General features: G+C 34.7%; 8 protein-coding genes across 12 annotated transcripts; 7 read left to right on the top strand and 1 right to left on the bottom strand.

Annotated features, from left to right (window-relative positions):
- Nucleotides 1-16,884: 16,884 nt before the first annotated feature.
- Nucleotides 16,885-19,728, top strand: LOC144573026 (large ribosomal subunit protein uL18-like). The gene is made up of 7 exons (XM_078322698.1): nucleotides 16,885-17,018; nucleotides 17,674-17,743; nucleotides 18,029-18,247; nucleotides 18,342-18,421; nucleotides 18,709-18,825; nucleotides 18,917-19,221; nucleotides 19,321-19,728. Exons 1-7 carry the CDS (start codon nucleotides 17,016-17,018, stop codon nucleotides 19,421-19,423), a joined length of 897 nt encoding a protein of 298 aa, XP_078178824.1. The 5' UTR covers nucleotides 16,885-17,015; the 3' UTR covers nucleotides 19,424-19,728.
- Nucleotides 19,729-32,323: 12,595 nt separating this feature from the next.
- CLT1 (CRT (chloroquine-resistance transporter)-like transporter 1) lies at nucleotides 32,324-44,884 on the top strand. Of its 4 annotated transcripts, none has more exons than XM_078322694.1 (10): nucleotides 32,324-32,944; nucleotides 35,185-35,330; nucleotides 35,547-35,584; nucleotides 35,672-35,787; nucleotides 36,353-36,452; nucleotides 36,546-36,581; nucleotides 36,988-37,038; nucleotides 37,378-37,501; nucleotides 37,607-37,732; nucleotides 43,974-44,884. In XM_078322694.1, exons 1-10 carry the CDS (start codon nucleotides 32,526-32,528, stop codon nucleotides 44,120-44,122), a joined length of 1,305 nt encoding a protein of 434 aa, XP_078178820.1. In that variant the 5' UTR covers nucleotides 32,324-32,525; the 3' UTR covers nucleotides 44,123-44,884. The 4 variants fall into 4 exon arrangements, with proteins under 4 accessions (XP_078178820.1, XP_078178821.1, XP_078178823.1 ...); XM_078322695.1 differs by having other exon boundaries at nucleotides 32,350-32,944; nucleotides 44,736-44,884; XM_078322697.1 differs by lacking the exon at nucleotides 37,378-37,501 and having other exon boundaries at nucleotides 32,399-32,944; nucleotides 44,736-44,884.
- Nucleotides 44,885-65,485: 20,601 nt separating this feature from the next.
- On the top strand, nucleotides 65,486-67,108 carry LOC144573493 (sequence-specific DNA binding transcription factor). Of its 2 annotated transcripts, none has more exons than XM_078323274.1 (2): nucleotides 65,486-66,148; nucleotides 66,546-67,108. In XM_078323274.1, exons 1-2 carry the CDS (start codon nucleotides 65,606-65,608, stop codon nucleotides 66,927-66,929), a joined length of 927 nt encoding a protein of 308 aa, XP_078179400.1. In that variant the 5' UTR covers nucleotides 65,486-65,605; the 3' UTR covers nucleotides 66,930-67,108. The 2 variants fall into 2 exon arrangements, with proteins under 2 accessions (XP_078179400.1, XP_078179398.1); XM_078323272.1 differs by having other exon boundaries at nucleotides 66,534-67,108.
- A 924-nt stretch (nucleotides 67,109-68,032) lies between these two features.
- Nucleotides 68,033-70,010, top strand: LOC144573134 (uncharacterized). Its single transcript, XM_078322828.1, has 2 exons — nucleotides 68,033-68,764; nucleotides 69,527-70,010. Exons 1-2 carry the CDS (start codon nucleotides 68,174-68,176, stop codon nucleotides 69,767-69,769), a joined length of 834 nt encoding a protein of 277 aa, XP_078178954.1. The 5' UTR covers nucleotides 68,033-68,173; the 3' UTR covers nucleotides 69,770-70,010.
- A 15,198-nt stretch (nucleotides 70,011-85,208) lies between these two features.
- LOC144573537 (ARM repeat superfamily protein) lies at nucleotides 85,209-86,429 on the bottom strand. Its single transcript, XM_078323322.1, has 2 exons — nucleotides 85,286-86,429; nucleotides 85,209-85,246 (listed from the first exon to the last, which is right to left on the bottom strand). Exon 1 carries the CDS (start codon nucleotides 86,331-86,333, stop codon nucleotides 85,299-85,301), a length of 1,035 nt encoding a protein of 344 aa, XP_078179448.1. The 5' UTR covers nucleotides 86,334-86,429; the 3' UTR covers nucleotides 85,209-85,246; nucleotides 85,286-85,298.
- A 14,208-nt stretch (nucleotides 86,430-100,637) lies between these two features.
- Nucleotides 100,638-103,345, top strand: LOC144573092 (F-box/LRR-repeat protein At4g14103-like). Its single transcript, XM_078322781.1, has 4 exons — nucleotides 100,638-101,567; nucleotides 101,951-102,109; nucleotides 102,556-102,684; nucleotides 103,061-103,345. Exons 1-4 carry the CDS (start codon nucleotides 100,638-100,640, stop codon nucleotides 103,343-103,345), a joined length of 1,503 nt encoding a protein of 500 aa, XP_078178907.1.
- A 12,472-nt stretch (nucleotides 103,346-115,817) lies between these two features.
- On the top strand, nucleotides 115,818-116,768 carry LOC144573091 (putative F-box/FBD/LRR-repeat protein At5g44950). Its single transcript, XM_078322780.1, has one exon. It carries the CDS (start codon nucleotides 115,818-115,820, stop codon nucleotides 116,766-116,768), a length of 951 nt encoding a protein of 316 aa, XP_078178906.1.
- Nucleotides 116,769-131,738: 14,970 nt separating this feature from the next.
- LOC144573090 (putative F-box/FBD/LRR-repeat protein At5g44950) lies at nucleotides 131,739-132,689 on the top strand. Its single transcript, XM_078322779.1, has one exon. The coding sequence runs from the start codon at nucleotides 131,739-131,741 to the stop codon at nucleotides 132,687-132,689; it is 951 nt and encodes a 316-aa protein (XP_078178905.1).
- Nucleotides 132,690-144,179: the final 11,490 nt, after the last annotated feature.

Here is a 144,179-nt window from a genome sequence, read left to right as displayed (position 1 = left end):
CAACAAATTTATACTTGTAATATATATTGTATTGTATTTTTTTAGGTCAAACGTATATTTTTTAGTGCATTTAATAGCAAAATATGTCTGAGTATGTAATGTATTTAAATATTCATCAATTAAGATATCCATAATCATCAATTAAAATAGCCATTACCAAGGTTTCAAAATTAAAAAGAAAAAAAGGTATTCCCAATTCATTTTGGTTGTAGATGGTATGCAGATTGTATAGCATCAGGTAGTTAATAATTAGATATAAAAATTAGGAAATGTTGGGCGACATCGTATAGTTGTATTTTTTTTTTTTTTTTTTTTGAGGGACTTGACAGTGGCTGGGTTCTCCACGCTATTAGATTAGTCTAATACATGAAGCTACAGCTAATGAAACAAACTATACAATCACCAAGTATCCATACTACCCCTCCCATTGCAAAACTTCAACCAAAGCTTGCACCCCTCTCTAATCTTGCATGCAACACGCCCTCGAAATAACACTTCATCAATTCATTCCTCTGCTTCCAAAGAAACCAGACCGTTGCAGTGAACCATCTAAGTTGTTGAACCGAGTCTCCAAGTTGCATGAGCTGCATGCCTGAATGAATTGACATGTAATCCCACACATTCTATGCATAAGAGCAACTGAAAATTAGATGGTGGGTTATCGTATAGTACTTGTCTTGAAGATTTAGAATCTCTATTTTGCAATTGAGATGTGTAGAATCTCTATTTGACTATTTGTACTTGTTTTGAAGAACTTAATTAATTCTTAAATTGAAATGTGATGATTATGAGAAGAATTAGATGATATATATTTTTGGACATATCATGCGAATCGTTTTGCTTTATAAATAAACTAGATGCTTCATGTTGCGGCTACGCCGCAACCGTTATGAAGCTGTTGTGCGTCGATACCAGCTTGATTGTGCTGGTGTTGTTAATGTAGAAGCACAAATATATGGATTAGTAGTAGTCGCAAAATTTACATACAGTAATTACAGAAGGAAATTGTGCGTATTTTTGAAGTGATGGCACATGTTTGAGTCACATTTAAAAGGAATGGAATTTTTTCTGAAAAAACTATGAGATCTATGAACATTTAAAAAAAAAAAAAAAAAAAAAAGGGAGCATTATTGCTCATCCCTTCCATCTGTCCTCCTTGCCGCATTTTAACCATATTGAAATAAGTGTCAGAGATTAATAATTGGAAAAATTATGTTTATCAGACCGGACAAATTTATAATAACATTCAGATAAACTAAAGTCATTAAGAACCATAATAGCAAAACAAAATATATCACACAGATCTTTTGATTCCGTTAGGTCACAAGTTCGGCTACCTCCCTATTACATACTACATACACAACTAAAACAATTCGAAGAAAGGAAAAATTGATTGTGTATAGCTTCTCTCAGCTAGGACTGACATTAGTATTGGGAAAACATAGAAAGTATCAATCAATATTCAAAAGGAAAATGCAATTTTGGTGTTTAAGATTGCTAGTATTGACTGAGCAATATAGTTTTCTTCTTGAATTAGTTCATAATGAGATATGTTCCTTAAATTCTTCCCAAGTTGGCATTTGTAGTTTCTTTGCATAGCAACCATGGCGATCTGTCAAAAGAATTTCGCAAGAAAAATATTTGCAAAGGCAGGAAAATCACATGAAATTGGGAGTGAAGTAATTTGTTAACAAATAGTATGAACAATTGATAAAAGGAAAAGGAAAACAATGACCTGGTTGAAATTTTAAAGCTTTTGCCATCTAAATTTCTGCCTCCTTGCACTATGTTGTTGCCGTCATTTCTGTAATTAAACTATGATAAAGTTTACCAAATTAGTATGTAACGTAAAATAGTTGTTTATTTCCAGAACAAAATATATGTTGCTTTCTCGTACTTCCGTCAACCACTTGTAGATCCTAGCAGCATCATCGGTTAGTCCACCGTGTCCATGTTTATTTTTTCAAATAAGAAAATTTAGAAGCAATCTGACAGGAATGGAATTATTACCAAATAAACCATGAAAAAAATTCACGTGGCCAAGAAAAAAAAATACGAAGTTCTCCTACTTTGATCTTTTCCTCGTTATGCATCATTTTGAACTGCATACTCATGCAAGCACTAATAGAAAATACATTAGCCTCGCTTAGTGGAAACTTGATCATTAAGCAGAAAACAAATAATGGTACATGGAGGAATTTGAAATTTCTAACCACCTAAAAATATGATGGGTAACCAGCCTTGAAGAGAATACCAGATCTGAAAATAATGTTAGTTTTCCTTCTCTCTTCAGGTGGTCATTTGAAATTAGATTACAGAGACATGAATGGCTTTCTGTACAAAAATATTGGTTGTCAAAAATCACCATTTATCAAGACAACAAAAGTGTGGTTAATTCCCACCAGGTGTGCTATCACGGATATGGAATTGTTGAAACAGATAAAATGAGGAGTTCGCTTGGAAATAGTGAGGGTAAAAACTTACTGGTTTGTTTACATAATTCACATTAATTTTAGGCCTTCAATTTCTGTTGTGGTTCATTTGTAAGATGCTCAAAGAAGTATTGAAAACGACATGTGTGGAATGTTCCCAAATAAATACATTAAGAAAGACACTGAGGGGAAAAAAGAAGCGTCAAAGAAGGGTAGAACCCAATGAAGGAACTGCCATTTCCTTAACTCCACACCCTTTTGAAAGGAAGCAAGACAGAGCCAGTAAAATTTTAAATAAAAATTAGAAACTATATTAAATATTTATTAGAAAAATATCACAGCAAAATTACAGATTCAAATTATGAGGATCTATTAGTGAGTAACAATGAAGATTTTTTTCATATCAGAAAATACATATATAGCACTACCATGAGATTTATTTCAGAATTTTTCAACGCAAACGGGGAAAATACAAACTAAGGACAATTTTGGCTATGGTTAGGAGCTGAACCCGGATAATTAGTAGGGTGAGGGAAAGTGTAGCACAAATACTACTGATAAAGAGTGTGACCCATACTAAATTGCTGATTAGCTAAGGAACGCACCTGCATATACCTTTGCATAAACTGATTGCGAAGAGGGAACTAAAGACCTGCAAATGATGACCTTTTGAGCCGACATAATTATTATTGATGCATTCTGCTACAAAGCTGAATCGGAGAAGGTGTCAAAGTATCAATAATCTGATGGGAAATAGCATTCATATCAGATTCCCTTGTCATAAAGCAAGCAGACAAGGCTACAATTTCTCAGCTTCATAGTAAGAAGAATAGGAAATAATCTGAAATATAGAGGAATAATTACCTCGAAAGATGAAAAAATACTATTAACTTGTAGAAAAAGTCTATTAACTTCTACAAAGCACACTGCATGACAACGGTAGTTGTTTCAACTTTCAGTTAATGCACACCAATCGCTGTAGAATAAGACCATATTAAAGGGGAAAATTTTGGGGGTAGGTCAGCTGCTGCATACAAATTATGCAGAATTTTAACATGATGTAATTTTTTTAATTATGTAAGAAATAGTAAGAAGTTTGAAGCGAAGATAACTTGATCTTCCAATAATTTGTGATATGAATATCTTTGAATTGTTATAGCAGGAAATGAAGAATACAATAACCACTCAACTGATGGCCATCAGCTTTGCAAATTATTTGATCTAAAGCATTGGAAGGACTCATCCGGAAGAAGTTCTTGCCATCTCAATTATTTGATCTTAATTATTCCCCTAAATGCAATGTAGGTAATGGAGGCACAATTTTGTACATTAGTACCATAGTTCAGTATGAAAAAAAAAGACTGTTGAGACAGGGACAAACGATGGAACCCCCATCTTTTCTTTCCCAGTATTAGCAGGCTGGTGTAATATTTTTTTCCCAGTCAAGAATTGAGACCAGGTTTGCATGCAATTACTCCATGAATGGTAAATCAATGCAAGTAATTACAATTGAAGACAGTACTACACTTTCTAATATATTCTTCTGGTTCTCACATAGTGCACACCACTTAAGACTGTGAAATCACTTAGGGAAAAATATCAAAAAAGGAGCACAGCTTGTATATGATAGTATGCATATTATATGTTAACCCGTGATATGAATTAATACTTTTATTTCAAAATTCGAACATTCAAGCATAAGCAATAAACATGATGGCTATAAGGAAATGTGATTTGAAACCAATCACCCTTTATCAAGATCTTAAAATTCTAATATGCATATAAATTGAAATTTTGAAATGCAAAGTTGTTGCCAGAGATAAGAACAAATAAGGCAACATCTGCTCTCCATCACCTACTTGAGCTCAGTAACAAAGTGACAGAAATGCAGTGAAATGAAAGAAATTGGAAATAGTTCATTTGCTGAACCATTTTCGTACCAATCTTTCTACAAAAGAGGAATTGACCTTAATAAGGGTGGCAAAAAATGATCTTCGTCAGGATCACTCCTCTTGTTGTAGCTGCTCCCGAGTGGGCTGATTTTATACCTTAAATCGAAAGAGCTGAAATGTAGACAAAATAGCGAAAGATTAGGAAATCCCACAAATGCTGAACAAAATTAGAGGCATCGAGGATATAGGTTTCTACCGACCTGATTGATGAACGCTGAAATGAGTGGAGAGAATGCGATGGTAGACTGCAGGAAAGCTGACCGAAAGCAGAAGCATACACCGATTAGGTAGAGCGAGCTGGGTCAGCCTTCTCAGCGGCGGAGGAGAAAACTACAAAAAAGAAGGGGAAGAGTTGAATAAGGTGGAGGAGGGACACGTGTGGGATGACCTGGGCACGCGGCCGTCCCGTAAGAGAAGAGAGGGACAGCTGTCTAGGAGTTGCGAAGGAATCGGAGGAGAAAGTTGAAGCGTCAGATAGGCATCAAGATTCGATAGAGGAATCAATTTCAGACTGATGACGAGAGTTGACGTCAGGGGAAAAATTTGGGGCGCCTCATCTAGCATCATACGCTTAACAGCGGGGGTGTCACTGTTCCTCGCCACAGTGACACCCCATTCTCCTTTTATGAGTTATAATAAAATAGGACAAGTCCAATAATTTTACTTTTTGTGGCATCAGATACTCTTTGTAGAGTTAGGCTGGGGTGCTATGGATAACATAGTGACCTCTATGCTACGGCTCAATATTCGAGTTTTCAAAATTCAAACGGTCGATCCGAACCGTTCATCTTATTCTCCATATTAATATCTGCTTGGAGACCAAATTTTATAATTTTCTGAATTTTTTTACTATTTATTAAGCCACTTTGAAAATCGCTAATCCAACAGTTTTACTGTTTTGTGCAGCCACCGTTGGATCAACAATTTTGTAAAATACTTAATAAATAGTAAAAAAATTCAGAAAAATGTAAAATTTGGTCTCCAAGCAGATATTAATATGGAGAATAAGATGAACGGTTCGGATCGACCGTTTGGATTTTGAAAACTCGAATATTGAGCCATAGCATAGAGGCCACTATGCTATCCATAGCACCCCAGCCTAACTCCTCTTTGTAACACGACAAATGTGTGGTATATTTACTACATGTCATTTTATACTTGTAAATTAGAATAATTTTGATTTGTCTTTGTTTTGATTAAATATAGAATTAGAATAATTTTATACTAAATCAATAACTGTGCATGAATGTCCACATTGACTTTTTCATTTTTTAAATCAGTGAAAATTACATAAACGTGTATTCATTATATACTGTTGAAATTTTTATCTGAAAACTCAAATTTACATTTTAAGGGAGAAATTGAAATTGTAGTTTTTAATAATTATTTTAGATAAATGTTCTGGTACCCCGAGCCATCATATCCGAGCACGTCCCCCAAGTAGTTTAACACAAAAAACCTTCCAATATTGTCTAACTTTCATTTCCAGCGTTAATATCCAAACATTTAAAGCTATGTTTATAACATTTTAAAATGTTACTCGCAAGCATATAAATCTCTGTCTAAAAGCATTTCTAGATAGTTTTAACTCTCAACTACTTTTGTCTTCAAGCCAAAAAAGAAAATATTATTTTCACCCACTTTTTATTTTATTTTTTCTCTGATCATTATAATTTATTTTTCCAACGATCCATGATGAATTTTACGAATCTAAAAATACAAACGTTTTCTATTCGATTTTTTCAAATAAGATCCATGAAGAAAATACTTTTGAGTAATTTTAAAGTCATTTGTTTTTTTAAAGTAAAACTCATAACTACTTTAAATTTTCAAGTTTTAAAATCTTAGGCTACAACCATTAAAATTTTCAAGACTTTGTACATGAGGTTTATATACTTTGTACATGAACTTTGTAAAGGCATGTTATTGTTGAGGTTTAAATTCTTTGTACATGAGGTTTATATGTTTTATTCTAGAGATTTAAATTGTTATTGATGAGGTTTATATGCTTGTAAATAGATGTTTAAATTATTTTGAAACAAAATAAAAAAAAAATTGAAAGTCACAGAAATTTAAAGTAGTAAAGAAAATTATGACACAAATATAACTCGAAAGTTATTCTTTATGGATCTCATTTGAAAGAGAAAATTAGGTAAAAAAATATTATCTTTCTGTTTTTGGCTTGTTCATGGATCTCATTTGAAAGAGAAAATTGAGTAAAAACATTATCTTTCTGTTTTTGGCATGAAAACAAATGCAGTTGGTATTCGTGCTTGATGAGTTAGAAACAGTAACGAAATTGGTCTAGGAGAGGTCATTAATTATAATAATATATTAGAATTGAGAGAGTGAGGAGGGAACCGAGCAGAGTTGATCGGAGCCAAGAGCACGGTATCAGCAGAGTTTGGAGTGTAGAGTCCTCATCTTGATTGGAGTGTACCGGTGAGTAGATCCGGTTGTCGGAGTGCGACGGCGGTTGGAAGAGCGGATCTGATCGTGGAGCGAGATGAAGATTAAGGTATTAGTGAGATTATGAGTGTATATATGTAAGATTAGAACAGTAGATCTAGTTAAAAGTAGATTTAAGAATTTAGAGGATGATTAAGGACAATTAGAGTTTTTGAGTAATTTAGAAGATTTCGTGAGAATAAAGGAATAAATTTAGGAATTAGAGTCGCTTGACTCATTGTAAATACGTTTTTTATCAATCGAATTGTTAGTAGGCATTAAAGTCGCTAACTTTCAAAAAAAAGAAAACAAATGCAGTTAGGAGTTAAAATTATACAGATTTATAATTTTAATGCTTGCAGATAGAGATTTAAATGCCTGCGAGTAGCATTGTAAAATGTTATAAACAGAGCTTTAAATGTTTGGATATTAGCGCTGGAAATGAAAGTTAGATAACATTGAAATTTTTTTCTGCTAAACTACTTGAGGTACGCGCTCGGAGATTTTGTTTGAATACAATTATCATGCTACATTACTTTAACGGTGAACAGTTCACCGCATCTTTTGCCGTTTTTTTTGTACCACTTTGAAAAATCGGAATAAAATAAACACCATCCGAAAATTCCGAATTGAGATTCCGCCACGTTCGCGTAGTGGATCTGCGAACGGATCGCCGACCCGTTCACGTAACGGATCCGCGGACTGACCCGCCAGACTGACCCGTCCGCGTGGTGGATCCGCGCACCGACCCGTGCGCACGGTGGATCTACGCACTCATTAGGTTTGCTATATACAGATCAGATCGCTTCTGTTTCAATTGTTCATCAAAGACAGCCGCCAAGGTGCTTTTTTTTCCATTATATTTTTCAAAAAAATTATTTTTTGTAGTATAATTTAATTTAGTGCATTATTTTATAATATTTTTTGTAATATTAGGTTCATTTCAACCAATTATGATTGGAATTGCTTGTTATTTTGGTGGTGAAGTATTACAAGGACCAAATGGCGCTTATTATAGCCACCAAATGCCAAAAATGTTCAATATCGGCTTAGGATTGGATTTTAGAAGTATAAATAGGGAAGTGTACCAACAACTCGGTATTGACCACCGTAATTATGAACTGGTAATTAACGCAAGGATCAATATTGGTCAAGGCAACCAAACCTGGTTCCAACAGTTTCCGGTACAAGACGATAGCAGTTGGGAGTTATATCTCCAAATGACAATGAATATGGCCACTCCTTTCAAATTTCTAGAGTTATATGTGGTAGCCAACCTCAGACAAAATTCTAGACAGAACTCCAGACAGAATACCAGACAATTGTTGCACTTGACTTAGGGTTTAGGGCTCGAGCAATCTGTAACGAGTCCTCGCCGGACCCCATCTGTAGCGGGTCCTAGTAGAGTTCAATCTGACAGGGGTCGACCTCAGATTCTATCTTCGTCCTCTAGCCGAGTCCAATCTGAAAGGGACCAATCTGAAACCCCTGAACGGCTTTATTATGCTGACAATACGGACGAAGATCCTGAAGAAAGGGAGGCAGAGGCTAATTGGGATGATAATGGGGATGGTGGGGTATCAGATCACAGTGATGAGGATACTGGTATTCCTATGCTTGGTAGACGGAAGTGACCTATAGTGGGTCGTGGGGAAAGACATCTGTTTGAGCAATTTCATGACACATCAGGGTTTGAAGAGGCGGATAGCTCTTTTTTTGCGACTTCTGAGGTATGTTTGTTAATTTTTATTTAATTTTAATATAATTATTAAATTGTTGTTATTAAATTATTGTTTAAATTTTGTTGTTTCTTTTGTAAATCAAAAGGGAGAAATACATGAATTGTCTGAGGGGATGACATATGACAGCAAGGATAAGATGAAAGATACAATTAACCACTGGCACATCAAACAAAATAGGGAGATTAAAAATACACACAGCGATACCACCAGGCTGAGGTACAAGTGTGTTAGCGCCCGGTGCAGGTGGGCGTTGGTTGCGAGGGCTACAGGCTTTGGTAATACTTGGGCCATCACGGAGAATGTGGCTAAGCACACATGTCACGCATCGGCATCCAGGTTAGATCATGCACAGTTGACGTCCGCTATGGTCGCCAACTGTATAAAATTATCATTGAAAAAAAATGCTGATATTTCTATCCGGGCAGTCGCTGACTTATGCGCTGAAAGGTACGAGGGCATCGTTCCAAAGTACAATAAATTATGGCATGGTAGAGAGTTAGCAATTGCCTGGGCCTTTGGTAGTTGGGAGGGGTCTTACGGGCTGATTGTCCCTTTGTTGGAGGCAATAAAAAGGGCAAATCCGGGAACCCAATATAAAATTGTTTCAAAGCCAACCACTAAGCCAGGGTATCATTTTTTCATGAGAGCAGCATGGGCATGGGGACCATGTATTGCCGCAGTCGGTCACCTCAGACCCGTCATCAGTATCGATGCTTGTTTCTTGTCTGGCAGATACAAGGGTAAGCTGTTAATTGTAACCGGATATGATGCAGAGAACTAGTTAATCCCGTTAGCATTTGGACTGGTAGAGAATGAGGATTTTGAGAATTGGGGATGGTTCATGAAGTGGGTGCGGGAGTTTGTAATTGGGCGAAACAGATACATGTGTGTGGTATCTGACCGACACAAGGGCATTAAAAAGATGTTTATTCAAGATGATTTGGGTTGGTGTGAGAAGAAAGGGGAGTGTGCTCATCGCTACTGCTCTCAACATGTGTTTGAGAATTTTGGAAAGCACACTAAGGATAAGGTAGCTTCCACTTTTTTCAAGGTCATGGTTAAAAAAAAAAGAATAGAAGATTGCAAGAAGGACTTGATGCAATCGGGAGGCGAAATCCTGCTTGGTTGGCTTATTTGGATACATGTGGCAAATATAATGAAAATGACGAGGAAGAACTGTCTAAGCCATGGAAGGTGTATCAAGCTATGGATGATGGATCTCGTTGGGAAATAATGACTAGCAATGGTTCTGAATCGCTCAACCATGTCTTCCAAACTTCTCGCAGGTTTGTATATTGTAATCCTCCTATATTTTATTAACATTTTCTTCAATTAATTGTAATTTTTAATTATCGTAGGTTACCAGTTGCCGCAATAATTGAGGAGACATTCTACAAGTGTGTCAGCTGGTTTGAGCAAAGAAGAGAGACGGCTGTGCAATTGCAGGCAGCAGGTCAGCTTTTTTCCACTCGCGTACATAAGAAGCTGGATAAGCACATTGAGAAGACTAAGAAAATGTCAACGCTTCCATTCGGCCATAATGAGTTTATGGTGACCTCACATGGCGAAAAGATTAATTTTGACATGGAGAATGGCAGATGGGTGCACATGTCAAGCGACTGCAGGTACAAGGTAATTTTGAAGAACGACCATGGGGTGGAATGTACGTGCCAGAAGCCACAGATGGGTGGAATACCATGTGTTCATGTAATGGCGGTGTGTCGTTTAAGGTAAAATTATATTTTTTTTTAATTTGAAATTTCATATTAAGGACAGTATTACTTACTAGTGTATTGACATTACAGGAACTTGAATCCAAATGACTTCGTCAATTATTATTACAACATTCAAACACTCATCGACACATGGAGTGGTGAATTTCATGTGTATGACAATCAATGTGATTGGCCAGTGCACGAAGGAGATCTCTTAGTTCCAGAACATCGGTTAGTGAAGTTGGGTAGGAGACGGCACAACCGGATCCAAATGTGGATGGATGTACTGGAAGGACGGCGAAGGGGTCACCGAACCAGTAGAGAAACTCTCGAGAGGAATGCGAGAAGAAGAAGGGATGCGAGAGGAAATACGCAATAGGGCTGGATATGTGGTGATTTTAACCAGCAATTTAGCAGACGTGATAAGGTCATAAAATAGAAGCATAAACCAAATAAAAGTCTGAGTCAGTACGAATATCATAAAAGTCTGAGTCAGTACGAATAGCATAAAAGTCTAAACAGTACGAATACATAAAAGTCCAAACAGTACGAATACATAAAAGTCTGAGTAACACATGTAACAATCAACTACTTGGTCGGTGGTGTGTACGGCACCTTCGTGGTCCTCTTCCTCTTACCACGCCCCAACTCCTCTTCTTCCGAGCCGTCTTCCTCTTCTTCCTCAATCCTCCGAGCCGTCTTCCTCTTCTTCCTCAATGTCTGAGTCTGCTCAAAATCCTGCGATGTCTGAGTCTGCTCAAACCGGGGCTCATATCCCTGAAAATAGATAGTTAATAAAATCCGGGACTCATTTCTCAATATGTAAGTTATTAGAAGAACACGTACCACTCGATCTCCAAATTGCTCAAATGCTGCCTCAGGCGTCGGTGCGGACAAGATCTCTGAAAAATCCGGCTCTGGTGTGCTCATCTGCTCTGCAGAATCTCTGTCATCCATTTCGTGCAAATCCTCGTATTTTGGAAAATCCGCTAGCCTCAATATCTTGTCTAGTTGGTCTTTGTACCCGGCGACGACTACCGGAGGTGCAGATGTGCACAAAAAAATCTTACCTATCTTCTTCCAACCTCTTGTGATCCCATATCTTGCAGCTCTCAGCACTTGCTTGATATTCATAAGTACCTGCGAATAAACCATTTGATCAATATTTCAAAAGATGATTACCGTACATGTAGTGAAATAATATAAAATAATATAAAAAACTTACAATCTGTGCAGCCGGACCACCGCTAGGGATGAAACCGTAGTGAGGAGATGTCGAGTCGCGTGGTACATGAAGTGGCTTTTTGTTGATCTCTGACATTTGACCGAATATGTACACTATAAATGCACAATTTTCTTGATACCACTGTCGATACTGCTGGTCCCACTCCTCGAAAGCATATACCTGATACATATCAGGAACCATGTCATCCTGAGCCATATCCTCCAGTCGCTGTACATGTAAGGCGTGCTCCGTCCGCCAATTCTTCCCCACCGTTGTGCATAACGGTTGGTGAAGCTCATACCACGCGTCCTTTGTGATAGGATCCGGGACTGGAAGATACTGGGCCATACCAAATTGTCTCATTACCCGTCCAGGGTAATAATGCTCAACAACCTGGTAGTAGATAAGCGGTACCTGCAAATATTTTCATAGTCTAAGTTTCAATTTTAAACTACAGTACGATTATGAAATTGTAAACTATAAAATAGAAAAATAACTCGCACCTGAGAAAACCAGTATTCTCGCTCACGACTGCAGATCGAAGGAAGTTTTGTGAGGAAAGAGTAAGGTTCTTCATCTTCTTCGAAAACCTCAACGTGAAAATCATACGGCCTCCACTCAACATGTAGATCTGGAGTCATCTGCTCGAACTGAGTCCTAAAAAACCAAACTCCAGAAGGCTTGCCGTGAGGGGTGGCGACAAAGGTCTTTTTAGCACAGAATCTCTGAGCATACGCAGGACAGGTCTCCCCGTCCGGATGACCCCAGTTTGGAGCCCAACCATCCTCTTGTGGTTGCGGATGACCAAATGGAAATCTCGTCCACGACCAATGCTGAAGTAGACCAATCGGTCCATACAGACCAGCTTTTTCGACCTATTTTCATACAAGTTGCGGTTATTTGCAATGCAATAAGAGAAAACAATTTATTTACAAAAAGAATAGAGAGTAATTTATACTCGGCACGCAATGCATAAGGCTCGGTATAGACATGCCAAAACCGCCGCACCCCAATTCATCTGTGGAGGGTCTGCCAAGTCCCTCAGCCACTGCAGCATACAAGCAGGGACGGTGTTCCCAGAGGAATCTGGGAACAACCAGCAAGAGAACAGCTCCATGATGTAAGCCCGTGTCCACCGATCTATCTTCTCCTCATCTGCCTCTTCTTCCAATTTTCCACTACAAATACGAACTAATTTAGTATAGAGTCTGAAGCATCACAATCAAATACTTACTATTCAAAAAATGCAACTTACTTGAATGCCGCCCGCAAACGCGGGATACTGATGTCGTTTTTTGATGCAACCTTCGACCTCTTGAGAGACCTTTCTTTCATCAGGTTGGGTCCCAACAGTTCTTCAACGTCCTTTGTGAAGTCCCCGTACTCCACACCCGTCACAGCCTGTCCAGTAATAGGCAGTCCCCAGAGACAACTGACATCCTGAAGAGACACCGTAATCTCTCCAACGGGCAGGTGGAATGTGTGTGTCTCCGGCCGCCACCTCTCGACCAACGCAGATAGAAGAGCGGCATCTGCAACAATGGGGGTCAGCTGTGAAACATGCCACAGACCCAAACTCTTCAACGCAGGAGCGTATCGCTCGTCATAGAGGATACTCATCTGATTGTTCCGCGTCCCCGACAAGGTATGAGTCTGCATTTAATTTCAAAAGAAACAAATATATAACTTACTTATTTTTATCTAAATGAAAATGAAAATTATTTGCATTTCTCAAAACGTAAACTTACATATACGTTCCTCATCTTGTGCTCCTCGAATTTATACCAGCAAAGAGGGCTTATACTCTCTTTCATCATATTTGGAAATATGGTACGGGCTAGTGATAAATCCAGCTGTAAATCATCTTACGTACGGTTTTCATTACTACCGCTGGTTGACGCCATACTAACATTAAATTTATCAATTTTGTCAGTTTTGGCCTCTATCAATAATTTCAGGAACAGTACAAATCTAACAATAATACAAATATTTATGGTAATCCAATAATATATCACTATTCTTGGATGAATTGGTAAAACCATATAATAGTGCATAACGATAAATTTATGATTTAATGCATTTCTACTCAATTTTGGTCTAAATATAACAATGTGATCCATTTTTGGTCTAAATATAACAATTTTGGTCTAATAATATATTACCATTTTTGGACATTCCTAAATTGATCCATTTCTAAATTGGTACACAACTAAATTAAATTAAATAAAAAATGTAGCAACTAAAAACTACACAAATATTATTTTTGTCTAAATTGATCCATTTCTACTATTTTTGTCTACTAAAAAATATACTACTTGAATAAAATAACTATACAAATATTACACAAAAATATACCAACTAAAAACTACACAAATATTTGGTATTCTAAATTAAAACTAAACAAATATTTAGTATTCTAAACTAAAACTAAAACTACACAAATATTTGGTATTCTAAACTAAAACTAAAACTACACAAACATTTATACAATTACTACTAAATAAAAAATTAAATAACAAATTTTAATTAAAAATAAATAAAAATACCTGTGTTTTGCAGAGACAGGGACAGGGACGGACAGGGACAGGGAAAATGGCCTGCGGAGCCGGATTTATGCATTTCTACCACGTACGCAGATCCACCGTGCGCACGGATCGGTGCGCGGATCCACCACGCGGACGGGTCAGTCCGCGGATCCGTTACGCGAACGGGTCGGCGATCCGTTCGCAGATCCACTACGCGAACGTGGCGGAATCTCAATTCGGAATTTTCGGATGGTGTTTATTTTATTCCGATTTTTCAGAGTGGTACAAAAAAAAACGGCATCTTTTGATAATTTTTGTTCAGGAAGAATTAAATAAAAAGAAAACCGAGAAGGCATTTTAACCGATCGGTGCTCTACTTATTATTTACTGATATGACTCTTCATTCTCTAACTAATTGACCTCCCTTCTCCGTTTGTATTTAATAATAAAAAAAAAAAGGCATTCATTTCCTACAGAAAATATATTTCTCTTTATTTTTTCCAGTTTGTTCATTTATCTTAATTGATTAAATTTTGATTAATTGTTAGATATTAAGTAGTTATAATTATTTGCATTTATGGTTGTGTCATAAGGATCGATAATATTAAATTATTTTGATGGCGATTTCAAATCTTGTAAAATAGAAACATAATACACTTAAGAATGTTGAAGTAAAATTTCAAAAGTTCAGATAGTTAATAAATTAGTCAAAATAAAACAAAAGAAAAAAATATTAGGTATATAAAAATTATTCATTTCGTTTTTGGACAAATTAAAAAGACAAATAATATGAATGTATAATTCCGGTTAGCATCAAAAATATTCATTTTAGCCTAAATACTACAATTTTAAAACCCATCGAAGCGACTTCAATGATGACTCCAAATCTTTTAAATCAATCTACTTCATAAGTGATGTGTTTACATACAAAATTAATAATTTTTTGAATTAGTTTAGTATCAAGTCAAGCGGTTAAATGTGTGAGTTTTTTTAAGATAATTGTAATATATTCATTTTTCATCATTTATTAACCAATTGACTTCATAATAAAATAGTTTGAATAATTATAAATTTTGCATGCAAATGCATTGCTTTTAAAGTAGATTGGTTTTGAATAGATTAGATTATGTAATTCCATAAAAAGAAGACTACCAATAATGCGCAGTAGACCATTAAAGTGATTTTTCTGAAAATTATTTACCACTAAGATTTGCACAGTAGATCATATTTATCAGCTGTAAGAGAGAAGCAAAAGGAGACAAACAATAATCCAAGTCTTACTGGTGGCATCTTACTGTAAGAAAGGAATAGCAAAGGGTAATGGTCGATGCAAATGCAATTAACCATTATTATCAGACTGCTCAAAATACAGTGAACTTTATTGAGGTTAAATGAGTAATATATTATAAACTTCCAGTTTTTTGTTATTTATGTGCCATTCTAAATATATTGGCAAAAAGTTAATCAATGCATGCTTTACAGTTAAAAGAAATGAAATTATAATGACAACATTACACCTTTACCCCATGTTTGGTTGTGACCTAAAACTTGTCAGCAAGGTGGAATAAAAGTTAAACCACTATGTGAGGTGGTTTAATTTAAACCGGCCTAAAGATTGACTTATGTCATCTTAGTCCGGCTCAATTAAGACACGTTTGGTAGAATAACGAGACTTAAACTCCTTATTTCACTCTTTAGACCACAACCAAACATAATGTTATCTCTTTTTTGAAAATAATTTTTAAACCTCTTTTCTATTATACATTTTTTGAGATGAAATGTGAAACATTTTTTTTTTTTTGTATCAGTAAGATGGATGGAAGAAACATTATCCCCATTTAACTAAATCCACTTAATCTGTTTGAATCTTATATTTGTCAGTGTGAATTATAATGCTGATTAGACATCTTTGACTTAGCTTCGGCCCAATGTCCATCGAACCGATTTCGTATCCTCTGCATTAACTCAGAAAGGAATCTTTTGAGTTAATACATATGGGCCATCCGATTTGCTTTAAAATTCGTGTCAATTAGAACCGCACAAATATTAAAGACCCCTGTGTTATAGGCATAGACTGGATGGACTCTGTTTATAATCAGACTGCCAATATGCATTAACTGAAAAGATTATCTTTTGAGTTAATGCAGACGATGCGGACTCCATCGAACCACCCTCGATTCCTTATTGTAAATGTTTAATTTTTAGATATCCTTGGTTTTTGAATCTATAATTTGATATTTTACAATGAGGAGGGTTCAAATGTCTCCATTTTTTGTGCCTTCACTATGCCTCCATTTTTTAAAACTTTAATAATTCAAAATTTAAAACTTAAAAGTCAAAATAAAACCGTTGGATATGATCTACATTATTATATCTATGCACGTGTAAAAAGTTATGACATTTCAACTTTCTTTTGATTGTTATCAAAAGCTTGTAAAAAACACACTAATTTGGATGATTTCTAGGCGTTGATTTTGGAACTTATTGATTCACATAAAAAAAAATTGAAATATGATATTTTTTTATGAGCACATAGAGAAAATAACATAGATCACATCAAACGATTTTATTTTGACTTTTAAATTTTAAATTATGAATTATTAAAATTTTAAAAAATAGAAACACAGTGAAGACACAAAAAATAGAGGCATTTGAACCCTCCTCTTTTACAATTATCCAAATCAAATTCAACTGGACCCAACCAGACCGAACGAGCCCAAAATATTTTCGGCTCTCTTGTGTTGAAACTCGGCCCTGAAATTTTCCTTTCATGCATTGACTATTTTACCCCCAATTCTTAATGCTATACATTGCATAGGTTTGAGGTTATTTTTGGTAATTGTCTAAAAATGCGATCCTAGGGCTTCCAATCGTACAAAGGCAAAGACCCTCAGCGCCGTAAACCTCTTTCTGTTTTCTCTGAAGGGTTTATCTGAATCGATTAGCGGCAGGTCTTGTAGGTGGAAACCCTGAGAGATGGTAAATATTCTTCGTACGACCTTCGTTTGTTTTCCTGATTTCTAGTTCTTCTTATCTCTAATTAGATTGCGCACCAGATTTTATTCGGTATAAGATCGTTGATATGTTCCCGATTTTGATTTGATGAATTTTTTTTATATGCGGGCACCAATTAGTTAGATCTAGCATTTATCTTGTAACTAATTCTGATTTCTAATGATCTCTTTAATACTTGTTAATTGGATATTTGTTTTAATGGTGATAAGAGAGCTTCGGTTATGCTTTATGATTAAGCTATGTTGTATTTCTTAACTTAGATGTCTACTTAGTGAGAAACTGTATATAACTTATGGCTATCTAAACTGTTATTCTTTCTGGAAATTTTGTCTAGTTATTTGGTTTGGCTATATTTGTTTCATTGAATGATAATTTGGTAGTAAAGTAATGGTTATCCGGAAATAATTAGATGATTTGAAAGATGTCCTGTTAATTACTTCAAACTTAAGTAGTCCTGTGTTGAAATTTGGAACCACTAATGTTAGGAGCAACAGCATATTTGGTTCTGTTGGTTTAGTTTAATATAGTTACCTGCATAAGAAATTAGATGCATACCTCTTACTCTCTTAGGTGTGGCATTGCTTTTATGCTAATATGGATACAACATATGTAATTGCAGGTGTTCGTGAAGGCTCAAAAGTCAAGGGCTTACTTCAAGCGTTATCAAGTCAAATTCAAGAGAAGGCGCCGTATGATTTCCTGTTTTTCTTTATTTTGAAAAGAGGCAGAAGTTCCATTTGATTACTGAAATTGTTAAATACAACTCTAGCAAAACACAAAGCAAATCACCAGTGAAAGCAACAATTATGAACCTATGCCATTGCAAAAGTCAAAGATGAAAATATCTCTGTTTTGCTAAAATCCCAGGATGAAAGAAATGCTTTCCAATTTATCTCATCTATATCTTGACTTTTTTCTTATATTTTCCCTAGTAACATACTCTTTTAATGTTGCTCTTTTGTTTGTTTTAACAGAGGGAAAGACTGATTATAGAGCAAGGATTCGGTTGATAAACCAGGACAAGAACAAGTACAACACACCAAAGTATCGGTTTGTGGTACGGTTCACAAACAAGGATATTGTTGCGCAAATCATATCTGCTACTATTGCGGGCGATGTGGTGATGGCAGCTGCCTATTCGCATGAATTACCTCGTTATGGTCTTGCAGTTGGTCTCACAAATTATGCTGCTTGTATGCCTATTTCTTATATTAATTTAAAATGACATTCTTTTTCCTACTCATTTAAGATTTATCACCGCTTAAATGTGAAACTCTGTGATTGTAGCCTACTGTACTGGGCTTCTTTTGGCACGCCGTGTTCTTAAGCAGCTTGAGATGGATGCTGAATATGAAGGCCAAGTTGAGGTATTAAATTCTGACTCGACTTCTTATTTCTTTTTCATATTTAGATGTTTCTGATTAATGCAATTATAGTTTAATTACCTGTTATCTTCAAACTTGTGAACTTGCAACCTGCTCATAATATGTTTTATTGAAAAATAGTAAAGTGAAAATGTAGAGAGGCCTTGGCTCATTCACAAAATATTATCAGACGATGAAGTCACAAATTTGTAGGCCTTACAGGAGGATCATTCAAATCTTAAATTATGATATCTTGAAGATTGAATGAAATTATGTAATTATTCTTTCAGGCTACTGGAGAAGACTATCAGGTGGAGCCATCAGAGACAAGGAGGCCATTCCGTGCACTACTTGATGTTGGCCTGCTCAGAACTACTACTGGAAACCGTGTCTTTGGTGCTCTCAAGGTACAAAAAAACCACTTGCATGTCCTTTATACTATTAAAATATTACAGCTGCTGTCATTTACATTGCTTTCTTTTACTTTGTTGAGTACAGGGTGCTTTGGATGGAGGCCTTGACATCCCTCACAGTGACAAGAGGTTCGCGGGATTTTCAAAAGACAGCAAGCAGCTCGATGCAGAGGTGCACCGCAAGTACATCTTCGGGGAACACATTGCGAATTACATGCGGCAGATGCTGGAGGATGAGCCAGAGAAATACCAGGGCCACTTCAGCCAGTACATTAAGCATGGTGTTGATGCTGACAACATGGAAGCCTTGTACAAGAAGGTGCACGCAGCCATTCGTGCCGACCCCAGCCTCGTCAAATCCACCAAGGAGCCTCCGAAGGAACACAAGCGGTACATAACTAAGTTTTCTTTATTTGTACCTTGCGATTTAGTTTCTAGTGTGGATATTGTTATTGGGTTTACTTAACACCTGGGTTTTGAAAATTGTAGGTACAACTTGAAGAAACTGACATATGCTGAGAGGAAGGCAAGCTTGTTGGAGCGGTTGAATGCCATCAACTCAGGTGGCGCTGATGAGGAGGATGATGAGTGAATAATGCTTTAGGAAGTCGCTTGTTTAAGGTCCTTCTTAGTTCTAGATCAGTATTGAGTCTTACTATGAGGTGGCTTTTGGTAATGTCTTAGAATCTGTGTTTTTGTTGCTGATATACTTGTTTAGTTAAGAAAACTGCTTCAGTCTTTTGGTCGATAACCTGTGATGTTAGTACCACCTTGTTTAATCAAAGTTATGTTGGGTGTGACTTCGCTTGTGGTTTTTGTGCCTTGCTCTGTTGCAGAACACATTTTGTTTAATTCATATCGGGTTGGAATTCAAAATATTTTATTTATTTTCTCGTAGCCTTGTTCTGTTTCTCTAGGAATCATTAGAACTTATTTAAAATTAAATAGTCTGAGCCTCTGAGGTAATTGGAAGTTACAATATGTTATACACCTTTTAATGTTTGTTTAATTGTTTTACAAGTCGGGGATTCATGCCATCAGTTTGTAATTTTCACCTATTAGAGTTGACAATTCCGGGAAGTTGTTTTTATCGAAATAAAAATTCTGGGGGTATGTCAGATGCAGTTGACTAGAGATTTGCGCATTGTACATTCCGTTGCTAATAGTTGCTTGTTATAGTTTGGAAACATCTTGGTAGTGATGTCTAGAACAGGACGAACTTTTCCACTATTGGAATGTAAATAAAATGGGCCATAAGAAAGCACTGATAAGAGCGACCGAGCGAGAACGACGTATGGACTACTAATAATAATAACAGTGGGTCGGGTTCTGGCGCAAGAACTTTATTGCTGGTTGGGAGATACCCACGGACCACGGTTACTTCTGTGTACATCATCTAATTATAATTACTCGATATATTGTTTATGAAAGGACTACTAATAATAATTTTTGCAAAAAATATAAATTTTAAAGAATAAAAATGTAAAATTTCACCAAACACAACATGCGAGAATAAACCAGAATAACTTTATTCCTAAGTTATCTCTCCACCAAACACAACATACGAGAATAATGAAAGAGTTTTCTTCTTCTCATCATTTTTCAACTGCTCTACATCAATGAAATTGAATTCAATTTCATTTTGACTACCACATCAGCGATATCTTCTTTATTTTTGGGTTGATCTCTTCCTTCTCCGCAAAAGTTTTCGTTCCTGTAATAAATGGCATTTACCCCGGCCATTTTTATTAATATCCCTAAAACAAATATAAATTTTAAATAAGCCCCTGCCCCCAATTTTTTTTTAAACATGCCCTGACCGCCTGGGCTTCGGGCGGCCCAAAATACCCTGTGAGGCACCAGCCCCTGGGGCGGCCCATAAGGCTAGTGAGGCTGTCACACCCCCGATCCGGAGGTGCGACAATTCCTACCGTGTCTATTTACCATAACAATATACGTTACATAAGACATGGATATTTTTATGCATTACCAATAGCATCCATTATTTTTGCCACATCCCAATTTATTTACAATAATTTATCTGACATTTTATAGTGGATGATGCTAGATATATATTCTCTGCACTGTCAGATATAATAAACCCAAATCCCATACCTTTAGGTGACCCTGCTGTCAAATATTACCCGGAAGCGCTCTTTATCTTCATATAATAAACCTGTAACCCACAAGGGGAAACGAGTGAGAAATAATAAATTATTTCTCAGTGCTGATTGCCACTCAGATTATTGGATTCGAAGGAAATCCATATTCAGAATGAAATCACCGCACGAGAAATAAACAGTTCATTTCATAATGACGAATGCAAATGCTCAAAAATATAATCCAATTGAATAACAAAACTTACATAAATAAATCAGAACTCTAAGAATCTTATCAGAATAAATAGTTTGGGTCAAAAATCTTTTAATCTTTTAAGTTTGGTAATGTTTGGGACCTAATCTTTAGAACCAGTAAGTCTGATAACATTTGGTTTCTTAACTTTACAATTTCTAGTCTGGTAACATTGATAGATGAAAACATGTATCTGTCGTGTCAGGGCTTATACCGTTCTAACTATCCCGAAACCTGATTAATGAAAACAACACAGAATCAATATCACAATACTGTGTCATTATCGGAAAGAAAAATAATGATAAGACAGTTACCACAGTTCATTAGTCTTACAGTCATAATTCATATTTATTCAATATCCCCTATCCAACCGGTACTGGATTCAGTTGGGGCCATTCACCATATGTGCATAAGGGTCCTGGAGTAAAGTCTAGTAGCTAGACTTTACATATAATAATCATTTTTCTCTACTATATGGAGGTTCAAGGATTTCAGTATTCAATATTCATTCAATTCAATCACTGTGGTCTCAATCAATCATTTGCAATAAGAATAAACCAATCGATAAACAATATCAACATGACAGTCAACAGATTTACCTGTAATTCAGTTCCAGTTGTATTGGGCTATGCATATGATGCAACAGTTCAATCAATGCAGTCAATCAAATATTCAAAATGCACAGCGAGTTACGATTTAATTCCTAGTTATCAATCTCAGACTAATCCAATAATCTCGCACCTGATATCGTAGGGCAAATAGAGCGATCAATCATTGTATATAAGTTGTTCCGAACAGTCCTGTCAAGTCTCATTCCACAGTATATATGCCTATAGCATAATTACATATTCTCGATTAACACTCATAAATTATCATTACGAAACAATATACATATAGTAGTAATTAATTTATGGTTGATTAATGACATTATGTATTTATTATTTTGTCATAATTCTTTAATCTGTATCAATTTCCAGTCTAATCAATTAAAATCAAATAATATCATATTTCAATTGTGGTTCAGAACCCCATATGAATCAGCTAAACAAATTTCCTAATCTCTAATTTAACCTTATAATATTTTAAGGTTTAAGCTTTATATCCATAATCGAGAATTCAATTAATTATATATATAATTCAGATTCGGTAAAAGAATAAGAAGAAATGATCCATAAAGTAAATTCATCACTTTCAAGATTAAATAAATTTTCGTTTCATTTCAATCATTATAGAAATTAAAGCTACGCACTTGAGTGGTTTAACAAGTTCCAAATCTTCATATCATATTAAATTAAAAAGGAAATAGACAGAAAGATACCGATAGATTTTCTTGTTGCACCTAATCACTAGCTTAATTTCTTGCTCAATTCAAAAGCGGCATATATATATATATATATATATGCTAATCAAGCTCAAGAGTTCAATCATCAAAGAATCTTAATTCATATGAGAATAAAAGAAGTGGAACGTGAAGGGATTAGAGGAAAACCCTCTGTTTATTCTTTTTCTTCTTTTCATTCTTTTCTTTACGGGAGAGAAGGACCCCCAATTAAGGAACTAACTAGGTGGTGTTTCACTCACCACATGCCGCGTGGCAATGGTGCCACCTTGATCAATTTCTTTTTCTTTAATTTAAGTTTTCCATTTTATATATTTAACCTTCAAAATTTTCAAGCTTTTCAAATTAGTCCAAATACTAAAAAGATGTCTATAATTAGTACTAGTTGTTTAATCCTTTATTGTATCAGTTAATTTGTCTGGCATAACAACATATAATTGGACAAAGTAACTTAAATATATGATGTTATGCTTAATAAAATGATACTTGACACTAAAATGTAATTTATTCTATACAAATATCTTTAAGCATTTCTTATATTACTTTCAATCATTAATTCCATTTACATATTTTGCATAGTGTTACAGAGGCGCCAGCCCCCCGGGCGTCCCATTGGTCATGTGAGGCGCCACCCCCCCAGGCGCCCCATATGTAATATGATATAAACCCATTCGTTTTCTGTCTCTGTCACTTCCCATTTGAGAACTTCTCTCGAGGCGAGAAGCTGAGTGAATAGGTATTTTTTTAATTATAATAATTAGTCATTACTTTTTAATTATAATAATTAGTCTTAACTGTTGCAAATTTACTGTAACTAAATTTTACTGTTGCAAGTACTGTAGCGTACTATACATTTACTATTGCACGCACTGTAGCGCACCGTACATTTACTGTTGCACGCACTGTAGTGTACCGTACATTTACTGTACACCTAGTGTAGAAAAATTGTAATTTTTTTAACTTTTTTTAATTATTTTTCAATTAGTCATTTATTACTGTACCCATTATTATGTCATGTAATACTTGTAATGTTTTTTTTTAAATGTAGATTGTTAAAGAAGAGATGTTAGTTGCACTGTATGTCGGCGGCAAGCTAGAAAGGGATGAAGATGGCGTGCATTACATGAAAGAAGTCGCATTTGGCTTCGAGATTAATGAAAATACCACATTTGAGGAACTGAAGCAGCTAATATATGAAAAGACATATGTAAACCCCAACAGGTATGAAATAGAATTGGGTACACAGATTGACAACTCACGTGGGGGGGGGGGTAGACCTTACTTTGTTAAGTTTCCAATAACATATGCCAATTTGTGGAGAGTTGTGTGATGCGCGCAAAAACGTATGCACAAAGTTTCAGTACAATGAGATGTACCTTTTAACCCTAAATACACTTTTGGTTCAGATTGCAAGTATACAATCCTACCGTGTAGTATATTTTCGGGTATCGATCCACAGGGAGTATGATAAATACTTAGTTTAAACTTTACTAATTAATTTCAGAAAATAAAAGGAAAGTAAAGTGCAATAAAAGTAAATTGGGGGGGTTTGTTCTAACGATTCCTAAGGTTGGGTTCAATACCCAAAAGAAAGGAGTTTGAAACAATAATTGTAAATAAAAGCAAAAGAAATGAATTGATTTGTTTTCAAGATTTAGAGATCTAGGGGTCTTTGGTCTACATTCCCTTGCTAACTCTATCTATTCGGTATTTGTTTAAGTTCATGTTATGATTTGATGAGGTTTCTAACCTAATATGTCATTAAGGGTCACTTTCGTGAATTAATAACATGCCTAGGTAACTCGAACTTCTCGATGAAGTCCCCCACCCTAGTTACCTAGACCCATTGAGCTCTTGTTAGTCTCTCCTCTCCTCAAATATTGATACTTCACGATTAAGTCCTTCATACCAATACCCGATTCGAATTGAAATGTCCTAATTAGGGTTTGCCTTCACGGTTAGGTTCTTCACCAAATTCCTAACCTTAATTTCTGTAGTTCCAGCTTAGATTACAAATTGGTTACAATCCTAATCTAACCCTAGGATATTTGTATTCATAATTTGGTACTCTCCTCTCGTCCTAACTTCTTTGGATCCTTTGACAAAGAGATACCAAAGCGGGACTACTGCGATTTCAAGTACTAACTATGTAATTAACACAAATGATAAATCACATAAATTAACATCAAATCCCAATAAACAATCATAACAAAAACAAATAACCGAATAAGATACAATTAAACAAATTCATGCATTGACCTAAACCCCTAGAGAGAGAACTACTCCCTCATGGAGAGATCCATCACAAAAAGTTGGCAAAGTAAGAAGAAATGAAATAAAGAAATGATTACACCCTTTATTTGATCAAAGCCCTCAATCTTGGCCACTTCTTGCTCGAATCTCCTTCTTCTCCTTGCTTGAAAGCTTTCCTTTTCTCCAGAATTTATCGCTAAGTATTGTGTGTATAGAGAGAGAATGAAAGAGGAAGAGATATGGATGTGCTTTTGATCTTTGCGAAGAGATACCTTGAATGGATAATAAACCCTCTCTTTTATAACTAAAGACCATGCCCAATTTAGAGGCTAGGAAGTGGAGTTAGTGGGTGTTATATTTGGATTGTTTTCCAGAATTGCCTTGTCCACATTTGGCTGTAAAAACGTGTATTTGGTGCGCCAAAAATAGAAACCGTGTTGAAAACGTGTAATTTTGGCTGTTTGCGAGTTTAGTGCGTCCAACTGACTCCAAATTTCCTTTTTTAGTTTCTCATGTTGTAGATCTTCATCCTAGCTTTCCAAAAAGTGGTTGCAATCCTAAATCGGAATTACGAGTCAAAAGATATGACTATTTTAAGATCAGGCTCCAGTTATGCGTTCTGCTACAGTGCGGCCAGGCCACCCGCACTGCTACAGTACCATCCGCACTGGGATCCGCACTGCGGCTGCATCGAGATCCGCACTAGACTCGGACTTTTCCTGTGCGACCAGAGTGCGGCTGCATCGAGATCCGTGCGTCCGCATCGATATCCGTGCATCCGCACGGATTTTGATGTATAGCTTATTATATCTTTTTAAAATTGGCGCGCGTCCAGAAATCCATCTAAGTACTTATTTTGGCCATATCACAAACCGTGTGTCCGCAATGAGCAGTTTTCTTCGGTTTTCTTCATTTTTCTTCATTTCTTACAAATTAAAACTAAACAAACGCAGTAACTTGATCCAAGGTGTATTATATTCACTTTATATTCAAAATACAAGATATTTGGTATTATTTTGTGATAAAAATCAGATCGAATATGTATATAATTTAGGCCTATCATTGTGTATACTCAATTTGTAGCTTGTGGGGTCCCGGTAATGGACATATATTCGAAGAGGGTTCCCCGAACGAGGGCTGGACCTTCAAGTTTGGCTGGGGCTGGACCTTCAGGTTATGACAATTCGGGTTATGACAACCAGGGGTACCACCAGCACTCCCCTTGTGACAACCAGGGGTACCAGCAGCACTCCCCTTATGACAACCAAGGGTACCACCGGCACTCCCCTTATGACCACCAGGAGTACCACTAGCAATCCCCTTATGACAACCAGGGATATCACCAGCACTCCCCTTATGACAGCCAGAGGTACCACAGCCCCGGTTATGACAACCAGGGATACCAAAACTCCCCAGAAAATACTGAAGAGTTACAACCACCACCCAGACAGACACCCATAATCCCTAGATTTCCAACTATGCCAGAGTCAGGACTGGTACCCGTTAATCGAAATGATATTGATATTGATGTTGATGCTATTGATGCCATACCAGAAAGGGAAATGAAAACGGGGGATGAATACCAAGGGGTTTGGGAAGCTGATGACTTATCAGATGGTGATGCAAATGTACCAGGGTTGTCCAGAGCAGAAAAATTCCCGATTAGAGGTCAGGGGAATAAGCATCCGGTTGCCACATTCAACGACACCACAGCTTTCGAAAAGGCAAACATTAGTTTCTTTGGTCCTCGTGTTGAATACAATAAAGAACTTGCCGCAGGGCAAGTTTATACCAACATAGACGAACTTGTAAAGAAAATAAATGAGACTCATGTTCACGGGAACTGGGAATGTATAATACACAAAAGGGACCGAACAAGGTTAGTTGTGCTTTGTACAACTCACCCGCGCTGCGGGTTCAGGGGAAGCATGGATGATTAAGGAGTGTGAACCACCTCATACATGCAAGTCTGCGTCCACAAGGACAGACCATGCGCAGCTGACGGCATCACTAATTGCCGATGCAATTGAGGAGGACATTAAGTTGGATCCATTGATATCAAGGCGGTGGCTATGACCGTCAGACACAAATACAAATATGTAATCCCAAAATACAACAGGCTGTGGAGAGGTCGTGAACTTGCGGTTTGCAGGATATTCGGTAGTTGGAAGGATTCATATGGATATCTGGCACCATTGCTCCAGGCCATGGCAAGTACAAATGTCGGCACCGTATATGAGCGATGGCATGACCTTTTTTTGATAAAGACGGAGTACTAATAGAGGGAGCTAAACAATTCAAGGGCATAGCATGGGCTTTTGGTGCTTGTATCCAAGCTGTGCAATACATCAGACCTGTTATCAGCATTGATGCATGCTTCATGTCTGGCCGTTACGAGGGGAGGCTACTCATAGCATGCGCATATGATGCTGAGAACCAGCTGTTGCCTTTGGCGTTTGCAATTGTTCATAAAGAGGACGGCGAGAACTGGGGATTCTTTATGCAGTTTTTAAGAATACGGGTGATTGGGGAAGGAAAGTTTTTCTGTGTGATATCAGACCAGCACAAAGGAATAAAATATGTTTTTGATCGTAAAGATTACGATTGGTCAACCCGTATTGGCCAGTGTGTGCACAGGTTGTGTATGCAACGCGTTGCAGAGAACCTTTCCAAGGCAACCGGGGGCGACAAGTGGGTTACTGATACATTTAGATGGAATTGCAGAAAGAAAAAGCCGAGAAGGGTGGTAGAGATGACTAGCAGTTTTGCAAAGGTACATGTATTTCAATTGTTTACATATATTATTGTACTTCAAGAAAACAAAATTTTTTTTACTACAATTGTTTACTTACATTATTCTATTTCCTTATTTTTTATGTAGTACATGCCAAAGGCAAATCTCTACTTAATGAAGGTGGGCAAAAATAATCCCCGAGATGTCAACGAAGATCCAACATACGAGAAAATATATCAATCCCGTGATGGAGGTTGGCGTTGGGGAATTATGACCACCAACGGATCCGAGTCTCTGAATGCAGTATTCAAGCAGAGCCGGATGTTGCCTGTGGCTGCAGTTGTAGAGGACACATTCTACAAGTTAAATGCCTGGTTTCAGGAACGGCGTGCTAAGGCCGCAGAATTAATAAGGATGAACCAGTCATTTTCAATAAGGGTGGAGGAGAAACTAAGACGACACAGGGACAAAGGTGCAACTATGACCGTGATCCCGATGGGTAATGATGGAACAAAATTCGAAGTGCAAAATCGAAATGAGTACGTTCCTACCAGGGCTTGCAAGTACGTGGTTAAATTCGGAGATGCCAGGGCGGTAACCTGTACATGCCAAGGACCCAGCTAAGTCACATACCCTGCAGTCACGTGATGGCGGTATGCCGAGTGAGGAACTACTGTGAGCATCACTATGTTGCTGACATGTACCGTACCGATTATCTTGCTTCCACTTGGGGTGGATCTTTCCATTCTTATCCTGATCAGCATGAGTGGCCTGCATATGTCGGAGATAGAATACTCCCTTCAGAAGGATGGATAAGAAAGGGAAGGAGGAGACACAAGCGTATTGTAATGACCATGGACGAGATGGGTGGTAGGCGACCGTCGGAAAATCGGGCTCGCCGTTCTGTTTTCGACAGGCGCAGGGCAGGTAAGTAGAATTGTACAAAATTTATTTATGCTTTAATTATATTACTAACTGAATTGCATTGTTACATTCAGAAGTTGTTGCTGAAGAGAAAATGCCAGAGTTGTTGCTGAAGCAACCGGTAGAACACAACCCCCTCCTCCTGTAAGCCAATCATCTAGTAGCCAAGCCTCTACAAGTAATGCCGCACCTGCCACTGGTACCAGAAGAACTAGTCGTTTGTTAGGTTTATTCAGACGTGGTGGCAGATAAACTTGCTATTTTGCTCATGCGAATTGATTTATTTGGTATATATGTATGTGTATGTGTATGTGTATGTGTATGTGAGTTTTTTGTATGTGTATGTGTATATGTGTATGTGTATGTGTATGTGTATGTGTATGTGTATATATGTATGTGTATGTGTGTATATTATACATATAGTTCACCAAAAAAATAAAAATATAAAAAATCAAAGTTATAAAAATTTACGACATCACTCTGTAAATATATCAAATATTTTATTTTTTGGCATACGCATATTATGTACACATAATATTTTATTTTTTGACATACACATATATAGAAACCCTAAACTTTTTTTCACAAAATTATTCAAATCAAATACTAAGATTTCTCTCAAAAAAAAAAAAAAAAAAAAAACACATGAGGCGCCCGGGGGGCTGGCGCCTCACAGGGTATTTTGGGCCGCCCGAAACCCAGGCGGTCAGGGCATGTTTAAAAAAAAATTGAGGACAAAGACATATTTAAAATTTATATTTGTTTTAGGGATATTAATAAAAATGGCCGCATTTACCCAGATTTCCTTTGCCCCTTTGTCCCTTTTAATGGCATGAGCCTGCTATTCAACTCAAAATCATGTATTTATCCTACAAGAGGAGTGCCGCTATACATAAAAGTTTTCATTTTGATCTCTTTCTTTCTCCGTCAAAGTTTTCATTCCATAAAATTTGAAAAAAAAAAAAAAAAATCAAAGAAAAGAAGAAAAAAGGGTTTTCCCATTCCTAGCGGAATTCGCCCTCGACCTTGAGAGTGGAGGGAGGGCGTCGCTGCGGAGGCAATGGCGAATTTGATTGAGTGGGGGCAGAGGCGTTAGGAAACAAAAGCTCAGCAGCGACGATGGTGTTTTTGGGAAGAAAAAAATTATCAAGATCGGCCGACGATTTTAAATTTTTAATTAATTTTCTCGGTCAGCGTGGAAGAGGGAAGCGAGTGGGAAACGAAATAAAAGCCATACGCAAGCTTTCAAAATATCAAACAGTTCCGCATCCGTGAAAGTCAAAATGCAATTAACAGATAGGAGAGAGAAATTGTCAGCTCAGCATTTGCAATTGTAAATAAAAGCCGATGTAGACAGTATTGTGATTTTTTTTTTTACTTCTTCTATCAAGCATTATTAAATTAAATGTTTTTGTTTCCACAAATTACTTTTAATGAAAAAAATTGAACCAAATAAATTAGATTTTTAACGGGTTTTGATTTTTTTTTCTTTATATATTATATGGAGGACGGACCGGTTGATTACATTATTCAAATTTTTTTTTTGAACCTACTGGACATAATTTATATAAGAGGAGGGATCCACTTACATCTTTTTTTTTTGTGACACCAAATTATTTCTTATATTTTTAAAGTCAAAACAGTTGATCCAAACCGTTCAATATAATTGATATATTAAAATGTACTTGCAGATCAAATTTTACATTTTTTTTATAATTTTTTTACCATTTATTAAGATGAGTACAAAAATTCAATGATTTGAAAACAACGATTTTTTAAAATAATAAATAGTTAAATTCACAAAAAATGTAAAATTTGATATGCATGCACATTTCAAGATATCCATCATGTTGAACAGTTTGAATTGACTATTTGAACTTTAAAAACTTTAAAAATGTAATGTGTAAATCGGTGTCACCAAAAAAGAGTGTAAGTGGCTCCCTCCTCATAATGCATGTATTATGTCTGTAAAAGTAATGAGATTTTGTGTATATTTCATTGTTCCTCTTTTGATTCCGATTTTCAACGGTCTGAAATTAATTAATTTTGGTGCATAAAAAAATATTCAAATTGGATGAAATATTCTTATTAACCGATCTATATGTTCAAATGTATTTATAAACTTATTTTTTAAATTGAAACCTTTTTTAATTGATTAGAGAAATATTGTCAAAATTATTAAGATATACAATTGTCACATAACCTCCTGTTTTCGTATAAATATATTTTTGTCTCTACTCGTGTGTGTGTGTGTGTGTGAATATGACATTTAATTAGTAGAATTCATATTAGAGTTGGAATCCATTAACATTCCTGACAACCATCGTTGTAACTTTGAAATGTAATGTTTAAAATGTGATTTATACTATATTTATATTATGCACATTATAATTGGAGTAAGGCTTGAGTGCTATGGATATCATAAGGACTTCCGTACTACAGTCTCAAAAACCTATCGTATAAACTTCAAACTTTAATTTAAGTAGTTCAATAAATTGGTTATATAATAAGCTTGTAAGTTACTAATTTTTACTATTTTTTATGATTTATGAAAAATGGTATAAAAATAAAAAAAAATTATCAATATTTTAGACTATTTTTTATCATCTTTCATAAATCATAAAAATAGTAAAAAAATTCTAAAATAGTAAAAATTAGTATTCTACAAGTTTATTATATAATCAATTTATTGAGATACTTAAATCGAAATATGAAATTTATACTTTAAGTTTTTTAGGCGGTAGCACGGGATGACCTTATGCAGCACCCAAGCCTCACTCTATTTAAAAATGAGGAGGGTTCAAATGCCTCCATGTTTTTGTGCCTCCATCTCTCCATCATTTTCAAAGTTCAAACAGTCGATCCGAACCGCTCAACCTAACCTCCATACTAAAATATGTTTGGAGACCAAATTTTATATTTTTAGAAATTTTTTTACTATTTTTTTAGATAAGTACAAAAATACTGTTTTTAGATGGTTCAGATTTACTGATTTTGTACCTATCTAAAAAAATAGTAAAAAAATTCCTAAAAATATAAAATTTGGTCTCCAAACATATTTTAGTATGGAGGTTAGGTTGAGCAGTTTGAATCGACTGTTTGAACTTTGAAAATAATAGAGAGAGATGAAGGCACAAAAACATGGAGGCATTTGAACCCTCCTCTTTAAAAATACTCAAAACTACTTAATAAACAATCAATTTTATTAACTTTCTAATTTAATATAAAAATCTTATCGAAATTATGAATACCATTATTATTGAAGGATTCCATCTCTTATTTCATAAAATTGTACTGAAAGCAACTCTAGACGATTTGATCCCCTGACGACAAATGAGAGCCTCTCCTTTTCACTCAAAAGAAGGGTCGGCGTGCATGCGGGCCTCTTCCTCTGAACCTTGTTCTTCTGTGTCTATTGAACACAATCATAAATTATGTCAGATTGGATCGAAATGATATCATCTGCGGAGTTTTTCCGTGCAGAGCTTTTAATCTGGTCCGTTCGTTTCTGTTCGGATGGACCGGATTAAAAGCTCCGCAAATTTTGAGTTTTTTTAAAATTCGGGTAAGATCTGATCTGGTTCGTTCGATTTGAAACGAACAGATCAAATTAAAAGCTCTGCACAACTCCGCACGGAAAAACTCCGCAGAGGATACGCTTCCAATTGGATCACCATCACATTCCGTGTCGATTAGAGAGGTTTTCAGATAGACGCTTTGAAAACTAGATATTGTTGTAACTCATCTGCACATGTTTTTTTTTGTTCCCAATATGCCGAAACTGGATTTTTCCTTTTTCAAAAATCCACAAATAGAGAAAGTTTCTAGGGCATATGTGCAAAAAAGAATTCAACAAAAGCTCACTGATTGCATCCCGCTAAAAGAGAGACAAATAAAATTCGCTCCTGCAGTCCTGCGTTCAAATAAAAAATTATCTCTGTCACCATTCGCCACCACCAATCAATTTAAATTCACAAAAACAGAAGGTATAAAAGGGAAGAGAGAGAGAGTCACTTGGTAACCCCTGCCAAGGTTACAAAATAAAAAATAAAAATAGAGCGAGAGGAAACTCTCTGATCTGACTCATCAGCCATGGCGACGTACCATTGGCGACCTTCGAATCTTCCAATTCCTCGATCAGTTCCCAAACCGCGCTCATGTTTTCATCCCTACAGTTCAATCTCAAACCATATCCCAACAACCAATTCAATAAATGCAGGAGGCGTCCAATCCCTTCCCTCCATCGGAAGGACGATCAGGCGATCCCATGACACAGTCGCTATCAGGTGGAGTCCACAAGTGAGGCGATCGACTGAGGTGAATTGCTACAGTGCAGTAAGGACGTCACCTGATGACGTGGCAGCCGCAGAGAGAAGGGGGGCGGCAGTGCAGATAGCCATCGCAGCTTCGGCCACAGTGGTGCTGGGCACAGCGAATCGAGTTCTCCACAAGCTGGCACTGGTGCCTCTAAAGGAATATCCTTTCTTCCTTGCTCAGTTTGCCACATTCGGGTAAGCTTTACAGTTCAATTCCTGATTTGTTTATGCTGCTTTTACTTTTTTTGTCTTATTTTATATTTTTTTTGTTATTTTAGTTAGATCCCTCGGGGACAGTTAGACACGCTGTGTTTCAGATATAAATTACGGTGTTTGTTGGTTGTGGTAAATGCAGCCTTAGAAGAGAGAGAAAAAAAAGAAGATAATTACACACTAATGAAAAACAAAATAAGTTCACCACGGGCAAATCCGAGGCTATTGTTAGCTGCAACAATTTCAGTGTTTTACGGGCACAGATTATTTGAAATAAAATATCCATAAAATTGGAAATATGAAGTTGTTATGGTAGAAATTTGATCATGCAATTTTGTAGTTCGCGGTCGTGAATATACAATTACAATCCTAATAATCAATCACTAGCATTTAATATCCCACTTTTCGATATACGCGGGGAAGATAATACGCAAGCGGGGCCCTGTCCTTATCAGGTTGAATTAATATTTTAGTTGATTATCTGAGGATGCTAAATTTCCATTTTATTAATTAAATGCAGTCAATATAATTCTTTTTCATTTGTAAGAAACAAACAAGTGATAATTTCAATTTGTCACGTTTCTCTCTCCTTTATATTTCTCACCGCCAGTCTGCTATCAACCTTTTGGTTTTTTTTACATAAACAAAAATTTAAAACTGAAAAGTCAGAACGAAAAGAAAACGAGGAAAATAGATTGTGACAAAAAAAAAAAAGCGTGAGAGAATGCGATCATGTTTATCCGTCTTTGTCGAAAAATAGAAAAATGTTTCTTTGTCTGTTTTCTTGGATGGATAGAAATTGGAGGAAAGAGGGCTGTTCAATAGTTATATGATCAAATCTGATTTGATATCCGATCGTCTCCGTCCAATTCGCACTAAAGTTCGTATAAACAATTTCAAGTTGTATGCACGATTGATGTGAATTGGATAATTTCGACCAGACCTTGAACCGAGGTCAGATCACCCAGCTTCCGAGTAGGAGAAGGAAAACATGATTATGTGAAAATAAATTTTAGAAAGTATAAATTGGAGTTGAGTTTAAAATTTCATAATAACATCGGGTATAATTTTATCTTAATGGCATGCGAATCTAACATTAGTTGGCATGTGGGCCCTGGGTAGTACACCTTTTCGGACATCAATTGTTGAACTGGTGGTCTGACAGATGAGGTTTGATTCTGTGGCCCTGGAATGTGATTACTTATGTGGGATGACATCCTCACCATCCTTAAAAAATGATTTCGAAAAGATTCTAAGGCTTTTTGCAGTAGTCAAAGGACACTTGTTATTTAATACACTAATAAAAAGGTGTTTTTGAGGGGTTCAAAATTGAACCACATGGTTAGACACATAGTAAAGAGTTAGAGTAGATCTGACGTTGTAGAGACCCGCAAATGCATTTGGACGTGTGCCTTTGCGTCAGGATGTGGAGGGGGCCGAGGGGCACATGTTCTTTTTTGGCGGTTGGTGTCACACTGTCACAGTCATTTTAAAATACCAAATATTCTTGACAACCACAGATGATCCCGTCAAAATTCATGGAGCTGGACCAGCAGGTGCGCTTCCAAAACTGATCCTTGCCCCATTGTAATTCCAATTTTGGGCCATAGATCTACAGGCCATCGTTTTTAATAAGTGAAAAACCAGGACGGCCTCTAACATGAGAAATATCTTGCTCTTGAACAGTTTTTTTTTTTTTTCTGTGCACTACTGTCACAAATATATCCCTAGTCTCTGAAAGGATTCTTGTTTAAACAAGGGACAAATGTACGATTGGCACAACGTAAAGCATATCACATTCAAGTGCCTAGTCTCTGATTATTTTGTGCTCAGTTTATTAATCTGATATTGCGGCTTGAACAAGAAACTGAAAAAAACTGGTTTATTAGTATGAAACATGTTCAATTCTAGGTTGCATTGAGAATTCTGTATACATGCCCATGGCAACTGATTTAATTGATAATTGGTTTGTGAACCTCAATTTTGCATAATTGTAATAAGTTTAGAAAAATAGAGAATATCATGTATTGATCTTGTGTCTTTTATTACAACAACATAAGTTTAGAACCTCAATTTTGTATCCCTAGTCTCTTTCATTATTTTGAACTCAATCTACTGGTTTATTCATCTTTTACAAGTATTTGTCAGACTGCATTTTTCATTTTTCAAATTTATACATATGAATCATTTTAATTCTGAATTATCATACCTAAACTTGCAAGGTATGTGGTTGTGTATTTCTCCATCTTATACATACGTCAAAAAGCTGGACTTGTGACTGATGAGATGCTCTCGCTACCACAGACACCATTTTTAGCAGTGGGGCTTCTAGAAGCCCTAGCGGCTGCATCTGGCATGGCAGCTGCTGGTAAACTTTCTGGCCTTTTTTATCTCATCTTGTCTCTTTGTCAGCACATGAATATTTTTTTCATCTCAAGTATTACCATCAACACCTGTACGAGTTGATACAGTGAAATGTAGTCAGCCGAAAGCTTGTACTGTGCCTTAAAAGAAAATAACGTTTAATTTAAGCTTTAGTTCGCTCTAAATAATTCTTAGATAAGATTCTCTTTTACTGGTACAGCTGTTCTCTCTGGGGCTTCAATACCAATACTTTCTCAGGTACATGGTCTACAGGCACTTTTAAAGAACTTCATGTGCGTATAATGGAATGATTTGCTAAACTATAGCTAATGCTGGCATTTGCAGACCTTTCTTGTATGGCAACTTTTACTTTCGGCAATATTTCTAAGGAGGCGATATAGATTCAATCAAATACTTGGTTGTTTTCTTGTGACCGCTGGAGTAGTAATTACTGTTGCAAGGTAATTACTTTTACTATCTACAATTCGCACTTAAAACACTTTTTAGGTAATTGCTTTTAAAGTTGCAAGGTATACGGTACCATGACTTACTGGTTATTACTGGAACATGCCTGGTATAGCAGATTGGATTTTTTATGGCACTTTTCCTACTTGACTCTTATTCCCAGATGTTGGTGCCATCCCTACCAGAATAATTCAGTTTGTTTAAAGTACGTGTTCTGTTGAAAATTTCTTTAATAGAAGAGACAAAAGGGGTACTGATCAAAATCCAATTTGGAATGGTAATTGTTGATTAGATGTTAAATGCTGTCAATTTCTTTACTAGTCAAATGGTTTTATACTACTTTTCAATTACTGTTGTAATCATACTAATAAATAAACTGTTATTTTTGTTAGATTATTTCTAATAAATAAATTAATGGAAAAAACAGTATTGCTTCTTGATTAGATATTGAGTGCCATTTGAATATTTTTTTTCGTCTTTTACTAGTAAAAAAATTTAACCTAATTTTGGAAAATTTGTGTTGTAATTGTTCCAAATAAGAAAATGTGTTTATTTTTACAGTGGATCTGGAGCTAATGCATCACTAAAAGGTGCTGGTATTTTTTGGCCACTTCTAATGATAAGTTCCTTTCTATTTCAAGCTGCTGATACTGTATTAAAGGTACAAGCTCTATGACATTCATTAAGCCCAGTAAAATGTTCTTTGCTCTAAGCAAATTATATTATTCAAATATGTTACTTTCTACCCATGCAGGAAATAATATTCTTGGATGCTAGGAAGCGGTTGAAGGTATACAATATTTTTAATAGGAGCATCACTTAATTGTTAAATGAGTAGGGTTAAAATGCTCCATTGTTATTGTGCCCCAATCATGCCTCACTTCCTTATCTCCGTTTTCAAAGTTCAAACAGTCGATATGAACTACTCAACATTATCTCCCCATTAAAATAAGCTTGGAAATCAAATTTTACATATTTTGAAAATCTTTTACTATTTTATTAGGTAGATACAAAATCACTGTTTTTGGATGGTCCACAATCCTCTGAAAAACAGTTCCTTGCAACATGATGTTATATTGCAAGATTTCCTCAACCACAGTCTGACATTACCACGATTTTTTTTTTATTCAAAAAGGTTCATTTAAGCAATAGTAATATAAGCAATACTTGTTTTGATCTGCTTTAAATTGATGCAGGGAGGATCTGTTGATCTCTTTGTCATCAACTCATTTGGGTCTGCATATCAGGTAACTATCCAGTATAATACTGACAAGCATAAAGTTCTCAGGCCATGAAATGGATGGTAATAGCAATACCAGTGCAGCTCCTATGGAAAATCATACAAAATACATCAAACCAATTCATTTTGGATATAAATACAAATAAAAAACAATAATGAGAAAACATGAGATCATTCGTGAAAGCCTATGTACACTACGTTCAGTGAGTAGTGACTCAATATATTGGAACCTTAAATACAGTTCGTGTGTAAGATTATACTGAGTTCTATGGTGTTGCATTAACTTTGTTATTAATATATATTTCTTCTGAATTCACCACCTGATCAATACATGCATCTCATACAGGCTCTCTTCATGTGTCTTTTACTACCCTTTTTGTCAAAATTATGGGGAGTTCCTTTCCATCTCCTGCCTGCTTATATTAAAAATGGCGCTGGATGTTTTCTTAATATTGGATCACTATCAGCTGGTATGCACTTATCTGTTCTTAATGATTACGGTTTAATAACTTGACGCTATTTGAATAATATTCCATTTTTCCTGTGCTGATAAGGTATATTATGACTTGTGGTAGGTTGCGATGGTGCGCCAGTTTTACCATTGCTGTTTGTGCTTGTTAACATGGCATATAACATATCGCTGTTGCATCTACTTAAAATTTCATCTGCTGTCGTATCTTGTCTTGCATCTACATTTTCAGGTCGGTGTCTTTTTCCCTTTTCAATTTTGTTTATAAAAACTAATTAATGAAAACTCGTAAAATAAAAACACTTTTCTATCAAAAGATTAAGAAACAAATAATCAGTACATTGCTGCTTAAAGCACCTAAACTAATTTTAAGACAGTGATTTGAGGCATATATATTTCTATTATGTTCACAGAACTGTGTCACCTACAAGTGCAGTACCAACTTGTCACTGATGTGTTTCCCAATAGGTGCAACTTATAAAACTTTCCACAATGGTACCATTATTATTAGTATAAAGGTGGAGGGGGGGGGGGGGAATCTGGACCGCAGTACTCTGCATCTGGCCTGTTACATTTTCAACTTGGCAAACATAATCTCAGCATTTCAGAGTAAAACAACAATATTTGGATCAGGATATCTGGATATATGTCATATTCTGGAGCAAAGCAGTTAATCGCTCCCAAATTAGGACCACCTAAAAAAAGTACTAATTAGGAAAATTAACATTATGAAAAAATAAAAAATAGTGTTTTAGTAAAATGACTAATGCGCTTAGAAACTTCATTTAGAAGCTTGCAGTGGGAGTGTTCAGTCTCTCGGTACAATTTAATTTGTTTTATTTTTTAATAAAGATGTGATTAAGCATTCCAAGTTTCCAACTAAAATATCCACCAAGGAATTTGTGACTTCTCACGGGAGAGAACAAAGAAGGCTGATTCTTCTCCCGGTACAGGTTTACATCATAGGATATCTTTACCGAAATTTTTATTAATATTAAATTTTTTTAATAATTTTCAAATTCTACTCCTACTCAGGATTTCGAAAATTGTTCAAACTGATCAAAATCTCACCGGTTTTTAACCTATTACCAGTTATTTTCCAACCGGATCTAGAATTGAGACCGGTGAGATTCTTGCCGGTTTAAAAAAAAAAAAAACTGATTAGATTCCCACCATTTTTTTTTTGTTTTTTTACAAAACAAAAAAATTTATAATTTATTTATTTTTTGTATTGAAATATTAAAAATGTTAAATATATTTTTAGAAAATAGACGAAATACAATATAATTTGATTTATTAGAAAGACTGCGACAAATAACTCGGATCAATATTTTTCAGGCTGGATTTTTCACGACAGTAAGAAAAGTTAATATATATATTATTTTAAGTGTTACTGGAAAAAAAAATATGCTTGGATTTTGAGTTATTGATCCCGATTCAAAAGTCACTTCTAAGTAAATACAGAAAATATTTTTTGTATTACTTAGAAGTGACTTTTAAACTTCGATCAATAACTCAGAATAAAAACATATTTATTTTTTCCAATAACACATAATGAAATATATTAATTTTTCTTACAATCGCAAAAAATCCGACTTGAAAAATATTGATCCGGGTTATTTATCGTAGTCTTTCTAATAATTCAAATTATATTGTTTTTCATTTATTTTCAAAGAAATATATTAAACATTTCTAATATTTCAATACAAAAAATAAATAAATTATAAATTTTTTTGTTTAGTAAAAAAACAAAAAAAAATGGTGGGAATCTAATCAGTTTGTTTTTTCTTGAAACCAGCAAGAATCTCACCTGTCTCAATTCTAGATCCGGTTGGAAAATAACCGGTAATAGGTTAAAAACCAGTGAGATTTTGACCAGTTTGAACAATTTTTGAAATCCTGCGTAGGAGTAGAATTTGAAAATTATTAAATTTTTTTAATATTAATAAAAATTTCGATAAATATATCCTATGATGTAAACCTGTACCGGGAGAAGAATCAGTCTTCTTTGTTCGCGCTCATATCTCTAGTTTCGAAGTTCAAATTGCCGATCCAAACCGTTAGATGTTTAATTATATTAAAATGTGCTTGGAGACCAAATTTTACATTTTTTGGATTTTTTTTACTATTTATTAAGATGGTTTGAAAATCGTTATTTTTTAATGGTGCAGAATTTTAATAAAAACAACGATTTTCAAACTATCTTAATAAATAGTAAAAAAATTCTAAAAAATGTAAAATTTCGTCTCCAAGCACATTTTAATATAGATTAAATATCTAACGGTTTGGATCAGCTATTTGAACTTCGAAACTAGAGATATCAGCACGAATTAAAACAACATGTTTAATTCGCGAAGTAGTGTAGCTTTACTCTCTCTCTCTCTCTATATATATATATATATATAGAGAGAGAGAGAGAGAGAGAGATTGGCTAATATCAAATCGATTGTTCCTGAGATCTCATGCAATTAAGTTGTTTTTTAATTTTCAAAGTCTAAAAAGTCGATCCAAACAGTTAGATATGATCTTTATATTAAAATGTACTTGGAGACCAAATTTTACATTTTTATGAATTTTTTTTACTATTTATTAAGTCACTTTGAAAATCGCTGATTTAACGGTGGCTTAACAAAACAGAAGTCACCGTTAGATTAACGATTTTCAAAGTGGCTTAATAAATAGTAAAAAAAATCATAAAAATATAAAATTTGATTTCCGAGCACATTTAAATATAAAAATCAAATCTAACTGTTTTGATCGACTTTTTGGACTTATATAGCTATAAAGAAAGCTATAGCACCTAGTCAAAAGGTGAAAAGTGCATGACACATATATTAAAAACAAATAAATCACACATTCCAAGTTTTTATAGTGCAAGTCGCAGGAAAAAGAGAAAAAAAAAACAAATCGTAGGAATTTCCTGCGACTTGGGCCTTAATTTCAAGACCCTCAAGTCGCAAGAAATTTTTTATTTTTAATAAAACTTTAAAACTTTGATTATTTTTAATAAAATATATGAAATAATGGATATAAATAAAAATATCGGCAAATCTAGTGAGTTAATTATGTAGCATAATCATGATGATGTTTGCTGATATTTTGAGAGATGGTTACCAGCAAGCAGATAGCCTCTGTCCTCTGACCATCGTCTCCATTAACTCAAAAGATGGTTACCTTCGTCTGTATTAATTCAAATGAGCATCTTTTGAGTTAATGCATTTAGGTTATCTGATTTTAAACGGAGTCAATTTGATCACGGATTATAATCAGAAGTTCTTTAATATTAGCGTGAATTTAGTCTGCATGTATCTTAAAGCGGATCAAACGATCGTAATTCATTAACTCAAAAGATTCTTTTTTTGAGTTAATGGAGAGGATATGACTTCCTGGACAGGTACATATGCGGCAGACAGATCGTACTATGTGTGCAACAGTTGGGGCCCCCATCGTTTTCTTACTGTACGCAATCAAGGACGAGAGGTTGTTGCTTTGGCCTTTGGGTATTGATCTACACGCTACATAGGCCTCTTTATTGACACTTTAATAGTAGAGGACGGTTGAAATGCCTTCATTTTTTGTGTCTTCGTTGTGTCTCTATTTTTAAAAGCTTTAAAAAATTTAATAACTCAAAATTTAAATCTTAAAATTCAAAATAAAACCATTAGATATGAATTATATCATTTTATCTATGCATGTGTAAAAATTATGGCATTTCAACTTTGTTTTGGTTGTTATCTTGATCTTGTAAAAATGTATACTAATGTGGATAATTTATAGACGTTGAATTTTCAACTTATTGATTCATATAAAAGCAAAATCAAAATGTGATAATTTTTTTATAGATATATAAAAAAATAACATAAATCACATCTAACGATTTTATTTTAACGTTTATCTTTTAAATTTTGAGTTATTTAAGTTTTTAAAAATAGAGACACAGTGAAGACAAAAAATAGAGGCATTTCAACCCTCCTCTTAATAGTATGTTAGCAACATAGCATGCATGTGAGTATGTTACCTCTTTCTCTCCCTTTCCATTTTGGTATAGGAGCTTGGAATTATAACACTAGAGCGGAAATTACCTGTTACAATCTCTCTACATTTTGTGTGCCAAGTTATTGCGACTCGGGCATATTCCCTCAATTCTTGGCAATTGCACATCTGCATCGTAGCATCAGATTATTAGGTTCCAATTTCCAAAGCTTGTTTGAGTAGAAGACTTTGCAAAACAAGGGGCTGCTTTATTTCATTGATAGCCTGTTCAATAGAGACCAGTCTAGATAGGGGTTTCAAATAAAAAATAAAAAAAATAGAGACCAGTCTAACCTACCTAAGTACCTATGGACGAATTCGTGGAAAAGTATATCTGCGGAGTTTTTACCTGCGGTGCTGTGCGGCGCTTTTAATCTGGTCCGTTCATTTTGAATCGGACGGACCAAATCAGATTTTGTCCGAATTTAAAAAAAAACTCAAAATTTGGTGAACCCTTAATTCAGTCCGTCCGATTCGAAATGAACAGACCAGATTAAAAGCGCCGCACGGAAAAACTCCGCAGAGGATAGTGTTTCCGAATTCGTATCCCTCCGCATTAACTCAAAATGAAATTTTTTGAGTTAATGAATTCTGACCATCCGATATGTTTTAAAATTTGTACAGACTAGATTCACACTAATATTAAAGAACCCCTATATCATAAGCAGGGTCAGATTGGCTCCATTTAAAATCAGACGGTTAAGATTCATTAACTCCAAAGATTTCTTTTTGAGTTAATGCAGAGGATACGGATTCACCTATCTAGGGGTGTTCATTGGGTCTGGTTTATTCGGTTTTGAACCGAACCAAATTAGTTTAGTTCAAACGGTTCGGTTTAATGATTTGGTTCAGTTTGCTTTTTAAAACCGAATAATAATTTCGATTTGGTTTGTTCGGTTTAATGGTTCGGTTCAACTTGCTTTTTAAAACTAAATTATAATTTCGGTTCGATTCAGTTTGAAATTTTTTTAAATCAAAATAACCGAACCACCGAACTTTTATATAATATGAATTTGATCCGAACTGCCCCGGTTTATTTCTTAATCAATTGCTTTAAATAGTTGGTTTATTTCTTAATACTCCGGTTTATTTCTTAATATACTTCGGTTCATTATAAATCAATTGTTTTAAATAAAAATAATAATATATTTCGGTTTGAACCGAACAAATCAAAATAAAACTTCGGTTCAGTTCAGTTCGATTGCAATGCTAATTCGGTTCGATTCAGTTCTATTTTTAAAATTGAATTTATAACTTTGGTTTGCTAAGCTCGATTCGGTTTCAACCGAACTGATGAACACCCCTACACCTATCCACTTGTCTTACTGTGAATTCGTATCCTCTGCATTAACTCAAAAATGAATCTTTTGAGTCAATGAATTTGAACCGTCCGATCCGCTTTAAAATCTGTGTAAACTAGATTCACACTAATATTAAAAGACTCCTGAATTATAAATTGTGACCGAATTAATTTCGTTTAAAATCAGACGGTCTAAGATGCGTCAACTCAAAAGATGCTCTTTTGAGTTAATGCAGATGAACTTACTGTGCCCCTCTTATCTGAATTCAGATCCAGTCAGGTACCTGACCTGGCAGGATGAGATCCGAACCGGCTATTTCAATCTGGCACGAATCTCAAATACTCCCTCCCTCATGTATGTGGGATCGTCAGTCCTCTTATCTTGCGTCTTCTACTCTTCTCATCTATTTCCCACCAATTGCTTATATTAACAATCTTTGCCATTGTTTCATTAGGCTGCACCGCTGCAACGTATACAGCTTAAAAGTTTTTTGGGATCGTAGGGATAAACTAAAGATATTTTACTTGCTTTTTAAAACTGTAAACTGGATAGATTCAAGGTTAGACATGGATCGTAGGGATAAATTAAGATATTTTACTTGCTTAAAAGATTTTTTTGTAGATTCAAGGTTAGACATGGATCGTAGGGATAAATTAAGATATTTTACTTGCTTAAAAGATTTTTTTGTAGATTCAAGGTTAGACATGGATCGTAGGGATAAATTAAGATATTTTACTTGATTTTTAAAACTGTAAACTGGATACATTCGAACGTAAACAAGTACTTTTCCAGTTTTCCTTTTACCGAAACTACTGTCTTTTGTAAACGCAATTGAGCTCAAAAAATCAGGCATCCGTGGCAGTTAGTGTATCAATCAATCAAATACTCTTCAAATAAGTGATTTTTTCAACTTTTCATAACTTCACAAAAAATTATATCGAAAAGCAAACCATTTTACAAATCATCAACTTCAACAAAATTTTAAAAACTACAACATAATTAAACAGTCAAAACACCACATGCCTTGATCATCTCAACTAGTCATATTTTCCTCTGCTATATTTCCAAATAAGAGAAAAAACCTCAGTAAATTCAGATTAATTAACACCTCTTATCTTTCATTTCTGTTTTAATTTGCAGTTCCTCTATCCATCTACGCCTTCACGCTTCCGCTGCCATACATCGCCGTTGCTTCATCTCTTCCCAGAGGCTTCATCGCAGGAGCAGCTGTTCTCGTGGCCGGTTTAGTTCTCTACTGCCTGACTCCTCAGACCCCCTCCAACCAATAGAAACTTTTTATTTTATTTTCTCTACTTTTTTTCCTTTTACTTTTACCCCCCTCAAAGCTTTCTCGCTGTCTGTTCCCTTTGCCATTGCCATAGATAGGCCCCTTGGTCTCTGTATCTCAACAAATTTTGTAAACAAAAAATCCACATAATGAACCATTTTTCATGTAATTGGGATCAATGCCGCACAACGGGTCTCATTTGGGGAAGGTAGAAGATGCGTCGATGGCTTTTTGGGGCATGAAAGCGAGAGAGGCTAGTAATAAGATGAGAACAACAGGGATTAGCATAAAGAGAGGTGGAGGAGGCGGCAAGGGTGGGAGAATCAACGGTAGAACAAGCAATGCAACTGCCACCGCCACCGTCACCATTAGAATCACTTGACCGTTGCCAGAATGTCCCATGATCCTCTCTCTCTCTCTCTCTCTCTCACTCTCTCTACAAGTGATTGTAATATAAGAGGCGTTGTGACCTTGTCTTGTTAATTCCCCCCTCTCTCTCTCTCTCTTTCTCTCTCTCTCTCTCTCTCTCTGTTCCTTTTTTTTTTTCCTTTTTTCTCTTTAGCTTGTTTCCTCTCTTCCTCTCGTTTTTATTTGGCTGTTTACTTGATAACTAGATATATAGAAGGAAACCGGTACGGAGGAGAAATCGCGTGCGGTGCACGTGAGATGGCGAGAGGGCCCTTTCGGAGACCCCGAGGAAAATGATGCATTGCAAATTTGTAGTAGGTAAAAAATAATTTAAATGAGAAAGAGATGTTTTATTTGATAGGTGCGGTGATGGGTCAATTAAGTACTACAATTTGTCGAAATGATAACAGATGTTATTTTCTGCTAAAATAATTTTGCTGACATTTATTTTTTCAGTTCTCAATCTTAATTTCTTTTTGCTCTGTTTTAAGATCTATTTAATTGTCTACGTTCCATTGATTAACTTAACGGTATACATCCCACGTGGTACCAAAATGGGCACGGGTATTGCCGCGACTTCGAGGATATGATGTGTGGTCCACTGTCAGTGACAGACTGACAGTGATGGGTGAAAGCCAATAGGGGATGAATAAAGAGACTGCGCAACAATTAGGGTGGTCAATGACATCCGTTTACCTTATCCATATCCCATATCGTATTTGATAAGATGGATATGAACAAGATTTGTTTTTCGTTAATTTATTAAATATGAATACTGATAATGATTTTTTTTTCGTTAGATAAATGGATATGGGTACGGATAAAGGTTATTTCGTACCCGTTGAATAACGGATAATTATATAAAATAAACTATATTATAAAAAGAATATTATGCTAAATATTTTATTATTTAGTTAAGAAATTGAATTTGTTATAAGAGATATTTATGATTTTGATTTTTTTTTGCTTAATAAAAAACTATTACTTAGAATTAATTGCATATTTATATTTTAATTTTATATTAGTAATTATAATTGCATATATATGACATGATAAGGTTTGATGGTTTATTTGAAAAATTAATAAAATTATTATATTTGTATTATTCGTTATTCGTCAAATACCGTTTTGTTACCCGCTAATTTTAACGGATATGAATAGGTAAAACAAATTCTTAACAGGTATAGATAGGATATGAATAAGATCAATTCTTAGTAGGTATGGATGTAAAAATGATTCAACCTATTTGTATTGTACCCATGGACACTCTAGCAACAATGCTGCATGGACTGGAGGACCTGATCAAGAACTCCAACTTGCACACTTCAACTCTTTTTTTCTATTTTTTCGAAAGGACCCGCTTGACACTTGCATCTTAGGTTCAATGAATGAGAAAAAAGGAGAGATGTAACAGCCGTACATCAAGAAAAAATTAAACAATGACAAGACAGAATAACTTTCGCTTTGATTATGATATTTCCTTTTTCTTTTGTAAGAAAAGACAACTGTTTCATGGGCGTAGAGGAGACTTGTGGGGTCAGCTGACGTGTCAAAACGATCAGTAGAATTTATGCATAATGGCTATCTTTTTTCTACGACCAATTCGATATTTTTCTGTAAGCAAAAAAACAAGATTCGACATTTTTCTACGGTAAGTCAATTTGGTTCATCTAATATTAGATGGGTTAGGTGGTTTTAAAGGATAACTCCTGGAAGAAAATTCTCTGTATACTTTATTTTTTGTTTGTTATACAAACGTCTCTCTCTATTTTACCCAAGAAATTTTGTTTGTTGTTCAAACGTCTCGCTTTTTCCATGTTTTTTTTTTCTCTTTGGAAATTCCTTGGTAGGAGCTTTCACTTTTTTTTTTCATTTTTACTTCACATATAAAGCCATTAATGGAGTTAAGATTGGACGCAACTTCTCTGTTAATGGAGTTAATATATGTTGGTTGAGGACAGGTCAAATATTTATATTTTTGCGTATTTGTCATGCTTGTATTTTTAATTTTGTAATAGGAAAAAAGGAAATAAAATTAGTAGATGTAATTTATATTATTTTTCTATATGCAAATAAAATATTATTATTTTTACTTGTAATTATACAAATTAATAAGTTGAAAGATAACATTTAGAAATTATTCATATGAATGTATTTTTTGCAGGTTTTTTATTCAATTAAAAAATATCAAAATATCTATTACATATGCACAGAGAAAGTTGATATAGATTATCCAACATTTTTATTTTCATATTTAATTTTTTAAGTTTTAAGTTGTTAAAGATTTAAAAAAATAGGGACTTAATAGAGACAAAAAAAAAAGAATGAGATTCACACTCATCCGGTAACAAAAATATTTTATAATTTTGATTAACTGTCTCACTCAAGTTAGAAACGATTAAAAATCAAAAGATGATATTATAAATGTATGCAGCGAATTGATCAAATATCATGTAATTTAAGTATGATTTTCATAACCGTTAAATTCAATGGTAAACTCAGTTGTCCAAACTCTTCATAACCTACCTAATATTAATCATCATAAAACTTTGGTAGCCGTTGGATCCATCAGATTACTGAGAGGAATTTTCATTTTAAAATTTCACATATTTTTTTTTTGACAGTTGAAGCCCTTAGGCATCAAAATTTCACATATGCCTAGGAGGTATGAATATGACTGTACGAGCTCACAGAATTTCCAGAGATATTTTCAAAGTACAATGAATAATTCAATTCAAATTTAAAATCCAACGTATCTGTTCTATTTTTAATGGGATGCCAGCAACAACTAGCCGACTAGGCCCATCTTTCTTTTCAACCTCCTCTAGAGGGTTCAATGAACTTAAAAGGCTGTCATAGTGTCATGGGAAATATTTCTAATTCAAGTTGTGCATGTCAGCAGATCTTATTGGTCGTAATAATTTCGAAAACAATCATGAAAATAGCATCCATTTATTGAGTATTAATTGGTATACTATTCAGAAGCGACAGCGGTTAAGAAATCGTCAAGACGCTTACAAAAATGTATAATCAAACCAAAAATTCAGAGGCGGAGTTAAATAATAGGATAATAGGTATAAGACCAATAGGGGTAGGCAGCTGTTAGTTTTTCTTTTCTCTGAACGAAGTTCTTTAATGAATTTTGTCTACCTCTGAATTTGATTTTGTCTATCTCTGAATTCAATTCGTAGTATCGATTCTCCTCCGCCCAATTAATGCCAATTATTTTAGAAATTACAAGTAATTGTTTTAGTAATTTTGATATCAATTAGTAATTTAGAAATTACAACCGACTCGATAGGCAGAGATGCAATTTGGTAGGCGGGTGAAGGCGAGGAGACAATTGTGGAGGTGATTCAAATCTGAACCTGTTAAAAAAAAAAAAAAAAAAACGAACCCAATTTCTGCCTACCCCTGACTCAAATCCTGGCTACGCCACTGAGACCAATTGACTATTTTTCTTTTCAAAAAAAATATTTATACATGATTTTTTATATAATTTAGAATAAAATATCATAATACTTTAAAATTAATTATCATTCTATGCATAATACTATATAATTTTTTATGTAATGTTTGATTTCCATAATTAAAAGTCCAGCTCAACAATTTCTATTTTATACCTATTTTTGGAACGAACTATAAATATATACTTGAAATTTAAAATATTAAAACAATATGCTTAATTTTAAAATTTTGTCGTGGTACGGTAAAATTGATCCCCATTCTCTGTATAAAGTTTGTATATAATTGATCCCATATATGTTTGACCCCATTGTTCTAAAGCATGGCTCCGCCTCTGCAAGTAGACACCAATATAGTCCAATTTTATACATGAAAGTATTCATTACTACATCTAACAACATGTTGATTAGTTGATGCATGAATTAATAACAGAATATGCCACTGGACATAGGGACAATATATATATAGAGAGAGAGAGAGATGGACTATGGTGCATTGCAATGCATGAACCCCCTTATGCATTGCACTATAATCACGGATTTAAAGTCCAAACGACCGATCCGAACTGTTAGATGTTTAATCCATATATAAATGTGCTTGGAGACCAAATTTTACATTTTTTGGAATTTTTTTACTATTTATTAAGCATTTTTGAAAATTGCTGTTTTGCTGTGAACAGTAAAAAACAGTAAAATTTTCTGGACCATCAGATCAGCGACTTTCAAAATTGCTTAATAAATAGTGATAAAATTCCAAAAAATGTAAAATTTGGTCCCCAAGCACATATTAATATAAAGAACAAGATGAACGGTTCGGATTGGTCGTTTGGACTTTAAATCCATGATTTAGAGTGCAATGCATAAAAGGGTTCATGCATTGCAATGCACCATAGCCCATCTCTCTCTCTCTCTCTATATATATATATATATTGCTTCAAGACAATTGAAATATGACCATGTGTAACTTCATGAAGCCAATTGATGAGAGAAACAAAAGGAAATATGGTGCTGTCAATTAACAGCTCACTAAAAATATAATATTATGGCTCATTAAAGAGAAAATCTTGCTGTTTTAAAAGCATATATTTCAAGATTATGTAACAGGGATATTTTTGTTTGTCTTTTATATAAGCCCATAGGTTATGAAAGAGGAGATTAGATTAGAGTTATTTTGTTTCTGTCTTAGTGTGATGTTAAACTTAGAGTGAGCGAGGTTGCTTCGGGTCTCTTTGGGTGAGCAAGTCCTCATTGAATTTCTGTTGGGTGAGCGAGTCTCTTATGAGTTGAATAAATCATCTTTTGATTAATTAGCCCCAACAAATATCTTGTATCATTACTATTTTATCAATACAATTTTATGTTTTTGATGGATTTGAAATCCAGATGGAAAAAAATCATTTTTTGTATTACAAAAGTATTAAATAGTTTGGTGGCTTGACCTCTAAACTTAACTCAATTTTTTTTTCTTTTTTCTGTTTTTTAAGTTTTCACAATTTTTATTATGTTTGTAATATTTTTCGTTATCATAACTAGTTTTCTGTCATCCAAACATGCAACTTTCTAGTCTTATATATACGATAAACGTCCAACTGAGACCGCGAGATATTTTTAATGCTAATAAACGACCAAAAAAAGTAAAAAGATAATGGGAAGTATCATGTGACAAAACGAGAAGTCTTTTTACAAATCAGTTGTTTTTTTTTGTCAACTCCGCAACAGCCTCAAGGATATCGCCTTGGTGCGATATCTAAGGCGACTCAAAATTGTAGTTTTGAGAGTCGATCAATTTGCTCAGTCTTCCGTGGTCTGCCCTTCCCTCCTTCTTCTATTCCGGTTGCGTCGTCTATATTCTAATTCGAGTGGTGTTTTCCTTTAAAGGATATGGCCACCGCTCCTCGCTCCGCCTCGTCTATTCGAGTATGTGCTTCTGTCTCGCCTAACGGATCTGGTCACTGCTCTTCATTCCTTTCAACTCTTCGGGTTCGAATGCAGGTGCTGTGAATTCGCTTCACCTCTTCTCTAGTATGTACAATAATTATATATAAATAAGGTACGCGTTTTATGGTTAATGACGACGATGATGATGTTGGACTACTGTTGTCTCCTTTTTCTCCTCTCTTGCTTCTTCTTCTCGCTTCTTCCTATCTCCTTTCTCTGTACGAAGGCTAACCTGGATACCCCTGTCTCGACTCGATTACAACAGCACTATTTTGTGCTAATGACAAGAAATTATGCAGGCTCACAACCTACCAATCTAAGCACAAGCACAGAAAATCCTACAAGCTCAATATCTATTGATCTGAGCGCATAAACTTTTGGTTCTGCTTTCTTTTTTTGATTTTTCTTGTCTACTATTGTAAATGGGTTTCAGTTGTAAAATTTAATGTAGAGTTTGGCTATTATAACATCAGTGTCATTTCAATTTATATAACACCAACTCTAAAACCTAACAAATCGATTTCAAATAGTGAATCCAAACCATTCAAACCGATCTACTTCATTGGTTGTGCATTTACATGCAAAATTTATAACTTTTCGAATTTATTTAGTATTAAGTCAAGCGGTCAAATGTGTGAGTTTTTAAGTTAATTTTAATACATTCATTTTTCAATATTTTTACCGCTTGATTTGATACTAAAATAACTCAAAAATATAAAAAAAAATTGTATGTAAATGCATCACTCATAATGTAAATCGGTTTGAATGGTTTGGATTAGTCGTTCGAAGTCGATTTGATAGGTTTTAGAGTTAGTGTTATCTAGGCTAAAATGACACTGATGTTATATTTGCCAAACTCTTTAATGTATCGATACATATGTTATATGTACTGGTACAAAACTATATGTAATTGATTTGTCCTGATTAATGAAAATACTTATGAGTTTTTAATAAAAAAAAACAAAATTTTGTTTTTCCTCATGCAGACGAATTTATGTTTTACTCTCATTTTTTTTTGTAGTTGTTAGAGTATGAATCGGTTATTATTTTATGTTTTTGGAAAAAAAAAAATTCCGTTTTTCTCATCACGAATTTTTGTTTTTTCTCATCCAAACGTTCAATTTTTATTCAGAAGATCAACAGTTAGATGAGAAAAATAAATAAATAAACAGATTTATGCTTTTTCAAAAGAATAACAACAGATTCTACGTTACTTTTTCAAAAGAATAACAACCCTAAACCCCTCCGTTAGATCTCAAGTTTTAGTTGAGATCCGAATGTTCCAATCGGTTTTGCTCTTCTCTAAAACTTTTTCTCTCTCTGAATATTTGATTTGTAATTCAGATTAAATTTAGAGTTAAAATTAAAATAAATTTTTTGAATTATGATTGATAATTAAAATTATAGGTTAGAGAATCAGAAATTACATGTCAAAGTATTGAAAAGTATAAATTAAAACATTATTTTTTTATCAAGCACCTAGTTAACAGGTTTAAACCTAATTAGCTATTTAAACTCGATTATATTTTTTTTTTCTCCTACAAAAATCCTAAGTCCGGCCAAAGATCAATATAACTTTGTATGAGTGATGAGTCACATAAATTTTAAGCATGCCTAATATATGTCCATTATTATATATATAAATTCTTCAAGTAACATATCACTTTTAAAAAGGAAAAATTGGGATGCAGCTAGCGGAGTGCACCATATCATCATCCAACCTTTCTTTACTGTATATTGATTGCACAAAGCATCGCATGTACATATCTAAGGTCAAGCAAAGAGGGTATGCATGTACATAGTACAAATACATCTAATTAATAAGATTATTAGATGAGTATTTTTCAGTGTTAGGCATAAAATTTTAAAATTGGATATTCGGTATGATGTATTTGTGCTATCGGAATAGTCAGAGATAAAGCACGGATGTTTCGTCGTCGAGATATAATAAGCGTCACATACAGTTAGAGAAGGAAATTAGCTACGGCGTGATCAGTCACGTCACGTCACGTCACGTCATGTGTATTGATTACGTGACGTGATTCGCATGTTGCGTGACGTGACTGCATTCGAGCGAAAATTATACGTTACATCACGCAAACCAGTCATGTCACGGTATGAAACATAGAGTATCCAATTTTTTTGGTACGCATAGAATATTCATATTTCTCTTTTACTATAAGTTGAGTGATACTGTCACTCATGTATAATGGTTTTTATTTTCTGTAATTTAGTTTAATGAATAGTTATAATTTAAATTTTTTTAAGTAATATCAGATGTCCAAAGTGTTTTCTCAAAAAAAAAAATTACAATATTATTACTTATTTTAAAAAAATTAGAATTTTTCATATTCTTTACATTTTTTTTCCTGTATTTTTAACAATTTAAATTAAAATATAAATAAAAAAATTTAACGTGACTAATTTAAGTCACGTCACGTATGGTCACGGTGTGACTACACGTGACGTGATCATCCGCCACTATTTTCATCACATCACGTAAATAAATCACGACGTATTTATCACATTATGTCACGGCGTGTCATATATTTCCTCAGTCTAGCACAGTTTATTTGCAGTGGCTAGAAAGAGACTTGCCTATTTCGGATTCAGTTTTTCTTTTACAAAGTACATTTTGTTTTCTTTGAAAAAGCTACATAAATTTGTTCGTGTTTAAAATAGTTATACAATTATGTCCTAGTTACTCTGAGAATTTTGTGCCATCCTATTGTTCGCGTGAAAGCGCAACTCAAGTTTCGGTACGCTTGAGAGCGTACCTTTTAAAACCGCGGTTACACCTTCCGATTAGGGTTGCAAGTGCACAACTCTATCGAGGAGTATAATCGGGTATCGATCCACAGGGACGGATTCTTTTTCTAGAGTCTACTTATCTCGACTAAAGACTAGAAGTGAGAAAGAAGGAGTTTTGGTATTTAATCTTCCTAAAGGATCAATTCAAACAATCAAACAATGCAATAGAATAGTAACTGTGCAAGGAAAAGTATAAACTGTGTTTTGATTTAGGATAAAAAATGTTTCAAGGGTTTCAGACTTCATCTCTGATTTGCCTCTAGTGGTACGGGTCTTACCAAGTTGGTACGGCTAGGCCGCACCAACCTGGTCCGACCAAGCCGTGTGGGGCTTGGTACGGGTAGGCCGCACCACTCTTGTAAGACCCGTACTGATGTACCAGAACAGAGCTTACAAGTTCGAGTTGATGCATTTCTTGCTGGTACCTCGTATAAAACTCTTGAGAAATGTTCAATTGACCATACCTAAGGTTCCTAAACCTCAACTCTCGTTTGTTGGTTCAAGATCTAGGTTTTGGAGTCAATTCTTCACCTTCTAGGGTTTCTAAACCTCAACTCTCGTGTTTTGGTCCAGATCCTCTAGTTGATTGATTGGAGATCTAAGGTATCCTCTAATCTGTCAATTAGGGGAGAATTCAACCTTTCGGCTTCAATTCGAACAAGTCTACCTAAAGGGATTGATTTGGTTGAGAGAAGGCAATGGTCACATGACCTTGTTAGGGTTGATCTACCACTATAGGCACACCATATGCAATCACAGAAAGACAAAGTAATCAAGACAAGCAAATACACAATCAATTCAATCAAAAGAGTTCATACAAGATCCAAATCAAGAAAAGCAAAACAAATCAAGAAAATCCATCATCAAACCCTAGAAACAATGATCAACTACTCACAAGTCATAGATCTGTCCAGAAATACAAATAAAGAGATAAAGAGAGGCATGATACAACTAGATCGAAGATCGGGAGTTGAGAAGAGGTTGATCCGTCGATTCTCGCCTCTTCCTCTTCCTTCTTCTTCTCTCCTTGCTCCTTTGCTCTCTTTCTCTCTTTCTCTGAGCTCTCAATCTGGAATGGAATGGAATCCTCGAAAATAGAGAGATCCCTCGCTTTAAATAGCCTCTGCCTAGATTTGAATTCTGTCAGGCGGCATCTATGTACGGCCCGTACCAAGGTGGTACGGCCAGGCCGTACAAGATGGGAGATGAGCTGAATCGGCTAAGTCTGGTAAGGGCCGTACCAAGCCTGGTAAGGGTCGTACCAGAAAGTCCAAAAACACCATTTCTTCGTTTATTTTGCTCCAATCCTGCAGAAAACAAACAAACTCTCAGCAGTACCAAATTCTAAAGATATATCAATGAAATGCACATGATTTTGACAATTTAGAACGTGAATTTGGTACGAAATCAAGTCAAATATAGGCTAAATATGCGACGTATCACCTATCATATTATCTAGCTCCTTCTTGAGAATTACTAAGTTTAATCTCTCTTTTTCTTTATATTTTAAAATTTAATATAAAAAGATTAAGCAGTAAATTTTATTTTAAAATAAAATTCCAACTTTATCACCAATACTGCATTTTGCATAATTAATGTATTTGGTCATACATCTATTCTTCTAACCACGAAATAATAAATAAATTATGTTGAAGTATTTCTCAGTGTTGTAGAAAACGGCCGTTTAGTCTGATTAATTGATGGCAGTGATCGAATCATTATAAATAGATTTGTCGGAACAACCTGATTTGTCTGATTAAACGTTATTCACTGATGAGACTGATTAATCGTCCGATTTGTCTAATTAATTGCCTATTTTTTATTTAAACAACATGATTAATTGTCTATTTTCCATTTGTATGGCCGATTAATCGGTCATTTTTTAATATTTTTATTTATTTATTCATCATATATACTATACTGTGTCTTGTTTATTTGTATCTTTTTTAAATAACAATTTTGTGAAACTTCATCAAGTAACAAGAAAACTAAGTTAAAAGAAGTTTATTTTATAAGTTTCGTAAGTTAAATTAATTATTTTTTAATAAATTACGAGTATATGTACAAATTTTAAGAAAAATGCAAAATTATTCACTAAATTTTTATTAATAGGCGGCATACCAATTAATTATTTGATGGTATTCCGTGGGTCCGATAAGCACATAACGTGAGCTAAAGGTGTCTTGTCAAGCTATTGATTAATTTATCAAATCAAATATTACAGATGCCAAATCCCACATAACAAGGTCGCGTAATTGCGTAGTAGCTTCCAAGAGTTTACGCATTAAATAGTCTGGCATTGATTCAATAAAATATATAATTAATCTGGTCATTTTTCCAAGGAGGACACTCTCTTCCAAGTTTAAAACACAAAAAATGATTATTATATTAAATTTTGTGATGGTAAATTCAGATACATTCATACAAATCCCGAAATTTTTAAAAATACCATTTTTTTTAAAATTATTAAACCAAAACACTAATTTTGGCTGAAAATTATATTTTTCGCATGGCCGCTTCCCAGGGAAGCGGGCACTTGGAACCGGGCCGCTTCGGGGGGAAGCGGGCACTTATTTGGGCCGCTTTGGGGGCCAGCGGCCACCTTGATTTTTTTTTTTTTTAGAAAACAGAAAAACAAATTTTGTATTAAAATATTAGAAATGTTGAATATATTTCTTTGAAAATAGATGAAATACAATATAATTTGATTTATTAGAAAGACTGCAACAAATAACCCGGATCAATATTTTTCAGGCCGGATTTTCGCGGCTGTAAGAAAAATTAATATATTTCTTTATGTGTTATTGGAAAAAAATAAAAATGCTTAGATTCCGAGTTATTGATCCCGGTTCAAAAGTCACTTCTATGTAATCTAGAAAATATTATGATCTTTCTAGTACATTTAATTTATTAAAAGTTATATCTATTTTGAAAAAAAAACAAAAACTTTAATTTATTTAATGATTATTATTCAAAAATAATTCTTAAAATAGATAAAACTTTTAATAAATTAAATGTACTAGAAAGATCATAATATTTTCTAGATTACATAGAAGTGACTTTTCAACCGGGATCAATAACTCGGAATCTAAGCATTTTTATTTTTTTCCAATAACACATAAAGAAATATATTAATTTTTCTTACAGCCGCGAAAAATCCGACCTGAAAAATATTGATCCGGGTTATTTGTTGCAGTCTTTCTAATAAATCAAATTATATTGTATTTCATCTATTTTCAAAGAAATATATCCAATATTTCTAATATTTCAATACAAAAAATAAAAAATAAATACAAATTTCTGTTTTAAAAAAAAAAAAAAAAAAAAGTTGGGCCCGTGGAATTTTTCCACGGGTGGGAATTAAAATTCCAACCCGTGAAAAAATTCCACGGGTTGGGTATTTTTAAAATTTTTGATAAACCTTGGTTATTATTATTAAAATAATTTTTTAATTGGGTAAAAATAAAAATGTCGGTTGATAATGTGTTTCTAAAATAATTTTAAAAAATAGAAAAATAATTATCGACTATTGCTGGGCATTGCTTGTGTATTATTTCATGCTATTTTAGTGTCATCTTGCAAGTTTTAAGACATTTGATGAACAGTAAAACTTGCATCAAATTCTATCATTTTCATGTGCATCATATAAATATAGTATAGATCACATTTTCAAGGGTGTATTTTGATGTATTGTCAACTAATCCCCATCCTTTTTTATTATTAAAATATCGAGAAATACATTTTTAATTCAAGATGAAATTTGAACCTTAAGAATGAACTGCGCCTTTTTTTTTTTTTTTTAGAAATCAGAAATTTTGTTTTTGTATTAAAATATTAGAAATGTTGAATATATTTCTTTGAAAATAGATGAAATACAATATAATTTGATTTATTAGAAAGACTGCAGCAAATAACCCGGATCAATATTTTTCAGATCGGATTTTTCGCGGCTGTAAAAAATATTAATATATTTCTTTATGTGTTATTGGAAAAAAATAAAAATAATTAGATTCTGAGTTATTGATCCCAGTTCAAAAGTCACTTCTAGGTAATCCAGAAAATATTGTGACCTTTCTAGTATATTTAATTTATAAAAAGTTGTATCTATTTTGATAATTCTTTTTGAAAAACAATAATTAAATAAAATAAAGATTTTGATTTTTTTCAAAAATAGATACAACTTTTTATAAATTAAATGTACTAGAAAGGTTCGGCCTGAAAAATATTGATCCGGGTTATTTGTTGCAGTCTTTCTAATAAATCAAATTATATTGTATTTCATATATTTTCAAAGAAATATATTCAACATTTCTAATATTTTAATACAAATTTTTTTTTCTGTTTTCTAAATAAAAAAAAATAAATCAAGGTGGCCGCTGGCCCCCAAAGCGGCCCAGCCCGCTTCCCCCCGAAGCGGCCCGGTTCCAAGTGCCCGCTTCCCCCCGAAGCGGCCCGGTTCCAAGTGCCCGCTTCCCCGGGAAGCGGCCATGCGAAAAATATAATTTCCAGCCAAAATTGGTGTTTTGGTTTAATAATTTAAAAAAAATGGTATTTTTAAAAATTTCGGATACAAATCATCACATGGTACTAGGGGTGATTAATGAGCGAGCATGAGCGAGTTAGGGTATGCTCATGCTCGCTCATTAAGTAAATGAGCGAGTTTAAATGAGCGGATAAATGAGCGAGCTGTAAATGAGCGAGCTTTTAATGAGCGAGTTATGACTTATGACTCAAAACAAAATTATATAGTGTGTCCACGCATAACAAAATTTGTTAAAAGTCATCATAACAAAATCCAACAAATTGTCATAATTCATTTAAATGAGTTGTTATGACTATTACTTGTTTTGGGCTTTAGGCGGAGGTTTTGGTTCTGCCGATTTACAAAAAAAAATGAATATGAAACTATGAATATTAGTATATTACACAGGATTAAATGTTATATTGTGCTCACTATATTACACAGGATTAAATATGAAACTATGCTCACTATCTATCAATCTTAATGAGGCAAGGTTGATGTTACACATAATTACATAGGATTAAATGTGGCAGGGATTAGATGTGGCAAATTCTTAATGAGCGAGTTATGAGCGAGTTGGGTCATGCTCATGCTCGCTCATTAAGTAAATGAGCGAGTTTAAATGAGCGGATAAATGAGCGAGTTTAGGCGAGTTTTTAATGAGCGAGTTATGAGCAGCTCACGAGTTATGAGCGATTTACTCACCCCTACATGGTACTTTAGGGAAGATTTTGTTAGATAGTATAATTAAAAAAATATTGAAAGAACAAGCGGATATACTCCCCCGTTTTATATTAAGATCATGTTATTTCTACGAGTTGATGACAGTATCCCATTTCTAAGCATATAGATATATTTTTTAATTTTCTTTTATGAATAAAATGGAAACCATGATGCTCGCTCTGCAGTCATTTGTGTAGTGTCCAGAATATCAAATATTAGTTTAACATCACTGATGTAAAATTACAAGAAAGACCAGGCCCTTTATTTATTTTTTTTCAAAAATTTGAGATTTTGTTTACGGATTCATCCTTAATTATTTTACTTAAAAAAAAAAAAAATCCACACATCATGCCATATAAAAGCTGCGCCGGGAACTTTGTAAGAGAGGATGTAATTTAAATTTATCCATAGAATTATGATCCCAAGAAATTGGGAACTTAGAAAATTTTATCCGGGTCAAACCACACATGTTTGCACAAAACACAAGATTGTACTAGAGGATTTTTTTGAAGATTACGTTCCCTTATTATCTATTTTGTGTTTGCTTGGTAAGATTTGCAAAATATATGGTACTGAATCTACTGATACGGTCAAGTATCTCTAGATTGAGATAAAAGATACACAATTATATTGTGCAAACAAGACAGCTGTCAAATCAATCTTTGTTTACTATTTTTTTTATGTATTAAATCCTAAGAATTTTTTAATCTTTATCGAATCCTTATAGATGTCAGATGTACTCATGTACCACATGGTGTGTTGTAAAAATGCATGGATTGGGTTTATATTTTGATTAATTGCCAAACCCAACATTTAAATTAGAATATTTATATGTTGTGTCTGTGTTGAGTGACACAACCAGATCTTGTACTTAAATTTTAATAGAATAACTTGAGATATAAAATATTTTTCAAGTCTCCACTGGTTCTCTAATCCACAACAGATTTTATTACTACTAAAAATATATTACTAAATTGGTGAAAGATTTTTCTTTCTTTAATAATTTCTAACAAACAACATACAAATATTCCACACTAAGCAACTTTTTTGTCCTTGGACATCTTAACATACTACAATAAAAAAAGAAAAAAAAAAAAAAGAAATAAACCACACACATACATATTCAACATGTTAATTCATTGTTTAATGTACAAATTAGTAAGCCCAATACCAGTAATTTTTTGAAAAAAAAAAACAAATCTCCTTGTTTTATATTCTTGCACAACAATAGTATTTATAAATTGAGATGATTAAGAAAAAAAAAATTCTTATAACGTAACACAATTGACAATTATTTCCTGCAGAAAATACATAAAAAAATAGCACATTCGTCCAAAATTATAAAGAAGCTAAACGTTCTTATGTCAATATCAAGAGTACTTCTAAGTTAATATTTTTCATAATAGTAGTCATTTACATGAGAAAATTACAAACAATTTATGGTGCACGGAGCTAGAGAAGAAAATATGTGACACATTGTGATGTGATGTGACAAATACGTCGTGATTTGATCAAAATGATGATAGACAGTCACGATGTGACCACATATTGAGACGTGACGTGACATTAATTAGTTACATCAAATTTTTTTATATTTTAATTTAAATTGGTGAAAATTTAGAAAAAAAGATATAAAAAATTAAAAATTCTAAAATAAGTAAATAATGTTATAATTTTTTTTTTAGAAAAGACTGTTGGATATCTGATCTTACTTTAAAAATTCAAATTAGTGGATTACAAACATTTATTAAAATAAACTAGAGAAAAAAAAACTAGTACTACATGATTACCGGTGATTATCATTGAACCTACACTAAAAAAGAAACTTAGATACTCTATGCGTACCAAAAAAGTTGAATACTCTATGTTTCATTCCGTAACGTGACGTGAAATTTTCGCTCAAATGCAGTCACGTCACGCGATACGCATGTCACGTTACGTGAGTGAGCACGGCGTGATAAATTTCCTTCTCTACACGGAGCATAGAATTCTTGATAATTACCCTGGTCTAGCCCAAAATCCGAAAGTAGCAAATTGTGACATTGATTGTCAAACCTTGATCTGGGCCTTGAACCCAACTTGGGCCCAAATCGGATCATAATTCATTAATTTCTTGGGTCTAATATTTATCTGTCTTCAACAACATGGACCGGTTTTAATTGTCTTTTATTCTATTTCCGCATTGTTTTTTTTTTGTTTTTTTTTTTCAACTAAACATCTAATCTTATTGATATTGTAAGTTGTAACGTTAACATGCTATTGCAGTCATTGCATTATCTGCAAAATTCAACATGTTAACATTTCATACTTGAAGGGCATAATAGTCATAGATTAATTTTTTTTTTTAAAAAGGGAGAAAAGTTGGGACGTCTATATATATGCACCTGATATGTCAATAAGGATGCTTTTCCCACATACATAGCATGAATAAAAATGAGAATTCTCTGTTGCTCTCTATCTCATATCACATCTGATTTTTCCCTAAAAAAATATTTTAAAATTATTATTATTATGTCATCATTTTTTGAAAGAGGTTGCATGAATCTCTCCTACAGAGGTGTATTTGGATGGAGCAAGAATAACACTAATTCGAGAATAGCACAATTCTTTTGAGCCATTCGATATTTGGATGAAGCAAGAATAGCACTAACTCACTATTCTTTGTTTGTCTTATATGAGTTAAGTCACTATTTTACTAATCCAACCAAAAGTTAGATTAGCTACTATTCTCAAACTTGAGATTAGCTCTATTCTTTGTTTCATCCAAACGTATTAAGTAATTTGAGACCGTCTCATCTGATTATTCTTATGTGTTAAGATGAGGAGTCTCGTTAAGATAGCTCATGCAACTTTGATAATTTCCTTCCGTTATTTTATTTTTAATAAAATTTATGTTTATATTCTTATTCGAATATCATATTTTAAAACCAAAATTCCCAACAATCTCATTTTTTTTGCTTGCCTACAGGCTCCATTTATTTTTATTTTTTTCTTAAATGTATCATATAGACATCTAGTTGTTGATTGTGCGCTAGAAGTAACCACAATTAATAGCCTGTGTGGTTTGCCCACTTCCTGTGGCTTAGAATTTAGACCGACAACAATTCAACAAAAGCACCAATTCCATTGTGGAGAATCATATACTATCTAGAAAGCAAAAATTGCACGACATACGGTTAGAGAGGACAATATTTTTATTCCATGTGGGCGTCTTCATTGTCTATTTTTGTACTCATATAAAAAAAAATTAGACAAACAAAAATGCTAAAAAAGTTATTAATTAACAAGCGAGGGGTTGTCTTTATGTCCAGCATAAACTCTCCAATTAATATTGAAATTTGTGCGAGCAGATTTAAATCTACACTAATTTTAACCGTTCCGCGAATCTAAATTGTTTGTGTGAATCTCGACAAACATTTTAGATTGGACATCAATTAGAGCCGTCCAATTTACACCAAGATTTGTGCGGACAAACAGGGGCGGACCCACATGGTCCCGGGGGAGGGGGAGGGGCACCTTCTTGGATTTTGAGTTTTAGTGGAGATTGGAACGATCTGATCGACTTTGCCTCTGCTGATTTTTTTTGTCTCCCTCTAAATGTTGATTTGTAATTCAGATTAAATTTAGGATTAAAATTATTATAAATTTCTTGAATTATGATTGATAATTAAAATTATAGGTTAGAGAATCAGAAATTACAAGTCAGAGTATTGAAAAATATAAGTTAAAGTATTATTTTTTATCGAGTACCTAATTAGTTAATGAGTTTAAATCCGATTCGATATATTTTTGTCTCTCTCCCGACGAAAATCCTGAGCCCACTCCTGCGGGCAACTTCAATATGGATCAAACAATATTGACCAAAAAAAAAAAAATTGATCTGATACACATTGGGCCCTCTCCACTCCTTCCTCTTGAATCAAATTGATGCATGGAGTTGGTACTAGAATGTTTCTCACTGTTTTTTACTTCTTAGGGTATGTTTAGTTGGAGTAAGAATATGTATTTCTTAAAATAAGGCTATTCGGAGTAGCTTGTTCTTTGTTTGAATGAGGTTGAATAGCTATAATAGTCAAATCAACTCTTCCGTCTTAATAGAATAACATATTCTTATAAAAAGTTAGATTTGTCTATTCTAATAAGACAAATGACATTATTTAAAAAAATAATAATAAGACAAATGACAAAAAAACTATTCTAACTATTTTTGTTCTGCAACCAAACATATCCTTACTTCTTTTCTCTGGTAATAGCTCAGATGTAACCATCCAAATTTTGGGTTTTTTGATAATTTCATATATGCCTAGGGGCTTTCACTTAAAAAAAAAAAAAAAAAAAAAAAGGGAAGTGGAAGGAAACCACAGAAGCCGTCTGTGGATGCAAGGTTAGTGGAAGGGAGACGTCAAAGATACTGAGAGCGCACAAATGCGCACTTTCGGTCACAACAGAGAATTAGAGACCGAGAGTGGAAACACAGAATAAAAGAAAAGCTTAGCTCAAGAAAGCAGTGGAAATTAACAAGGAAACCACAATTCATAGGCAGAGTATCTCTCTTGGCCACTCCTCGGATCCTCTCCAATCGTCTCAAGCATATTGCATACAGTGAGAGCATGAGGCGGTCTCAAGCAGAATTTTTTATTTATATAATTGTATTAAATATTTTGTAAGAAAAAATACAACTAAATTTCAATATCATACAAAAGTAATAATTCGGTCTCTTAAAATTTGTATGCAAATTAATCAGAGATTTTAAGTAACTAAGAAATAAAATTACATACAAATTCAGAACCGAATGAATAATTTCATTTCATGAAAAATATCTAAAAGTAAAAAATAAAATTATTTGCTTCTTTTTTCATCTTTAAAATATTTAAAATATTTCTTAAAAATATTTTTTTTTGGGTCTCAACTCTCAAGTATAGACATAGACAGTCTATTCAGATTAGAATTGAAATTTATGCAAAGAGCTTTAGATAAATTTTATTCAAACCAGATTCAATGATTTGTGTGAACGATCCCATAACTTAATTAATAACTTTAAATATTTCCATAAATTTAAACCTCTGCGTAAATTTTGACACTAATTAAACGGTTTAGGTTTGATTTTAAATAACACTCCGTCTAAAACCTTTTGAACGAAAACCTCATCCAATCAGATTGTACGTACGGTGTACCAACCTATAACGATTTGTCGATGGAGAGGATCCGATGGCTGTATTACAATGCTTTTTTAATCCATCAGGGTAGCCCACTGCCCACAGAAAAGAGAAGAGGAACCTCCACTAGACCGTCGGAGTCTCCGTCACCTCCACTTACTCTTTCCACAATTTTGCATTCGGTCACTTCAATACGCTACCTTCTTCCTCTTGATTCTTTGTTCCCTCCAACTTTTTTTTATGTGTTGTGTATTTGTCAAGAGATTGAATGGATCATGACATGGAGGTGATTGGTGTAGGCAAGTGGCATGTATATTCTAACTCTAAACGGTTAAGTGGTGTCGGCAATTGATAATTGGTGTTGTTGCTTTTTTATGTGTTGGGTTTCTCATACTAATAAAGAATCTTTAGTGTTTTCTAATAGATGTATCGTGTTTGTATATATCATCAGTTGATATTGTTTTATTTTCGTGCTATGTTACTCGGATACTTTAACATAAGTTTCGTATTCATATCGTATTGAATACGTATCAGATACTGATAAGTTCAATACGGCTCCGATAGGTACCGGATACGCCAGCTGGCGTAACGGGGTACGTGGCGTATCTCTAATCCTCCAATATGGTCGCCGATACGGATTGAAATAGGCGATACGGCTTGAAATGCTCCGGTACAAACTGAATACGCTAGTGACGTTTCAGATTCATACTATGAGTCGCACGTGATTCTAGTCTATTCTCTTAATTTTTGCTTTTGTGTGCACCCTCGTGAGCAATAGTAAACCAAACTACTTGAGCAACTGTGAGCTTGTGAGTCTTGCATAGACTGAATGAAATTGAGTAAAAATTCGCTCTTAGCGAGAATAGAAACTGAGAGTTCTAACGAAAGTAATATACACCTTTACCACCACAATAACTCACATTTTGTTGTTAGAAGTTAGTAGTTATTATATTTAATTTATTCTTATCTCTATCCTTCATAATCTTTAATATTTAACTTATATAATAAATAATATATATAATAGACGTATTTTATCTGAGATTTTTAAAAATGACTGTATCACACGTATCGTATCCGATACGTACCCGTACCCGTATCCATATAACATAGTTCTCGTGTGAATAGTGTAAGATATTTCATACAATTAATAATTTTTCAACCAGTGTATTAACTGAGACTGTAGGTATCTTATGAACACTTGATGCATATATACAAGTAGAGCCGCATAAAGCGCCAAAAAATATCAAAGCGACATGGGCACAATTAATCCGGATTCGTAGTGGGTAGAGAGCGTCAACGCTAACGGCCAATAGCGGCTCCCACACACGCACAATGCCACAACCGTGAAAGCTAACCTCACTCTTTTTAATCCTCCAAACTCTCCCTTCATCAATCATGAGTTCATGACACACCAACAGAAGCGTCACTAGCAATACCGTTGAGATCCTCTACCGTACAGTACTCTCCCGCGAAGAATTCAGACCGTCCGATTGCTTTTATATATGTGTTGATCCAATCTTATAAAAAAATACGACAAATGTGCAACTCGTCCGTACGCCAGAAAGCATGCATACTGCGTAACAGAGGATCTGGATGCCAAGCAATAAACCACTGGATCTCTATGCAGATACCGGATTCAATCCGGCCATCTATGTCCGATCCGTTTGGAAAAAATTTGTTAGCATGGTTAGGAAAGATGAAGCTTAAAAATATTTGATTAATTTGTTTGCCTAATTGATGATTAATGCAATAAAATAGATATGAATATATTGAATTAAAAAAAGTGGTCTATATATATTTATACATGTTGATCAGTGAATCAATTAAAGAGGGTAATTGTTGAAAATTTGTAATACAAGATTAAACTGTGTAGAAGTTGTAAAAATGTGTATACAATAACTAATCAATTTATTTTTTTCAAAGGTACTATTTAGTAGGTCTTATGGCTTACGCATATATAATTTCATAAGTACTATTCAGTGCATAAAAAAATAACGAATTACGTATATTAAAGGATTAAATTATGTATGAATTTTAACTTGAAAAAAAATAAGCTCTATATAAGCAAAATTTTCTAAATAAATAACATTCCTCAGAAAGATAATTGTCCTTGGATTCCAATCAGAAAATTCCTTTACCAGAAAAAGTAAGAATAAATAAACTTCACCAGAATCAGATTCTAATATTTGCACTCCGTGGAATGCAAGTTTGTAGATAAAGGATCCAAATTGTAAATTGAGACAAGGTACTCCGATCAAATATACAGATGGATCAGTTGAATAAAAACCGGACCCGTACCAAAACCCCCTCCTATTCAATAGTCTCAATCTCTATTCCACTATCTAAACAAAGGAAAACAGTCACTATTCCACTTCATCACCTGCCTCAGCCCACTGAAGCCATCGCCTTTAACAAACTAATTTATGTCACCACACAACAAACCATCAAGTAATTAGCTAAACATGGAAGCACATCAAAACCAAGTTGGTAACTCTCAAACCCGGCATCCGCTTGATGCCGCCAAAGACGAGCATCATCCGTCCGGTGACCCGTCTAGACCGATGGCGGTTGTAGACAGAACAAAACGCGACGAGTGGAGTGAAGGCGCGGTCACTAGCCTACTTGATGCTTATGAGGCCAAATGGGTGCTACGTAATCGTGCCAAGCTCAAGGGGCAAGACTGGGAAGACGTGGCACATGCCGTCTCGGCACGTGCTGAGGGCGGTAAGAGCAGCAAGACAGCAACACAGTGCAAGAACAAGGTTGAGTCAATGAAGAAACGGTACAGGTCAGAGTCATCCACGGGCAATGGATCAAGGTGGCCACTATATGCCCGGCTTGATGGCTTGGTTAGATGCCGTGAGCCGGTTACGGTTGTGACGGTGGTTGAACGACCGGATCATGAGGAGAAGCAGATGGCACCCAAGTCGGTTGCAATAGCTCATGGCACTGTTGTGGCGGTGCCGGAGTTGCCGAAGCTTAATGGAGAAGCCACGATCGCAATGGTTAGTTCAATAATTATTAACTTTCTTTGAATTTTGAATTATGTATTAAGTATATTAATGAATTTTTCTTATTGATGTTAACTAATTTTATTTATAAATTTTTGATCATTAACTTTGTATATATATTGGTAGGTAATCACTTAGCGATCTTGAAACAAAAATGCATAATTAATTGATCTGCCTATTAAAGCGATGAAATATGTCATGCGGAATTTTGCAAGAGTTTTCTAAGCAAGCATACATGCAGTTTCAATATGACATAATTTAGAGAGAAATTAATTAATGCAAAACAAAGAACACATAAGTAGTCATAAGGTTGAACACTAATGAATTTGATCATAAATTTTAATAAAAAAACACAACGGATTAACTAATGTTTATTTAGTTACCATTGCAGGGAGAGGGTCAAGAGCAAACAGGCCAAAAACACAACAATAACGAGATGAACAATGACGCGGCATGTAGCGCACCTCGCTCCAACGAATCATCCTCGGAAGAAAAGCGACGAAACGAAAGAAGCAAGAAAAGACTAAAGAGGAAAACCGATAGCTACATGGTGATGAAAAGCATACAGCTATTCGCAGAGGTGGCTCTACAGGTAGAACAAGCAAGAATAGATGCAATGAGAGAGATCGAGACTATGCGGGCTCAGGCAGAGGCAAAGAGAAGCGAGCTCGATTTGAAGCGCACCGAGATCATCGCCAATACGCAGCTCAAAATCGCGAAGCTTTTCGCGAGGAAGTATGCCGATGGTACTGATTCATCGTCGTCAGGAAATTGAGGAAGTATCCATTGAGTTGGCTCTCTATCAATATATAGAGATGGTGTTAATTGCTGTTTTTGATTAGGCTTAGTAAATAATGTTTCAAGGAAGGTTGTTAATTATTGGATGATGGCATAAATTAATTGCCTGATTGTCTAATTAATAGAGCTTAATTGGCTCTGGCTACATATTGCTAATTTAACCATCGTTTGAGAAATTGTGGGCATAGGATCCAAGCAAGATACATACATAGGTTGGGAAAAATTGCCTAATTATATGGTATGGATTTAGAAAGGAGTGACTAAACATGAAAAAATGCTTGTTGAAATTACATAATTTCTACCGTTTGTAAAACTTCTGTTTCGATGGGAATTAATGTCGACAGGAAATTAAAAATATTCAATAAGAAAATCACATTGAATTGATGGGCTAAACTAACGGCCCAGCCCGGGTTAGCTCAATACTAAAAGTCTTTAAAGGCTCAAAAAATAAAATAGTCGAGCTTCTAACTTAATGCTTATACTTCATTGTTAAAATAAAGTTTTACAGATATAGTAAATACATAATATATAGCTCAATGGTATTAAGTCTTTTAAGAAAAAACTATAATTCTGCCAAAAATTTGAAAAATTAGAATAAAAATTGTTGAAGCCTCATCTCCGAAAATTAATTTTTCATCTCTCCACAAATAAAAATTGCAACCATGAAACTCTTCTATAAAAAAGTCAAAATTTCTTGTTCACAGTTGCGTGTATTAAGACTTTTCATTAATCATCTGATCATCTCACATCATCATTGTGCGGTTGTGCCTGCGAGCAATGATAATGCGTAGGAGTGTACGCGACAAAGTACTAGCAGCGATTAGAAATTTAGAATCCATCATGAAATATCTCGCAGTTTTTGCGCATGGACAAGGCGTATCGAATTAAGCTTAAAAGGAAGGTCTCACATGTAAATTATCACGTGAGGTAACAGACTGAGTTTAGATCCAGACCGTTCGATCTGATTCGGCACGAATATTAAAGGGGCGACGTGCATTCCACTTCCAGCCGGATGGGGCAGGATTCCAATTGGACGGTCCAGATCTAAACTCAAATATTTTGTTACCTCCGAGGATTTTGACTCAGTTTCCCCGACTGGTAAATCGACTGAACACGATAGAGCTTCTCCTCCTCCGATCTCGTTATAGTTTATACAACTCTATCCGTCTTCTCTAACCTAGCCAATCTTTTGCTCCAAGCCAAACTCTGAACTCTGCATCTATGGAGGCGATCTTCACCAATCTATCCCCCTCCGCTGTCTCTGCAATCACCGCCTCCTCTCGCAAATCGTCTCTCCTCTTCCCCTCCCGAACCTCCCTCATTTTACCCAAATCGCCCACCAAAAGATCATCCCTGACCCTCGGCCGCGCCATCAACTCCCAGCTGGTTCCCATGGTCGTAGAACAAACGAACAGAGGTGAGCGATCTTATGACATCTTCTCGCGCCTCTTGAAAGAGCGCATCATCTGCCTCAACGGTCCAGTCGACGACGACATGTCCTCGGTTATTGTGGCGCAGCTTCTATTCTTGGAGTCAGAGAACCCAACGAAGCCGATCTACATGTACATTAACTCCCCAGGTGGCTCCGTTACATCTGGATTGGCCATCTACGACGCGATGCAGCTAGTTAGATCCCCGGTTACTACTCTCTGCCTTGGTCAAGCTGCTTCCATGGGATCGCTTTTGCTTGCAGCTGGTGCACCAGGTGAGAGACGGTGTTTGCCTAATGCACGGGTTATGATTCACCAGCCATCAGGTGGTGCGCAGGGGCAGGCTACAGACATAAACATTCGAGCTATAGAGATCTTAAAGGTTTGTTAATTTTCTTTGATATGCAGTTTTATTGACCTGGAATTAGTAGTTGGAACATCCAAGACAGAAATAAGCTATCATGAGTGCTAATTCTGGCTTAAAATTGCTTGATAAACAGAAATCAAACAAAAACATATCTTATTGGTTGGTTAATCATGAGAATTATATTGCTGGAACTAATTCAGTAATAGTTAAAAGGATTTATCCAAAGGATCTCGGGAATGGGACCGTTATTTCAAAACAGGAAATTAGTAAAAGGATGCATGGATAATGGAGAAGATTGTTGGATTCAAGTTAAATATAGTACATCATTAGGAACCAAATTGATGTTTGTAGTTAGAGGAGAGTTGTAGCAAGTTGTGGTATCAAAAACTTGTGGTGTTAAGCCTAAGGGCATTCGACTCAAAAAAAAAAAAAAAAAACTTGTGGTGTTTGATACAGACTTTTAAGCTACGGGGGTCAAACACACATTGGGGGTAAATCATATAAAACTTGTATGTTGAGTATGGACTATGGAGGTCATATTTACAGTAGCAATAGCATTTTACTTTAAAACTATATAGAAAAATCATGTATAAGCACATAAATTTTGAAAATGAATGGCACACTGAATCCGTCCCTGATTAGATACCACCTCATACAATAATGGATCATAAACTCTCGACTCTAATTGAAGTTCTAATAATTCTCTTATATTATCGGGTCACAAATTGTCCACTCTAATTGAAGTTCTGAAATCCGAATTATTGGGAACTATGTCAGGTAAGGGAAAAGCTCAACAGGATCTACCAAAAGCATACGGGACAGCCGCTGGATAAGCTTGAACTATCCATGGAGAGGGATAACTTCATGTCTCCTGAGGAGGCCAAGGAATTTGGTCTCATTGATGAAATTATTGAACATCGTCCTACTTCCCTCATCACTGAAGCCATCAAGCCGTCAGATGTCACCCGTCCAGGTGGCAACAACAACGACAATGGCGCTGTAGCGGCGACAGCCGATTGATATTACATATGGTTAGGTTGTCGATAATTAGATGATAGATTGGGGGGAATCTCGTGGGTGTTTGCTGTTTATATTCATTCACTGGTTAAACTGGAATATGATCATAACAAAGGTTCTAAGTTGCCTCCTGTTTAAAGAGAATTCAATTGATTCAAGTACTTGATGGTGTAGCTCTCATGAATGCTTACCTATTCTGTAGATCAATTAAGTTACTCTACTGTATTATTTTGGTCTGGCAAAACCTTTCTTGTATGTTCTATTATAAAGTCTCTAGTATGAAGAGAATAACGGTTGCATGTTTGAAAATTGATGTACAAAATTTCTAGAATGCCGTTGTGATGGTTTAAAAGAAGTTATTCATGTATTATGTCAGCATTTCTAGACTAGTAGACGGGAGGTTTTTATTTCATTGAATTTTTGACAAATAGTTGAATGCAACTGTTGCCATAGGTATACACTATACAGTCAACCAACGTCTATTTTATTTATAAGAATTAGGGGAGGCAATTTATACAGAACACCTTTTTTAGATGGACCATTTTACCCTTCTTTTACCTTACGGGGTTGACAAAGGAGTCCAATATGAGCGTATCGTGTTTGATTTTTGATTTCTTGTTGTCTTCTGTTCTCTTGCGACAGTCATCGTGTATCAAATTGTCTAGCGGGTCATTATGTAGAGTACTATAATTTGAATCAATTGTTGCATCTTTGCACTATAAAATATCCGAAAATTTTATTAATATCGAAAATGTTAATTAATTTCAAATTATACCCACTGTCTGATATAATTTTCAAAACTAACCAAACCAGTCAAAATATTACCGGTAATGAATCACCTTTCCGGTGAGTTTTTAACCGGTTCATTCACTTCTACAACCGGTTAAAGCCTCACCGTTTTTTTTTACAAAACAGAAAATGTTATAACTTATTTATATTTTGTATTGTAATATTAGAAATATTTAATATATTTCTTTAAAAATAGATGTAATACACTATAATTTGATTTATTAGAAAGACTATGACAAATAATCCGAATCAATATTTTTCAGCTCGGATTTTTTCTCTGTTATAAATTGTTATAATCTTGGACTTCAGATTAGTCAACTTCTCTTCCAATTTTAATTCTTCTCCATCTTTCATCATCTTGGACTTTAGATTAATTAATGCTGGACAGTGGGTATAATTTGAAATTAATTAATATTTTCGATATTAATAAAATTGTGGATATTTTATAGTGCAAAGATGCAGCAATTGATTCAAATTATAGTACTCTACAGAATGACCCGCTAGACAACTTGATACACGATGACTGTCGCAAGAGAACAGAAGACAAAAAGAAATCAAAATCAAACACGATACGCTCATACACAGCGACTGGACTCCTTTGTCAACCCCGTTATGTAATAGAAGGGTAAAATGGTCCATCCAAAAAAGGTGCTGTAAAAATTGAGAAGTGTTCTGTATAAATTGCCTCCCAGAATTAGATACAAGTTGAATTTCAGATCAACACATTTATTAAATCCGATAAAAGTCGATCCGATCTTGGTCGTAAAGTCCTTTTGTAAAACCATGTTCATTGCTTAATGGAGTATATTATATTACCCATAAATACTTCCAGATAAATATAATTTCTTTATATAAGATTGTTTTGGTAGGGGCCAGCAGTAATGAATTAACTGAGATTTCTTAAATCAAGCCAAAGAGAAGGGGGAAATATATATATATATATATAGATATAGAGTATGGCTAACGCGCTTCCTCTAGCATATGGGCCGAAATGCTTCCGGTGGAAATTTGAAATTTCAAAATCCAAAAAGTCGATCTGAACCGTTCATCTTCTTCTCCATATTAATATCTACTTGGAGACCAAATTTTACATTTTTCTGAAATTTTTTACTATTTATTAAGCCATTTTGAAAATCGCTGATCCAACGGTAGCTTCTGATTTTTACTGTTTGGTAAGCCACCGTTGGATCAGCGATTTTCAAAGTGGCTCAATAAATAGTAAAAAATTTCAGAAAAATGTAAAATTTGGTCTCCAAGTAGATATTAATATGGAGAAGGAGATGAACGGTTCAGATCGACTTTTTGGATTTTGAAATTTCAAATTTCCACCGGAAGCATTTCGGTCCATATGCTAGAGGAAGCGCGTTAGCCGTACTCTATATATATATATATATATATATATATATATATATATATGAGATAGGCTAATATGTTTTCGGTAGCATATGGGCCGAAATACACACGGTCAAAATTTGAAATTTCAAAATCCAAAAAGTCGATCTGAACCGTTCATCTTGTTCTCCATATTAATATGTGATTGGAGACCAAATTTTACATTTTTCTGAATTTTTTTACTATTTATTAAGTCACTTTGAAAATTGCTGATCCAACGGTGGCTTAACAAAACAGTAAAACCGTTGGATCACCGATTTTCAAAGTGGCTTAATAAATAGTAAAAAAATTCAGAAAAATGTAAAATTTGGTCTCCAAGCACATATTAATATGGAGAACAAGATGAACGATTCAGATCGACTTTTTGGATTTTGAAATTTTAAATTTTGACCGTGTGTATTTCGGCCCATATACTACCGAAAGCACATTAGCCTATCTACATATATATATATATATATATATATATATATATATGATTTGGCTAATATGCTATGGGTAGCTAAGAGGCCTCCCGTGCTACGACAATATTCGACTTTTCAAAATCCTAACGGTCGATCCGAACTATTCATCTTGTTCTCCATATTAATATGTGTTTGGAGACCAAATTTTACATTTTTTGGAAATTTTTTACTATTTTTTTAGATTTATTGAATATCGCTGTTTCTTATGATCCAGATTTGTCTGAAATATATATATATATATATATAGAGAGAGAGAGAGAGAGAGAGAGAGAGAGAGAGAGAGTAAGGCTTGGGTGCTATGGATAGCATAGAGGGCTACGGTGCTACGGCTCAATATTCGAGTTTTTAAAATCCTAACAGTCGATCAGAACCGTTCATCTTGTTCTCCATATTAATATGTGTTTGGAGACCAAATTTTATATTTTTTGAAATTTTTTTACTATTTTTTAGCGAAGTAGAAAAACACTTGATCTAAAAAATTCTGCACCATTCAGATATTTGATTTTCTACCTATCTAAAAAAATAGTAAATTTTTTTCAAAAAATGTAAAATTTGGTCTCCAAACATATATTAATATGGAGAACAAGATGGACAGTTCGGATCGACCGTTAGGATTTTGAAAACTAGAATATTGAGCCGTAGCACCGTAGCCCTCTATGCTATCCATAGCACCCAAGCCTTACTATATATATATATATATATATATATATATATATACTTATATAGTGATGTTGTCATTTCTATAAAATAAAAGTACATCGATGTCTATATAATTTTCATAGAATTTTCTATGTCATTAAAAAGTAGATTGATAAACAATAAACTTATATGAAATTGAATTACTCTTCATGAGTATGACATTTATTTTGTCCCCTTTTGTACGAATCATATGGGCTTGACCCTTATTCCTTTCTTTTTTATTATAAACATTATTTTAAAAAAAAAATCAGTTCAAAATTGGCGTTCTACGTTAGTGAAATTGATTTGATTTGACAACTTATCTTACAAAAATCCGAAAAAGTTAGAAATCAGAATTTAAGAAAGAGGTACAAAAAAAAAAGAAAAAAAAAGAGAGGTGGCGTAAAAGATGAAAAATGAATGATGTTGGTGTCTAACCGCTACTGTTTTTTCTTCGCTCAAGATCTCAATTCACACAAACATGCACACATCTTTTTTTTCTCCACGAAGAACAATTTGAGAAAAGAGGACAAAATTGAATTCCAGTTCAGCCCAAACAATTGCGTGGAAATGTCAATTTTTAATGATCCAACTTCAATATTTTAAAGTCGTTTTCTCATTAGGCCGTGCCTTCCAAAAGTCCATTCCGATCACAGAATTAGTAAAATACTTTATTTCATTTTACGAGCAAATACAATTTGACAATTATTTTGCTTCTGGGTTTTAGTGGATAGTCAAAACCTACATAATTTGATTGTGGCTAGTCGGTCACTCGGTCCCACTCCCACGTGATTTTTTTACTTAAAATAGTCAAAATTGACATAGTCAACTCTCCCAATTTTTTTGTCAACAATATAAAATAAGAACTTTTGAAACATTTCAGGTGGCTGGCCGTCTGATCGGTCCACCTTTCGTGTTCAAAACAAATACAGAAAATAATAAAAATAAAGAGAAATTACACAATGTGGTCAAAGGGCAAAGGAGGCAGACACAACAACAACCATGCATCCTATGTCAGATGAAAGTACACTGGTACACACTATGCAGATACCGACAGAGGGTATAATCACAATGGGAAAAACGAAACAGGAGAGAAGCATCATGCTTGTATCGCAGTTCTTGTTGTGAAGAGAGGTGCGCAAGGATATAAGATATTCAGAGAATCAACAAAATGTCAGGCGGAACTGGTAAACATGTTTTGCAGCAACTCAGATACACTTAATTAACTTCTCACAATCAAGCATCTCATTTCTTTCTTCTTATTTTCTTACTGCATCTTTATTTTTTGTTCAATTGTTTTGAGCGCGTGTTTATGTTTTTACCAGTAAGTTACTGGACTCATGTAACTTTACCTTTTAATAGAACGTGCCATGATCCATATTTTTATTCAAAAAAAGTTCCACAATGTGGTCGTTAAAATGTTGTTCCGAACCATGTAATGTCATAACTGGTTGGGTTGCGATTTGAGTCATGTATCGTGTCATGTTATGTAAATAAGTTAATTTTTTACATATTGTTTCATACTGTGATTAACATTGCAAAAAATAGTCACTCATTCGAATGGTCACGTCATAACCATACGTATCGTGATCAAACATCAGTTATGTGTTTTTTTTTTTTTTGAATTTAAATTTAGCAAAGGAAGAAGAAATAGAAATTATCCAAAATATGAGAAATTACAAAAAATATAATATTAAACGTAATCACATGAGTGAGGCTATGGTACTATGTATAGTGCAGATTTGTTCATACTACAAATTAATAATTTTATTTTTAAAATTCTAATGGTCAATCTGAGTCGTTGAACATGGTCTTCATATGAATTTGTAATTATAAACTAAATTTTATATTTTTTAGAATTTCTTTACTATTCTTTTAGATTGGTAGAAAATCAGTTTTTGGATGGTCAGATCAAGTGATATTCTACCCATCTAAATAGATGGATAAAATATTAAAAAAAAATAAAAAATTTAGTTTGCATATACATGAATGAAAGAAATCATATTTAATTTAATGATTCAGATCAATCGATAGGACTTTAAAATCAAAAAATTAAATCTATAACGCGGACCAATTCCTAGTAACATAGCCTCACTCTGATCACATTGTCCGTGTCTTCTTCTTTGAGTTGTAAACCACGTAGGAGAGAGCACCAATTGCAAACCTAAAAGGAAAAGGCTGATGGAGCAAGGCGATGGCTTAGGCGAATGGCAAATGGTGTCCAGGCGAAAACCCTACAACTCAACCCTTCAGGCGGCTACTTCTAAGGTGAAACCCTACCACCCCTATAGGCCTTTATATTCCCACATAACAGCCTCCCACTCCTCCAACCCCTCTTCCACCTTAAAGCTGCCCACAAGGCCTTCTCTCACCTACAAAGCTCCATTAAAGGCAAACACCTCCCCTCCCCCCACCCCCACTCAGTCTCAGGCCACCTTCTACTTCTCCCCCCATAGCCCCACCAAGTTGCGCTTCCCTCCTTCATCCCAGTTCACTGAATGGCGAGGCCGGTGCTTCCGTTGCTGTCGAACCGGTCACAACCAAGCATCCTGCCGCAACCCGATGCGCTGTGGCAAGTGCTGGGGTGAAGGTCATGTTGGTAACCGTTGTTCTGCGAAAACTCTCAACCCAGCCGCACTTCCTTACTGGAGCAACAAGACGCATAATGAAACAAGGCAAGCCAAGCCGGTGGATGATCTGCTACTGAAACCCTGCCCCTTAGCGGCACCAACAATGCCAAGCAACAGACCAAAGAGACTTTCATCTTTCATTGACAAAGACCTAGAGTTTGCCACTGAATTAGCAAGACTTGGCAACAGCGTCGTCTTTGACACTCATGGCAAAGAGCTTAATTTCTAGCTTGATGATGTGGCTGGCTTCGTTACAAGGACACATCTAGTACAAATCCATGAAATCTCCATTGCCATTCTGTCATTGGGAAGATTTCTCATCACTCTACCCCCTGGACTGGCCATTGAAACGTTCATCAATGCCACCTCCTTGTCCTTATGGGACGCTGGTTTCTCTTTTCAACCATGGTCACCATTGGACGGAGCTACCTTGGCGCTACCGGAGTTTAAGGTGCTACTGACCCTGGATGGAGTTCTACCACACCTTCATAAAGAGGCTATAATTGCTAGAGCCGTGTCTACTTTTGGCACATTCCTTGCCTCTGTACCTCAACCTGAAAATGAAGTTCCTATCCTCTCTCAGTACACCGTAGCGATGGCTGTTGACCGGTTGGAGCGGGTACCCATCGAGCTTGAACTAAACGCTGGGGGCTGTGCTTCTATCCTTACGGTTCATACCAAGAACTGGCTTCGCTCACCTCTCTACTCGGCCGCTGATCTTCCCAAGCATCAACCTAAATTCTCTAAGCCTGCTCGCCGGGTTATACCGGTTGGCGATGAAAGAGAGCTTATCCCAGTGTCACGAAAGGTTCTCTGGGATTTATGTAAGGATCTGGACCCAGCCTCGTTGCTGGAGGATGTCCTGTGTATCCTCACTGACTCCTCGGCTCGTCGGGAAATCACCATTGCTCAGGTCGAAGAGGTGGTCAATTTGCCGAAAATCACTACTGTGAAGGTTCCACTAATATATGATGCGGGTCAGATGACCCGTCAGGATGGTGCCTCAAGCAGTGACACACAGATCGCCACAAACCCTCTGTCTCATGAAGCGGGTCTAGATTCTCCCATTCCTCAACCTCAGCCGAGTGTTTCACCAATGCCAATGCCACAGAAGATCCCACCGCAAATTCAAATTCTTAGACGTTCTAGTCCAAAGAAGTTGGAATCTGCAGGGGCCCTGAATGCAAGGACGTCAGAGAATGCAGGCGGTCAGGATCAACCTCGGGATTCGAGAGCGCAGCCTGTCGCCAGGACACTCAAGAAGAATAAAGACAAAATGGAGGCTTGCAAGCATTTCACACCTGTCGCTTCAAGTGAGGCCCTAATCCGAGACAAGCCGAGCTCATCCAAACCAATGCCACATCAATCCAAGCCCAAAAAGGCCCCCAACAGGCCTGTTGCGCAGCCTAGGATGGGTCGTGTGGTTAATTTGCATTTACCCCCGAAGCAGGCCTCATTTAAACACACCACTCGGACCAAACATCCAAAGCAGAAGGAAAACCCTAATAGGGCCGAAATTAATCTGAACTCCAGTGGTTTTTTTGAGGTGGCCGTTCAATACGACTTGTGCTCCGAACTGGGGAAGGGTTGCGGCCTTCAAGCTCTGGACATCTCACAGGCCCTCTATGATGATAATCTCCAAAGGATTGAGTCCCAGGGAGTAGATTTAACCCAAAATCAAGAGGGGCCAGTGCTGGACTTTGAGTCTGATGAGGACTTAATGTCAGATGAAGGAATAGAGTGATCTGGGAAACTCGGAAGTGTTGTTGCCGTATTGTCTAGTTTTTTAATGTTATCAAAAAAAATTTAAATTATTATCTTGGAATGTACGTGGCTTGGGTGGTGATGAAAAATGCAACGTGGTTCGGAATGTAATTAAAAATTCCAGATGTGATGTGGTCGTCTTTCAAGAAACAAAGTGCAATAGAATTGACTTTTCTTATGTCGTGCGTTTTTTACCATCTTTTTTTAGCACTGAGGTGGTGTTTAATTTAGCCATTAATTCGGCAGGGGGCATGCTAATAGCTTGGAGACATTCATTCCAACTATTATCCTCATGGTCTACTAAACACACTGTGTCTGTGCAGCTTAGGCATATTGGTAGTGGACAGGATTTCTGTGTAACCAACGCCTACGGCCCAACTGCAGATAGCCTAAAAGAGGCCTTTGTACAGGAGCTTTACCTTTGTGCCGAACTGAATCGCAATCCTTGGCTATTAGCAGGGGACTTTAATTTGACCCGTTGGCTAGTGGATAGGTCAAGCGGCAACCACAGCTTCAGATTGATGGAAATCTTCAACCGGTTCATCTCGGATTCGGGTATTAATGATATCCAAATCCAGAACCGATACTTCACCTAGTCCAGTAAAAGACCAAGTCCGTCCTTCTCAAAACTCGATCGGGTCTTCGTCTCAACGGAATGGATAACCCGATATCCCATCATCAGCCTAGAGGCCTTGGAAATTCTGGTCTCTGACCACACTCCATTAATGCTCACCTGTAAGAGTATCCAACAGCAAAGGAAGAAGTCCAGAATGGAGCTTTTTTGGTTCAGATACCAAATTCCAAGAGTCATGGTGCAGCGGCTCTGGGAAGAACAGCCCGACATCAACGGGGGATCAATCGCCTCCTTCCATGATAAGATAAACACTCTCCAGAAGGCTCTTCTGCTTTGGCAGAGTGAATCTTTTGGAAAAATGGAGAAGCAGTTGGACTTGTGCAAAAGGGCAGTCAGATTTTTTGACGAAATTGAGGAGAAGAGGGTACTATTTAGTCATGAGTTCAAATTGAGGCTCAAAATCAAGGAGCGTGCTTTTCAATTGGCTAATAACATAGAATTGAAGTGGAAACAGCGGGCAAGATGCAATTGGTTAACTAATGGCGATCGCAATAGCAAATTTTTTCATGCTTTCGCCTCATCCCGCTTGAGAAGGAATCTAGTATTGCAATTGGAAGGGAATGTTGGCCCTATCACTGATCCGCAGGAAATCTTGCGAGAATTCACTGAAGCAATGCGATGTTTACTGGGCACTAAGGAATCAGTACTGCCTTTCTGCCCAGAAACTCTGTACCCCATTAACCCATGCCTTGAACATCTAGGATCCATCTTCACTATGCAAGAGGTGGAACTAGCAGTCAAGCAATTGGCAAACAACAAATCATCGGGTCCTGATGGGCTCCCGAACGAGTTTCTCAAGGTCTATTGGTCTGAAATTGGGGCTGAAATCTTTCAGATTTTGCTTGCCTTCTATCATGGCCGGCTGGACCTTCGGCTATATAATCAAGCAAACATCATTATGATCCCCAAGATAGATACTCCGAGTTGTACATCTGATTTCAGGCCTATCAGTGTTCTCAATCTCATTCCAAAGTTGATCTCCAAAATACTGTCTAATCGGCTGCGCAAGCTGTTACCTGACCTAATATCCCCCAATCAAACAGCTTTTGTGCATGGAAGACAGATTGCTGAGAACTTCGTCACCACACGGGAATTGCTACACCACATCTCACACTCAGGGAAGCCAGCTGTCTTCGCGAAAATAGACTTTCAGAAAGCCTTCGACTCTGTTGATTGGGATTTTCTGATCCGTGTGATGCAAGCTAGACGGTTCCCAGATCGTTGGATTGGTTGGATTCAGACCTTATGGTCCTCATCCTCATCTAAGGTTTGCATTAATGGCCAAGAGTCACATCCTTTCTTTCACAAACGTGGCCTCCGTCAAGGCGATCCCCTTTCGCCTATGCTCTTTAATGTGGCGGTGGATGTGTTCCAACAAATGGTTCAGGTAGCCAACTCAGTACTGCAGCTGCCCCTTTCAAAGAAAATTGATGAAGCTATTGTAGCGATGCAGTATGCTGATGATACAGCGATTGTAGCTCGGGCGGATATTGACACCCTAATCTCTTTCAAGCTCGCGCTAAGATTGTTCACATCAGTTTCTGGTTTGAAGGTTAATTACTCTAAGAGTATTTTCATACCTCTGAATGTGGCGGCAGCTGACCACCCATGGATCAAAGCAGTGATGGGGTGTAAGCAATCTACCTTCCCGGTGACGTACCTGGGCATGCCATTGACACTCAAAAGGCCAAACAAGCAACTATTTGTACCTCTCATTGAAAGGATCGAAAAAAGGTTAACAGGTTGGCAATCCAAAATGCTCTCCAGAGGAGGCAGATTGGAACTGGTACAGACAGTTCTCTCTTCTGTTCCTGTCTACTATATGATTTGCTTCAAGATGCCGAAGTGGGTGTTAAGCAGAATTGATAGAGCTAGAAGAAGCTTTTTGTGGGGGAAATCTAATAGTCAGAATAGGGGAATCTCTCTATGCAACTGGGAACTTGCTTGTTTACCGAAGAAATGGGGAGGGCTCGGCATTTCAGACCTACATCTCAGGAACCTATCTCTGTTGTTAAGATGGTGGTGGAAGGGGTATAATGAACCGCAATCAATGTGGACCTTGATGATCACCAAAATTAGTTGGCAAGGTAGTTTCGTTCTAGGCCCAGCATTATGGTCTAAACAAGGCTCTTTCTTTTGGGGAGATTTGATCAGCATCAAGCACCTTTTCAATTGGTCAACTATCTGGATCATTGGCGATGGCAAAAGGATCTCGTATTGGTATGATGCTTGGGGGGAGCACCCAATAGCTTCAATAGGCAGTAGATGCATTGATCATGCATGCTCTCTGCATAAGGCCCTTCATAGGTTCCCCCTCACTGTTTCCTTTGCTGATGGTCAATCGGATGAGTTAAGATGGAAGTGGTCAGCATCTGGGGATTACTCTGCTAAATCGGTATATCAGGTACTGGTAACAGCAGGCCGGATTAAATGGGAATTCAGCAGGATTTGGAGATATGGCGTTCCTCCATCAGTACGAATTTTTGTGTTCCTGCTGTTAAAGGACAAGCTATTAACGAGAGAAGTTCTACTGCGCAGACAGTTCACTCTGACGGATACTACTTGCCCCCTTTGCAATTCAGGTGAGTTGGAATCGGCAACACACCTTTTCTTTCATTGCCAACACAGTCTTACTATTTGGTCCAAAGTTGAGCAACTGGTCAACTTTAGTATACTGGCACGAGGGGGTTCTGTTGAACAGATTTGGCGTAGGTCCTCTCGAATTTTTACGAGAAGTTTAGTGCTGAAAAAGAAATGGGAATGTTTGTTTACATCGGTTTGTTGGTCAATCTGGAGGCAAAGGAACTCTTTTCTGTTTGAGGACAGAAAGGATCCAACGGACTGCGTCGTGGATTGGATTGTGAGGCAAGCGACACTCTGGGAGAAATGTTGTTCAATTAGGAGAATTGTGTAATGAGTCTTCCTTGTTTTTTAGTAATCTGGGGGGTTTAGCAGGCTTTATCTTTTCTGGTTAAGATGGTTTGTCAAGGGGCTAGATATTGGATGCGGATTGATTGCTGTGATGTAAAACCTGTACCCTCTCCCATGATTTGCTAATATAAACTGACCTGGCAGCCACTGCCTGGTTCCTTTTCAAAAAAAAAAAAGATCACATTGTCCGTGTGTACCTCACTCTCAATAAACTGATAAAATAATTGTCGTATTATAATTTTGAATCAAGATTCTTTTAGGGGAATTTTAAACTTCCTGATAGAAAAACATTGATTGTTTTAGTCTTATTATTAATATCGAATTTGTTAATTCTGCAATAGAAACTCCAATTTTGGGAATTCTAAATTGTTCTATTTTTTATTTTAATTTTTCTATTTGCTTAAAAAAAATCGGTCTTGGAATTCGAAAATACCACTGTTCAACATTCTTATTTGAAGCTCATTATTTCGAATTTCGTATGAAAATCTTCAAAATATTAAATTTTTAATCACATTTCAAAATTCAGAGTTTCATTGCTCCGACTTTAGCAATATATTTAGTACAGGGAATTAAATATTCGAAATCTAGGATTTGGTATACAGTACCCACAATTCTAAAATGTAGAATTTTTAAAATTTTGATTTTCTAACTTCTGAATTTTATATTTCTAAAATTTTAATTCGGGATTTCTAGATTTCTGATTCAAATTTCTAAGTTTGAGATTTCCGTATATATTAGAAAGATAAAGTTATGAATTTCAATTATAAATGATGATGTGATACTTAATAATTTCACAATTTTACTAAATTAACAATTTATCTGAAACTGTCACATCATACTTTTCAAATACTAATTTCGGCGATGCAATATACCAATTGCAAAATTATTTATACTGAAAGTTAATCCTTTTTATTACGTCAGCAAAAATATAAGAATTATAAATTTTTTTAATTGATTTAAAGAAAAATGTTAAATGGTTGATGTGGAAAGTAAATTCAATTTTTTGAATTTTTTTTTGGAAAGCCGGGCAGTGGCTGCCAGGATTGCATTAACAATAAAAAAACATCTTACAGGAATTACATTGTACTCTTACCAGTAGCATTTCCCTTTGACCATGCAAGTCTAGGGTATGATCGGAACCATGAGGGTGTTAGAGTTCAATTGATTTCAATTCAATAGAGTTCAATAGAGATGATTTCTAATTGAATTTTGTTGATCGGAATAAAAATAGAAAATAATTGAATTCTTTTCTATTTATTGATTGTAATGTACACATGATAAAAGAGAAATGATTTCATTTGAATAAAAATGACTTTTGTACCCTTAAGCTATATAATTAAAAAAGATTAAAAAAAAAACAAAGTGACACTTAAGAACTAATTTCTTCACTCAGTACCAGTAAATACATTCGCTAACCATTCCTATCCCAACTTCTAATTGCATCTCCGGTACCAGTAAATACATATTGCTTCACTTGATGTACGGATTACTCAATTTTCGATTTGACAGGTCAAAAGTCTACAATGGTTACAAAAAAAATAACAACCAAAATTAACAAATCTAATACCAGCTCTATGTATGCTTTTTACGGCAGTACCAGAGAAACCCATTGAAGCTGACAACATGGCTGGAGCAAACTACTTCTAATTTTACAGAAACCCCCCCATCAAATTTGTCATTGTTTCTATACCATTCTGTTTTTTTCAGAGAAGTTGTACCAATAGTTAAGGGCAGTACCAGTATGAATATGGTACAGATATGATATACTGTACCAGACAACTCAAGAGTTCAATTAAACGCTATACAAGTCTGATTTTTGGTACAATATGAATCTGGTACTAAGAGAAATGGAAATTCAATAGAAGATGTGCATTGAATAGTGTAGCTTTTAAGAGAAAGTACAAAGTTAGCACTACAGCTATGTTACATTCATACTATCCACGTAGTAAAACAAGAATTGCAACCATACCCAGTTTGTATTGATATAAAAGCAAAAATATCTCTACCCGTACTAATTTTAAATTGGAAAATTTTCTGGTGAATCAGGGTACTTATCCAATTGAGTTCTTGATTTTTCTTTAGAACCTAATCGACAGATTTTAACCACCCGAAACCAACTCTTGTATTGCTAAATCCAAATTGAACTACAATCAAACAAGGAAGAATTAAATGATTGGAGTTGGGTGATGGGGCAGATAGGAAGAGGCTTAGTAATGCTCCTTTCCTCTTCTTCTTCCTTTGCTTCTAAACTGATTGGAGTTGCTTAGGACGTTGGGTTGATTGGGAGAGGAGGGCAGGTCATCAGAAGAGGAGAAGAGGAGAGGTCGGTGTTAAGCAGTGGAAGGGTAATTTAGTAAAGCAACCTCCCGCCAAACTTGCTCCAAATGAACTCTCGCCGAATCCGACCAATTTTCACGAGATTTCGTTGGAGCCAAATTTTCTATCCAAATCGCGCTGAATGAAGTGAACTTTCCTCGCTAGGTGCGTTCTGATCGCCAGATTTGAAAAAAATGTCAATTCCATTTTACTTTTAAAGGAAACGATGGGTTCCGATTAGACCCCTATTCTAACCCAAAGCACCGGAAAACAACCATTGGGATCATGTAATTCCTATCTTCAACCAAATAAAACTAAAAAACTAGAGAAAATGCACTTAAATGAAAAGGAAAGACTTAGAGCGTGTTCGGCAGGACTTGTTCCTATGGGATTTAACAGGGTTTTGGACAATTCTCATTTTATTTCCCAAACACCGTTTGGAATGCCAAAATAATTCCAATGGGTTCTCATATTTTCTCCCCAAAAACGTCCCCAACGGGTCAAAAGCAAAGGAAAACTAAAATTAGGTAGGAGTGAATTAATTTGTTTCCACCACTCTCTCTCTCTCTTCCCTCTATCCCTCCACATGGATGGATTTGTATTTTTTAATGTTTTCTCTAACAACTCCCTCTTTGTTTAATTTCTATTGTGGGACTAATCAAAATTCACATTTGGAATTTTCTTTTAATTTTTGTTTTAGTTTAGTTAGACTTTCAGTTTTTTCACTATAATAATTAATAAATTATATGGTTATAAAATACATGAAGTAATCATGATGCGAGATTTATATATTTTTTTTATTTATTGACAAATTTTCATCAAAGACATTAAAAATTTATTTGTTGATAGTCCTAAATTTATTTTATTTACAATGAAGCTCAATTACTAAATAATTACCAATTATTTTATTCTTATTTTTCTGATAAAAATTATAAATCATATTAATTAATCTAGTAATTAATAACAAATCAGATTTAAAGATAATATTAGAAACTTCTATTTTTTCAGTATCATTAAATATAAATATGTAGTTAGAAATGGTTAATATTTTTAATATTATTATTTAATCAATTTTATTTAATTTCATTAATATAATTAAAAAAACATGTTTACCAAATATTACAATTTACAACCCATTAAAATATTAAATTTACAATATATTATTGGTCTAAATAAATAAATGGTGGCACGACAATTTTTTTACATTGTAATTTTATATTTAATTACATTTTTATATTAAGCTAACTTTAACTTAATTAGTTAAAATCAATACAAACAGAACACTATACTATTCAAAAACAATAATTAAATAAAAAAATATTTATAACTAAACTAAAACAAATAAATATACATATTTTAAAATAAATAAAGATTTTCCATAATTAATCTCATGATACAAACGAAGACTCATTTTCTCATATTCTCATAATTAATTCCGTGTATTCTGTACCCGTAGGTTTTCACTTTTTTAAAAGTGAATTCCTATTCTCATTCTCTTCCATTTCATAATCCCATGACATCCAACACGCCCTTAGGCTGACACAGCAGCTGTTCAATTTTTTGAATTGTTAATAAAAAGTTGCGATGACCTACAAATCTACAATTGGTGATTGAAAAAAAAAATTGCAACTACTGTGAAGTTTTCTGGCAAGATACCAGAGTTCTCCGAATTAAGCAAATTTATATGCAAATGGCATATACAACTAATTAATTGCAACGCACATTTTCTCACCCACTTTTCTGTACAAAAGAAAAGAACAGCTAACAATCTTATCTGCCTACAAGCAACGAATCTATCAATTTGCAATTAATTGCAATACCACTGCAGACAGTTGAATTAGTACCTACTTTTTGCTAAAAACACCTTCAAAACAACTAATTGCAACTTAAATTTCTTAACACGCGCACAAAAAAAAAAAAAAACAGCAGTTTTCTCCTTAACTCCAAATACGACTACCTGAAGAACTATGTGTATTTGAAATTGAAGGCGCCGAGGTAGGCGGCGATGGCCGGTGATCATCGTCATCGGAATCGAAACTAATGTTACTTACCCCCATCCAATAATCATGTCGATTTACGCTTCTCATGCTCTCCAATGCCTTAACAAGTGCCTCGGCCTTCGCCTTGCCTCGTGCACTCACCTTACCATCTCGTGCCATCTCCGCCACCATCTCTTCCCCTCCGCCTATTTCCCTCAAATCCCCTGCTGCTCTCTCCCCACCTGCTGTTACCAGATTAAGCAGAGCGGCCGCTGCATTCTCTCTCGATCTTTCGCTTGTTCCCATTAGTGGATCAATCAGATCAACCAAAACCCTAACCCCGGCAACCTTACGAAATGCATTCACACTTTCACCGCATCCCGCCACCTGTGCTATCACCGCCGTCACATCCTCCACTATGCCATCACGGCCATCCTTCACTATTAGCGAAAAGAGAGCCGTCACCACGCCTAATTCAACCAAAGTAGGTCGGTTGAGTGGATATAACGCGACACCGAAAACTGCCTTCAGTGCATCTTTCCTTGCTCGAGTAGACACTGGGGCTCGAAGAAGAGAGATCAGAGAACTAAGAATCGGCCGTTTTGAGCCGATGATTGGACGATATGACTCGACACACAACAAGCTGTACAAAGTCGCGGCGGCATGTTGTGCGGCAGTGTTTGGTAGTTCCAAAGCGTTGCCAAGCGCATCAATAAGACCAGGGGTTGACATCAGTAATTCTCGAGCGGCAATTGATAAATTGAGGAGAGAAGCTGCAGCATCTTCTTGGACCGATGAACTGGCGGTGGAGCCGGCACATAGATGTGCCGATAGCAATGGAATGACACCTTCTTCGGCAAGGGGGAGGCGGACTTCAGGATCATGTTTTGACAAAAGACGGGTTTCGGCCACGGCTGCTGAAATGGAGGGCTCGTCAGAGGCCGTAGAAAGACGCCGCACGAGGAGCTGCACCGTCCGGAGCTTCACCTCCATTGATCCAGTAGGGATTTTAACCAAAAAGTTCGATTGATTCGGAGAAGATCTATCTTGTGAGGAAAAGACGGAAACCGAAATGATGGTGCCTCGTGTGAGATAGTTGTTGTTGAGTTCTTTTCAACGATTCAAGAAAGAGAATTAAAATTTTGTTTTGTTGGCCAATTGATGAGGCAGTTAAGGTCATCTCAATTTGGTTTTAGAAATGGACAGAGAAAATAGGTGGTTGACTTGTAACAGTGAACACTGTTACTGTACAGTGTAACCTACAAATGAAACAAATGTATTTTTTTTTAGTATTTGGCGATTATTAGGTACTAATTTAACAATTTTCGTTGAGCAAGTAAGCTATTAAATAATTTTAAATAATATAAAAATAAGATGAAATTAACATAATATTTTAATTTAAATTTATAATTCATTATTCTTTAGAGACTTAGACACAACACGACACGACACGACACGACATATGTATTACAATAATATACGTACAACTGCCATAAGCATAATTTATATTGAAAATCTCCTTATATTATATCTTAAATAAGAAGAGTGAACATGGGAAAATATGTAGTTTTAGATAAATAAGGATGTTAATAATGTGGCATAGATAATTTTGTGGACTATAGCCTTTAAAGGTATATTTGGTTGTAATGATAATATAGGCTATTTTTTAGAACAAGTTATTCTAGTATTTGGTTAGATTAGAATAGGGAATCAAATTTGTTTATCTTATTATAACAAGCTATTCTCACAAACAGTTGAAACAAGTTATTATAATAAGCCAAATACTAATTTTGCTACTCTAGATATTCTAATATTGCAATCAAACATAGCCTAAGAAGAAACAAATTATAAGAGATCAAATTATAAAATTTTCTCGATTCTTTTTATTAACTTGTTAAATAAAATTCTCATCATATGATGTATGAACTAAGTTATCCATTAACCAAACACACCCTATATTTAATTTTTAAATTGATATTAAGAAACATCGTCGACATCAAAATAATTCCAGTTACATTGGTATTGCCACGTCACTATTGTTTCCATTCTTTGGACAAATGGAGAGAACACAAATATCCGGATCTAATAAGCAGAAGGAAACCGTGTGAAGGATCAAAGAGCAAACATGAACTCTTATCCAGCGCTGGACTTGACACGTTACGAATCAGCAGCAACGCTGAAATAATGCGTTGCCTATAAGTTGAGCGATTTTAATGCGATTAAGGAACCGCAAAGGAATTTTCCTGTGTTAGGTAAGAAAATTTACATCATACTTTAATCCCAAATGAATTGATTACTGATGCTTTCACGATAAATTGTCTCCCTTTGGTCTTGACTTTTATGTTTTGGTATGAACACGACATATATCAACGGAATATTTGAGAAATCAAACCAATCCGTCAAGACATATAATGTTTAACTTAGCGAATATTTATATTTTTGTTGTAATCAGGAACGGAGTCTAATTTTTTTAGTAAGATGGACAATTTAATAATCAGGAAAGGAGTATAAATTTTTAATATGATAAATGTGATATACTTTGAGAAGATGACAATTCAAATATTTCATGTTTTTTATATCTCATTTCTCATTGTGTTTTATATTATTTATCTTTATTTTCAAAGTCGACAAGAACTAATTAGCGTGATAAATGTATTGGGGGGGGGGGGGGGGGTCAAATTTATATATTTTTAAAAAATATTTTATTATTTATTTAGATAGGTACAAAATCACTGTTTATGAACAAAATCTTTGAAAATGGAGATAAATAATGCGAAGACATAAAAGACACGAGTTATTCGAACTCTCATCCTTTTATAATTATTATTCATAGTAAATATATTTTTATATTTAAAAACATAGAAGATATTATATTTTGGATAAAAAACTAAGATTAGACATAATTTGATAATTTCGAAAAAAAAATAATATATATTTTTTATTTTTATTTATTTTATAGAAATGGAAGTATATTTTTGAATTTTTTTGAGTCAAACCTTAACAAGTGGCTCTACCCTGATTGTAACAGTTGTAAACATATAATATTTACAGAAAAAAAAAACAAAATTACATAATTAATTATGATAGAAGACAGTGTTATTTAAGAAATGATTAAGAGATAATTAGAACTGTCTTAATTCAGGTCACCTTCCGCACATTTAAGGAAAGAGCAAGAGAAGATAAGGACCTGTCAATTACTCCAGCACAAGTTATTGACCAAGATTCTAAATTTTGACTTGTATTCATTGATTTTATTCATAGATTTCCCTTTTAGTTTCCAAGTCATGGTCCAAATTTTACTTCTAATAAAAAAACCAAGGAAAATCTTCAGGAATATTATGGAGTTATAGCTCTCTAAAGTTTTTGAAGTTGAATTAACACAAATATTATATATATAAGCTAGGTTCTGTGATATAATGATCATATATAAATAAATTTTTAGCTATATTTAAAAAAAAAAAACTGTTCCTTTTTAATAAGAGAAAAAAATATTGATTTTAAATATTTGGACTGTCCAACAGCATTGTTTGCTTTCCAAGAGACAAAATGAATCAGCGAATTATTCTTTACCTAATTTGTTTAAATTTTACTATGAGAGTTAAAGAATCATTCAATCATATTCAATGATATAACATTTCATACATTAAATAATGTGTTAACCACTTGTATTAGACATGTTTTGAATAATACTTTATTGGTTGAAACTGAATTCCAAGTCCTCTGAATTCCAAAAAAAGAAGCATTTAAAATTTAGAACGAGAAAGACTCAAATAAAAAAATTTTGAAATGAAATAAGATTTGGTCAATTAGGGGATTAACATGTGTGATCAAACAAGTACGTACGGATAAATAAATAAATAAATAAATAAATAAATAAATCATAGACAAGAATTTTCCTTGATTTGGGTGGCGCTTTAGGAAAAAAAAAATTATTTGACTAGGTCTACGTACGGATGAACAAATAATAAATAGAGTGAGTCTATGGTACTATGCATATTACGATTTGGCACCGTGTTACGGCTCTATATTCGAGTTTTCAAATCCTAACGGTCGATCCGAACCGTTCATCTTGTTCTCCATATTAATATGTGTTTGGAGACCAAATTTTATATTTTTTGAAATTTTTTTACTATTTTTTTAAATTGATTGAAAATCACTGTTTTTGGATGGTCCAGAATTTTCAGATCAAGTGATTTTCTAAATATCTAAAAAAATAGTAAAAAAATTTAAAAAAAATGTAAAATTTGGTCTCCAAACACATATTAATATGGAGAACAAGATGAACGGTTCGGATCGACCGTTACGATTTGAAAACTCGAATATAGAGCCGTAGCACGGTAACAACCCGTGATATGCATAGTACCATAGACTCACTCAAAAAGTAATTTTATTTGACTAGGTCTATTTAGACGGATGTCTGTTATTATCCTTGAGGCAAACATTTTTTTTTTTTAATATTAGTTTAGAAGAATCAGCAGTACATCACCAAAATCGCACGGGTTAGCCTGGCAATTACGCGTTTGAGTTGACTAAATCAAATTTTGTCTCTTGCATATTTTTGTTTTTTGTTCTTAAAATCTCAACTTCTTATCCATAACAGCACAATGCATTTGACCTCCCGACTCCTCCCGACTCCAGTTAAGAAATGAATAGTACCTACGATAATATTTTTTTCAACCTGTAGCTGATAAACGACAATTTTAGTAAAGGAACCGAATCCTCTGCCCACCTATGGGCAGGAAAATCCTGCCAACTATTGAGTTTAGTCAATCTATACTTGACACGTGGCTGCTATCTTTCATCCCATTAATGAGTATTAAAAAATAACTTTCTAAATCAATTAATTAATGAGAATCTTTTCTCTCCTTTGTCAGTTCAACTTTCTTTTTTTTTGAATAGAAGCCAGTAGGCGTTGTGTTAACAGAGAGGTTTCAACATTCATTGTGTTAACAGAGAGGTTTCAACATTCCTCTGAAGGAAAAGTAAAAATAATAGAAGAGAAAAAAGTTAAAATAAAAGCTACAACTACGTGATAAAACTAGAACTTAAATAAATTAACCAAATCTAAAAGTTTAAACTGTTAACTACCTTTCTATTCTAAACCGTAAAATAAGGAGAGTTGGGGGGCTTCTTTGAAAACTTTATTTTACCATCTGACAGCTTCATTCTCCATTTACCAGTAAATATGTAATGGCCTTCTCCTCCATTTCAAAACCTGATTTCGTACCAGTGAAGACTGGAACTTCATCGTTAGTGAGTTCATGGGATAGGCGACGGTGAATATCAGAAATAAATTTCAAAGCCTTCGTTACCATACTTCTTGTCATCAGTATATCACTTTACTCTGCTCTGATTTCAGAAATAAATTATCTAAATTATAATATCATAGAAATGTTAAATAACTCCTCACACAAAAAAAAGCAAAAAAAGATCATAAATGCAAGATCTAAAGTCAGAGGTGAAGCTCCGCGTAGCAGAAAATACATTATGCCGATTAGTGCAAGCATTTTGATAGATATGCCAAATGCATAGACGATGGTGTGTACTCGGGAGAACCCTTGCTATTGCCTTTGCCATTGCAGCACATTGGTCGGTTAAAATAGTTTTCGGATGCACTCCTGACATAACCTTTAAGAAACATTCAAACAACCATTCGAAAGATTCTGTTGTTTCATCATAAAGAATCGCTACAGCAAAAATTATTGTTTGCTTATGATGATTTATACCTAATAAGGGAGCAACAGGGCGTCCGTAGTTGTTTATCTTGTATGTGGTATCAAAACAAACTACATCACCAAAGTGGCTATAGTCTGCAATTCCCTTAGCATCAGCCCAGAAAATATTAGTTATTTGCTCCTCATTATCAACTTGAAAGGTATAATAAAATGACTTGTTCTCTAGTTGTTTATCATGGAAGTATTGCATTAGCGGAGCAACGTCCCCTTTCTCCATTTCTTTTTGCCGCTTAGTTCGCAAGTAGTTTTTCACATCCACAGAAAGACATCCAAGGTTTTTCAAACCAGATTTATCAGCTGGATCTATTAGAGATTTTTGAGCTTTTCCAAGTTTTCTCTGTGATCTTAGCATATGAGTCTTTCCAGGACTAGCCAAAGTGTGGTTGTGCTCTAGATCAAGTTTAGTGATTTTGAATTTTCCATTCTTTTGCAATCTGATATGCATTGTTGCCCGACAACCTGTTCTTGTTTCGGGACGATGATTGACAATATTAGTCTCCCGCTTATCCACACCATGAAAGCCTTCTTTTGAACAACAAAAGCTGCGAAATTTCACCACACCCTGAACTGTTCTTATATTGTCATATCTTATACTAAAACCCTTCTTTGCACCGTATCTGTTATAGAACTCGTATGCAGCTTCAACATCATCAAACTCCATGCCAAGCTTTGGAGTTTCATGCTCCAACAAGATAGTTTCTTCGAATGAATTAGAACATTTATCATGAGCATCGACTGTGGGGCTGTGAAGATAAAAAAAAGTTGAGAAAGATTGAAAAAAAATGTTATGATCAACTCTCAGAGCTCATTATTATGAATCTCTGCATTTCATTTATATTAGGCGAAATAAATTGGATTGAAAAAAAAAATCCAGTGTTTCTAAGTTACAGGATATTGATTTTGATCACCTACGAACCCAATTCAATGTGTTGTTTAGTATTTATAAGTATCAATTTTGTATAAATTTAAATTTACATAGTATACATTTGACAAAAAAAAAACATACACAGTTCACACTTGAATTTCTGCATAGCATACTGTATCCCATGAACTATGATATATCTAACAATAGTCTTAATAGATCTTATTATAAAAAAAAAATCAATGTCCATTGTAAATTATTATTAAACAAATTAATTATGTCTATTGTAAATCTTACTTTCGATATTACATGATATACTTTCATCAAATATAAAAAATTTATTAAAATTTACCTCATCTAAATTACATCTTCCAATCTGTATTCTGGCAATTCGTTAAGTATATTTGATGAGTTTTTGCTTGAAGTTCCAATTTGTTGAATAATATGCGGAGAATCCACGTCAATGCATAAATTCAAGTCCAAATTTTTTTCTGATGCCATCTAAATGATTCAAATAATTTGCATGTTAGACTTGTCTCTCAAATGACTAACGAGTTAGATCTCAAGAAGCTTTGGTCAGCTATTAAAGTTGCAACAGTTGCAACTAAATACCAATAACGTTACTGGTAAAATACCAATAAAAAATTCTAACCACACAACATTAACTAATTTTGAGGTGATAACAAAGGACAAATTGATATATTGATTTCACTCAACTTAATAACCTAATCTTATTTTATACATGACAAAAACGTCCAAGTACTGGTACTGTATTGTTGAGTGGTTGAAATCTTTATAATAAAAAAGGCTTTGAAATTTGACTTGTATGCAACAAGAAAATATAAAAAAATATATAAAAATGACTTACAAATATAATATTTTGCGACTGTATTTAACTCAAGAAATCTTCATGAAAAGAGATTGCCTCCATGTAATTTTTTTTTCCCCAACGGTGAGAGGTACAGAGAAGAAGAAACAGTAAAGTTATTTTTTAATTAATTTTGAAATGGAAGGTGAAAAGACAAAGGAAAGAGGAAAGATTCTCGTTAATTAATTAATTTGGAAAGTTATTTTTTTAATCCTCATTAATGAGATGAAAGATAGTAGCCACGTGTCAAGCAGAGATTGGCTAAACTCAATAGTTGGCAGGATTTTCCTGCCCATAGGTGGGCAGAGGATTCGGTTCCTTTAGTAAATCCAGCGAACCCTTTATCAGATATTCAGATGAGTTCCCTTCAATCGTCCTATCTTATACGGGTCGGTGGAAGCATTTTTTTTATTTCCGTATCCTAGTGTGTTAATGATGTCTTTTTAACCGTTTATTTATTTATTTTCAAAAAAGGCAAGATATGTCCATTTTATTTCTAAAATTTAGAGTTAAATATACAGACCATTGTGAGTTTTCAGTAGACTGGAGGTTTAGATCATTACAAATTAAAAGCTAAATATATATTCAACTCGTATTGTGTTTGATAAGATAGGTATGAATAATTTTTTTTTTCATTAACTTATTGGATATGTCTATGAATATATATTTTTTAATTAAATAAATAAAAATACGGATAATGACTATTTCGTACCTATTATTTTATAGGATAATTATAAAATCTAAATATATATTCAACTCAATTTCGAAACCACCAAATATATATTTGTATTTTTAATTTTTCTTTCTTTATAAAAAAACAATTTAGTTGGAATTGATGGCACATTTATTTTTATTTTTTATTAGAAATACAATTACATATGTGTAAAATGAATGAGTTTTTGATATTTAATTTGTAAAATATAATAAAACTAATTATTATATTAGTATTATCTGTTATTCACATGCTATTATTTCGTTACCCGATAATATTAACGGGTAAGAGTAAAGTAGGGTAAGGTCAACTTTTAATGGATATGGCCGTATGGGTAGAGTATTTGGATATGGGTAAAGTCAATTTTAATGGGTATGTGTGTGAAAATGCCTCAACTCGATCCGTACCGTACCCATTGACAGCCCTACTGCTATTATTTCGTCTACAGGGGGCAGCTATGGGTCTGGTACCACTTTACACCTCTCTAGAAATTGTTTTGCCCTTTCCTAGAATTGGAAAGTCCGTCAGGCCAGTCTAAAAGTACTGTTAATGGTATTATTTTGTTGTCTTATAGAAATTTTATAAAAATTTACGGGTCCGGATCAATTTTTTGTTTTCTTATACTATATAACATGATATATTTTTTTTATTATGTAAGGGTATACTATTTTTATTATGTTGATTATTTTTTATCTAGTACCCTATTAATTAGTTAATAGGTTTGAACCGATAGGTTATTTTAGTTTGATTTTTATCCCTTTCTAACAAAAATTTTGCGTCCGCCTCTGAATACTAGCCGAGTAAACGAACAAGAGAGTGTCGTTAAATAAGTATATATAGATCAAGAATAGAACTATATCACATCATGCATCACTTTCATGTATATATATATAATTATATTACTAATAAGTGTTATACATAATAACGGATATAAAATATCTTTTACCCGTACTCTTACCGCTATTGTTAACAAAAAAAAAGTAATTCCTATATGCACCTGATACGTTAAGGAAACATTTTTTTTTATATATTCTTATTCTTATTTGAACAGGGAATGCGACCACTAGATTTGTTAACAGGTCTTGGGCCATTGGCCCATTTGGTTCTACTTTATTCAATGTTACTGCCAGCGAATTTCCGGTTCACTTAAATACCTATTTTTCCATGCATTTAATACTTATTATTATTATTTTTTTTATCAGATGTGTACAAATAAACACTTAATTAGTTGACTTTAACATAAGCGAGCTAATTTAAATATATAATAGTGAGAAAAACTGACAGAATAAGTGTTTATTGTTATTATAAAATTAGTAACTTGTAAAAAAAAAATCGTATAAACACTTACCTACTTTCTTTTAACATTTATTTGATGAGTTAAACACTCATATATACGAATATAAAATAAGAGTAGGGTTAAAATGCACCATTGGTTTTGTGCCCCAACCATACTCCACGTCTCTATCTCTGTTTACAAAGTTCAAACAGTCGATCTAAACTGTTCATCTTGTTCTACATATTAAAATGTGATTAGAGACCAAATTTTATATTTTTATATTTTTTTTTACTATTATTTTAGATATGTACAAAATCACTGCATCTGGACCATTCAAAAACAGTGATTTTGTACCTATCTAAAAAAATTTCAAAAAAAATATAAAATTTGATCTCTAAGCACATTTTAATATGTAGAATAAGATGAACTGTTCGGATCAACTGCTTGAACTTTGTAAACAGAGATAGAGACGTGAAATATGGTTGGAGCACAAAGCCAATAGTGCATTTTAACCCTTCTCATAAAATAATGACCATTCATGCGACTTTTATATAATCGTCAAATATGTCTTGAAGATTGTAACACTTTGTTAAATGGAGCTAGAAAGAGTTTGAAGAAAAACATTTGAAAAATAATGTTGTCAAGACTCAAGACTATCAATTTCAAAAAGGCTTCTTACAGGCATTGGCGTTAGACCCATAACGATTTAGTCAGCCCATAAAGATCTGGGCCAAACCATAGAAACATAGGCCCATAATTTAAAAGTTAGTTGGCCCATTTGTATTGTAACTTCTGTAAATCGAATGGTGTCAATGAACGGAATCGCCGAATCGATATGACAACACTTTTGTTAAAAGATCTGTGCAATGTGTTACGTTCCTTTAAAGTTTGAACTCAAAATTTTTATGCTAAGCTTGCTAACATCTTATGCAACTACTTATAATACATCGGTGGTAGGAAAATATTTTTATCTTTTCAAAGTATGTCCTTGAGGAAATTATGCATTACATTTATATCCTGAGAGGATTTCTTTAGAATCTTAATTATGCACTTGTACTGATTTTTGCTTGCCGATCCACAGCTTTCTCTTGTATATGCAAATGTTTCGCCTGATGATATTTTGCTGAAAGCAGAGCTTGACAAATTTTACGGTAGGAAATTGACTTTTCAAAATTAATCTTTTGTATGAATGTAAAGAGTAGAAATAGGGTGTTCTTAAGCTCACTAAAGTGTTTGGTGAGTTTAACTCCAAAACCTACTGTCATATGAACTTCCTTTCTTACTGTCTTTTGGAACTTTAATTAGTTAAGGCATTATTTGTGTGAACAATTACTTTGGTTTCGTAATGAAACAGATGGGCAACCACTTTTAACAAAAAACTCCAAAACCTACTAATTTAGCTTCAAACAATAAATCAAAACCGTTAAAACCAATTTATTTCATGAGTGATGAATTTACATGTAAAGTTTTTAGAATTTCAAATTAATTTTATGAATGCACTAAAATTAATTTATAAACTTTCTAATTTTGACCGATTGATTTTATACTAAAATAATTCGAAAACTTAAAATATTTGAATGTAAATTAATCACTTGTGAAGTAGATGGATTTCAACGGCTTGAAACTGATGTATTATATTTTGGAGTCACCTTGGGGAGCTTAACAACACCCTAGTTTTACTCGAATGGTAATTAAATTCTTTAACAATTATATATGTAACTTGAGCATTTTGACATTTGCCGTGTGTAAAATTAAAATTCAGAGAATTCATTGTTCTTAACATGATATATATATTACAATTTAATTAATAGGTTTGATTACTGCCAGAAGTACAATTAAAATTGAAAATCTACTTAATAGCATATAATTTTGATATATACATTAACATGCATGTACTAGGATTGTTTCTCGACTTTGCTTTGAAAAAGAAATAATATTTATTTCAGAATTATAATGACATTTTTATATAATTAAAATCATACATTCAGATATTTTTAGACATAAATGTTTTTTTTAAACTATAAAAATTATGTAATAAAAACCATTACTGTTAATCATGTAGAAAAACCTACCGAGCAATACAATATATTATCTCTTAAACAAATTAAGAGAGAGGACATGAGAATATATGAGCTCTCCTATCATAATAAAAACAATGCATGTGTTAGTTGAATTTTAGTTTGAAGGTATGTCGATGTTGTTTTCATTGCTTTAGAATGTGAACGGTGACAATATATGAAGAGGCAGTTGATGTCTGAGATAAGCATTTTGATGATATAAGCAATACAAAGGTTTACCAATTTTTTTGATTAGTGGTCCAATACAAATTTATTGTTATTCAATGACGAGGTAAGCTTCTGATATGAATTCAGTAAAGCATGCAGTTTAGTCATATGTTAGTAGTAGCTGACAATTAACTTGCCTATATATCTTGATATTAAAGAGAACTATTATAAAAGCATCTTCTATCTGTATTGCCAATTAAATGTAATATACATTGAAAAGCAGAATGCTAACATTGTTTAACATCACTAAATTTGAATGATCTACTATTTAGCTAGGGTCATTGCCCCGGCGCATGATCATCTCCTCCTCCTGCATCACTTCGGTCCCCACCATCCTGCGTCATGAGCTTCTAATTCCCATGTGGCGAATCTCCTGACCCTGAGGCAGAATCTGATTCTGAGTCTTCTGACAGACTGAGATTATTGTTGTGGCTGGGCTCCACCTCTGATTTTTTAACAAAACGTCCCCCTTTTCGCGGCTGGCTATCAGCCACTTCCTTTCTTTTCTGGTACTGTAAAAAATTAGATACAATTACTTTTAGCATATTGACATGAATGAAGTCCAAAAGAAGAGAAGAGAAAAAAAACCAAGAACTTACCCTGACTTTTCTTCCGAAATTTCATCTTTCCCTCTTTCTCTTATAGCTCGCAACGCTTTCTGCCCTTGTTCGGATGTGTGGGATCGCTCCCCCGTCATTGTTCCCGTCATTATTCCCGTCATTGTTCCCGTCATTGTTCCCGTCATTGTTCTCGCCATTGTTTCCGTCATTGTTCCCGTCATTGTTCCCATCAGTGTTCCCGTCATTGTTCCCGTCACTGTTCCTGTCATTGTTCCCACTGGAGAGCAATTTAAATAATTTTAACTTTCCTAACTGATCCATCACTTCAAAAATGATATACAAGCTAAGACCAGCCTCAATTTGTTCATGTTTGGTTGAAATTGTTTCCAACAGCTTGATTAAACACAATGTAGAAGTCCAGTTAAATTTTAATTATAAGGGAAATATGTTTATGAATTTACCTTGTCATGACCTCAGCCAGTTGAGCTGGTAGCTGTGGGATGTTCAGCACTTGATTCTCTGGCTCTTCAGGTGATGTTGGTAAGAAGTCCTGCATTTTAGATGGTAGAGGTAACAACTCCAGCCCTTCAGGTGGTACAAATGGGACCACAGGCGGTTGAGCTGGCTGTGGTGCCTCAAACGGTTGAGCTGGGTTGTTCCCTTGTTGTTCTAACTGATTCTGGTCATGTAAGTTAATTTGATACATCATTTCGTCTGTGCTACATAATCCATCACTCTTGGCCGATTGTTTGTCTCTGCTCATAGTTGAGGTTGGTGCAAAGGACTATAGGAGGAGGTTGTGTAATAGAAGGCGAGAGAGAGAGAGAGGAAGAGAGGGAAAATCAACTTCTCTTGAATTTCTTGAGAGATCAAGACTGAACACTGGAGACAGATTTTACAGTGGAGGTATTCTACAAGGTCAATGTTTCTTTGAATAGGAGGTCGTTTAATAGAGAGGAAAATATTTTCTTTAAATTTCTTGGGATAATTACGATCATTAATTAATTGGTAATCTGATTGCTCCAAAAAAAATTATTGAAGAAGGAATAGAGGATCAAAGAAATAAAACTGATGAAAGCCCATTAAGCTTTATTCAGGTAAACTGATAAAAGCCCGACCAAAGAAAAGTGGCCGAGGATCAAAGAAATAAAACACAGCCCAAAGAGAAAGAAAACCCCGGCAGAAGTCATCTTTGTAGAAAACCCCTCGAGAAAGTAGTAATAGGGAGCACCGCCCTACATATTTTCGCCAAAGGCACTGGCGATTTTCTGAATCCATAAACAGTCCATTATAAATTAGAATTTTGCCTAATTTAATTCTAAAAATCCAAAAATCTATAACGTTAGAATTTTGTACAGAAGCCCTCAAAATCTGTAAAAGTCACATATATGCCTTTCAGTTTTTAAATATTCAAATAAATATCAAAGAATGTCTAGATAAATTCTCAGATATTAATATCTAGAGACATTGAAAATTCATATAAATTATCTGAACACTCAGAAAATTCACAGAAAATTCTTTGAATGCCGTGAAAATTCATACAATATATCTGAGAGTCTAGAAAATCATAAAATATATTTGTGAAAATTCTGGACCATCCAAAAACAGTGATTTTCAATAAATCTAAAAAAATGGTAAAAAAATTTCAAAAAATGTAAAATTTGGTCTCCAAACACATATTAATATGGAGAACAAGATGAACGGTTCGGATCGACCGTTAGGATTTGAAAACTCGAATATAGAGCCGTAACACGGTGCCAAATTGTAATATGCATAGTACCATAGACTCACTCATCTTAACAATGTGGAAAATTTTGGTACATCTTCGTGATTAAATCTCCAAAAGTTCCAATTTTTTTTTGGTAAATAATACAATTATGTTTATGGTACCAGAAATATAAAATTTGGCACATCATAATATCATGATTGTTTGCTCCACCATCAAAATGAAAAGTCTGTATCCGTTCAATTTGAAATGGACAAATGGAAATGGAAGGGCAATGGATGATGTATTGACCTCAATTTTTTTTTAACATAATTATCTACCTAAACTACGATGAGAAGAATTAAACAAAAATGAATTCATTTATTATAGTAAGGCCCCATCAAGTATACTTTATTTACGACCGTTAAATTCTAATCCAACATAGATGAATCGACATTTGATCTGCGATAATTTGTCCCGCAAATTTGTGACAAACATAAATGTATAGACTGTAAGTCTATACTGAGCATTAATCTCTGTTTGGATTTAATTTATTATATATACAATATCTACATAGCAAATTTAAGAGTGAATGTTAAAAAAATCATCTTAACGTAACATCAATCATAATATTTTACATAATATCAGTAAATTGGAGCATTCAATAATCAAAATATATAGAAACCAATCAATATTGTATCCATTAATTAGAACTTTTTAAAAGGTAACAATAGTTTTTATCAATACAACAAGAAACATTAATACCAATGAATGCAAATTGAAACTTCAAGCGAGCAAAAGAAATAAATATAATTTGCATCCGTTAATTATTATTTTTAAATATAATATTGTTAATCTATTGAGGATCAATCAATTAAAAAAAGCTTCTAAGAAAAGAAATATATTTTAATTAGACTATCACTATATTTATATGTTGTATTTAGTGCATTAATTAGACTATCTCTATTTTATTTTAGAACAATGTTAGGTTTAATTGGAAGTATCGCTATTTTAATTGGGGGTTTAGCTCTTGTATTACTGATTGTGCTAGAAGTAATCACTTGTTTATTGTTCTTAATTTAGGATTAAATCCCTGGTTTGTACCATTGATATAATCCCCCCTATCGGAAAAGAAAATTTGCTAGATTTAGTTTGGTCTATTCTTTCCTACTTTTGTATTAGTCCGAGATAACTTATCTAATGGTTTATGGTTTTATTACATTTGAATACAGAGATTGTGCATGTAAGGTATTTGGTAGACTTTTTCATGACTTGTGAAATTGAGGGTAGAGATATGGCCAGAGACAGAATTAGTGAGTTGCCTGATGACCTGCTTTCTACTCACATCCTATCTCTTTTACCTACCGAAGAGGCTGTGCGCACTTCTATATTGTCTAAGCGATGGATGAAGGTTTGGGTTTCTTTGCCTGTTCTCCTCTTTGACGACCATAAAACTCCAACTACTAATCTAACAGAAGAAGAGTTCTTAAAAAGTGAACTTAAGTTTTTAAGATTCTTTAGAGGCGTCCTTTTCCATCGAGAAAACTTACCCCTGGATAAATTTCAACTGAAATGGTGGGGTACAGACACGGGAACTTATCTTTATGTATTTAAATATCTTTGCCATGTAGTCATGTGCAGACCCCGCGTATTATCGATCAATATTAGAACCTCCAAAATTTTCAATGTGCCTGATTCAATTTTCACATGCACCTCAATAGAGGAGATGTCATTGCGGCTCGACACAATAGAGGAGATGTCATTGCGGCTTAACAATACTATTTGGATTGATGAAGAGAAATCTATTTCACCAAGATCAATGAACCTCCCTTTCCTGAAAAAGCTGCAGCTTGGTGATCAGCAATTGAATGATGACATAATGATAATGTTTATGTCGGGGTGTCCTGTTCTTGAAGAGTTAGTTTTGAAATATTGTTGTTTGGAAGTGAATATGATTTCCTCTAATGTGCTCAAGAAGTTGGTAGTAAAGTATTGCGTTTTTGATGTGCCAATGGAAATTTCTTGCCCAGAAGTTGTGTCTCTGAGCATTAAATCTATAAATACAGGTGGAATTACTTTGAAGAATATGTCATCTCTTGTCACAGCTGATATCTCTTTTGAAGAGATTGATTTATCTGATTCCTTGAATCATGACTTGAGGCTTCTTGGTGGCCTTTCAAATGTCACAAGTCTGAAGCTAGATACAAGTTGTCCTGACGTTATGGTATTCCCCATTTTTCTATGAATTAATAAGTAACTAATTATTAAAAATAATAGAAAATCCGTATTAATTGATCAATTAGTTAGTCAATAAGAAAAAGATAAAGGAAGTTACATAAATAACCTATTCTTCTATGAATGTTTTTGAGCAATTTTGTAGAATGGTAAAGGCAGGCAAAACTAATGATTGAATCAGGTTGGATTCTTCAAAAATGCTATCTTTAGGAAATATCTTTAAGGCCCCATATCTGAGAAGTAATTTCTTTTTAATTTGATGCCAGGATTGATAAAAAGCTTTATTAAAGTAGCAGTTTGTTTTATTGAATAATTTGTGCAATCTTAAGTCCATACCCCCCTTCAAATAATCTTTTCTTTTAAACTATGTAGAATTTGCTACAAGAAGATATTCCAAAGTGTCCGACCTTAAAAAACTTAAAGAGCTTGTATATTGGAGATATAGATGTCAATTTTGACTGGGATTTAGCGGCCTGCATCCTCAAACATTCATCCAATCTAAAGGACCTCACTTTGTGCCTCTTTCGTGATGTACTCTCTCTCTCTCTCTCTCCCCCTCTCTCTCCCTCTCTAGTAAATTCGTAAAGATGACTAGTTCAATCTGGTTAGATGGTTTGGTTTCAGTACCATAACTATATGACTTTAACAATTAACAACGTGGTACCAAACAATTATAGTAATTTTGTTGTCTTTTTTGTTATTTTTATTGTTGTTGCCTTCTGATTTCGTGAGGGTCAGGATGTTATGTATTAACTAGCTTAGATAGGGTATTAAGGCTCTGACTCACTACCACAACATTCTAAAACCAGTCAAGGCGAAAGTAGCATTGAGAAAAAAATTATTATACCCCATGCCATTGTAAAATACAAAATGAATGGAGCGAAGCACTCTGTTTCATGTAAACCCAAGCTAGACCTTCGATCGGTTACTGTTATCTGCCATCTGATTAGTAAACTGTTAATTTTTCACCACCAAAGCCGAGTGATGATGCTGCTGAAGAAGGAGATATATCATTCCAACATGAATACCTTGAAGCAGTGAAGAGAGAATGTCCAGGGAAGAATGTTAAGTTGTCTTCGGAGAAGGTTTTAAAATTTGATAAGTATGTGTGCACACTAACAGAGATTATTATCTTGTAAGATTGTCACTTTCTATCACATTGTTTGACATGTTTGACATGTTTGACTAACTAGTCCTTATTAGATCGATGCTCAGTATGTGTTGTTAGTTTTATTCTCGATATTATCTTTTGTCTTGGGCTGTGTTTAGTGCACACTTAATATGTGTTAGTTTTACCTTGTTTTGATTTGATGTTGGATTTCAATATGTTGATTTCGATAGCTAATCAAAAAATGAATTATCCGTCTCTACTTTTTCAGGCCAATGAGAAACTTTCTAAAATACTAAATAGTCTTATTAGTCAGCTCTTTTACCAAATATATAGAAAAGAATGACAATTTACTATGGAAGATTGATAAGCAGGTTCCCTACAATTCGTTCTGGCAAAAGAAATCACCTAGATGTCTAAACCTATCTGACAACCTCACAATAGCCTCAGTTGCTGCTAAACTCGAACCACCCCAAAATGAAGACCAGGGGGCCTTTTTTGAATTATTCAAAATATGGAGGTTGTTCAAGGAAAATCAGGACTTTAAGTGCCAGCGCATAAACAGATCCCAAAACGATTTGGCTGATCTTCTAGCAAAACAGGGCAGGAACGAAGGATGGCATAACGTGGGATTTACATTTCCTATTTATAAAGATTGATTTTGGTGTATGTGGTTCTTTAGATTTTCAGAATTTGATCTCTTTGTAATCAGGTAACTGCTATTGTATCGGGCTAAGGGCCTTTTTTCCGCAAAAAAAAAAAAAAAAAAAAAAAAAATGGTACCAGGATAGTGCTTTATTAGTTTTAATTTTTTAGGGTGAAACATGGCGTTAGGACTGCATTAAGCTTTGTTTTCCCCTCAGTTCTTCAGAAAATGCACCAATATAAGCATAAATGCTAAATAAAAAAACGGAACTGATCGATACGGATGGAAGTCCAGTACTCCCTGGGTACATAATCTGAAGTTCTGAACACAACTGTATATTCTTCTAAAAATTATTTTTCAGATCAACCTGGATTTTTTAGGGTTCCTGTTTGTCTTTGGTCAGATTCTCTACCTCCTTCTGGCTTCTGCATTAGTTGGCACTTTCTGGCCATTTTCTCTGTGAATTTTGCTTGCATGGCCTCACATTTTTGTCTGTATTGGCTGACCATATATAATGTTCGATTTGTATTTCATCTCAATAAGTTCCTTCTCACCAATGTAGAACTTGATGCATGTTTTTGTACGCACCCTACATAACTGATTTTCTTAGATTTGGACACTTTACAAATATGATGTTAGGAACTTATTTTATTTTTATTTTTTAATGCTATGAATACAAAAATCGTAATATAAGGACCCAAAGTTTGATTGCGCCAATACAAAATGTCGAAGAGGGAAAAGATGAGTGTAGAAAGAAAACCATAAAATATGCAAAGTTAGAAGCACTACTTTCTTCAATAAAATAAGTAACGTTTTTAAGTCAGACCCTGCTGACCTAAACGAAGTTTAATATGTTTGTTGGGTATATCGATCGGATAGATTTAAAAGATCAAGACTTCTCATTTTAGAACCAATGATTATTATAGAATCCAATTTTTTTAAACGTACTGGTAAAGGCTTCATGCACGTAAGATATATATCATGCACGTAAGATGTTTGGGAAATGGTCTCTGTAAAGGCTGAATGATTGATTGCATATATTTTTCCATCGTGATATGGTTGCTTCAGATCTTTTACCCTTCTTTCTCATAGTTTATATCCTAACAAGCTGTGCTAGAAGCAATCACTCGTTCATTGTTATTAATTTAGGGTTGAATTCCTGATTTGCACCATCCATATAATTCCCCCCAGCCGAACAGAAAATTTGCTAGATTTAGTTTGGTCTATTGTTTATACTTTAAGTGGTACTTTTTCTTTCCTAGTTGTATAATAGTCTGAGATAATTTGTGGTTTCCTTACATCTGAGGATCCTACATATAAGGTGTTTGGTAGACCTTTTCATGACTTGTGAAATGGAGGATAGAGATTTCGCCAGAGACATAATTAGTGAGTTGCCTGATCACCTGCTTCTACCCACATCCTATCTTTTTTACCTACCGAAGAGGCTATGTGCACATGCATATTATTCAAGCGATGGATAAAGGTTTGAGTTGCTTTGTCTGTTCTCATCTTTGATGACATAAAGAACCACTTGATAATCTAAAAGAAGAAGAGTTCCGAAAATGCGAAGGTAAGTTTCTAAGATTCCTTGCCGGTGTCCTTTTCCATTGAGAAAACTTATCCTGGATAAATTCAAACTGAAATGGTGGGTTAAAGAGAGGAACACTCATATTATTGTATTTGAATTTCTTTGGTATGCAGTCATGTGTAGACCCCGCGTATTATTGATCGATATTGAAATTGCAAATTTTTCAACTTGCCTGATTCAATTTTCACATATACGTCAATAGAGAAGATGTCATTGCAGCTTACCGGTACTTATCTTTTTGAAGAAGAGAACTGTATTACACCAAGATCAATGAACCTCCCGTTCCTAAAACATTTGAAAATTAATGTAGTCAAGACTATCAATTTGAAGAAAAACATTTGAAAAATAATGTTGTCAAGACTATCCATTTCAAAAAGGCTTCTTACAGACAGTGGCGTTTGACCCATAACGACTTAGAGCATCTACATCCCTGAAACTCTTGGAGTTTCTAAATAACTGTAAACTAATTTTTAGAAACTTTATCTCTGAAAGTTTATAAACCCTCACATCTCTGAAACTCAAAATTAGAGTTTCTTAATTGCCACATCAGCAAATAAATTACAAGAGAAAAGAATTTCAGCGAATTATTTGGCCACGTCAGAGTTTATAAACGGTTTCTTATTAAGAAATTTGGGAGAAAAGTTGCTAAATAAGAAACTCATCTGCATCCCTGAAACTGGTTTAGAAACTGCCACATCAGATTAGAAACTCAAAGAGTTTCAGGGATGTAGATGCTCTTAGTCAACCGATAAAGATCTGGGCCAAGCCATAGAAACATAGGCCCATAATTTAAAAGTTAGTCGGCCCATTTGTATTATAAGTTCTGTAAATCGAATGGTGTCAATGAACGGAATCGCCGAATCGGTATTACAACACTTTTGTTAAAAGATCTGTGCAATGTGTTACGTTCCATTAAAGTTTGAACTCAAAATTTTTATATTAACCTTGCTATCATCTTATGCAACTACTTATAATACATCGGTGGTATTTTTTTTTTTTTTTTTAACTTTTCAAAGTATGTCCTGGAGGGATTATGTATTACATTTATATCCTGAGAGGATTTCTTTGGAATCTTACTTATGCACTTGTACTGATTTTTGCTTGCCGATGCACAACTTTCTCTTGTATATGCAAATGTTTCGCCTGATGATATTTTAGAACAAGCTCACTAGCTCAGTTCCTGTGCTGGAAATTATAATGCTAATTTCATGATCACCCATGCCTGGTGACTGTCCTTATTTTGAGAAACACTGGGAATTGAGAATAAAAATGTTATAATTAATTTATTTTAGCTACGAATTAAGTTTTATCTCAGAAATTAATATCTAAGTATATTAAGCTCCCAACTAAATGAGAGCGGATAGTGGATATATTAATATAGCAATTAACTTACTGGCGTTTTCTTCTTCTAAGTATTATCATTACTATCACACGAAAAAAGATGAATAACATGAGAACCAGGACAATAGATGGAATATTTATATATATCAGCTTTTCTTAGAAATAATATAAATTTTAGTGTTTTCTCAAAAACAAATATAAATTTTAGTGAAGGGAAGAGAGATTAGTTCAATACAAATTATGTAATTTTTCTATTCAAGACTCTACAAGCATATATAGACTTAAGATAACCTTTAAGCTTCCCAACAACACACTAAATCACCATTGCGCTCACTTTCATGAGCACTACATGAATTCCGAATTTCAGATTTGAAGTCCCAAAAGACATTTAGAAGACCCAAAAATCTTCTAGGAATCTCTTCATAACTTATTATGTTGACCATAGATAATTCTAATAAGGAGAAATTAATTGGTTCCTTGCTAAAATGTCGAATTTAGAAAAATGTCACCCTAATTAAAATTATGATTTTGTTAAATGCCACCCCAAATCTCATTTATTAAGAAAAATGCCGCAAATACCATATTAATGTATAATTTTAGATTAACAATTTACATAATAACTGAAGTTACCAAAATAACCTTGATTCAAATTTCTTTTTCTCCTTAGAAACGCGATTTTAAAATTAACGCCAGATGAAGGTTAGATGAATAGAACGCCTGATGAAGCTATGAACAGAATTCAAAATTAACGCCAACCCTAAACCCTCTGCTCGCCTCCTCTCCGTTCGCCTCCACCTTCGGCCCGCCTCCTCTCCACCGTCCTCTCCACTCCGCCTTCCTCTCAAGTTAGCGAATCAGAGCTTCAAATTACTTGCATCAAGCAAGTACGATATATCTCCAAATTATATTACAAAAGAAATTAAGTATAAGCTAGCTGCAGCTAACATAGAAGATGGATTTTGTTTGTACTGCTTGTTCTTGATCGATCCTTTGCATGGTGGTTATAGTTCGTTTCTTTTATTTCCCCAAATTCAATAAACCTGATATTTCTTTACTCTTTACTATTGTTTACTCTTACTAAAGATAAAAATATGAGGTTTATTGATCCAAATTCAAGCTCTGTGTTCACAGAAACAAAAAGATAAAAAATTATATAGCAAGATGTTTACGGGACAGTAAAGAAAATTCTATTAAGGAAAGGAAAGGGTTTTTATGACTTGCGACTAGGAGACGAAGAGAGGAGACGAATTTCTGATCGGACCCATTAAGGAAAGGAAAGGGTTAGGGATTGAGGGTATTTTTGGAATATATGAATATACTACTCAAAATACAACATATTATGTTTATTTTTTATTACAAATGTATAATAATATGTTAATTGTGGTATTTTTCTTAATAAATGAGATTTGGGGTGGCATTTAACAGAACCGAAATTTTGGGATGACATTTTTCTAAATTCAGCATTTTGGAGTGGCATAGAACTAAATTCCCCTTCTAATAATTAAGTTTATAATTTAACAACATCCCTTAAACTTAATATCTTTGAAATTTCAAGAATCTTCTTAGCTTGAAGGATGGAAAAGAAATTAAGTTTAAGGGATGTTGTTAAATTATAAACTTAATTATTAGAATTATTTATGGTCAACATAATAAGTAATGAAGAGAGGTATAAAGTTTCTTGGGTCTTCTAAATGTCTAATTTGAAATTTGGTATTCTATGCAGTTCCAAGGAAAAAGTGGATGTAATAGTCATTTAGTGTGTGGTTGTCGGGAAGGCTAAATATAATTTTAAGTCTACGTATGCATTCTAGAGTATTTTTGTAATAGTAAGAGAGAGAGAGAGATAGTTTTGAATAGAAAACTTACAGAATTTGTGTTGATGAACTTGTCTTCCCTCAATCAATATTAATATTATATTTCTAACAAAGTTTTTTTGGTAGCAAAATTTTTCTTTTTATATTAGTATTTTTTTTTATCTCTCATACATATTACAGATGATAATATATCTATTTATAGGTCATATGGCGACTTTACAAATTTAAGAAAATAAATAACATTAAATATGACACAACTATCAAGCACATCCCAATATGACCCTAGAAATTATAAATATTTAACTATCTTGAAATTATAAATACATTCACTCAAATATTTGACTAATTGATCAATTAAGAAAAAATATTAATTTCAACAAGCTTTGCTTCCAGCTTATCACCTATTAGGATAAACATGAAAGGACATCAATTGAAAACAAAGAAAAGAAACGAGAATGATCACAAGGCGTCAGAGAGACACTGATAGCTAGCATTCCTCATTTGACATGTTTCTCCAGTGCAATTTAAAAAAGTCATGATTAAAAAATTAACAATTTACGCCAAAATTGAGACAAAATCTAATAAGAGATACAAAACATATATACTTTAATAGTTTTATGTTGATATATGCATGACTTTATCATATATAATTATCAAAATATTTATTGTATAATTATTGATCTTCTAAATAGTCTTGAGAAGAAGAAAACTTTGTAGTTTGTACTAATTGTATGACCTAGGTTAAAGAGAGTGCGGAATGTTATTTTAGGGTTTGTTGAAGTGAAGACAAATAAAGGGTCCAAACCCTTTGACCTTTTCCCATCGGTTTTGAATTTAAACCGATGGCACTTGGTGCCTTTTGCTATCAGCAAAATATCAAAGTAGGTGCTGCTTTGAGCCTTTGCTATCGGTGACAAAGCAAACTGATAGTGTTTTGATTTAATTAAAGGTGGTGCCGATATGTCTCTGTATTTAGAGTCAAGCCGTGTATTTTCTTCTCTTCTCTTCTTCTTCAAGCTCTTTCTAGGGTTTGCTCTCTTTGTATACCAATCCACTGATACACTTGAGAATCTTATAGATTAGTGTGTGAGATAGTAAGAGAGTATGAGAAAGAGTACTATTGGCTTGTTAATCTCCTTGTATTTGTAAAACACTTTGATCTAGTGAAGTTGCGCTGTGTACTCCCGTGATTTTTTCTGCAAGGGTTTTCATGTAAAATCTTGTGTCTTTCTTTTATTTTCTATGCTTGATTGCTTGTTTGTGTTGGCTTCTTATTTTACTTTCATATTTCTTCATTTGGGCTAATCACAACAATTGGTATCAGACCACATTGGGCTTTGGCGTAGGAGTGATTGAAGCTTGAGTTGGTTTAATTTGAGCTTGTATCGTGATTACACGTGAAGAATGGAGAAGGCTATCGAATTTGAGAAGTTGAATGGTAGCAATTGGGTTATTTGGAAAATATTGATGGAGGATTACTTGGGGTCAAGGGAGTTGGATTTACCATTGATTGGTAGTAGTGCGCAACCTATGAACATGGAGGATCATGAATGAGAGTTGCTTGACCGGAAATGTTTGGCGGCTATAAGGCCGTGTATTTCACCATCGATCTTGTTTGATGTCTATCAATGTAAGATTGCTCATGAGTTTTGGACCACATTGGAGTAATTATATGAGCAGCTTTCAGGTGTAAACAAGATGCATGCTATGAAGCGGTTATTTCTCTTGAAGATGAAGGATGGCATATAAATGAGAGCGCATGTGAGCGAGTTCAACTCAATTGCGGCTCAATTGAAATCCTTGAAGGTAAATCTTGATAAAGAGGTATTATGCTTATTACTTTTGAGTTCTTTGCCTACTAGTTGAGATGCTCTTGTTACTACCGTTGCGAACATAATGGGCAACAAATTCAAATTGTGTGATGTTGTTACTTCATTGTTGAATGAGAAAACTAGGAAGACAACAACCTAATTGGAAACCGGGTCTAGTGAGGCATTGACGGTTGGTGAAAGGGGAAAGCTGGTTACTAGGAACAATTCCTTGGGTATAAGGGTTGAATCTCAACGCCGAAAATTTTCTTGTTGGCATGCAAGAAGGAAGGGCACTTGAAGAGAGATTGTCCTCTCTTGAAAGGCAAGCAAAAGTATAAGAAGCATGATGGTGAAGTGAGTATAGTTTCCGATGAAAGAGAAGATACGGTGACACTAAGCGTTGCTTGTAGTGTGAGTTCAAACATGGATGTTTGGATGTTGGATTCGGGTGCCTCATTCCATATATGCTCAGATTGTTCTTATTTTGTCAATTATCAAGAGGTAGATGGTGAAAATGTCTATCTTGGTGATGGCCGACCATGTAAGATTGTCGGAATTGGCGATGTTGAGCTTGAGCAAGCTAATGGAAGGTGATTGAAATTGAGCAATGTGAGGCATGTACCCAAAATTACCAAGAATCTAATCTCGGTGGGTCAACTTGATGACGATGGTTTTGTTGTGACTTTTGGTAAAGGATCATGGAAGATGTCATAAGGTTGCATGCCATTGATAAAAGGGCAAAAAGATGGGAGTTTGTACATTCTTCATGGAGCACTCCGAAGAAGTGTTGTGGCTATGGCAAATGAGCATGCTGATATGCAAGCGTGGCACAACCGGCTTGGTCATTTAAGTAAAAGAGGTATGAAGTTGTTACAAAATGAAAATTTTATTCCTTCTTTTGATTGTTCATTTCTTGAGTTTTGTGTTCATTATATTATGGAAAACAAAAGAGAGTGAATTTTAAAAAGAATGAATCCCATAGAAAAATGAAATCATTGGAATTGGTTTATTTCGATATGTGTGGCCCATTTAATGTCAAATCTCTTGGTGGAGTGTTCACTCAAAAATATAGAACAAAGTTTCAGTATAGCAAGCTATACCTTTTAACCTGGACTACACTATGACTCAGACTGCAAGTATACAATCCTATCGATGGTATGGTCAGGTATCGATCCAGATGACAGTTCAAGTATTAACTAGATTTTACCTAAATTAATTAAAAACTAGAAGTGAGAAAAGTTTGATTTGGTTTGTTTAAGGTTCTAAGTTCAATAACAATAATTAGAATGACAGAAATTAAAATTTGGGTTTTTATCAGTTATAAAAAGGCGTTTCCAGGGTTTCTGATTTCATCTTCAACTTTGCCTCTCGGCACCTGACGCGGGGCGCATGACCCTCAAGTTAATATAGAAGTTGTCTGTTTTTGCGTTGTTTCTTTGTGTAAGGTTCTATTGAAAGTACCTAATGTTCCTAAATCTCAACTCTCGTTTGTTGGCTTAATAAACTTGGTAATGGAATTGCAATTTCGCCCTTTTAGATTTCCAACCTGAACTCTCGTTTATTGGTATTATACCTAAGTTATTTGTCCGGTTTACTAAAGGTATCCTTTATCTCTCGATAAATGGAAAATTTACCTCTCAGTTACTATTGGGTTTAGCCTCACGACTCGAAAACCTACCTCAAATACTTAGTCTGGTTGAAAGAAACATCAAAGCCAAAGTACCAGAAAGATGCTATAGATCATCTAACAGTAAATTAAGATTCATTCAAACAATTTCAACAAAGCAATTAAAATAATACTCAAACAAATAAACACAAACATCAACACAGATTCAAACAACATTCATATAAAACATAGTATCCGACTACGTCCTAACCCTAGAAACTAAATAAACTACTCATACATGATCAAAAAGCAAATAAAACAAGTAATAAATGAAATAGCCATGACAAAACTCGAAGAACAAAGTAGATCTATGAAGAACTTGCATCTTTCGCTTCTCAACTTCGTTTCCAAGCCAGTCGTCAAGTCCTAACCCTAGGAATTGTTCCTTAGCTCCAAAAAATGCAGAATGATTGGTATGTAGCAAGGAATCTTGTATTATAGCTATTCTGGCCGACCTTCCTTTATTGAGCCTCTGTTTCCTATTCTGTTTTGTTTCCGGAAAAGGCTGACGCGACCCGCGTCAAGTGTGATGCGGCCCGCTTGTCTGTATCTCTCACGTGAGTGATGAGTGATCGCGTCTGTGGTCGCGTCAGGGTATGATGCGGCCCGCTTTGTATGTGACGCGAGGCGCGTTGAGAGCTTCATAATTCAACAACTTCCCTGATTTCTGTTGTTTTATGCAAAATGAGAATAAAAGCGCAGCAGTACCACATTCTATAGATATTCAATGTAAAAGACACGATTTGGTGGTTTAAAACACAGGTTTTGGTACAAAATATGGTCAGTTTTATAGACCAAATAACGAGACATCATGGAGCATCTTACTTTGTTACATTTTTAGATTATTTTTCTAGAAAATGTTGGATTTATCCCTTGGAGTCAAAAGTTCAAGTTTTTGAAACTTTTAAGATAGTTTAAAATCCGTGTTAAAAATGAGATTGAAAAGACCATCAAATGTTTACAAATGGATAATGATAGTGAATTTTGCTCTAATGAATTTGATGATTTTTGTGCGAGACATGGCATTCGGAGAGTGAAGACGGTTTCACATACATCGCAAGAAAATGGGGTCATTGAAAGAATGAACTGAACCATTGTGGATCCGATTAGAAGTATGTTGTCTCACTCGGGTCTTCCAAAATCATTTTGGGCCGAGGCGGCCAACACCGCGGTTTATCTAATCAACCGATCACCAAGCATGGCGTTAGACGGTGGCATACCAGAAACTTTGTGGAGTGGTAAGAAAATTTCTTATGATCACTTGCAAATTTTTTATTGTGAAGCTTTTGTAAAAATTTCAAATGTGAAGAGAAATAAGCTTGATCTCAAGTCACGGATGTGTGTATTTGTTGGTTATGGCGGTGATGTTTTGAGTTATAGGGTTTGGGATCCTATTGGAATAAAGACAATTAGAAGCCGAGATGTTATATTCCATGAAAATGTGATATTCATGGAAAATCATAAGAATGAGCAAAATGAAAATCGACATGTAAAGGAATATGTTGATGCAAGTGTTGCATCTAAGAAGGTGGCATGTCCTCAAGATGGTGGTGATAACCATGAGAATGAGAGTGAGCCGGTGAAGACGCATGAGAGTGAAGGTGCAAGCGAAAATGAGCACACTAATACCCCGGTACAAGAGTTGAGGAGATCAACTCGGATTTCTCAACCTACACAAATGTATTCTCCTTCTCTATGTTATGCTTTATTTGTGGATGCGGATGAACCCGAGTCATTTCATGAGGCTATTGATTTCCCGGATAAAGCCAAGTGGCTAGGGGTAATGAAGCGTGAAATTAACTTGTTGCATCTACATGAGACTTGGGAGTTTGTGAAACTTTCAAAGAAAAGGAAATCATTGAAAAATAGATGGATGTTTGTGTTGGAGAATGATAAAGGGTATGTTGACGCCGTTCATGTGAGTTGTGAAAAGACAAGGAAATCTACAATGCGTTATGTTTGTACTATCGGTGGTAGAGCCGTTAGTTGGATGTCTTGTATGGAATACGTTGTTGGCTTGTCTACAACCAAGGCGAAATATGTTGCATTGAATGAAGTGACCAAAGAGATTATTTGGTTGAAGGGTTTGCTTGGACACTTTAAATTAAAGCAAAATGAGTATGTTGTGCATTGTGATTATCAAAGCATTATACACCTTGAGAAAAATGCGACGTATCACTCAAAGATGAAGCACATAGATGTGCGATACCACTTGATTCGTGTTGATGTGCTTGATTGTTGGCAATTGATCGTAGAGAAGGTTCATGCGATTGAGAAGATTGTCGACATGTTCACGAAGGTGGTGCCTCCGGATAAGGAGGCGATCCGGGTGGGTTGAGTAACTTGGATGTTGGAGTGCGGTGTGATACTTAATTATGAGATCAAGTGGGAGCTTTGTTTTTAAGTGGAAGATTGTTAAAGTGAAGACAAATAAAGGGTCCAAACCCTTTGACCTTTTCCCATCGGTTTTGAATTTAAACCGATGGCACTTGGTGCCTTTTACTATCGGCAAAATATCAAAGCAGGTGCTGCTTTGAGCCTTTGCTATCGGTGACAAAGCAAACCGATAGTGTTTTGATTTAATTAAAGGTGGTGCCGATATGTCTCTCTATTTAGAGTCAAGCCGTGTATTTTCTTCTCTTCTCTTCTTCTCTAAGTTCATTCTAGAGTTAGCTCTTTTTGTACCAATTCACTGATACACTTGAGAATCTTATAGATTAGTGTGTGAGATTGTAAGAGAATGTGAGAAAGAGTGTTATTAGCTTGTTAATTTCCTTGTATTTGTAAAACTTTTCGATCTAGTGAAGTTGCGTCGTATGTTCCTGTGGTTTTTTCCGCAAAGGTTTTCACGTAAAATCTTGTGTCTCTATTTTATTTTCTATGCTTGATTGCTTGTTTGTGTTGATTTCTTATTTTACTTTCATATTTCTCCATTTGGTTGGGTATTGGTGTATACCCATAAGGTGTTCGACGAAATCACTCCTTAAGCGAAACAACCACTACCCCCAACTGGGTTTAGGTTGGGAAACAAATTTAAATATCTTAACAACATGGGAAATTTTGGTAAATCTTAGTGATTAAATCTCCAAAAGTTCCAATTTTTGTTTTGGTAAATAATACAATTTTTATGGTACAAGAAATATAAAATTTGGCACATGATAATATCATGATTGTTTGCTCTACCATCAAAATGAAAAGTTCTTATCCGTTCAATTTGAAATGGACAAATGGAAATGGAAGGACAATGGATGATGTATTGACCTCAATTTTTTTAACATAATCATCTACCTAAGCTACGATGAGAAGAATTAAACAAAAATGAATTCATTTATTATAGTAAGGCCCCATCAAGTATACTTTATTTATGACCGTTAAATTCTAATCCAACATAGATGAATCGACATTTGATCTGCGATAATTTGTCTCGCAAATTTGTGACAAACATGAATGTATGTACTGAGCATTAGTCTCTGTTTGGATTTAATTTATTATATATACAATATCTACAATGCAAATTTAAGAGTGAATGTTAAAAAAAATCATCTTAACCTAACATCAATCATAACATTTTACATAATATCAGTAAATTGGGGCATTCAATAATCAAAACATATAGAAACCAATCAATAATATTGTATCCATTAATTAGAACTTTTTAAAAAGTCACAGTAGTTTTTATCAATACAAACAAGAAACATTAATACCAATGAATGCAAGTTGAAACTTCAAGCAAGCAAAAGAAATAAATTAAAAAACTTTAAAAAATAAATATAATTTGCACCGGTTAATTATTATTTTTAAACATAATAATATTGCTAATCTATTGAGGATCAATCAATGGAAAAAAAACTTCTAAGAAAAGAAATATATTTTAATTAGACTATCACTATATTTATATGTTGTATATAGTGCATTATAATTAGACTATCTCTATTTTATTTTAGAACAATGTTAGGTTTAATTGGAAGTATCGCTATTTTAATTGGGGGTTTAGCTCTTGTATTACTGATTGTGCTAGAAGTAATCACTTGTTTATTGTTCTTAATTTAGGATTGAATCCCTGATTTGTACCATTCATATAATCCCCCCTATCGGAAAAGAAAATTTGCTAGATTTAGTTTGGTGTATTATTTCCTACTTTTGTATTAGTCTGAGATAACTTATCTAATTAATGGTTTATGGTTTTATTACATTTGAATACAGAGATTGTGCATGTAAGGTAGTTGGTAGACCTTTTCATGACTTGTGAAATGGAGGGTAGAGATATGGCCAGAGACAGAATTAGTGAGTTGCCTGATGACCTGCTTTCTACTCACATCCTATCTCTTTTACCTACCGAAGAGGCTGTGCGCACTTCTATATTGTCTAAGCAATGGATGAAGGTCTGGATTTCTTTGCCTGTTCTCCTCTTTGACGACCATAAAACCCCAGCTAATAATCTAACAGAAGAAGAGTTCCTAAAAACTGAACTTAAGTTTCTAAGATTCTTTAGAGGCGTCCTTTTCCATCGAGAAAACTTACCCCTGGATAATTTTAAACTGAAATGGTGGGGTAAAGAGAAGAGAACTTATCTTTATGTATTTAAATATCTTTGCCATGTAGTCAAGTGCAGACCCCGCGTATTATCGATCAATATTAGAACCTCAAAACTTTTCAATGTACCTGGTTCAATTTTCACATGCACCTCCATAGAGGAGATGTCATTGCGGCTTAACACAATAGAGGAGATTTCATTGCGGCTTAACACTACTATTTGGATTGATGAAGAGAAATCTATTAAATCGAGATCAATGGACCTCCCCTTCCTAAAAAAGCTGGAGCTTGGTGATCAGCAATTGAATGATGACATAATGATAATGTTTATGTCGGGGTGTCCTGTTCTTGAAGAGTTAGTTTTGAAATATTGCTGTTTGGAAGTGAATATGATTTCCTCTAATGTGCTCAAGAAGTTGGTATTAAAGTATTGCAATTTTGATGTGTCGATGGAGATTTCTTGCCCAGAAGTTGTGTCTCTGAGCATTAAATCTGTAAATACAGGTGGGATTACTTTGAAGAATATGTCATCTCTTGTCACAGCTGATATCTCTTTTGAAGAGATTGATTTATCTGATTCCTTGAATCATGACTTGAGGCTTCTTGGTGGCCTTTCAAATGTCACAAGTCTGTTGCTAGATACAACTTGTCGTGAAGTTATGGTATTCTCCATTTTTCTATGAATTAAGTAGCTAATTATTAAAAATAATACAAAAATCGGTGTTAATTGATTACTTAGTCAATAAGAAAAAGATAAAGGCAGTGACATAAATAACTTGTTCTTCTATGAATGATTTTGAGCAATTTTGTAGAATGGTAAAGGAAGGCAAAACTAATGATTGGATCAGGTTGGATTCTTCAAAAATGCTATCTTTAGGAAATATCTTTAGGGCCCCATATCGGAGAAGTAATTTCTTTTAATTTGATGCCAGGATTGATAAAAAGCTTTATTAAAGTAGCAGTTGTTTTATTGAATAATTTGTGCAATTTTAAGTTCATACCCCCCTTCAAATAATCTTTTCTTTTAAACAATGTAGAATTTACTACAAGAAGATATTCCAAATTGTCCGACCTTAAAAAACTTAAAGAGCTTGTATATTGGAGTTATAGATGTCAATTTTGACTGGGATTTACCGGTGTGCATCCTCAAACATTCACCCAATCTGAAGAACCTCACTTTGAGCCTCTTTTGTGATGTATTCTCTCTCTCTCTCTCTCTCTCTCTCTCCCTCTCCCTCTCTAGTAAATTCCTAAAGATGACTGGCTCAATCTGGTAAGATGGTTTGGTTTCAGTACCATAATTGTATGACTTTAACAATTAACATACGTGGTACCAAACTATTATAATAATTTTGTTATCTTTTTTGTTATTTTTACTGTTGTTGCAATCTGATTTCGTGAGGGTCTGGATGTTGTGTTAACTAGCTTAGATAGGGTATTAGATAGGGTATTAAGGCTCTGACTCACTACCACAACATTCTAAAACTAGCCAAGGCGAAAGTAGAATTGAGAAAAAAAAATGATTATACTCCATGCCATTGTAAAATACAAAATGAACGGAGCGAAGCACTCTGTTTCATGTAAACCCAAGCTAGACCTTCGGTTACTGTTATCTGCCATCTAATTAGTAAACTATTAATTTTTCACCACCAAAGCCGAGTGATGATGCTGCTGAAGAAGGAGATATATCATTCCAACATGAATACCTTGAAGCAGTGAAGAGAGGATGTCCGGGGAAGAATGTTAAGTTGTCTTCGGAGAAGGTTTTTAAATTTGATAAGTATGGGTGCACACTAACAGAGATTATTATCTTGTAAGATTGTCACTTTTTGTCACATTGTTTGACATTTTTGGCTAGTGCTTTTTGTTGTTGTTGACTAATTAACTAGTCCTTAGTAGATGCTCAGTATGTGTTGTTAGTTTTATTCTCGATATTATCTTTTGTCTTGGGCTGTGTTTAGTGCACACTTTGTTGAAGTTGCAGCGCCAATCCAAATCAATTTGGAAGAGGCCCAAAATTTACTCTATAAAATTCTAGAACATTCTAACCGACCTATATAGTCGGTAATAATAGAATGTGGTAGAAATCTCTCTTATACTATTTTATATTTAAAGTTGTCTAGACTTTTGTACAAAGTATAATCTAGAAATATCCTAAAGTCGGTTAGGATAAGTATAAATAGGTGTGAAGCTTGTGGCGTAGGGTATGAAAAAATAGAAGTAGAATCATAGAATCAGATAGATAGTGAGGCGTGAGTGCCAGTGAGCATATATCAAAGCTTGTAATTTTTGAGTAATAAAAGATATTAAAGTTTATAAACTCCTCTCTTCTCTTTCAATTCCACAATCCGATAATAATTTCCAGCACACTTAATATGTATTAGTTCTACCTTGTTTTGATTTGATGTTGGATTTCAATATGTTGATTTCTATAGCTAATCAAAAAATGAATTGTCCGTCTCTACTTTTTCAAGCCAATGAGAAACTTTCTAAAATACTAAATAGTCTTATTAGTCAGCTCTTTTACCAAATATATAGAAAATAATGACAATTTACTATGGAAGATCGATAAGCAGGTTCCCTACAATTCGTTCTGGCAAAAGGAATCACCTAGATGTCTAAACCTATCTGACAACCTCACAATAGCCTCAGTTGCTGCTAAACTCGAACCACCCCAAAATGAAGACCAGAGGGCCTTTTTTGAATTATTGAAAATATGGAGGTTGTTCAAGGAAAATTAGGACCTTAAGTGCCAGCACATAAACAGATCCCAAAACGATTTGGCTGATCTTCTAGCAAAACAGGGCAGGAACGAAGGATGGCATAACGTGGTATTTAGATTTCCTATTTATAAAGATTGATTTTGGTGTATGTGGTTCTTTAGATTTTCAGAATTTGATCTCTTTGTAATCAGGTAACTGCTATTGTATCGGGCTAAGGGCCTTTTTTCCGCAAAAAAAAAAAAAAATGGTGCCAGGATAGTGCTTTATTAGTTTTAATTTTTTAGGGTGAAAAATGGCGTTAGGACTGCATTAAGCTTTGTTTGCCCCTCAGTTCATCAGAAAATGCACCAATATAAGTATAAATGCTAAAAAAAAACGGAACTGATACGGATAGCAGTCTCACCTAGAATTTTGGCGCTGGTTTAGTCCCTCTTTTTCTCGAATTCACTTTTCTCACCTATGTTACTCCATACCCGTATCGGACACAGATACACATTCAATATGGCACCGAAACTTATCTGATACACCAGCTTGTGTATCAGTTTACGTCGTGCATCCTTAATCTCTTGATACGGTTTCCGATATGACACTGTCACTTCTCACGTGCATCAGAGCTCGATACCTGCATGTCCACTATAAACCAACGCTCAACCCTGTACACTGTACACCGTGTATGGATCAAGCCAAAAATAAGTTCTTTTTTGCGCCTGTGGAGAATCAAACCGGGCTCTTCCCTCTAGAGGCATACACCATTAACACTACAGTAGGTCACACTTGATGTTTGATTCAAATAGCTATTATGTATAATGTATACCTATAATTTTTTATATTTAATATATGTAATATAAGTGTTGAATTAATAATATAATTAAATAATAAAAAAGATATCACATAATAAGCATATCTTCTTTTTTATTTTTGAGAATTGCCGTATCATTGTATCTATATCGTATCCGATATAATATCCGTACCCATATTCATGCAACAATATCCATGCAACATAGTTTCTCACTCTGGTCCAAAATTTGAACTTGTAAAAATCTTCTCCATTTCGCGAAGATTACCTCTGAGGCTCCGATTGCCATTAGTGTGCCTCTTTTGTGAAAAAACAAGTACTTCAGAATGCCAATCGAATCTACTTGATTTCTTACTTCTCCCTTTCTCAAAGGTAAATAGGAGTCCCTCATATTCTATTTTACGGAATTGACTGGGACTGGTGGTAGGTTTTTCTTCCCGTTTGTTATTATCCTTAAATATATGATTGTATTTAATCCATTAAATATATGATTGTATATAATATCTTCTTTTTTATTTTTGGAGAACTATGTCAAGATTAATTGGAAGTACCGTTATTATTTTAATTGGGGGTTCACCTCTTGTATTACTGAATCTCAATTTAAGAGCAGAGTTGTTTTCTTGTACCATGAGACCAGATATATATCATGCACGTAAGATGTTTGGGAAATGGTCTCTGTAAAGGCTGAATGATTGAGTGCATATATTTTTCCATCGTGATATGGTTGCTTCAGATCTTTTTCCCTTCTTTCTCATAGTTTATATCCTAACAAACTGTGCTAGAAGCAATCACTCGTTCATTGTTCTTAATTTATGGTTGAATTCCTGATTTGCACTATCCATATAATTCCCCCCAGCCGAACAGAAAATTTGCTAGATTTAGTTTGGTCTATTGTTTATACTTTAAGTGGTACTTTTTCTTTCCTAGTTGTATAATAGTCTTAGATAATTTGTGGTTTCCTTACATCAGAGGATCCTACATATAAGGTGTTTGGTAGACATTTTCATGACTTGTGAAATGGAGGATAGAGATTTCGCCGGAGACATAATTAGTGAGTTGCCTGATCACCTGCTTCTACCCACATCCTATCTTTTTTACCTACCAAAGAGGCTATGTGCACATGCATATTATTCAAGCGATGGATAAAGGTTTGAGTTGCTTTGTCTGTTCTCATCTTTGATGACCATAAAGAACCACTTGATAATCTAAAAGAAGAAGAGTTCCGAAAATGCGAAGGTAAGTTTCTAAGATTCCTTGCCGGCGTCCTTTTCCATTGAGAAAACTTAATCCTGGATAAATTCAAACTGAAATGGTGGGTTAAAGAGAGGAACACTCATATTATTGTATTTGAATTTCTTTGGTATGCAGTCATGTGTAGACCCCGCGTATTATCGATCGATATTGAAATTGCAAATTTTTCAACTTACCTGATTCAATTTTCACATGTATGTCAATAGAGGAGATGTCATTGCAGCTTACCGGTACTTATCTTTTTGAAAATGAGAACTGTATTACACCAAGATCAATGAACCTCCCGTTCCTAAAACATTTGAAAATTAATGTTGTCAAGACTATCAATTTGAAGAAAAACATTTGAAAAATAATGTTGTCAAGACTATCCATTTCAAAAAGGCTTCTTACAGACAGTGGCGTTTGACCCATAACGACTTAGAGCATCTACATCCCTGAAACTCTTGGAGTTTCTAAATAACTGTAAACTAATTTTTAGAAACTTTATCTCTGAAAGTTTATAAACCCTCACATCTCTGAAACTCAAAATTAGAGTTTCTTAATTGCCACATCAGCAAATAAATTACAAGAGAAAAGAATTTCAGCGAATTATTTGGCCACGTCAGAGTTTATAAACGGTTTCTTATTAAGAAATTTGGGAGAAAAGTTGCTAAATAAGAAACTCATCTGCATCCCTGAAACTGGTTTAGAAACTGCCACATCAGATTAGAAACTCAAAGAGTTTCAGGGATGTAGATGCTCTTAGTCAACCGATAAAGATCTGGGCCAAGCCATAGAAACATAGGCCCATAATTTAAAAGTTAGTCGGCCCATTTGTATTATAAGTTCTGTAAATCGAATGGTGTCAATGAACGGAATCGCCGAATCGGTATTACAACACTTTTGTTAAAAGATCTGTGCAATGTGTTACGTTCCATTAAAGTTTGAACTCAAAATTTTTATATTAACCTTGCTATCATCTTATGCAACTACTTATAATACATCGGTGGTATTTTTTTTTTTTTTTTAACTTTTCAAAGTATGTCCTGGAGGGATTATGTATTACATTTATATCCTGAGAGGATTTCTTTGGAATCTTACTTATGCACTTGTACTGATTTTTGCTTGCCGATGCACAACTTTCTCTTGTATATGCAAATGTTTCGCCTGATGATATTTTAGAACAAGCTCACTAGCTCAGTTCCTGTGCTGGAAATTATAATGCTAATTTCATGATCATCCATGCCTGGTGACTGTCCTTATTTTGAGAAACACTGGGAATTGAGAATAAAAATGTTATAATTAATTTATTTTAGCTACGAATTAAGTTTTATCTCAGAAATTAATATCTAAGTATATTAAGCTCCCAACTAAATGAGAGCGGATAGTGGATATATTAATATAGCAATTAACTTACTGGCGTTTTCTTCTTCTAAGTATTATCATTACTATCACACGAAAAAAGATGAATAACATGAGAACCAGGACAATAGATGGAATATTTATATATATCAGCTTTTCTTAGAAATAATATAAATTTTAGTGTTTTCTCAAAAACAAATATAAATTTTAGTGAAGGGAAGAGAGATTAGTTCAATACAAATTATGTAATTTTTCTATTCAAGACTCTACAAGCATATATAGACTTAAGATAACCTTTAAGCTTCCCAACAACACACTAAATCACCATTGCGCTCACTTTCATGAGCACTACATGAATTCCGAATTTCAGATTTGAAGTCCCAAAAGACATTTAGAAGACCCAAAAATCTTCTAGGAATCTCTTCATAACTTATTATGTTGACCATAGATAATTCTAATAAGGAGAAATTAATTGGTTCCTTGCTAAAATGTCGAATTTAGAAAAATGTCACCCTAATTAAAATTATGATTTTGTTAAATGCCACCCCAAATCTCATTTATTAAGAAAAATGCCGCAAATACCATATTAATGTATAATTTTAGATTAACAATTTACATAATAACTGAAGTTACCAAAATAACCTTGATTCAAATTTCTTTTTCTCCTTAGAAACGCGATTTTAAAATTAACGCCAGATGAAGGTTAGATGAATAGAACGCCTGATGAAGCTATGAACAGAATTCAAAATTAACGCCAACCCTAAACCCTCTGCTCGCCTCCTCTCCGTTCGCCTCCACCTTCGGCCCGCCTCCTCTCCACCGTCCTCTCCACTCCGCCTTCCTCTCAAGTTAGCGAATCAGAGCTTCAAATTACTTGCATCAAGCAAGTACGATATATCTCCAAATTATATTACAAAAGAAATTAAGTATAAGCTAGCTGCAGCTAACATAGAAGATGGATTTTGTTTGTACTGCTTGTTCTTGATCGATCCTTTGCATGGTGGTTATAGTTCGTTTCTTTTATTTCCCCAAATTCAATAAACCTCATATTTCTTTACTCTTTACTATTGTTTACTCTTACTAAAGATAAAAATATGAGGTTTATTGATCCAAATTCAAGCTCTGTGTTCACAGAAACAAAAAGATAAAAAATTATATAGCAAGATGTTTACGGGACAGTAAAGAAAATTCTATTAAGGAAAGGAAAGGGTTTTTATGACTTGCGACTAGGAGACGAAGAGAGGAGACGAATTTCTGATCGGACCCATTAAGGAAAGGAAAGGGTTAGGGATTGAGGGTATTTTTGGAATATATGAATATACTACTCAAAATACAACATATTATGTTTATTTTTTATTACAAATGTATAATAATATGTTAATTGTGGTATTTTTCTTAATAAATGAGATTTGGGGTGGCATTTAACAGAACCGAAATTTTGGGATGACATTTTTCTAAATTCAGCATTTTGGAGTGGCATAGAACTAAATTCCCCTTCTAATAATTAAGTTTATAATTTAACAACATCCCTTAAACTTAATATCTTTGAAATTTCAAGAATCTTCTTAGCTTGAAGGATGGAAAAGAAATTAAGTTTAAGGGATGTTGTTAAATTATAAACTTAATTATTAGAATTATTTATGGTCAACATAATAAGTAATGAAGAGAGGTATAAAGTTTCTTGGGTCTTCTAAATGTCTAATTTGAAATTTGGTATTCTATGCAGTTCCAAGGAAAAAGTGGATGTAATAGTCATTTAGTGTGTGGTTGTCGGGAAGGCTAAATATAATTTTAAGTCTACGTATGCATTCTAGAGTATTTTTGTAATAGTAAGAGAGAGAGAGAGATAGTTTTGAATAGAAAACTTACAGAATTTGTGTTGATGAACTTGTCTTCCCTCAATCAATATTAATATTATATTTCTAACAAAGTTTTTTTGGTAGCAAAATTTTTCTTTTTATATTAGTATTTTTTTTTATCTCTCATACATATTACAGATGATAATATATCTATTTATAGGTCATATGGCGACTTTACAAATTTAAGAAAATAAATAACATTAAATATGACACAACTATCAAGCACGTCCCAATATGACCCTAGAAATTATAAATATTTAACTATCTTGAAATTATAAATACATTCACTCAAATATTTGACTAATTGATCAATTAAGAAAAAATATTAATTTCAACAAGCTTTGCTTCCAGCTTATCACCTATTAGGATAAACATGAAAGGACATCAATTGAAAACAAAGAAAAGAAACGAGAATGATCACAAGGCGTCAGAGAGACACTGATAGCTAGCATTCCTCATTTGACATGTTTCTCCAGTGCAATTTAAAAAAGTCATGATTAAAAAATTAACAATTTACGCCAAAATTGAGACAAAATCTAATAAGAGATACAAAACATATATACTTTAATAGTTTTATGTTGATATATGCATGACTTTATCATATATAATTATCAAAATATTTATTGTATAATTATTGATCTTCTAAATAGTCTTGAGAAGAAGAAAACTTTGTAGTTTGTACTAATTGTATGACCTAGGTTAAAGAGAGTGCGGAATGTTATTTTAGGGTTTGTTGAAGTGAAGACAAATAAAGGGTCCAAACCCTTTGACCTTTTCCCATCGGTTTTGAATTTAAACCGATGGCACTTGGTGCCTTTTGCTATCAGCAAAATATCAAAGTAGGTGCTGCTTTGAGCCTTTGCTATCGGTGACAAAGCAAACTGATAGTGTTTTGATTTAATTAAAGGTGGTGCCAATATGTCTCTGTATTTAGAGTCAAGCCGTGTATTTTCTTCTCTTTTCTTCTTCAAGCTCTTTCTAGGGTTTGCTCTCTTTGTATACCAATCCACTGATACACTTGAGAATCTTATAGATTAGTGTGTGAGATAGTAAGAGAGTATGAGAAAGAGTACTATTGGCTTGTTAATCTCCTTGTATTTGTAAAATACTTTGATCTAGTGAAGTTGCGCTGTGTACTCCCGTGATTTTTTCTGCAAGGGTTTTCATGTAAAATCTTGTGTCTTTCTTTTATTTTCTATGCTTGATTGCTTGTTTGTGTTGGCTTCTTATTTTACTTTCATATTTCTTCATTTGGGCTAATCACAACAATTGGTATCAGACCACATTGGGCTTTGGCGTAGGAGTGATTGAAGCTTGAGTTGGTTTAATTTGAGCTTGTATCGTGATTACACGTGAAGAATGGAGAAGGCTATGGAATTTGAGAAGTTGAATGGTAGTAATTGGGTTATTTGAAAAATATTGATGGAGGATTACTTGGGGTCAAGGGAGTTGGATTTACCATTGATTGGTAGTAGTGCGCAACCTATGAACATGGAGGATCATGAATGAGAGTTGCTTGACCGGAAATGTTTGGCAGCTATAAGGCCGTGTATTTCACCATCGATCTTGTTTGATGTCTATCAATGTAAGACTGCTCATGAGTTTTGGACCACATTGGAGTAATTATATGAGCAGCTTTCAGGTGTAAACAAGATGCATGCTATGAAGCGGTTATTTCTCTTGAAGATGAAGGATGGCATATAAATGAGAGCGCATGTGAGCGAGTTCAACTCAATTGCGGCTCAATTGAAATCCTTGAAGGTAAATCTTGATAAAGAGGTATTATGCTTATTACTTTTGAGTTCTTTGCCTACTAGTTGAGATGCTCTTGTTACTACCGTTGCGAACATAATGGGCAACAAATTCAAATTGAGTGATGTTGTTACTTCATTGTTGAATGAGAAAACTAGGAAGACAACAACCTAATTGGAAACCGGGTCTAGTGAGGCATTGACGGTTGGTGAAAGGGGAAGGCTGGTTACTAGGAATAATTCCTTGGGTATAAGGGTTGAATCTCAACGCCGAAAATTTTCTTGTTGGCATGCAAGAAGGAAGGGCACTTGAAGAGAGATTGTCCTCTCTTGAAAGGCAAGCAAAAGTATAAGAAGCATGATGGTGAAGTGAGTATAGTTTCCGATGAAAGAGAAGATACGGTGACACTAAGCGTTGCTTGTAGTGTGAGTTCAAACATGGATGTTTGGATGTTGGATTCGGGTGCCTCATTCCATATATGCTCAGATTGTTCTTATTTTGTCAATTATCAAGAGGTAGATGGTGAAAATGTCTATCTTGGTGATGGCCGACCATGTAAGATTGTCGGAATTGGCGATGTTGAGCTTGAGCAAGCTAATGGAATGTGATTGAAATTGAGCAATGTGAGGCATGTACCCAAAATTACCAAGAATCTAATCTCGGTGGGTCAACTTGATGACGATGGTTTTGTTGTGACTTTTGGTAAAGGATCATGGAAGATGTCATAAGGTTGCATGCCATTGATAAAAGGGCAAAAAGATGGGAGTTTGTACATTCTTCATGGAGCACCCCGAAGAAGTGTTGTGGCTATGGCAAATGAGCATGCTGATATGCAAGCGTGGCACAACCGGCTTGGTCATTTAAGTGAAAGAGGTATGAAGTTGTTACAAAATGAAAATTTTATTCCTTCTTTTGATTGTTCATTTCTTGAGTTTTGTGTTCATTATATTATGGAAAACAAAAGAGAGTGAATTTTAAAAAGAATGAATCCCATAGAAAAATGAAATCATTGGAATTGGTTTATTTCGATATGTGTGGCCCATTTAATGTCAAATCTCTTGGTGGAGTGTTCACTCAAAAATATAGAACAAAGTTTCAGTATAGCAAGCTATACCTTTTAACCTGGACTACACTATGACTCAGACTGCAAGTATACAATCCTATCGATGGTATGGTCAGGTATCGATCCAGAGGACAGTTCAAGTATTAACTAGATTTTACCTAAATTAATTAAAAACTAGAAGTGAGAAAAGTTTGATTTGGTTTGTTTAAGGTTCTAAGTTCAATAACAATAATTAGAATGACAGAAAGTAAAATTTGGGTTTTTATCAGTTATAAAAAGGCGTTTCCAGGGTTTCTGATTTCATCTTCAACTTTGCCTCTCGGCACCTGACGCGGGGCGCATGACCCTCAAGTTAATATAGAAGTTGTCTGTTTTTGCGTTGTTTCTTTGTGTAAGGTTCTACTGAAAGTACCTAATGTTCCTAAATCTCAACTCTCGTTTGTTGGCTTAATAAACTTGGTAATGGAATTGCAATTTCGCCCTTTTAGATTTCCAACCTGAACTCTCGTTTATTGGTATTATACCTAAGTTATTTGTCCGGTTTACTAAAGGTATCCTTTATCTCTCGATAAATGGAAAGTTTACCTCTCAGTTACTATTGGGTTTAGCCTCACGACTCGAAAACCTACCTCAAATACTTAGTCTGGTTGAAAGAAACATCAAAGCCAAAGTACCAGAAAGATGCTATAGATCATCTAACAGTAAATTAAGATTCATTCAAACAATTTCAACAAAGCAATTAAAATAATACTCAAACAAATAAACACAAACATCAACACAGATTCAAACAACATTCATATAAAACATAGTATCCGACTACGTCCTAACCCTAGAAACTAAATAAACTACTCATACATGATCAAAAAGCAAATAAAACAAGTAATAAATGAAATAGCCATGACAAAACTCGAAGAACAAAGTAGATCTATGAAGAACTTGCATCTTTCGCTTCTCAACTTCGTTTCCAAGCCAGTCGTCAAGTCCTAACCCTAGGAATTGTTCCTTAGCTCCAGAAAATGCAGAATGATTGGTATGTAGCAAGGAATCCTGTATTATAGCTATTCTGGCCGACCTTCCTTTATTGAGCCTCTGTTTCCTATTCTGTTTTGTTTTCGGAAAAGGCTGACGCGACCCGCGTCAAGTGTGATGCGGCCCGCTTGTCTGTATCTCTCGCGTGAGTGATGAGTGATCGCGTCTGTGGTCGCGTCAGGGTATGATGCGGCCCGCTTTGGATGTGACGCGAGGCGCGTTGAGAGCTTCATAATTCAACAACTTCCCTGATTTCGGCTGTTTTATGCAAAATGAGAATAAAAGCGCAGCAGTACCACATTCTATAGATATTCAATGTAAAAGACACGATTTGGTGGTTTAAAACACAGGTTTTGGTACAAAATATGGTCAGTTTTATAGACCAAATAACGAGACATCATGGAGCATCTTACTTTGTTACATTTTTAGATTATTTTTCTAGAAAATGTTGGATTTATCCCTTGGAGTCAAAAGTTCAAGTTTTTGAAACTTTTAAGATAGTTTAAAATCCGTGTTAAAAATGAGATTGAAAAGACCATCAAATGTTTACAAATGGATAATGATAGTGAATTTTGCTCTAATGAATTTGATGATTTTTGTGCGAGACATGGCATTCGGAGAGTGAAGACGGTTTCACATACATCGCAAGAAAATGGGGTCATTGAAAGAATGAACTGAACCATTGTGGATCCGATTAGAAGTATGTTGTCTCACTCGGGTCTTCCAAAATCATTTTGGGCCGAGGCGGCCAACACCGCGGTTTATCTAATCAACCGATCACCAAGCATGGCGTTAGACGGTGGCATACCAGAAACTTTGTGGAGTGGTAAGAAAATTTCTTATGATCACTTGCAAATTTTTTATTGTGAAGCTTTTGTAAAAATTTCAAATGTGAAGAGAAATAAGCTTGATCTCAAGTCACGGATGTGTGGATTTGTTGGTTATGGCGGTGATGTTTTGAGTTATAGGGTTTGGGATCCTATTGGAATGAAGACAATTAGAAGCCGAGATGTTATATTCCATGAAAATGTGATATTCATGGAAAATCATGAGAATGAGCAAAATGAAAATCGACATGTGAAGGAGTATGTTGATGCAAGTGTTGCATCTAAGAAGGTGGCATGTCCTCAAGATGGTGGTGATAACCATGAGAATGAGAGTGAGCCGGTGAAGACGCATGAGAGTGAAGGTGCAAGCGAAAATGAGCACACTAATACCTCGGTACAAGAGTTGAGGAGATCAACTCGGATTTCTCAACCTACACAAATGTATTCTCCTTCTCTATGTTATGCTTTATTTGTGGATGCGGATGAACCCGAGTCATTTCATGAGGCTATTGATTTCCCGGATAAAGCCAAGTGGCTAGGGGTAATGAAGCGTGAAATTAACTTGTTGCATCTACATGAGACTTGGGAGTTTGTGAAACTTTCAAAGAAAAGGAAATCATTGAAAAATAGATGGATGTTTGTGTTGGAGAATGATAAAGGGTATGTTGACGCCGTTCATGTGAGTTGTGAAAAGACAAGGAAATCTACAATGCGTTATGTTTGTACTATCGGTGGTAGAGCCGTTAGTTGGATGTCTTGTATGGAAGACGTTGTTGGCTTGTCTACAACCAAAGCGAAATATGTTGCATTGAATGAAGTGACCAAAGAGATTATTTGGTTGAAGGGTTTGCTTGGACACTTTAAATTAAAGCAAAATGAGTATGTTGTGCATTGTGATTATCAAAGCATTATACACCTTGAGAAAAATGCGACGTATCACTCAAAGATGAAGCACATAGATGTGCGATACCACTTGATTCGTGTTGATGTGCTTGATTGTTGGCAATTGATCGTAGAGAAGGTTCATGCGATTGAGAAGATTGTCGACATGTTCACGAAGGTGGTGCCTCCGGATAAGGAGGCGATCCGGGTGGGTTGAGTAACTTGGATGTTGGAGTGCGGTGTGGTACTTAATTATGAGATCAAGTGGGAGCTTTGTTTTTAAGTGGAAGATTGTTAAAGTGAAGACAAATAAAGGGTCCAAACCCTTTGACCTTTTCCCATCGGTTTTGAATTTAAACCGATGGCACTTGGTGCCTTTTACTATCGGCAAAATATCAAAGCAGGTGCTGCTTTGAGCCTTTGCTATCGGTGACAAAGCAAACCGATAGTGTTTTGATTTAATTAAAGGTGGTGCCGATATGTCTCTCTATTTAGAGTCAAGCCGTGTATTTTCTTCTCTTCTCTTCTTCTCTAAGTTCTTTCTAGAGTTAGCTCTTTTTGTACCAATTCACTGATACACTTGAGAATCTTATAGATTAGTGTGTGAGATTGTAAGAGAATGTGAGAAAGAGTGTTATTAGCTTGTTAATTTCCTTGTATTTGTAAAACTTTTCGATCTAGTGAAGTTGCGTCGTATGTTCCTATGGTTTTTTCCGCAAAGGTTTCCACGTAAAATCTTGTGTCTCTATTTTATTTTCTATGCTTGATTGCTTGTTTGTGTTGACTTCTTATTTTACTTTCATATTTCTCCATTTGGTTGGGTATTGGTGTATGCCCATAAGGTATTCGACGAAATCACTCCTTAAGCGAAACAACCACTACCCCCAACTGGGTTTAGGTTGGGAAACAAATTTAAATATCTTAACAACATGGGAAATTTTGGTAAATCTTAGTGATTAAATCTCCAAAAGTTCCAATTTTTGTTTTGGTAAATAATACAATTTTTATGGTACAAGAAATATAAAATTTGGCACATGATAATATCATGATTGTTTGCTCTACCATCAAAATGAAAAGTTCTTATCCGTTCAATTTGAAATGGAAGGACAATGGATGATGTATTGACCTCAATTTTTTTAACATAATCATCTACCTAAGCTACGATGAGAAGAATTAAACAAAAATGAATTCATTTATTATAGTAAGGCCCCATCAAGTATACTTTATTTACGACCGTTAAATTCTAATCCAACATAGATGAATCGACATTTAATCTGCGATAATTTGTCTCGCAAATTTGTGACAAACATGAATGTATGTACTGAGCATTAGTCTCTGTTTGGATTTAATTTATTATATATACAATATCTACATTGCAAATTTAAGAGTGAATGTTAAAAAAAATCATCTTAACCTAACATCAATCATAACATTTTACATAATATCAGTAAATTGGGGCATTCAATAATCAAAACATATAGAAACCAATCAATAATATTGTATCCATTAATTAGAACTTTTTAAAAAGTCACAGTAGTTTTTATCAATACAAACAAGAAACATTAATACCAATGAATGCAAGTTGAAACTTCAAGCAAGAAAAAGAAATAAATTAAAAAACTTTAAAAAATAAATATAATTTGCACCGGTTAATTATTATTTTTAAACATAATAATATTGCTAATCTATTGAGGATCAATCAATGGAAAAAAAACTTCTAAGAAAAGAAATATGTTTTAATTAGACTATCACTATATTTATATGTTGTATATAGTGCATTATAATTAGACTATCTCTATTTTATTTTAGAACAATGTTAGGTTTAATTGGAAGTATCGCTATTTTAATTGGGGGTTTAGCTCTTGTATTACTGATTGTGCTAGAAGTAATCACTTGTTTATTGTTCTTAATTTAGGATTGAATCCCTGATTTGTACCATTCATATAATCCCCCCTATCGGAAAAGAAAATTTGCTAGATTTAGTTTGGTGTATTATTTCCTACTTTTGTATTAGTCTGAGATAACTTATCTAATTAATGGTTTATGGTTTTATTACATTTGAATACAGAGATTGTGCATGTAAGGTAGTTGGTAGACCTTTTCATGACTTGTGAAATGGAGGGTAGAGATATGGCCAGAGACAGAATTAGTGAGTTGCCTGATGACCTGCTTTCTACTCACATCCTATCTCTTTTACCTACCGAAGAGGCTGTGCGCACTTCTATATTGTCTAAGCAATGGATGAAGGTCTGGATTTCTTTGCCTGTTCTCCTCTTTGACGACCATAAAACCCCAGCTAATAATCTAACAGAAGAAGAGTTCCTAAAAACTGAACTTAAGTTTCTAAGATTCTTTAGAGGCGTCCTTTTCCATCGAGAAAACTTACCCCTGGATAATTTTAAACTGAAATGGTGGGGTAAAGAGAAGAGAACTTATCTTTATGTATTTAAATATCTTTGCCATGTAGTCAAGTGCAGACCCCGCGTATTATCGATCAATATTAGAACCTCAAAACTTTTCAATGTACCTGGTTCAATTTTCACATGCACCTCCATAGAGGAGATGTCATTGCGGCTTAACACAATAGAGGAGATTTCATTGCGGCTTAACACTACTATTTGGATTGATGAAGAGAAATCTATTAAATCGAGATCAATGGACCTCCCCTTCCTAAAAAAGCTGGAGCTTGGTGATCAGCAATTGAATGATGACATAATGATAATGTTTATGTCGGGGTGTCCTGTTCTTGAAGAGTTAGTTTTGAAATATTGCTGTTTGGAAGTGAATATGATTTCCTCTAATGTGCTCAAGAAGTTGGTAGTAAAGTATTGCAATTTTGATGTGTCGATGGAGATTTCTTGCCCAGAAGTTGTGTCTCTGAGCATTAAATCTGTAAATACAGGTGGGATTACTTTGAAGAATATGTCATCTCTTGTCACAGCTGATATCTCTTTTGAAGAGATTGATTTATCTGATTCCTTGAATCATGACTTGAGGCTTCTTGGTGGCCTTTCAAATGTCACAAGTCTGTTGCTAGATACAACTTGTCGTGAAGTTATGGTATTCTCCATTTTTCTATGAATTAAGTAGCTAATTATTAAAAATAATACAAAAATCGGTGTTAATTGATTACTTAGTCAATAAGAAAAAGATAAAGGCAGTGACATAAATAACTTATTCTTCTATGAATGATTTTGAGCAATTTTGTAGAATGGTAAAGGAAGGCAAAACTAATGATTGGATCAGGTTGGATTCTTCAAAAATGCTATCTTTAGGAAATATCTTTAGGGCCCCATATCGGAGAAGTAATTTCTTTTAATTTGATGCCAGGATTGATAAAAAGCTTTATTAAAGTAGCAGTTGTTTTATTGAATAATTTGTGCAATTTTAAGTTCATACCCCCCTTCAAATAATCTTTTCTTTTAAACAATGTAGAATTTACTACAAGAAGATATTCCAAATTGTCCGACCTTAAAAAACTTAAAGAGCTTGTATATTGGAGTTATAGATGTCAATTTTGACTGGGATTTACCGGTGTGCATCCTCAAACATTCACCCAATCTGAAGAACCTCACTTTGAGCCTCTTTTGTGATGTATTCTCTCTCTCTCTCTCTCTCTCTCTCTCCCTCTCCCTGTCTAGTAAATTCCTAAAGATGACTGGCTCAATCTGGTAAGATGGTTTGGTTTCAGTACCATAATTGTATGACTTTAACAATTAACATACGTGGTACCAAACTATTATAATAATTTTGTTATCTTTTTTGTTATTTTTACTGTTGTTGCAATCTGATTTCGTGAGGGTCTGGATGTTGTGTTAACTAGCTTAGATAGGGTATTAGATAGGGTATTAAGGCTCTGACTCACTACCACAACATTCTAAAACTAGCCAAGGCGAAAGTAGAATTGAGAAAAAAAAATGATTATACTCCATGCCATTGTAAAATACAAAATGAACGGAGCGAAGCACTCTGTTTCATGTAAACCCAAGCTAGACCTTCGGTTACTGTTATCTGCCATCTAATTAGTAAACTCTTAATTTTTCACCACCAAAGCCGAGTGATGATGCTGCTGAAGAAGGAGATATATCATTCCAACATGAATACCTTGAAGCAGTGAAGAGAGGATGTCCGGGGAAGAATGTTAAGTTGTCTTCGGAGAAGGTTTTTAAATTTGATAAGTATGGGTGCACACTAACAGAGATTATTATCTTGTAAGATTGTCACTTTTTGTCACATTGTTTGACATTTTTGGCTAGTGCTTTTTGTTGTTGTTGACTAATTAACTAGTCCTTAGTAGATGCTCAGTATGTGTTGTTAGTTTTATTCTCGATATTATCTTTTGTCTTGGGCTGTGTTTAGTGCACACTTTGTTGAAGTTGCAGCGCCAATCCAAATCAATTTGGAAGAGGCCCAAAATTTACTCTATAAAATTCTAGAACATTCTAACCGACCTATATAGTCGGTAATAATAAAATGTGGTAGAAATCTCTCTTCTACTATTTTATATTTAAAGTTGTCTAGACTTTTGTACAAAGTATAATCTAGAAATATCCTAAAGTCGGTTAGGATAAGTATAAATAGGTGTGAAGCTTGTGGCGTAGGGTATGAAAAAATAGAAGTAGAATCATAGAATCAGATAGATAGTGAGGCGTGAGTGCCAGTGAGCATATATCAAAGCTTGTAATTTTTGAGTAATAAAAGATATTAAAGTTTATAAACTCCTCTCTTCTCTTTCAATTCCACAATCCGATTATAATTTCCAACATTTGGTATCAGAGCTTCAGGTTCGAGTTAGCGAAGTAGACAAGGGCGTTCGTGTAACATAAGAAGCATCTCAAGATGATGTCTTTAGGTATTGACGTAACTATGGTGCAATCGATGGTTCCTATATTTACGGGAGAAAATTATGCCATGTGGAAGATCAAGATGCGGACGCTGCTACTCTCGCAGGGATTGTGGGATGTCGTCGAACAAGGTTTTACGGCGCCAACAGGAGCATGGACACCGGTTCAGCAACAACAACAAATGAAGGATGCTAAGGCCCTGTTTCTAATTCAACAGGGTAATGTCGAAAGCCTATTTCCACGAATCAGTGGAGCAACTACATCAAAAAAAGCATGGGAGACTTTGAGGGAGGAGTTTGAAGGCTCCGAGAAGGTGAAAGCGGTGAAGCTGCAGACGCTAAGAAGACAATTTCAAAACCTCCAAATGGAGTCAGAGAAGATCAAGGAGTACTTCTCGCGAGTTGTCAAAATTGTCAACCAGATGCGGACGTATGGAGAAGACATCTCCGATCAGAAGGTAGTCGAGAAAATTTTAATTAGCCTCACTGACAAGTACGACTACATCGTTACGGCAATTGAAGAATCAAAAGATATATCGACGCTTTCGGTTCAACAACTAATGAGCTCCTTGGAGTCACACGAAGAGAGAAAGCTCCAACGCGAAGTAAATTTGATAGAAGATGCATTCCACTCCAAGCTGAGCTTCAAACCTCGATACAACCCCACGAGTCATCTAAATAACCAAGAAGGCGGCGCTCCGCGACAAGATGCAGAAAAGCAGTTGGCGCAAAAGGAGAAAGCACCAGGTTTGAGTTATTCAAATTTATGGTGCGATATACACAAAAGGTCGAACCATAGTACATCGATCTGAATGTTGGTCGACAAAGAGATGCAACAAATGCAAGAAGATTGGCCACATAACACGAATGTGCAGATCAAGAATAAATGACCGAGCAAACTTCATAGAAGAAAATGAGAATCATGAAAGCATTTTCTATGCGTGCCACGCTGCAAATGAAGAGAAGGGTGACATATGGTTCATTGACAGTGGTTGCACAAACCATATGACCGAAAACCGCAAATTATTTCATCACATCGACACTTCATATGAGACAAAGATACGTATGGGAAATGGCTCATTTGTTCAAGAAAAAGGTAAGGGAAGTATTGCCGTACAGACTAAGATGGGTCAAAAATTTATCCGAGATGTACTACTAGTTCCAGACCTAAAACAAAATCTGCTGAGTGTGGGGCAACTAGTAAAAAATGGATATGTTGTTCATTTTGAAGATGGAGGCTGCAAAATTTTCGACCGAAAAAATAAAAATCAAATAATAGCAAGAATACAAATGGAGAAGTCTAGAAGCTTCCCACTCCGCATAAGCTACGCTTCGCATTTGGCACTGAGAAATGAAGTAATTAAACCACAAGTGCAAGGTGGTACAAATCATCAAGTTGGATCGAGTTCAAACACTACTTCAAGTCTAGGATCAAACCTGAGTGCTACTCGAAGAGCTAAAGAAGGGTCTACGATACCAAAGTCATCCAACAAGCAAGTCAGATTTTTACCCGAAATTTATGAGTCATCTAATTTTTCAATAGTTGAATCTCAAAGTCTTGAAGAGGTCGAGAAGCACGAAAATTGGATAAAGGCCATGAAGAACAAAATGCAAATAATTGAGAAGAACAACACTCGGAATCTTGTAGATCAACCAAAATATCGTGAAGTCATTGGTGATAAATACATCTACAAGACAAGGTTAAATCCTAGCAGTGAAGTCAAAAACTACAAAACAAGGTTGATGACAAAAGGCTTCAAACAAGAATCCGGCATCAACTATTGGAAGACATATGCTCCGATGAGAAGGCTAAAAAAGTGGCGAGACGTTAAATCGGTATTACAAAATAACTACCTTGACAAAGAAAGTTACGTGAAGCAGCCACATGGAATTTTAGCTCAAGGAGGAGAGAATCCAATTGGCGCCGAGGAGTGTTGAAGTTGCAGCGCCAATCCAAATCAATTTGGAAGAGGCCCAAAATTTACTCTATAAAATTCTAGAACATTCTAACCGACCTATATAGTCGGTAATAATAGAATGTGGTAGAAATCTCTCTTATACTATTTTATATTTAAAGTTGTCTAGACTTTTGTACAAAGTATAATCTAGAAATATCCTAAAGTCGGTTAGGATAAGTATAAATAGGTGTGAAGCTTGTGGCGTAGGGTATGAAAAAATAGAAGTAGAATCATAGAATCAGATAGATAGTGAGGCGTGAGTGCCAGTGAGCATATATCAAAGCTTGTAATTTTTGAGTAATAAAAGATATTAAAGTTTATAAACTCCTCTCTTCTCTTTCAATTCCACAATCCGATTATAATTTCCAGCACACTTAATATGTATTAGTTCTACCTTGTTTTGATTTGATGTTGGATTTCAATATGTTGATTTCTATAGCTAATCAAAAAATGAATTGTCCGTCTCTACTTTTTCAAGCCAATGAGAAACTTTCTAAAATACTAAATAGTCTTATTAGTCAGCTCTTTTACCAAATATATAGAAAATAATGACAATTTACTATGGAAGATCGATAAGCAGGTTCCCTACAATTCGTTCTGGCAAAAGGAATCACCTAGATGTCTAAACCTATCTGACAACCTCACAATAGCCTCAGTTGCTGCTAAACTCGAACCACCCCAAAATGAAGACCAGGGGGCCTTTTTTGAATTATTGAAAATATGGAGGTTGTTCAAGGAAAATTAGGACCTTAAGTGCCAGCACATAAACAGATCCCAAAACGATTTGGCTGATCTTCTAGCAAAACAGGGCAGGAACGAAGGATGGCATAACGTGGTATTTAGATTTCCTATTTATAAAGATTGATTTTGGTGTATGTGGTTCTTTAGAATTTCAGAATTTGATCTCTTTGTAATCAGGTAACTGCTATTGTATCGGGCTAAGGGCCTTTTTTCCGCAAAAAAAAAAATGGTACCAGGATAGTGCTTTATTAGTTTTAATTTTTTAGGGTGAAAAATGGTGTTAGGACTGCATTAAGCTTTGTTTGCCCCTCAGTTCTTCAGAAAATGCACCAATATAAGCATAAATGCTAAATAAAAAAACGGAACTGATCGATACGGATGGAAGTCCAGTACTCCCTGGGTACATAATCTGAAGTTCTGAACACAACTGTATATTCTTCTAAAAATTATTTTTCAGATCAACCTGGATTTTTTAGGGTTCCTGTTTGTCTTTGGTCAGATTCTCTACCTCCTTCTGGCTTCTGCATTAGTTGGCACTTTCTGGCCATTTTCTCAGTGAATTTTGCTTGCATGGCCTCACATTTTTGTCTGTATTGGCTGACCATATAAAATGTTCGATTTGTATTTCATCTCAATAAGTTCCTTCTCACCAATGTAGAACTTGATGCATGTTTTTGTACGCACCCTACATAACTGATTTTCTTAGATTTGGACACTTTACAAATATGATGTTAGGAACTTATTTTATTTTTATTTTTTAATGCTATGAATACAAAAATCGTAATATAAGGACCCAAAGTTTGATTGTGCCAATACAAAATGTCGAAGAGGGAAAAGATGAGTGTAGAAAGAAAACCATAAAATATGCAAAGTTAGAAGCACTACTTTCTTCAATAAAATAAGTAACGTTTTTAAGTCAGACCCTGCTGACCTAAACGAAGTTTAATATGTTTGTTGGGTATATCGATCGGATAGATTTAAAAGATCAAGACTTCTCATTTTAGAACCAATGATTATTATAGAATCCAATTTTTTTAAACGTACTGGTAAAGGCTTCATGCACGTAAGATGTTTGGGAAATGGTCTCTGTAAAGGCTGAATGATTGATTGCATATATTTTTCCATCGTGATATGGTTGCTTCAGATCTTTTACCCTTCTTTCTCATAGTTTATATCCTAACAAGCTGTGCTAGAAGCAATCACTCGTTCATTGTTATTAATTTAGGGTTGAATTCCTGATTTGCACCATCCATATAATTCCCCCCAGCCGAACAGAAAATTTGCTAGATTTAGTTTGGTCTATTGTTTATACTTTAAGTGGTACTTTTTCTTTCCTAGTTGTATAATAGTCTGAGATAATTTGTGGTTTCCTTACATCCGAGGATCCTACATATAAGGTGTTTGATAGACCTTTTCATGACTTGTGAAATGGAGGATAGAGATTTCGCCAGAGACATAATTAGTGAGTTGCCTGATCACCTGCTTCTACCCACATCCTATCTTTTTTACCTACCGAAGAGGCTATGTGCACATGCATATTATTCAAGCGATGGATAAAGGTTTGAGTTGCTTTGTCTGTTCTCATCTTTGATGACATAAAGAACCACTTGATAATCTAAAAGAAGAAGAGTTCCGAAAATGCGAAGGTAAGTTTCTAAGATTCCTTGCCGGTGTCCTTTTCCATTGAGAAAACTTATCCTGGATAAATTCAAACTGAAATGGTGGGTTAAAGAGAGGAACACTCATATTATTGTATTTGAATTTCTTTGGTATGCAGTCATGTGTAGACCCCGCGTATTATTGATCGATATTGAAATTGCAAATTTTTCAACTTGCCTGATTCAATTTTCACATATACGTCAATAGAGAAGATGTCATTGCAGCTTACCGGTACTTATCTTTTTGAAGAAGAGAACTGTATTACACCAAGATCAATGAACCTCCCGTTCCTAAAACATTTGAAAATTAATGTAGTCAAGACTATCAATTTGAAGAAAAACATTTGAAAAATAATGTTGTCAAGACTATCCATTTCAAAAAGGCTTCTTACAGACAGTGGCGTTTGACCCATAACGACTTAGAGCATCTACATCCCTGAAACTCTTGGAGTTTCTAAATAACTGTTAACTAATTTTTAGAAACTTTATCTCTGAAAGTTTATAAACCCTCACATCTCTGAAACTCAAAATTAGAGTTTCTTAACTGCCACATCAGCAAATAAATTACAAGAGAAAAGAATTTCAGCGAATTATTTGGCCACGTCAGAGTTTATAAACGGTTTCTTATTAAGAAACTTTGGAGCAAAGTTGCTAAATAAGAAACTCATATGCATCCCTGAAACTGGTTTAGAAACTGCCACATCAGATTAGAAACTCAAAGAGTTTCAGGGATGTAGATGCTCTTAGTCAACCGATAAAGATCTGGGCCAAGCCATAGAAACATAGGCCCATAATTTAAAAGTTAGTCGGCCCATTTGTATTATAAGTTCTGTAAATCGAATGGTGTCAATGAACGGAATCGCCGAATCGGTATTACAACACTTTTGTTAAAAGATCTGTGCAATGTGTTACGTTCCATTAAAGTTTGAACTCAAAATTTTTATATTAACCTTGCTATCATCTTATGCAACTACTTATAATACATCGGTGGTATTTTTTTTTTTTTTTTTAACTTTTCAAAGTATGTCCTGGAGGGATTATGTATTACATTTATATCCTGAGAGGATTTCTTTGGAATCTTAATTATGCACTTGTACTGATTTTTGCTTGCCGATGCACAACTTTCTCTTGTATATGCAAATGTTTCGCCTGATGATATTTTAGAACAAGCTCACTAGCTCAGTTCCTGTGCTGGAAATTATAATGCTAATTTCATGATCACCCATGCCTGGTGACTGTCCTTATTTTGAGAAACACTGGGAATTGAGAATAAAAATGTTATAATTAATTTATTTTAGCTACGAATTAAGTTTTATCTCAGAAATTAATATCTAAGTATATTAAGCTCCCAACTAAATGAGAGCGGATAGTGGATATATTAATATAGCAATTAACTTACTGGCGTTTTCTTCTTCTAAGTATTATCATTACTATCACACGAAAAAAGATGAATAACATGAGAACCAGGACAATAGATGGAATATTTATATATATCAGCTTTTCTTAGAAATAATATAAATTTTAGTGTTTTCTCAAAAACAAATATAAATTTTAGTGAAGGGAAGAGAGATTAGTTCAATACAAATTATGTAATTTTTCTATTCAAGACTCTACAAGCATATATAGACTTAAGATAACCTTTAAGCTTCCCAACAACACACTAAATCACCATTGCGCTCACTTTCATGAGCACTACATGAATTCCGAATTTCAGATTTGAAGTCCCAAAAGACATTTAGAAGACCCAAAAATCTTCTAGGAATCTCTTCATAACTTATTATGTTGACCATAGATAATTCTAATAAGGAGAAATTAATTGGTTCCTTGCTAAAATGTCGAATTTAGAAAAATGTCACCCTAATTAAAATTATGATTTTGTTAAATGCCACCCCAAATCTCATTTATTAAGAAAAATGCCGCAAATACCATATTAATGTATAATTTTAGATTAACAATTTACATAATAACTGAAGTTACCAAAATAACCTTGATTCAAATTTCTTTTTCTCCTTAGAAACGCGATTTTAAAATTAACGCCAGATGAAGGTTAGATGAATAGAACGCCTGATGAAGCTATGAACAGAATTCAAAATTAACGCCAACCCTAAACCCTCTGCTCGCCTCCTCTCCGTTCGCCTCCACCTTCGGCCCGCCTCCTCTCCACCGTCCTCTCCACTCCGCCTTCCTCTCAAGTTAGCGAATCAGAGCTTCAAATTACTTGCATCAAGCAAGTACGATATATCTCCAAATTATATTACAAAAGAAATTAAGTATAAGCTAGCTGCAGCTAACATAGAAGATGGATTTTGTTTGTACTGCTTGTTCTTGATCGATCCTTTGCATGGTGGTTATAGTTCGTTTCTTTTATTTCCCCAAATTCAATAAACCTCATATTTCTTTACTCTTTACTATTGTTTACTCTTACTAAAGATAAAAATATGAGGTTTATTGATCCAAATTCAAGCTCTGTGTTCACAGAAACAAAAAGATAAAAAATTATATAGCAAGATGTTTACGGGACAGTAAAGAAAATTCTATTAAGGAAAGGAAAGGGTTTTTATGACTTGCGACTAGGAGACGAAGAGAGGAGACGAATTTCTGATCGGACCCATTAAGGAAAGGAAAGGGTTAGGGACTGAGGGTATTTTTGGAATATATGAATATACTACTCAAAATACAACATATTATGTTTATTTTTTATTACAAATGTATAATAATATGTTAATTGTGGTATTTTTCTTAATAAATGAGATTTGGGGTGGCATTTAACAGAACCGAAATTTTGGGATGACATTTTTCTAAATTCAGCATTTTGGAGTGGCATAGAACTAAATTCCCCTTCTAATAATTAAGTTTATAATTTAACAACATCCCTTAAACTTAATATCTTTGAAATTTCAAGAATCTTCTTAGCTTGAAGGATGGAAAAGAAATTAAGTTTAAGGGATGTTGTTAAATTATAAACTTAATTATTAGAATTATTTATGGTCAACATAATAAGTAATGAAGAGAGGTATAAAGTTTCTTGGGTCTTCTAAATGTCTAATTTGAAATTTGGTATTCTATGCAGTTCCAAGGAAAAAGTGGATGTAATAGTCATTTAGTGTGTGGTTGTCGGGAAGGCTAAATATAATTTTAATTCTACGTATGCATTCTAGAGTATTTTTGTAATAGTAAGAGAGAGAGAGAGATAGTTTTGAATAGAAAACTTACAGAATTTGTGTTGATGAACTTGTCTTCCCTCAATCAATATTAATATTATATTTCTAACAAAGTTTTTTTGGTAGCAAAATTTTTCTTTTTATATTAGTATTTTTTTTATCTCTCATACATATTACAGATGATAATATATCTATTTATAGGTCATATGGCGACTTTACAAATTTAAGAAAATAAATAACATTAAATATGACACAACTATCAAGCACATCCCAATATGACCCTAGAAATTATAAATATTTAACTATCTTGAAATTATAAATACATTCACTCAAATATTTGACTAATTGATCAATTAAGAAAAAAATATTAATTTCAACAAGCTTTGCTTCCAGCTTATCACCTATTAGGATAAACATGAAAGGACATCAATTGAAAACAAAGAAAAGAAACGAGAATGATCACAAGGCGTCAGAGAGACACTGATAGCTAGCATTCCTCATTTGACATGTTTCTCCAGTGCAATTTAAAAAAGTCATGATTAAAAAATTAACAATTTACGCCAAAATTGAGACAATATCTAATAAGAGATACAAAACATATATACTTTAATAGTTTTATGTTGATATATGCATGACTTTATCATATATAATTATCAAAATATTTATTGTATAATTATTGATCTTCTAAATAGTCTTGAGAAGAAGAAAACTTTGTAGTTTGTACTAATTGTATGACCTAGGTTAAAGAGAGTGCGGAATGTTATTTTAGGGTTTGTTGAAGTGAAGACAAATAAAGGGTCCAAACCCTTTGACCTTTTCCCATCGGTTTTGAATTTAAACCGATGGCACTTGGTGCCTTTTGCTATCAGCAAAATATCAAAGTAGGTGCTGCTTTGAGCCTTTGCTATCGGTGACAAAGCAAACTGATAGTGTTTTGATTTAATTAAAGGTGGTGCCGATATGTCTCTGTATTTAGAGTCAAGCCGTGTATTTTCTTCTCTTCTCTTCTTCTTCAAGCTCTTTCTAGGGTTTGCTCTCTTTGTATACCAATCCACTGATACACTTGAGAATCTTATAGATTAGTGTGTGAGATAGTAAGAGAGTATGAGAAAGAGTACTATTGGCTTGTTAATCTCCTTGTATTTGTAAAACACTTTGATCTAGTGAAGTTGCGCTGTGTACTCCCGTGATTTTTTCTGCAAGGGTTTTCATGTAAAATCTTGTGTCTTTCTTTTATTTTCTATGCTTGATTGCTTGTTTGTGTTGGCTTCTTATTTTACTTTCATATTTCTTTATTTGGGCTAATCACAACAATTGGTATCAGACCACATTGGGCTTTGGCGTAGGAGTGATTGAAGCTTGAGTTGGTTTAATTTGAGCTTGTATCGTGATTACACGTGAAGAATGGAGAAGGCTATCGAATTTGAGAAGTTGAATGGTAGCAATTGGGTTATTTGGAAAATATTGATGGAGGATTACTTGGGGTCAAGGGAGTTGGATTTACCATTGATTGGTAGTAGTGCGCAACCTATGAACATGGAGGATCATGAATGAGAGTTGCTTGACCGGAAATGTTTGGCGGCTATAAGGCCGTGTATTTCACCATCGATCTTGTTTGATGTCTATCCATGTAAGACTGCTCATGAGTTTTGGACCACATTGGAGTAATTATATGAGCAGCTTTCAGGTGTAAACAAGATGCATGCTATGAAGCGGTTATTTCTCTTGAAGATGAAGGATGGTATATAAATGAGAGCGCATGTGAGCGAGTTCAACTCAATTGCGGCTCAATTGAAATCCTTGAAGGTAAATCTTGATAAAGAGGTATTATGCTTATTACTTTTGAGTTCTTTGCCTACTAGTTGAGATGCTCTTGTTACTACCGTTGCGAACATAATGGGCAACAAATTCAAATTGAGTGATGTTGTTACTTCATTGTTGAATGAGAAAACTAGGAAGACAACAACCTAATTGGAAACCGGGTCTAGTGAGGCATTGACGGTTGGTGAAAGGGGAAGGCTGGTTACTAGGAACAATTCCTTGGGTATAAGGGTTGAATCTCAACGCCGAAAATTTTCTTGTTGGCATGCAAGAAGGAAGGGCACTTGAAGAGAGATTGTCCTCTCTTGAAAGGCAAGCAAAAGTATAAGAAGCATGATGGTGAAGTGAGTATAGTTTCCGATGAAAGAGAAGATACGGTGACACTAAGC

The sequence above is a fragment of the Carex rostrata genome, chromosome 21, assembly GCF_964058835.1.
Source record: "Carex rostrata chromosome 21, lpCarRost1.2, whole genome shotgun sequence".
NCBI lineage: Eukaryota > Viridiplantae > Streptophyta > Magnoliopsida > Poales > Cyperaceae > Carex > Carex rostrata.
This window is presented reverse-complemented; position numbering and strand designations above follow the sequence as displayed.

Coding starts and splice junctions, on each gene's coding strand:
- LOC144573134 (XM_078322828.1), top strand. CDS start 68,174: ATGGAGGCGATCTTCACCAATCTATCCCCCTCCGCTGTCTCTGCAATC. Junction 68,765..69,526: donor GAGCTATAGAGATCTTAAAG/GTTTGTTAATTT, acceptor GAACTATGTCAG/GTAAGGGAAAAGCTCAACAG.
- LOC144573091 (XM_078322780.1), top strand. CDS start 115,818: ATGGCCAGAGACAGAATTAGTGAGTTGCCTGATGACCTGCTTTCTACT.
- LOC144573026 (XM_078322698.1), top strand. Junction 17,744..18,028: donor CAAATTCAAGAGAAGGCGCC/GTATGATTTCCT, acceptor TTGTTTTAACAG/AGGGAAAGACTGATTATAGA. Junction 18,826..18,916: donor GTGTCTTTGGTGCTCTCAAG/GTACAAAAAAAC, acceptor TGTTGAGTACAG/GGTGCTTTGGATGGAGGCCT.
- CLT1 (XM_078322694.1), top strand. CDS start 32,526: ATGGCGACGTACCATTGGCGACCTTCGAATCTTCCAATTCCTCGATCA. Junction 35,585..35,671: donor CAATACCAATACTTTCTCAG/GTACATGGTCTA, acceptor TGGCATTTGCAG/ACCTTTCTTGTATGGCAACT. Junction 37,039..37,377: donor CATTTGGGTCTGCATATCAG/GTAACTATCCAG, acceptor CATCTCATACAG/GCTCTCTTCATGTGTCTTTT.
- LOC144573092 (XM_078322781.1), top strand. CDS start 100,638: ATGGCCAGAGACAGAATTAGTGAGTTGCCTGATGACCTGCTTTCTACT. Junction 101,568..101,950: donor CAAGTTGTCCTGACGTTATG/GTATTCCCCATT, acceptor TAAACTATGTAG/AATTTGCTACAAGAAGATAT. Junction 102,685..103,060: donor TTTTAAAATTTGATAAGTAT/GTGTGCACACTA, acceptor ATTGATAAGCAG/GTTCCCTACAATTCGTTCTG.
- LOC144573090 (XM_078322779.1), top strand. CDS start 131,739: ATGGCCAGAGACAGAATTAGTGAGTTGCCTGATGACCTGCTTTCTACT.
- LOC144573493 (XM_078323272.1), top strand. CDS start 65,606: ATGGAAGCACATCAAAACCAAGTTGGTAACTCTCAAACCCGGCATCCG. Junction 66,149..66,533: donor GAGAAGCCACGATCGCAATG/GTTAGTTCAATA, acceptor ATGTTTATTTAG/TTACCATTGCAGGGAGAGGG.
- LOC144573537 (XM_078323322.1), bottom strand. CDS start 86,333: ATGGAGGTGAAGCTCCGGACGGTGCAGCTCCTCGTGCGGCGTCTTTCT.